Genomic DNA, 144,179 nt, shown 5'->3' on the forward strand with positions numbered 1-144,179 from the left:
ACAGAAGCTTTTCCAATTTACATTTCTACCAGTGGTATATGAGGGCTCCCTTATCTTCACATTCTTACCAACATTTGTTATTTGTGTTCTTTTTGATGACAGCCATTCTGACTAGCATGAGGTTGATTATCTCACTGTGGTTTTGATTGTCATTTCACTGATGACTAGATCTGGCCTTTAAAAAAAAAACCCTAAAATGTATTTCTTTTAAACCTAAAGCTCATCAACTCAACACATATTTATTACATACATAATACATTTAGGATAACTTGAAACTCTTTGTTAAGTTGCTCAGTCATGCCTGACTCTGTGATCCCAAGGACACCAGGCTTCCTTGTCTTTCACTGTCTCCTGGAGTCTGCTCAAACTCATGTTCATTGAGTCAATGATGCTATCCAACTATCTCATCCTCTGTAACCCGCTTCTCCTCCTGCTCTCAATCTTCCACAGCATCAGGGTCTTTTCTAATGCGTTGGCTCTTTGCATCAGGTGGCCAAAGTGTTGGAGCTTCACCATTGGTCCTTCCAATGAATATTCAGAGTTGATTTCCTTTAGGATTGACCAGTCAGATATCTTTGCAGTCTAAGGGACTCTCAAGAGTCTTCTCCAGCACCACAGTTTAAAAGCATCAATTCTTCGGTGCTCAGCTTCTTTATGGTCCAATTCTCACATCCATACATGACTACTGGAAAAACCATAGCTTTGACTATATGAAATTTTGTTGGCAAAAGTGATGTCTCTGCTTTTTAATACACTGCTTAGGTTTGTCATACCTTTTCTTCCAAGGAGCAAGTGTCTTTTAATTTCATGTGCAGTTATCATCTGCAGTGATTTTGGAGCCCAAGAAAATAAAAGTCTCTCACTGTTTCCACTGCTTCCCCATCCATTTGCCATGAAGTGATGGGACCAGATGTCATGATCTTCATTTTATGAATGTTGAAATTTTTTTTTCAGGCAAGAAAAAGAAATTTTTTAGATGGTAAATGAGAGGGTGACTGGCCCTTAAGGAGAAGAATGTTGAGTTTTAAGCCAGCTTTCACTCTCATCAAGAGGCTCTTTAGTTCCTCTTCGTGTTCTGGCATAAGGGTGGTGTCATCTGCATACCTGAGGTTATTGATATTTCTCCTGGCAATCTTGATTCCAGATTGAGTTTCATCCAGCCTGGCATTTCACATGATGTACTCTGCATATAAGTTAAATAAGCAGGGTGACAATATACAGCCTTGACATTCTCCTTTCCCAATTTGGAACCAGTCTGTTGTGCCATGTCTGCTTCTAACTTGCTTCTTGACCTTCATACAGGTTTCTCAGAAGGCAGGTAAGGTAGTCTGGTATTTCCAACTGTTTAAGAATTTTCCAGTCTGTTGTGATCCATATAGTCAAGGCTTTCGCATAAACCTTAGCATAGTAAACAAAGCAGAAGTAAATGTTTTTCTAGTATGCTCTTGCTTTTTCTATGATCCAACAGATGTTGGCAATTTGATCTCTGGTTCTTGTCTTTTCTAAATTCAATTTGTACGTCTGGAAGTCTAATGAAGCCTAGCTTGAAGGATTTTGAGCATTGTCTTGCTAGCATGTGAAATGAGCACAATCGTGTGGTAGTTTGAACATTCTTTGGCATTGCCCTTCTTTGGGATTGGAATGAAAAATGGCCTTTTCTAGTCCTGTGACCACTGCTGAGTTTCCCAAATTTGCTGGCATATTGAGTGCAGCACTTTAACAGTATCATCTTTAGGATTTGAAATAACTTAGCTGGAATTCCATCACCTCCACCAGCTTTGTTCATAGTGATGCTTCCTAAGGTCCACTCGACTTCACACTCTAGGTGAGTGGTCACAGCATAGTAGTAATCTGGGTCATGAAGATCTTTTTTGTACAGTTCTTCTGTGTATTCTTGCCAGCTCTTATTAATATCTTCTGCTTGTGTTAGGTCCATACCATTTCTGTCTTTATTGTGCCCATCTTTGCATGAGATGTTTCTTTGGTATCTCTGATTTTCTTGAAGAGATCTCTAGTCTTTCCAATTCTGTTGTTTTCTATTTCTTTGCATTGTTCATTTAAGAAGGCTTTCTTATCTCTCCTTTGCCTTTCACTTATCTTCTTTTCTCAGCTATTTGTAAGGCCTCCTCAGACAACCACTTTGCCTTGTTGCCCTTCTTTTTCTTGAAGATGGTCATGGTCACCACCTCCTGTACAATTTTACGAACCTCTATCCATAGTTCTTCAGGCACTTAATCAGATCTAAGCCCTTGAATCTATTTGTCACTTCCACTGTATAATCACAAAGGATTTGATTTAGGTCACACCTAAAAACTAGGAACTACAGCCATAGAAATAGTCTTCATCTTCTATCTAAATATGGGTCCTAAATTGAATTTTTTTTCTATGGATAAATGTTCTCAGGGGGGGAAAGGTACGAATTGCTCTTCAATGTGTTATCCTTTTATTACTGAGTAAAGCCTCATAGTATCAAAAATGTGTCCCAGGTCCTAGCACTGTCTGACACAGACAATCTTTAAGCCCAGTTTCCATAGTCTTGACTTTATTCCATAATAAATAGTTAATTCTGGGTGGTCACTTAGGGGACCAGTGGTCCCCACTTGCCCAGGACTCAGGGGTTGGCAGAGTCCCTGCAAAGCAGAGGGACGATAAACTCTCCTCTCGCCACCAAAGTTCTTCTCTCAGAAATGAAAACACTTAAAATACAGTGAAACCCAGACATAAATCACGTTGCAAGTTCAAGGATTTCATTGTAAAATGGATTATTCCACATACTCCATGCCAACAGTGATATATACCATTTTTGCTAGTGTACAAGATTATGCATTTTGGTCTTGTACCTCAAAATATTCCTGTTGGAGGCAGACTCTGACAGATGTTAGGCACCTACCTTTTTTCCGTGCATCCACTAAGATTCCTTTCAGGACACTAAGAAGGGTTGCTAGAAGACTAAAAGAAGTGTTAGTCACTCAGTCATGTCTGACTCTTTGCGACCCCATGGACTATAACCCACCAGGCTCCTCTGTGCATGGGATTCTCCAGGCAAGAATACTGGAATGGGTTGCCATTCCCTTTGCCAGGGGATCTTCCTGATCCAGGGATCAAACCCAGATCTCCTGCATTGCAGGCAGATTCTTTATCATCTGAGCCACCAGGGAAGTCCTAGAAGGTTACCTGGTTAAATTGGGGTGAGCTTCCTACCCTGGCCCAAATGTGCTACTTCTTAACTTCCACTGTCTCACATCAGGACTAGAGCTTAGGTTCTGAGCAGCACAAGGCCACCCCGGACTCTTTAAGGGACAAGAACATCATTTCACATTTCATTGTCCAAAGAGAAGCACCAGCATGGAAAGATCCCATGGCCAGCAGCCTTCCTGGGACCACCATGAATTCCAGTCTTAGCTCAACCATGAAGTCTGTGACTATGGGCAGTTAGCAACCATCTTCCTGACTGTTTCCTCTTCTATAAAAGGAAGTTAATCCTGTCTGCACCTAGAGGGATGAAGATCAGAAATCCAGCCAAAAACCAAAACCATCCAAGCGCTTGACATAAAGTATAGATGGAGCACATTCGTACACATTTGTTAACACACACACACACACACAAAATGCACACACATGCTTCAGAATGGCAAGTTGCTACTGACACAATACGCAATGCTTTTCAGAAATATTTCTTTTATATAGAAACACAGTATTCATTTAGTAAGAAACTTTTTACCATCTTATTTGAACAAATTCTCTCCTCCCAAGGTTTTTGATTGAAAATACATTATAGCATGTTTTATTATCATTATTGTTATTTTCCATAACATTTAATACCACATTTCCTTCTCCCACATAGAATATCACCTAGTAGAATTTTCCCAAAGGAGCCGCAGCACATTCATGACAAAGACAGAAAAGAAAACCATTTTTAATCTCTGCTTTCAGGCAGGATGATTCAACTCAAACAATGTCAAATTTAATCAGCTATGAAACTGAAAAATGGAAACCAGCCCAAGTGTACACCATGATCATGAACACTCCCAAGATGTGAGGGAAGAGAAGAGAAATGTCTGCCTCTTCTTCCCAAACTTCAGTGTAACTTTATTTTTTAAAAAAATTATAAAAAGGTATCCTCCTGCCTTCATAGTGTGAAATGTGGGTGTTTTCTCAGGACCACGTGTGGGCAAGTGGAAGGCATGTACTTGTGCAATGGGGAACCGTAACCCCTCTGAGACCTCTTTGTACCTGGACAGGAGACTTTCTGATTTTCAATCTTGGCTCATTGCAGAAGAAAAAAGGGCTACATCCCTCGGGGGCGGGGGAAGAAGAACACAGCCGCCTTCAGGGTACATGCCTGACTTCAAGTCCATACAGGTGTCTGTTCACGTTGGTGATCTTGGCTCACCGAGTTTTCAGTATTCTGCAGACCTCCCCTCACACGGTCCCTCCCTGGACGTCTTCTGAGTGTAGTTAATGTGTTTGAGAACAGTAAGGTCACAAGTCAAAGGATTGGGGGCTTCCCAAGGCACAGCCATCTTGGGTGTATTCTGGAAGACAAGTCATCTCAGCTTCCCCATCTCACTTTGGGAGCAGACACGTAGGTTCCCAACATTCAGATTTCAGGGGCTGGAGATCATGCCAGAAAAACAAAGACCCAGATGCCCAGAATGTACTGTCTCTGCAAGTTCTGGCACTTTCTCCACATATCTTCATGCCATTCAAATGTCCTACAAAATATTAAATCAACTGGGCATGGCTGACTTAATGGTACAAAAAGGCTTTATAAAAATACTCCCTGCACTTAAAAAACAAAAACAAGAAAAAAATGCATGTAAACATCACCTCTAAGTCACTGGAGAACTCTGGAGTCTTGATCTTGTCTGTCCAATGATTTGCAGTCTTAAGTGTTCAGCCTTTTTTTTTTTTTTTTTTTGGTGGAGGTATCAATCCATTTTTTTCTTATTAACAGAGTTCAGAGTCTGAGGCCACCTTTGATTATGAGCTTGTGGTTTGATTGGCAGGAATAGAATGATCAGGAGACTGATGATATGTAAGTAAAAGTACATAGACCTAGGAAGAAACATACACACTGTATTTCAAATGAGGATATACAAGGGAAATGTCACATGAAGCAATTACATCATCCTTTGGCACTGCAGACCTAACCACCCTCAGGCTTGCCTTGATCTACTGCACAGATAACTTCCTACAGTGGCTGAGCAGGCCAAGGATGGACCAAAACCTCAGAGCCGGGCAGAGCAAACCAACTAGCCCATCTGCAGACAGACACGTGGTAATATCCTGCTGATGTTATAAGCAGATCAAGAGCATTAACCCCACAGCTAGAAACTCACCATATTAAAAGTATAAGGATGCATGGAATGCAAATTCAAGCCCTACCCTATGTTCCCCTAACACAAAAGCAACTGACACTTTAGCCAGTGTGCTCCACTAAGTGTCAGGGGTTCTTGTATACATTATGAGCCCAAAGAGTCCAGATTTCAAAGCCTACCCCATGACTCAATAATTTTCATCCAAACTAGAACACGTTTTGCTTTTGAGGTCTGTGGACTTACAGCCTAAGTGTGGTACTGGGCACAATGTTCAATAAATCTGTACACATCAATGAATGAAGTAATTAGGAACAGCTTTTATATGATTGCTGTATATCCATTTGGAAAAACTGAACTTTCAGTTTCTCCAATGCTTTTTGAAGAGCAGAAGGAAATAATGTTAAGGGGCATTTACGTCTCATCCCCCAGCTTCTGTGATCACAAGGTCGGGTCAACAGAATAGTCGAGAGCTCCAGCAGAAGCAAGCATACCTTCTCTTCTTTCAGTAAGTATGTACTGTGTGTGCGTGCTCTACTGCTCAGTCATCTTTGCGACCCCATGGACTGTAGCCCACCAGGCTCCTCTGTCCATGGAATTTTTCAGGCAAGAATACTGGAGTGGGTTGCCATTTCCTCCTCCAGAGGATCTTCCCAACCCAGGGATCAAACCTGCATCTCCTACATCACAGGGGATTCTTTACCCCTGACCTATCTGGGAAGCCCACCTAGAATGTAGGAAGGATTAAACTGGGATCTATAAAAAGACAAAGACTCCACCCCTTCTTTTGGGAATGGAAAAGACCGGTACAGACAGAATAGGAGCAATTTAGCCAGCAGATGGGTGAATAGCCACAGGTGAGTGGTCATCTGACTTACTATTTAAACCAGGACATTACTGAGAGTGAAAAACAGTTCAACAAGGAAACACTGGCTCTGCAAGTATAAACTGGGATTCTCATAGGCACATCCGAGGCAGAGGCAATTCCAGCTCTCAGAGTCTGCTCTCCGAAAACAGACTTTGTTTTTGCCTTTTGCCTGAATCATTTACATGTGGTCAAATCTACCCTGGAGCAGTTATGTTAGATTAGAATATTCTGAAAGTCAAGGGGTTAAAATTTCCTTTTCAACCTCCCAGTAAGGTTTAGTAACCTATTCTGACATTCCATACTTCTCTCCAGTGTTAAAGAACCCTTCATCTCCTTTATTATGGAAGAACTCGGTTAACATTTATATAGTGTTCTAACACTAAACTAGATGTCCAGATATACAGATGAATAGGGCACAGTGATCTACAAAAACTCCTACACAAATTCTAACATTCTTATACACTGAATTTACTAAGTGTTATCTAGTTAAAGACAACTTAGGAGATTTTGCTTTTGAAAATGATTACAGAGAAGGGTTCTGCTCTAGACTAAATATCTCTGTCCTCCTTGAATACATATGTTGAAACCCCGACTTCCAATGTGATAGTATTGGAAGAAGTAGCCTTAGGGAGATTTGGTTTAGAAGAGGCCATGAGGGTGGGGTCCCCATGACGGTATTAGTGTATTTATTAGAAAATAACGGGAAATCAGAGTGTGAGCTGTCTCTGTCCCCTTCTCACTGTCCCTCAACCCATCTTTTTGCTCTCCCTGCTCTCCTATCTCCATCGGTCTCTCTCTCTGCTATGTGAGGACACAGCAAGAAGGCAGACTTCTGCAAGCCAGAAAGAGCTCTCATTGGAAACCAAATCTGCTGGCACCTTGATCTGGACCTTCCCAACTTCCACCACTGCAAAGGAAAAAAAAGTCTATTGTTTAAGTTACCTAGTCTATAGTATTTAGTCATAAAAGCCTGAACTAAGACAACTTCATTCTTTTTTTTTCTTTTATTGGATTATAGTTGATTTACAATGTGTTAGTTTCAAATGTGTGAAAAAGTGATTCAGTTATACATATATTCATTCTTATTCTGTCCTTATACAGATTATCACAGAATATTGAGTAGACTTCCTTGTGCCATACAGTAGGTCCTTGTTGGTTACCTATCTTATATATAGTAATATGTGTTAACCCCAAGCCTCTGATTTATCCTCCATACCCCTACATTTCCCCTTTGGTAACCATAAGTTTGTTTTCAATATCTGTAAGTCTGTTTCGACTTCATAATAAGTTCATTTGTATCATTTTTAAAAAATCAGATTCCACATGTGGGTGATACAGTATTTGCCTTTGTCTGGCTCATTTCACTTAGTGTGACGATCTCCAGGTCCATCCATGTTGCTGCAAATGGCATTATTCCATTCTTTTTATGGTTGAGTAATGTGCTTAGTCGCTCGTCATGTCTGACTCTTTGCAACCCCATGGACTATAGTCCACCAGGCTCCTCTGTCCATGGGGATTCTCCAGGCACGAGCACTGGGGTGGGTTGCCATGCCCTCGTCCAGGGGATCCACTGTACATGTGTGTATATATGGACCCCATCTTCTTTATCCATTCATCTGCTGATGCAACCTGATGGACGTTTATGTTGCTTCCATATCTTGGCTATTGTAAACAGTGCTGCAGTACACATTAGGGTTCCTTCCTTTGCAACTTTTTGGGAAGAATTGTTGTTAACTACTCTCTAAATGTATGACAGAATTTCCCTGTGAAGTCATCTAGTCCTGAGCTTTTATTTGTTGGAAGATTTGTAGTTACTGTTTCAACTTCAGTACTTGAAATTGAACAGGTCTGTTCTCTTTCTTCCTGGTTCAGTCTTAGAAGGTTGTACCTTTCTAAGAATTTAGCCATTTCTTCTAGGTTGTCCACTTTATGCGCATATATTTGTTTGTAGTAGTCTTTTAAGATCCTTTATATTTCTCTGGTGTCAGTTTAACTTCTCCTTTTTCATTCCTGATTTTATTGATTTGAGTTCTCTCCCTTTTATTCTTGATGAGTCTGGCTAACATTAATCAATCTTGTTTACATTCTTAAAGAAAAAGCTTTTAGTTTTTTTCCATTATTCATCTCTATTACTGCTCTGATCTTCCTTCTTTCCTTCTACTAACTTTGAATTTTGTCTGTCATCTTTCTTTCCCTTGCTTTAGGCCTGAGGATCATAGCTTCTCTTCTCATGTCTGCCCTCTGGTGGCTGATGTTGGTCCTGAGGTTTGTGCAGGTTTCCGGTCCTGAGGTTTGTGCAGGTTTCCTTGTGGGTGGAGCTGGGTCTTGTCATTCAGGGGGTCAGGATCTTGTCAGTTCAGTTATGTTCGACTCTTTGCGACCCCATGGACTGCAGCATGCCAGGCTTCCGTGTCCATCACCAACTTCCAAGGCTTGCTCAAACTCATGTCCACCGAGTCAGTGATACCATTCAACTCATCATTGGATGGCATCCTCTGTCGTCCCCTTCTCTTCCTGCCTTCAATCTTTCCCAGCATCAGGGTCTTTCCCAATGAGTCGGTTCTTCACATCAGGTGGCCAAAGTATTGGAGATTCAGCTTCAACATCAGTCCTTCCAGTGAATATTCAGGACTGATTTCCTCTAGGATGGACTGGTTGGATCTCCTTGCAGTCCAAGCGACTCTCAAGAGTCTTCTCCAACACCATAGTTCAACAGCATCAGTTCTTCAGTGCTCAGCTTTCTTTATAGTCCAACTCTCACATCCACACATAACCACTGGAAAAACCATAGCTTTGACTACATGGGCCTTTGTTGGCAAAGTGATGTCTCTTCTTTTTAATATGCTGTCTAGGTTAGTCATAGCTTTTCTTCCAAAGAGCAAGTATCTTTTAATTTCATGGCTGCAGTTACCATCTGCAGTGATTTTGGAGCCAAAGAAATAAAGTCTGACACTGTTTCCCTATCTATTTTCCATGAAGTGATGAGACCAGATGCCGTGATCTTCGTTTTCTGAATGCTGAGCTTTAAGCCAACTTTTGCACTCTCCTCTTTCACTTTCATCAAGAGGCTTTTTAGTTCCTCTTCACTTTCTACCATAAGGGTGGTGTCATCTGCGTATCTGAGGTTATTGATATTTCTCCCAGCAATCTAGATTCCAGCTTGTGGTTTATCCAGCCTGATATTTCACATGATGTACTCTGCATATAAGTTAAATAAGCAGGGTGACAATATGCAGTCTTGACATGCTCCTTTCCCAGTTGGGAACCAGACCATTGTTCCATGTTTGGTTCTAACTGTTGCTTCTTGACCTGCATACAGGTTTCTCAGGAGGCAGGTAAAGTGGTCTGGCATTGGTTAGGACTGTGTCAAGGGGTGTGTTTAGAGGTGGCTGTGTGGCTGAGACTTCCCTGGTGGCTCAGACAGTAAAGAATCTGCCTGCAGTTCAGGAGACTGGGGTTCCATCCCTGGGTCGTGAAGATCTCCTGGAGAAGGGAATGGCAACCCACTCCAGTATTTTTGCCTGGAGAATCCCATGGACAGAGGAGCCTATAACCTTGGCTGGCTACAGTCAGTGGACTTGCAGAGAGTCAGACAACTGAGAGACTAACATAAGGACAAGGTGACCTCAGTATGGCTGCTGATGGGTGGGGTGGTGTTCGTAGCCTCCTGATTGTTCTGTCTAAGGCATTCCAGCACTGGAGCTGTAGGTCGTCGGTTAGAGCCAGGTCTTGAAGCCAAAATGTCGACCTCTGGGAGAGGTCAGTATTCTCTGGGGGCTTCTGCCACCACTGTCCTTACCCTTCCCCCGGCCCAGTGAGCCACAGCCAACCCCTGTCGCCACAGGAGAGCCTCTAGGACCCATAGGAGGTCCAGTCCTAGCTCCTGTGGAGTTTACTACTCTGGGCTGGCTCCCAGTGTGCACAAAACCTTGTCTGTGCCCTCCAAGAGTGGACTCTGTCTCCCCCAGTCCCGTGGAGCTCCAGTCCTGTACTCAGTCCCCATGGACCTTCAAGGCCAAATGCTCTGGAGTCTCTCCTCGCAGGGCTGGACCTTCACGCTGGGGAGCGTGATGTGGGCTCAGCACTCGATCTTGTGAGGGAACCTCTGTGATGTAATTATTTTCCAGCCTATGGGCTGCCCACCTGGTGGACATAGGGGTGCTTTCACAGCCAAGTCCTACCGTCTCGTGTGGCTGCTTCTTTCTCTTTGAATATATCATTTGGGGGAGATTCCAGTCTGTTCAGTCGATGGCTGTTCAGCACTTAGTGGTGATTTTGGTGATTTCCCGAGGGGAAGTGAGCTCAAATCCTTCTACTCTGCCATGTTTGTGGAAACACAAGTTTCATAATACAGTCAAATGTTCACTTGGGGCTCACAACTACAAGGGAAAAAATTAGACTAAGGCAGGATTTTTAGTCACTACAGATTGAAAAGTGACGAGACAGAAAACAAAGCCCGTCTGACACTTAAATGTCAATCACAGAAGGGTATCCTGAGAAATGGATTTGCATACGACTGCCAGTCATCTCCAGTTCCTGAAATTACCCCCTAGAGAGGAACAGATCTAGCCAAATTCAGAGAGTCTCCTACGAGTTTCTGAAAAAGAATGGTTTTAAAAAGATTCTGAAAACACTTTTGAAAGGCAATCTATAATAGCCATTGGCAACAGCTATGCAGCTGTTAATCTAATTTTAATTAATTTGAATTTTAAGTTGAAAACTGTTTCTCAGTCACACTAGACACATTTCAAAAGCTCGGTGGCCACATGTGCTGGTGGCCAACCTACTGGATGGCATTTCAGTCACTGTAGAAACTTCCTACTAGACAGAGCTGACCTAGGTAGGGAATTTAAATGGTATACATAAGCAGAGAGGAAAACAACATACACTTAGGCTGAGTTACTTGAAACTGACAAAAGTGACAGAAATGTCAATTTCACTCTAAACAAATAAAGTAGGTTGTTGTTAAAAAGAAATGGAAATCTCCTGAGAGTGATCTGGACTGATGATGATTTCTTTCCCTAAAGCTCCTGCCTACATATAGAATTTGGCATGCTTAGTTGGTTAAACGCATGTGATCACAAACAAATCACCACTTGTGTGTGACTCGCAAGTGATAATTCTTCCAAAGTATTTTCTCCTACAGAAATTTTTAGTGACTGCACTCCTCCTCTTGCTGTTTAAAAAAAAAAAAAAAAAACTTTGCAAGTGAAACTTGGGTTTTGCTGTGTGACATCTGTTACATTACTCACCCTCTCTGAGCCTCCATGGCCATAAATAACAGGGATAGTGATACCTACCGTTCTCTCCTCGGCTCACTGCTCTACCTTGGATTGGTTCTACACTCTTCCCACATTCGTGTTTCTCAGGGCTTCTTCCTGTTACAATGGAGCTTCTCTGTGTTGCTCCCAGGGTTTGCAGCATAACCCACAGTGCTCCAGCCGCCCCCTCAGTACCCCCACACCCTCTATACCTGCTTCACACTCCCATGGTGCAGCCTCCAGGAAAGAAAGCTCAATGCTGCTTTCTCTCGAGTCAGATTCTTGTTACATGCACCTTGTACATGTCACATGGTACAAAATCTTTGGACCATTCACTCAAGGGTCTGATCTTGGTGGGTATTTAAAAATCTGTGAATTATTTCCTATCACTTCTATCAAGCTATCTCCTCCACGGAAGTAGGAATGAGTTCTATCTTTTGTTCACCATCCCAATCCCAGCGTAGAGCAGCGCTTAGCATGCCATGCTGTGCTAAGTGGCTTCAGTTGTGTCCGTGCAACCCTATGGACTGCAGCCTGCCAGGCTCTTTGGTCCATGCGGTTCTCCAGGCAAAAATACTGAAGTGAGTTGCCATGCCCTTCTCCAGAGCATCTTTCTGACCCAGGGATTGATTAAATGATATTGAGTTAAATACAGGCACTTCTGCTTTAATATGACACACATATTCCAGGAAAAAAAATATTGCATCTAGCAACATCATGTGCTTAAAATACCCACCCCAGCCCTGGTATGTTTCGCCTCTCCCCAGTTCCTGTTTCTTTATCTGCATAGTGACTTAGATTTTCCAAACACTGGGGGAACCCTCAGCCCCAGCCATCTGACTTAGGAATGCAAATCAATGTGTCTCAACGCCTATTTAAAAAAAAACCTGTTTAACATAATTCCTTGTTTATTTCACGGTTCCACTCCTTTATAAAAGGTCATCTCCTCACTAGCAGCTCTCTCCTCTTTCTTCTCTCCAAATAAAAGGGGGAAAAGGACCCAGGGTTACCAGTTAGAAGCAGACACCTCAAAACCTATGAGACTTTTTGTAACCTGAGCACTAAAAAAGACAATTAGCACCCAAGACCAAAACTTGGACAGCCCAGGAGGATAGCTGGACTGGGCTTAAAGGTTGCTTCAGAGAGTACTAAAATGTACAAGATAATAAAGGGCAAATGCTGGCTGGAGGGGAGAAGGCAATGGCACCCCACTCCAGTACTCTTGCCTGGAAAATCCCATGGACGGAGGAGCCTGGTGGGCTGCAGTCCATGGGGTTGCTAAGAGTCAGACACGACTGAGTGACTTCACTTTGACTTTTCACTTTTACGCATTGGAGAAGGAAATGGCAACCCACTCCAGTGTTCTTGCCTGGAGAATCCCAGGGATGGGGGAGCCTGGTGGGCTGCCATCTATGGGGTCGCACAGAGTCGGACACGACTGAAGGGACTTAGCAGCAGCAGCAGCAGCTGGCTGGAGGGCACTTAGATAAAGTGAACGTGAAGTCGCTCGGTCGTGTCCGACTCTTTGCAACCCCGTGGACTGTAGCCCACCAGGCTCCTCCATCCATGGGATTCTCCAGGCAAGAGTACTGGAGTGGGTTGCCATTTCCTTCTCCAGGAGATCTTCCCAACCCAGGGATCGAACTGAGGTCTCCCACATTGCAGGCAGACACCCACCAGGGAAACACTAGATAAGGGAAAGGAAAATAGAGCAGTGAGCAAGTGGGGCTGCTCGGAGGGAGGGGGCATGGGAGGTAAAACCAAGATGGTGCAGGCTTGCGGGGAGGGTACCTCTGGAAAGAGGGAGCCTAGTGCAGATAGGACGGCTCATGGCTCCTACCTCTGTAGCAGCTGAACTGAGGGGTTTTTGGCTGAAGATTATAATTCTTTTCCCACTATTCCTGCATCCCTTGTCTAGAAAAATCTTTATATAAACCAGTTCAACTTCCATCTGGACATAACTCCTACGACCTAACTGGAATTACAGAAACAGACTTCAACCTGGAAAAAAAAAAAAAAAAAACTCCTACATCTAGACCCTGATACCTGTACTGAGCAGTGAGAGTATCTTTGGTCAGTCCTAACCAGTGTCCAGTCTTTGATGTACCATAAGGCACGTTTGCACGTCTATTTCCAAGCCACTTTTCTGACTGTAGCTATGGCCCAAACTTAACCCACAAAAGTCCCTGCAAATCAGTAAACAATGCAAGTCACAATGTATCGAGTACAGACTACCACCTCAGACACTGGGCTGAGCCCTTGCACATCTGCCTCATTCAATCCTGACAAAGGTGTTTTGAGATGAATTCTATGCTTACCTTCATTTTACAGTTGAGAAAACACAGGTAAAAGAGGTTAATAACTTGCCAGAGGTCACATAACCATTTCTCTGAGAGTAGAAAACTATAGCTAATTCAACAGAGGAGTGAAACAATAAAAGTAATAAAGAAGAGGTTTGCGGTTCAGCAGGAAGGCTGGTGTCTGAACACAAGGGCCTGACATCCTTTCCCTAAAGGCCTCGTCTGTGGGGTGAATCCAGCTGCTGCCTGCTTCTGTCCCTCCCGGGGTGCCCCACGGCCTCCAAAAGAGCCTAACCCCAGGAGAAACAGGTCAGGGCAGTGAAGTCACCCTCTGAGCTTGTAATCCAGACACACGCCTTCGGAATTCGCTACCATAAGCATCCCTTACTTACATCAGGAATGGCTCAAGGGCCACTCTGCCCCATCTGCGTTACTGTTTGTCTGCTGGCATCTCCAGGACAGACACTCCCTCCTAAAGCCTTCTCTAGACATTTTCCCATCGAAACCGCACATAGAAACTGTCAGTACTGGCTGATTCAGCTCACCAGCTCCTAAGTCAGACACACAGGTTACCAGACAAGTTTTCTACAGAGCAATCGTGAACAAGCGACACTTACTTGTATAAGCTGATGGTGGGTTCCACGGCCAACATAACGAAGGGGGCCACCGTGTAAGAGACGGCCAGCTGAGTGGCAGCCCAGGTGACTATGTCATAAACCACCTTGAGGGCTTTTGAAGAAAGGAAGTAATGTCTGTAGTTTTTCCTCACCTGCTCGCCAAGGGAGTTGTTGGCGGGGGCGGGGTGCAAAAAATAAAACCTTTTATTCCATGCATGCATGTAGTATACTTCAGGAACACAGGAGATAAAAACTACCAACCATCTGAGTTCTATCTTCAACTAAAAATACCATTATAGTTTTGTTATTTTAAAAAAGTACACATCCATTCACTGTAGAAAAATGTTTAAAGAACAACTAAGCAGAGTCAGATTTTTTTTTAACATCTCCCAGAAAAGCATTGTTGAAAAACCCTTTCAAGTCTCTCTTCTATTCATATTCATATTTACATTTCCAATGGCATCACTAGATGGTTGGCCTATTTTCTCACTTAGCAACATAGCATGAACTTTTTTCTATGTCAGTAAATACTAATCTGACACAATTTTAATTATGGGAAACGCTGTAAACAATTCTGTGATGTATATCCTTGTAGAAAAGTGCCTGCACTGTGTCTTATTTCCTTTGAATAATGGTGAAATATAATAGTGTAATAATGAGAGCTACGATTTCTTGAGTGCTTATGGTATGCCAAGCCTGTGCAAATTTTTTATGGGTATCATCTCTGACTCTCCCCACAAGCCTATCATGTAAGCATCATTATGCCCATTTTAGAGACAAGGAAACTGAACTCTTTGAGATGAAAAATGGTGGGTGTCAAAAGATTTGTAGGTCTTTGGACACAGAGTTGGTTCCAGAAAGACACCCGATTTCCAAATGCCAGAACCAAAGACAGAGTTGAAACAATGGCTGGTTTAAAGGCAGGTCAGCCCCAAAGCAGGAAAGCCATCCCAGGGCTGCCTGGGGGGGGAGGTAAGGACTCTTCTTGGCTCTAAGGTCCTCTAGATGGAGGCTGGAGGGCCATCCATGGGCAGTACTGAGAAGCACGTAAGAGATTTTATTACGTAACTTCCTGGGCCTGAGACACTTCATAACTGTTTGAGTTCATTCTCCCTTCGGGGGGTGGAGGTGGTGGGAGGGGAATGGAAACACTGTTCTATCAATCCTCCCTCCATCTCTTATCTGACTCATTTGTGGAAAACGTTCCAAGGTCACCCAATAGGCTTTACATACTGGGTTGGCCCAAAAGTTCATTTGGGCTTTTCCAAAAGATGTTACAGAAAAACTCGAACAAATTTTTGGCCCAACCCAATAAATCAATGTTTTTCTACCAATTAAGATCAACTGAATGAAAGACATTTTAAGAAATAATACTCTGAATGTATTAACACAATTCTAGCCTTTGTCTTTCCATCTGTTTTTTAGTTTTATGACCCACGTTGGTATATGAATGGGGAAAAAAGAAAATGCTTGCCTTCACTGCACAAGTATGTACAATATATACTTTTATTGTTCTTGTTTAGTCACTAAGTCATGTCCAGCTCTTTTGCGACCCCCATGGACTGTAGCCGAGCCAGGCTCCTCTGTCCGTGGGATTTCCCAGACGACAATACTGAACTGGGTTGCTATGAAACTTTAAACTGTGCTAATCAGAATAATCAATTATCCATCTTGTTCACACAACAAACATTTATATAAATAAAATATTGGGTCAGCTAAAAAGTTACATACACATTTTTCTATAAGTGCTTAAGGAGAAACACGAGTGAACTTTTTGGCCAACCTAATAAAAACTCCATGCATGAAGAATTTTGTTCACTGCAGTAGCCCAGCACCTACTAACATATAAAAGGGCTCCTGAAATATTTATCAAACAGATGAATCCAAGAATGAGTCAACAGCTAAAAGAAATGCGAAAGAAATCTACTCTACCCGCTTTCTCCACTGAACAAACAGGAAGACGTTATCCGTTTATATGAGATGTTTCCCATACACTAGATGTTGTCTCTATTCCCAGCAGTAGACCAGGAGTAGGGACCACATCCCTTCTGTTCTCCATTTTTTCCTCCAGTACCCATCACAGCACTTGGCATGCAGGAGGCACTCCATAAACATAATTTTTAAAAAATAAAATGAGTGAATAGTTTTGTTGGGGCTCCTAAACCCATGTCTAAAATACCAACTCAACAAATCTCATTAAAAGCTCTTGGCACCTAAATCACTATCAAGTACTGAAATGAAATAAAATTCAAAGCTCTGTATCTGACAGAATACACTGACTTGTAATTACTTTTGTACATGTTTACTTCATTTTTGAGGACACTTTTTAAAAAAATTCTGTCATTATTCTTGCTCTGCAGCCAGCAAATCACAGGAACAGTCTAGGACAAACTAAAGGCTACTCCTAAATCCTAGAGAACTAAACTTATAAAATTCACAAAGGACTGTACACAAACTTAATTTAACTGGATCAAACATGAGAGGTTAGAGAAATCTTTAAGAGAACAGTTCCTGTGGTTGCAATTTTTACAATTGCTCAAAGATCAAATTATTTTTAGGTGTAGGATTATGAAAAGAGACATTATGTATAGTATAAGCAAAATGAAGTTTTATGGAATCTCCATGGATGAATAACGATAGTCACCTGTAATTAGTAGCCTTTCATGAGTAAAAATATTTTCATCTCTTAAGGTACTAAACATTGTTCCTAAAAGTCCTTTTGTTTGCAAACACTCCCTATAAGTAATATGAAAATGAAATAGTTAACCATTTTATGACCATAAGTTCCTATATACTGAAATATTTCTCTAATGGGAAGACTTCTATTGATTTCTCAAAACATCACTCCCACCATGGTCCCCAACCTGCTGGACACATACAGGCATCTGATTACTAAGGAATAACCAAAGGAAGCTTACCGTTCTGGCTGCTAGAGTGACAAGGATTCCAGTTAAGAAGGTGAAGTAGTACCCAGGGTAGACACCGTGCCATAAGGCAGAGAGGATGAAGGTCAGCACGGTGGGGTACCAGGGAACCCGTTCGTAGCACACACTGAAGACAGGAAGGTACAACGAGCCACAGGTCAAACATATCAGGGATTTTTACCGACATCTGCATCTTTTTGGACCCAATCATGCAGAAATCACTTGATGATCCATTGAGGGCACGCCTGCCTAACCCTCGTTAGGGACTTGCAGTGTAGCCCAAGCAGCCTTGAACTCTAGTTTTCTTAAACACTAAGAGTCGTGTCTGACTCTTTTGTGACTCCCAAGGACTATAGCCCGCTAAGCGCCTTTATCCATGGGATTTCCCAGGAAAGAATACTGGCATGGGTTGCCATTTCCTTCTCTAGGGGAATCTTCCAGACTGGAAAAGTGCCCTTGGCTCTAAAACATTTAAAACCAGATAAGGGTCCTCATTTAGTGGAATTCATTTACTTTCCACACTGGCCTCAAGGCCACCTTAAAAAAAGCAAAAACAAAACCACTGCAGCCTTCTCATCTCTCCTGGGCAGGACTCCAGCACAAAATCAACACGCCAGTTACAGGGCCTCTTCAGTTCTCAGTGTCCACTGGATTCCAATCCATGGATTTGCCTTAAAGAGTGAGGGTGTTATGAGAATCCAGGAACTGCCAGTTAATACCCTGGAGATCTCTGGCTTCTTGGTTGTTTATTAAAACGCAGTGACAGGGGACTTCCTCCCAAATCCAGTCTACAGATTGACAGTGGTACCCTGGGGAGCAACTACATGGCTTCCTAAATGAGACAGCCCAGATGAAAAATAAATCCCAACAGTCAAAAGTAACCAAGTTAAAACCAAACTAAGGATCACGGCTGTCTCTCTATGGGAAGAAAGGGAATGCATTATGAGGAAAGAAACAAGGGTGGAATTCCATGTGAAATATTTCTTCTTGAAATGAGAGGCACTTTGCATGGGTGTTTGTTTCTTACCTCTCTGTACCTTCTTGAATGAATGAAATATTCCATTTCTAAAATGATTTTTAAAAAATATTTCATTTGTAATATATATGTTCACATAAAAAATATTTATGTAGAACAAGCTCCTAGTGGAGACTCTAGGGTTCTCAATACATTGGGGTCATTCAATACACAGAAATAGAGGTTTATGCTAAACTGATTCACAAAATTAATAGCAATAATTTAAGGGCAAATTTTCAAAACGTGCATGTTCAGATTAATTGCATGAGTGTACTTTAGGAGAACTGTTATACTTTGTCTCTTCTTTGACCCCAGTGTTTTAACAAGATGAAAAATGCTACTTATCAAAAACAGTAGAACTGACAATTTAATATTTTTATACTCTCTCTGCACTCATGTAATAGGAATATGCATGAGCTAGAGTCTGCTGCTTCGAGGATAGCATGTCATTAGTTCCATAAGAAGTAATATTTCTAATTCTGGAATGTGTAGAAAAACAAAAGGACAGAGAAATACCGAAAATACAAAGTTAAAAAGTATCAACATGTGGGGGGGTGCCATAAAGTTTTCAATGCTACCGAAAAAATAAACAGCAGTCTTCGTGATGTGATGCTGACGTTGACCCTCCTTGACACCTGAGCAATAGGCTGTCCTCTAGATAAGCAGTAGCACATCACAGAGGTTAAGAGCCTGGCTCTGGAGATGCACGGGACTCATTTATTACTCCTTAGCTGTGTGACTTTGGACAAGTTACACAGCCCCCTGTGCCTCACTTTCCCCATCTGTAAAATGGAGATAATAAGTACCAACACTTCATGGGATTGCTATGAGGATTGCTGGTACACAGGAATGGTATTAGCAAGGATTTGGTACAGTGAAATAAATATACTACATTGTGACCTTCTCAAATTATTCCTACTTTTTCGTTGACACAGCATAGATGTTAATACCAAACCAAAGTGCCAGCTGACATGACCCAGCAGCCTACGGCTGTTCATCTAATGCTGCCCATCTAAACATATCCCAGCACCCTGAGTAACAAGGTCGTTTTTGTTTTCCTTACCGCTTTAGCCAAGTAGCTGTCTGAATATTCCAGTTTTCTACGTACATTTTGAAACTTGTGGCAGTCTAAAAAGGAGAAAATAACACCTATCATTAGCTTTAAATATCCCCAGAAACGGAAAGTCCTCCCCAGAATTTCCCTGGCGGTAGACTAGATGTACTATTTCCACGGTGATGACTGACTCAGGGGCAGCTCAGCTGCTCCACTGGAACATGGTCAGACTTTATGGACTTCACAAGGTTTCCTTTGCAACTAAAACTTGGCTCGCCATTTCTCTCAAAATCTATTTTCAAATTATAGGGTGACCGAAAGAATGTTTTGTGGGTTTTCCTTCCATTCTGGTTAAACACAAAACCCAAGTCATCTGAATTTTAAAACTAAACACTCTAAAATGGGATTTGCCCCAGGAAAAGCTTCATCCTGTGACTTTAGAGCCCTTCCGGCGACTCCTTGAATTCAATTGCCATCGTTTCACTCTGGGGCCAGCTATAAACTAGGTCAGTCTGGTGCAGTTATTCAGCAAGTAGCTACACAGGTTCAAGTGCTTCCAATTGTATCTAGAATAGTAAGGAGATTTCACGCATGAAGGAGTCACAATACAGAGAAGAAAACAAAATATCACCCCGCCAGCATGATGCAGGTAGATCAACCACGCAGAAAGATTCCAAAATAAGTCATCAACTGGGTTTTCTAATAAAAATAAATAAATAAAGGCTGGTTGTAGAAAGCACGTAGCAAACATTTAAGAACTAGAATTCCTAATGAAGTTGGAAAATGTAGATGTCTCTGTTTTCTGTTTCAACCATAAGAAAATCTTAGGCCACACGTGGGCCTAATGTAATATGTTTGGAAGGAGTGGAGGAAGAGGGAGAATGCATCAATGATGCACAGACAGGTTTCTGTACTATGAACTTTTAGTTTCAGCACCCTAAGGCAGGGGTCTCCAGCCTCCAGGATCTAATGCTGGATGATCTGAGGTGGAGCTGATGTAATAACAATAGATATGAAGTGCACAATAGATGTAACGAGCTTGAATCACCCTAAAACCATTCCCCACCCCTGGTCCGGGAAAAAATTGTCTTCCACGAAACTGGTCCCTGGTGCCAAAAAGGCTGGGGACCGAGGTCCTTAAGGAGTTTTATTTATCCATTTAGCCATCTTCCATGGCTAAAAAATGCTATCCTCACAGATCCAAAAGTGCCTAAATTAAATCAGACTTCCTTGGTGGTTCTACTTAGCTCCTGGCTGTATATCAGCTTCACTGGAAATACAAACTTTCTCCTCCTGGTGTTCTTTCATAATAAATACATGACTCAGCATCACCCAGAACACATGCCCACAGTGAGAGGTCTCTAGCTTCAGGGCCACAGTGGAGGGGTTGGTGGGCAGCCGGAGATCCACCGGACCCATTCTGAAGGCCCATTTACCCTCAGCACGCCAAAGTAGCCAGCCGGGGTCTGACAGTTTTGAGGATGAGAAGAATTTCAGTAGGAAAAGGGAGGAAAGTCATAACACATTGCTCTTTGACATCATCTAGATAGAAATACAAAAGAGAGGGATTGTTTTGGAGGCTGGATCGTGTCCATTCAAATGAAGAGAAGACCCGAGTGTCAAGAAGGTGGAGGCTGTCCCCTGGGCCTCCCTGTGGGTAGGGGACACCCACCAAATGTGGGCGGCAGGGGGTCAGTCTCCACCTCCCAGGCTTCCTGCCCTACCCGGACCTCCTCTTTCTGCCTAGACTCTCCAGTGGCATAGCCAACAGCAACCATGAGTCTCTTGGCTGGAGAACCGGCACGTCTGTAAGCTGAGAATCATGCCCTCCGGCTGCAAGGAGGAAAAGGGCCAGAGGCTCGGCATTCCTTTCAGCTCTGACGGATGACAACGCGGAGGAGATCAAGAAGGAGGTGGCCCCACAGAGATCACCTCTAGAGATGGAAATGATAATACCGTGAACTGTGGTCCAAGAACAAAGCCAGCGAAAGAGAAAACACCACTCTAATTCTAGAGGCCTAAAAGCTGTGCACTGTTGCAATTCTTAAAAGCAGATGCATCATTCCGAAAGGAACCACAGAGAACACTGGCAATACAATTGCTAGTCTGCATCTTTGCAGAAAGGAGAATGTCACCAAGAGAAAATGACATCTGTACTTTCTAGTTGGTACAACAGGAGTGTAAACAACCAAAAGATTTTCCTGGCTCTTTGGCAGGCTTTCTGTGTATCATTATTACTACTAGAACCATTAATACTGCCAAGAAAGTAGGTATCTTAAAAAATACATATATAAGGAAAAAAGTTCTGGGATACAGAATGTTTCAGAGACTGCTGGAGCCAGCATTCCCTGACAGCGGCTTTTTCTTGGACACTAACGAGGACCTCCCATGTATACCACACTCACAGCACACCACTTGCTTTATTCACAACGGCAGTGTCATTCACAAGCATGATACACTCACCTCAATTTTCCAGATGTTTAGGTTAGAAAGCAGATCCCAAGAGAAATGTCCATTCTTATCCACTCCGCTGAACCCAAAGCCAGCTGCATTATTCACTGCATCAGCTATGGTTTTTAAAACAACACATTAGGATGTGGGACAAAAGTCACATTGCTGCTTTCAAAAATAACTAAATGTCTGTCTAGCTTTAAGAGGAAGAGAGATGGCTGCAGTTTCCTTGAGAAAGAAACCAAAATATATTTACAGGATCTCCTGGTACCACTAAGAGAGTTTTGGCACTTGGGTGACGTCAACTTTTATTCATTTTTATTCATTCACTAGCATTTCGTGAGCACCTGCTAACTAAGAAGGAAGGTGCTCACAGAACGTGCAGAATGAGAAAAAGAGAGATGAAGAAACAAAACAGAGAAATAGGAAGATTTAGAGGCCAACTAGATATAAGGGGGGAAAGGAAAAAAGGTGGAAATATTTACATATAAGCTCAGAAGACAGAGGACCTCCATCCAAGAGTTGTCATTAACGATGGCAGGGCACAGGCTGATAGCATTGCATCTGGAAGAGAATCAGCTCTGAAGGAGAAACTGAAGCTCGTTCTGAACGTGTTAAGCATGACGTGTCAGTAGGGATATCAGTTGGGACGGTCAAGATACAGTTAGAACAATTTAGAACTTACGAAAAAGAACAGTACCAGAGCTGTGAATTTGGAGGCAGCTGCCATCGAGGCCACATGCATATACGCTAAGTCGCTTCAGTCAGTGTACGACTCTCTGCAACCCCTTGGACTGTAGCCCACCAGGCTCCTCTGTCCGGGGGATTCTCCAGGCAAGAATACTGGAGTGGGTCGCCACTGCCCCTCCTCCAGGGGATCTTCCCGACCCAGGGATCAAACCCACATCTCATGTCTCCTGCATTGGTAGGCGGGTTCTTTACCACTAGTGCCACCTGGGAAGCCCGCCAAAGAGCCCACACGTGGACACAATGACCAAATTCACCCTACCGACAAAGTCAGTCTAAAAGTTCCTGTGTCCACCTTTTATTCACTTCACTGAACTCTGAAACCATCCCCCTGCTGTATTTCATTTCTAATCAGTTCCTTAATGATATTTTTTACACTCAGAGACCTGATGAAATCAACATACTTGTATTACGATGGCCAAGATTATTTTCTTTCAAGCTCACTCTGTTAGAATATTTCCTTAAAAATAATCAAATGAGCTTTTTAACAGATTAAAAGGAAAAATATGGTCATATTAACAGAGATAACATTCCATAGAATTCATCTTTTCCTAATTAAAAACAAACATCCCCTCACCAAAACCCCTAAATCTTTGCAAACAAAGAAGTGAACTTGTTTAACTTAATAAAGCAATCTACAGAGGACAAATAAATAAAAAAGCAGCAAATGTACTTACTTGATGCTTGCTTCCAACTTTTGATAGTTATGAGTAAAGCTGCTATAAACATAAAAAAGTCAAACTAATGAAGTTGTAGAGCCTGAGATCTGGGGGAGATCTCAGAGCAACCCTTCCCATAGCTCTGTTCATTCCGTTTCTAGGGGAGTTGAGGTCTAGCTCACACTAGACTTCTGAAGGGCTAGTGGGAAGAAAAACCACCCCCTCAAAGTTTGCCTGCTTTCCTTTTGGCACTGCTGATGCCTTAAAACTGCTTATCTTATGCTTAGCTTTACTGTAAAATGATCTGGTTTCTTTCAGAGAAGGGAGGAAAGAAATGAGTCCTGAGATCTCTTCCCCCCATGCCGACTGGAGGGAAAAAGGAGGAGGACACAGCCAGGGTGCAGCAGCTAAGAGACCAAGAATTTACACTGTGTGGGCACAGATGGCAAAGGACAGAATTGAGGGCCGGGCTGATGGTGCTGGGACCAGCACAGCAATCCAGGCATGCCCTGTCCCATCTCCAGCCTCAGATCTAAAACACACAGAAGAATAACAACTTTTTTTTTTTTTTGATCCTTAAATATTTTCCCAGGATTCTATAAAGCATTCCACAGACATTTCTCATTTAGTGCTCACAATGGTGTAAAGATGGTGATTAACACTACCATTGTTGTGGAATGGTGATCTCCTGGGTTTCTTTCTCCACTTGGGAGTGGGGTCAATTCACAGCCTTGGGAGAGCTGTCTAACTTCTAGGAACCTGTTCTCATGACTGGATCTCATAACAGTACCTATTTTAAAGGGATGCTGAAAGGATTAAACCAAATTGAATATATGTAGAGTGCATAATCGGAGAAGGCAATGGCACCCCACTCCAGTACTCTTGCCTGGAAAATCCCATGGATGGAGGAGCCTGGTAGGCTGCAGTCCATGGGGTCGCTAAGAGTCAGACACAACTGAGTGACTTCACTTTCACTTTTCACTTTCATGCATTGGAGAAGAAAATGGCAACCCACTCCAGTGTTCTTGCCTGGAGAATCCCAGGGACGGGGGAGCCTGGTGGGCTGCTGTCTGTGGGGTCACACAGAGTCAGACACAACTGAAGCGACTTAGCAGCAGCAGAGTGCATAATACAGGGCCTGGCCCAAGTCAACATTCAAGAATGGTTAGCTGCCACCATCACTATATTACTGCCACCCCCATCTTGCTAGTAAGAGGTCTAAAGCTTAGTGATGTTAACATTAAGATCGCTCAGCCTGCCAGGTGTGCAGGTCTTCCCTGGTGGGCCAGTGGTTAAGACTTCGCCTTCCAATGCAGATTCGAGTCCCTGGGTGTGGAGCCAAGATCCCACATGCCTTCGGGTCAAAAAACCAAAAGATAAAACAGATGCGGTACTGTAACAAACTCAATAAAAACTATAAAAATGGTGCACATCAAAAAAAAGATTGCTCAGGTGGTAAACAGTGCCAGACTCTGAACACTAGGACCCTGATTCCACCAGCCTGATTGGGTAGGAGCCATCTAAAAGATAAATGTAAGAACCAGAAGAGGTGGCTCTCAGAACTGCCGCATTTAGACACAGTCGGAATTCCCTGCTCCCTTTAGTGCACCCTGCCACCTTTTATCCAAGACTGTTCTTGCCTTAGAGCAGTTAGAATCTCTAAGTTCACCAATCCAAAACTGGCTTCCCTTGCACTGCACACGGCTCTAACGTATAACAGAAGATAAATTCATTGGACACCCCTATTTGGGCATCTGTGATCTTTAGAACGCAGCCTGGGCTATAATTGAGTCTCACTAATTAGTACTAATTAGTAGGAGAAAAACCACTAGCCTCATATGCTAAGTCCAAAGAAAATAGCTCTATTCTTTCAACAGAAACGGGAACTAGAACTAGACGTACACAGCGCAAGTCAGCTGAGATTCATCAAGAGGCCAGCTTTAAGGATTAAATTTATAATTGTGTATAATTAGTACATCAATTATATGTAAATGGTGTCTGAAGGAGCTGGATAAAACAATTATTCGGTTAAGCAGTTTAAATATTCCCTGTTACACTATTCATTGCATCTTTACTTATAAATAATACAAAGGTTAATTTCAGACCAGCCCATGCAATCTAAACTAATACAAACTTCAAATTGAGGCCATGCAAATTAATGAAGCGTTTCTACTGAAGCTACCAAAAACAATGAAGAAAGGCTGGTGGGGAAGAAAAGACAGATAAGTCCACAGAGAAAGCAATCCATGGGAAGGGTTATTTCTCTACTCTAAATATCTGGGGTCACTCCACAAAGGACAGAGTGAGGCTGGACACCCCTGTGTCCTGCAACCGCCTCCCCGCCCAGATTCCTGCCAGTACAACCCACCTCGTGTTAGACTTTCCCTACGAGGCCACAGAATGGCCTTTCTTTCCTCCTTAAATCAGGAGCCGATTTAGTCCAGAAGCCAGCCCATAAACCCTGGGGTACAGAATATGGGAGCAGGAATGGGAGGGAGAAAGGGGAAAGAGAGAGAGGAAAAGCGAAGAAGTGGAAAGGAGTGAGATTCTATCACACCCCTTCTCCAGGTTGGAGCAAAGGGAAAAGTCTACTTCAGTAGAAAAACACACCCAGTGTTCCGAGTAGCGCTCCATCCAGGGGATGCGTAATGCCCACCTACTAAGGAAATGACTCTCCGATAATAAAGCATCTGCAGGAAAGGCAATCAGATACAAGGAGACTCCGGGAGCCTCGCCCGAGGACCAGTCCATACACGTCATCTCCTCTGTCATCCTGTCACTGGCACAGCTCTGGGTATGCACTGCCTGGTGGGTATACGTGTCTGCGGCCCCACTGAGTGCAATGACCATGAGGGCTGAGATGCCCTACCTTTGAGTTCCTCGTAGCACAGAGCCTGGTACTCAAGAAAAACTCCTTGCATTAAACTGAATGGGACCGGGAACAAACTTTCCCACACAGCAAATTTTGGAAAAGCTCTTACGTCTCTCTCCGGTCAAGCGTGGCATAAATTCTGCACTGGACTGCACTTGTCTCTGAACACTGTGACCTTTAAAAAATCATTTGGATCAGGAGCAGGGAAGAAAGAGGAATGGGGGAATCACTGCTCTGTTGAAAGGACAGTGTTTCTGTTTCAGGTGATGGAGAAAGCTCTGGAGATGGATGGTGGTGATGGTTGCATTGTCGTGAGCGAACTTAATGCCATTAAGTTGTACACGATAGAGGGATAAAATGGCAAATTCTACATTATGTATATTTTACCACAATAAAAAATGATAAATGAATAAGTCAGTAGTTATAAACTTGAATTGGGTGCTAAAAACTTAAAAGTATGAAATGAGAGAACTCAGTTAAGCGCTGCACCCTTATGGAATATGGTCTACTAGGAACCGAGTTTAATAATCTACTTGATTTCATAAACCAAGTTACTGTTCCCTGACATCAGGCCCCCAGGTCACTTGCAGCTAAGGTGTTAAACTTCCCCTGCTGAAAGTCTTCCAAATGTGAAACAGATATTCCCTATGGTTACCATGCCTTATCAAAATACTTTACCATTCTTGGTATGTAAATAGAAGGTTTCTTGCTCACCTTAGCAAAGGTTTAAACTTTTCTGGTGTAAAACTCTTCAAAAGGAAAAATATAAAAGCTTAATATTGACTAAAGTTACCTCACAGGGGAAAAAGAAAAGTATGATAATACCCAATTAAGTTGAACTTTCTACCTTAAAAAAAAATCACTTGAAATCAGCTTCTTTCTAAGGCAGAAAGCTTAACCAACCATTTCTTAAAAAGTGCACCCTAAATGAGCACATGTATGGGTAAAATTCAGCATGTATCCTATATTACAGACAACCCAGAAAAATTACAAGAAAGCCAGATCACTCTGGAATTTTCCCCGCCTTCCATGACACACCGGACTTTTTTTTTTCTTTTAATTAAGTGGTCCAAATGTTGCTCTGGCCCAGCCCTCCAAGGAGGAGCATTATTTCCTCACGCACTCAGTGCCCTCCAGCAAACTCACCTAACGTCCAGGCAAAGTAATACTTGGGCTTGGAGGCTTGCATGACAACATATAAGTAGCAGAGTCGGGTCAGAAAGTTTGCTTCATGAACAAACCAGTCGTCAACCAGGGAGGTGACAGGGAAGGTCTTCGTCAGCGTCAGAAACAAAAGGAGAGATACCAAGGTCATGCACAGTTTGTGCATCACGGCTCCCTGGAAATGGGGGGGGAAGAATGAAGTAACTATTCAGAAGACACTAGTGCGTGGAAAACAATTTCAGCAAAGGCATGCTAAGAATAAAGCTGCCCCATGGCTGCTGTGGTAATAGTCTCTAGAAGGAGAGGCAAAGGGCATTATTCCTCAGGGCACAGTTTCAGAAGATGGGCATACATGCTGTATTTAGACACAGGATTCGCCTCTGACACCCCAGGAAGGGATGGATCTTAAAAAAAAAGGAAACTCTAACCAGCACATTCTACCATCAAAGGTCAGGTGGTATTATTACCCAAGTGAGAGACCACTTGCTCAGTTGGGTCCGACTCTGCAAGCCCATGGACTGTAAGCCCACCAGGCTCCTCTGTCCATGGGGTTCTCCAGGCAAGAATACTGGAGTAGGTTGCCATTTCCTTCTCCAGGGGATCTTTGTGACCCAGGGATCGAACCCGGGTCTCCTGTGTTGCACACAGATTCTTTACCATCTGAGTCATTAGGGAAGCCCCCAAACATGCAAAATCAGTTAACATTACAGGGTGGCAGTCTTCCATCAGAAAGAGCGAGCCACTGGCCGCCTGGTCCTGCAGCCAGCAGAGCCAAGGGAATGGGTCTGAGTGGCCAGCAAGGAGCACAGAGGCTTAGTGAGGAAGGATTCTGGGCCCATGATTCCATGTCTGAGCCAGGACGTGGGCAGGTAGCCTTACAAACCCTTTCCGGATGGTCTCCATGCAGTCTGCTCTGGGCTTGAGATGTACTGAGGTTTTCAATTCCCCTGGATGGAGTCATTTTGCCCAGATCCCCCGACAGCCAGGAGATGTCAGCTAACACCCAAAGAATTATAGTCCCCAACTTTATAAAAGAAACTACTTTTATTTGTAACAGCGCCTGCCTCACAGGGTGGCTTGGGGTTTCAGCACAGGAATGTTTACGAGGGACTGAGAACAGTGCCGGATTCCCGGCATCTCACAGTGAGCGCATCATGCTTTTCTAACTATTCACCACTAGTGCGCGCCAGCCCCTCACATCCATGGGTCTTTGGCTAAAATGCAACTTCAGAGCTTCATGTTCTCTGTGCACAAAAATGCAAGAGTCTCCTTGGAGGGTGACATGAAAACTCTCTGATAATATTATTTTCCGAATAATGTGACAGAGAACTCTTGTGATAGACCCTGCGTATAAGCACCTGTGGTTACTCATGACGCCCAGCCAGTGACCTCCCTCCTAGATTCTGTCCATAAAGGTCTCTGATTCACCATAAACTGCAGAGGACCTGACTGTGTCAAAACTCTCAGAAAACATAACGCTTAATCAATCATTTAAATTCTCAAATACTTAATGTTGCCTGACAGTGGCATTTAAAAAGGATTTAAAGTATCCTCAATTTCTCCCTTTCCAATGTTACTCATTCCTTCCATTAATTACAAATTTTCCTTAAATATAGGATATCCGATCTGGATACATTCAGCAGATTTGCAAAGTTCAATGAGTTATCCTCATGTTGATTAATTTGAGATTAATACATTTCAAATTAAAACATTATTTAAAAAAAAACGCCTTCAACTCTCTACAAGTCAATAAGATGGAACTTACTGACTATAAGACATGCCAGCATAAAGCTGGTTTCCCTTGCCACAGTAAGGCTCTGCAATAAAAAGCACATTTATTTTGGTTCCCACTCTATCCCCCCTTCACCATTTATGACATAGTATCCTTTGGCTGTCCACGAATTTCTATTCATAAAGACACATTTGAAGGTGTTAACTAGCACAATTGTAGGTACATCATAGGCAGTAAATACTGGCTGGTTGGCAAGTAGATTAATTGCTGTAATATTTCTAGCCAATGAGCTTCTCTGTGAAATAAACTCCTGTTGCTCCAACATGGAGAACTCCTGCAAATAAATACCAATGTGGATATTTTAAACAGGGGGGAAAAGTTATACGCCAAGCTTTCTGGTAAACTGTTTGGCTTTTTAATTAGAACAATTAAAAGTGACAGTCAGCCCTGGCAGCAAAGCTCTATTTCCTAGACCTCTGGATAAATACTTGGCACTAAAAAACAACTTACAGTGGGAGAAGGTTCTGGCAGACTGTGGAAGCCTTTTTCCTTCCAGTTCACTTCCAGCAACTTCATGTGTGTGTGTCTCCCCTCAATGAAGGCTATATAATCCTTGAAATTGTTACAAGGGCCTGCTATGACACTCATGAAGTTGAGAAGGTAGCTCACATATTCCAAAAAGGAGGGTTTTGCTCTGCAAAAATAAAGTGAAAAGTTAAAGAGTCTTCAGTCTTCGATTTTTCTTTCATATCTGCAAATATGCCCGTTGTAAAGACAGGTGTTGTGTCTGTCGCTTGTTACATGCTACACGCTCTTTCTTTGTTCTGTTTCTTAAAAAACCCACCTAAGAGAGAAAGGTAGTTGAAAGAAGTTAAGGAGGTGAGTGGCTCAGAGACGGCACGGCACTCTATGCCGCCCTCTGCTGGCCAACCGCAACCCTACACGCGGAGGGCCAGACCAGCACAAAGGGAGCCTTGAGGCTGGGGAACAAGCATTCTTTCAGCTGTCTGTCCACCCGAGAAAATGAAGGTAATTAACATCAGGCAGGGTGGGAGCCCGGCCTAATGTGACTTGGTCGAGATGGTGTGAGATGGGAAAACTCCCTCCCAACTGCCAAAATAAATACAAAACAAATGATGGGTGGAACTGGTTTCCACTTGATGAGGCCACACAAAACTACTGCCGTAGCAGTCTCCTTTCTGCTTTGGCCTCCAGGCATGACGTCCTGGCCAACAGACAAGGGTAGTGGCAGGAGAACACTCTGCAGAGACCAGCTGTGTCTAGTGTGTTAACGGCATTTTAAAGGGCAGGCTCAGGACCCCCTTGGTGGTCCAGTGGTTAAGACTCCGCACTTCCAACACAGGGGTCTGATCCCTGGTCCAGGAACTAGTATCCCAGATGTCTCGCAACCAAAAAGAAATGAAGTGCTGTGATATTACTGTCTGAGTAGAGTGTCATTAAAAATCGTAACATCGGAAAGCAAAAATAAGTACCAAAGGGCATGCTCTTCTAACGAGAGTTGCGGGGAAAGGCTCACAGGGTTAGCCCTCCAGCGTTTACACCTCTATGATGCTCAGCAAAGAAGCTGGTTCATGAGACTCTTGCAGTGGTTCTTTCTCCAGCGCTTTCAAGTCCCGATTCCTTAATGAAGGAATGAAGCTGGGAGCCTGTCTCATACATCCCAGTTATCTCCTGCTACTCTCTGGTATTCTGGTGTTCATTGGAAGGACTGATGCTGAAGCTGAAACTCCAAAACTCTGGCCACCTGATGCGAAGAACTGACTCATTGGTAAAGACCCTGATGCTGGGAAAGATTAAAGGCAGGAGGAGAAGGGGATGACAGAGGATGAGATGGTTGGATGGTATCACCGACTTGATGGACATGAGTTTGAGCAAGCTCTGGGAGTTGGTGATGGACAGGGAAGCCTGGTGTGCTGCAGTCCATGGGGTCACAAAGAGTCAGACACGACTGAGCGACTGAACTGAACTCTGGTAGGAACTCTCCACCATGGCTGTACCACCCTCCCCCACATGCCATTTTACAGCCTTATCAGTGCTATTCTCTTTACACGGCCTCCCTTCCTCTCTGATGCCCACCCCCTCTCTACGTCACATAACATTGGCCAAAATACACCTTCAAACTTTAGCTTCCTCCTTCCTCCTCTTGCCCAGCCCATATTTCTCTCCCCAACCCTATATCCTATCTTCCTTCATGCCAGCATAATCATACTGATGGGCACAGATAAGTGACTGTTTCTTGAGGATGCCCCCCAACTCCAGATACATGTCCAATAAAAATAATTCTGGAATAAACATTACAACCGCAGTGAAGGAGAATCCTGGGAAACTAAGAAAATTACAGAGCCACTGACCCTTTGAATCGAGGGAACCTATCCCACTACTAAACCCAAATCCATTTAAAATGACCTATGAACAAGGTTATCATAGCTTACCATTTATAAACGCCAGACAACCCAGTCTACTGATTGTCCATCAACAGTAGCTTCATTCCATAAACAATATTACATCCATATAAACAAGGAAGAGCTCTGAATACTGATGCCCAAAGGGCTCAAGAATATATCGTCAAACTTACTTTACAGCAAGTCGATGTTGCTCGCTGGAAAGATCTTCAGCCCTTCGACCTAGTCCTATGAAAAGAAACATTTAGAAATAAGAGGTTTTGAGTGAAGTAGATCACTACATCCTAAAAGAGGCTGATAAAAACTCCTTTGAAAGAAATTATTCATTTTTATTTCATCAGTCAAAAAGAGTCTCTGTTTTCCTTTTCTTTTTTAAGTGCCCTGGATCAAAGAGCCACGTATAAGTACATGAGTGAGGAGGAAAGTCTTTATAGGTTCTTAGGAAGAGGGGAGGATTCGGAGGTTACCCTTATTTCATTCACCAATATGAACAGGGACCCACACTGTATATATTCCTTACCACGCTGTATATGTTTTCATTGCTACATGAGACACACAAGCCTGCCTTGCTGCCTGCACTTGCCTAACTACCACCCAGATTATGCTGGGTACACACACCTGGTACACGCTGAGAATGGAATGGAATGGGAAAGGAAGAGGGGACTTTCCTTTTCCAGAGGGGGAAAAAAAAACCAAACAGGAAATGTAACCCTGAATGCAGGGAAAACACCAAAGAATTATCAGGAGTTTTTCCTTCTTTTAAAACGCATCCATGCCAGAACTCCCAACCAAATTGCACTTGTGCCTCCTAGAAAATGCGTATGTTAACTTACAGTCAAGGAAACCAAACTGTCATCTTAAAAGAATTCAACTTTAAAACTGTATATTTAGCTAAGACAGATTATGGTCAACAACCACCAACACAACTCAAAAACATGCCTAAGAGAAGGCAGAGTGTTTCTGGAATTTACTTGTTCCTCCCACACACAAGAAATAAAAAAAGGCAAATAAACATTTTGCTGCATGTAAGGGATATTCTAAAAACAAAAAACAGGGTAAACTGAGAACGCTTTAAAAAGTAAATTTAGGCAAAAAGCCTATGTATTAAAAACAAAAACAAGAAGCAATGTTGATTAAACAAAATTACACTCACTTTTTTCTAAGATCTCATCAAATAGTCCAGCTCTGGCAATCTCAGGAGGGCTTCCCTGATAGTTCAGTTGATAAAGAATCCGCCTGCAATGCAGGAGACCCGGGTTTGATTCCTGGGTCGGGAGATCTGCTGGAGAAGGCATAGGCTACCCACTCCAGCAATCTCAGGAATTAAACTGATTTTAGCTTATTGACTTATGGCACTAGTATGAGTCTGTAACCACGATCAGATGGTTTTCAGGTACAAAAATATCGACCAACTCACTCCATTTTGCCCAGGACTTTGCCAGCTGGGGCACTATACATCTCCTGTCCTGGGAAACCTCTGGGTTCTGAGCAAACCCGGGTAGCTGGTAAGTGTAGAAAGACTCCATCCTCAGAATAAAATTACTCAGTTCTCTACAGAATGACTAATCACCAAGTGTGAACTGGGAATAAACAGGGTCAAAATGAAATCAAACCAGTTCTCAAGCTTTAAGTAAAAACAAGAAGACTCGCTAGTGGGGACTAAATCTTCCCAATCTGTCAACACATAAAGAAGTTTCAGCAATCGGAAAGCATTTGTTAGAGCCCTACAAACCCAAAGAAGATATCCTTACTAATTGCACCTGCTTCTCTTAAGCCCATATTGAAACCTTCCTCCTGCGTGGAAATGCCACCCTCCCTTCCTGGAACCCGGCAGTAATGCTGGAAATAATCACATGTTCTGGCCATTATCAGGAAGGGCCCAAGTGAAGAATATGTTCAGTTTTTAGACAACCAGAAGATTCTCCCTCTTGCCAGCTTTTTATAGGTTCGGGCCTATCTCATAATATAATTTTCCAAGCCAAATATAAAGGTAACTTAACTAGCCAATGCTGTTTCATCTTCTATTACCGTCTGAGCTTCTCAGAGATGAACCCAAAGGAAAAAGGATGCCATTTCTTCTTGACAGATTTGGAAATCAAGGGCAGAGAGTACCACAAAATTAACTGAAATTTAAAACATCATACAACTAAACCAAAACCCCACTGTTCCTGATGCAAATGTTTCAGCAAAAGCTACAGATTCAGCAATGGAATGGTAGGTAATGGCTGGGAAAGTAAAAAGCTATGATTAATCTGAGTTGCAAAAAAAAAAATTTTTTTTTTTACAAGATATAACAAGATCTGCCAGCCCTTGTCTAAACTTTAGGCTGTGTATACAGTGGAAAAGAAGAACTCTGAAGGTCAGGCTCACTCTTAGACCCAAAAGGAGCACTGCTGTTCTCACCGTCATGAACTTGGAATGCCAAGGTTGTGATCTTCTGAGTAACAATCATCAGAGGCCTAAAAGGAAGATAGAAAATAATGAAGACTGGCCACATCGCCACGGGAGAAAATGTTTATTCCATCTCTGGCCCTGGTAGTTTCTCATCTTGAAGGTTATTAAGTAAAATACAAAAACCATGGAATTCAAAACAATTTTCCCCTTCCAAATCACCTTGAATAAGTACAACAAAAAGTCTCTCTTGCATTTTTATTCGAAGCTAAGTTCCAGAACCAACATTGCCAGCATCTCCTGGAGCTTGTCTGAAACGCTGAAGCTTATGCTCCATCCCCGACCGTAAAATGAGAACCTGAATTTTAACAAGATCTCCATGGAATTCAAATGCACATTTAAGTGTAAGCAGCACTAGTCTGGGAAACACCCAATCCAGTGCCCTGGTTCCACCTGGATGGGTATATATTTTGGCTTCATCCTAATATGGTCTAACATGGTTTGTTCTATTTAAAGGCAATTCTTCCATGCACAGGTAGTAAAGAAAAAGAAACACATTTGTAAAATGTAGTTTCCTGTAAATAAAGCATTTAGTGACCTAAAATAGCAACAATCTTAATTTGAGGGAAAAAAAAAAAGCTTAAGAAGTGACACCCATGTCAACAAGGGTGCCAAGATAGTTCAATGGAGGCAAGAATAGTCTTTTCAATAAATAGTGATGGGACAACTAGACAGCCACATAAAAAGCATACTGAAAGTAACTAAAAATGGTTCAAAGGCCTAAATGTAAGAGCTAAAACTGCAAAACTCTTACAAGAAAACACAGGCATAAATCTTCATGACCTTCAATGTGGCAACAGCCTCTTAGATATAACACCAAAAGCGCAAGCAACCAAAGGGAAAGAAAATTGATTAAATGGATGTCATTAAAACTTAAATTTTTTGTGTTTCAAAGGACACACACCATCAAAAAAAAGTGAAAAGACATTTCACAGAATGTACAAATATGTGAAAATCATATATCTGCTAAGGAACCTGTACTAGACTGCACAAAGGACTCTTCCGAATTAAAAATAAAAAGACAAAAATAACCAGTTTAAATGGCCAAAGGCTCTGAATGGACATTGATCTTAAAGAAGAGATACACAAGTGGTGAATAAGCACATGAAAAGATGTTCCGCTGTCATCAGCCACCAGAGAAGCGCAAATCAAAACCATGAGACACCACCTGGCAAGCACCAGGATGACCGGAATCAAAAAGACAGGTGGTTTTGGCCACGAGGCAGAGAAATGGAAGCCTCATACATTACTGGTGGGAATATTAAATGGTGCAGCTGCTTGAAAAGCAGTCTGGAAGTTTCTCAAAAGGTTAGACATAGAATTACCATATGAGCAAGCAATTCCGCTCCTAGGTATATACCCATGATGTGTCTACACATAAACTTGTACATACATGTTCCAAGCAACATTATTCATAACAGCCCCAAAGCAACAACCCAAATAACCCAAATGTTATAGAAATACATTTTATTTATCCATTCATCAGTTGATGGGTGTTTAGATTATTCCTTTCAGGCTATTATGAATAGTGTTGCTCTGAACATGTATGTACAAGTCTGTGTGTAGACATATTTTTCTTTCTCATCAACTGATGGGCAAATAAAACATGATATGTCCATCCAGGGCTTCCCCAGTAGGCTCAGCAGTAAAGAATCTGCTTGCAATGCAGGAGATGTGGGTTTGATCCCTGGGCCGGGAAAATCCCCTGGAGGAGGAAATAGCAACCCACTCCGGTATTCTTGCCTGTAAAATTCCCTGGACAGAGGAGCCTGGTGGGCTACAGTCCATGGGGTTACAAAGAGTCGGACATGGCTGAGCACAGCACACACTCACACACAAACACACGTGTCCATCCGACAGAATATTCAATAATTCAGTAAAAGCAATGAAGCGCTGCTACATGCTACAGTATGGAGAGGTCTCAAAAACATTATGCTAAGTGAAAGAAGCCAGACCCAATGGCCACATATTGTATGATTCCATTTATATAAAATGCCTAGAATAGGCAAATCCATAGAAAAATGAAATAGATTGCTGGTTGCTTTGGGTAGGAAGGTGATGAAAATGTAAAATTAACCACTGTAAATGGTTAGACTCTGTAAATTCACTCTGCATATTGCCAAAACCTACTGAATTGTGTCCTTTAAATGGGTGAATTGTATGGTACCTGAATTATATCTCAATAAAGCTGCAGTTTGGTTTTTCCAATCATCTGGTCTAGCTCAGTACCTTTAATAGCTCTATTCTTGCCCCATAAGACAAGATAAAATCTCACCGCCCAACTACCATACCTTCCTCTAAACCTTCTAAGTTTAGTCTGGTTTTCTGATCTCCATCCTCATGGCTTCTTACTGAATTGGCCATCTCTAACCCGTATGTTCTGAGGGCTCATTTACAATCAAAGCTGAGGTTTGGTCAATGTCCTATGGCTGCATCCTTGAGGTAACCTTAGGGTGCAGCACAGCCTCTGGGCCCTGAGCTCTGGCCACACCAGGTGTGGGTGGATGGGACTGGACACAAAGCATCCTTAGGCCAAAGCTGATGTGTCCACTGTACCCAGCCACCTCTCTCTGAGGTCATTTTCCTCTTTAATTCCTCTCGTTCCCATTTCTATTTTCCATCTCTTTAAAAGAATAAGCATGTAATATTTTAAACTACCAGTATAAACTAAGAAGATACACTATTTTAAAGAGCATGTCAACAAAGGCCCTTTGAAATCTTAACACCTACACCCAACTTTATATCTTATTTGCAAAAGCCCCACTGCCAACATTTGAAACAAGAGTCCTCACACTGTGAAAGGTGAAAAGCAGGGGAAGTGAGTGGTCTGCCTGCGGAAGGGAGGGGCGGCGTGCTCTCCGGGACTGGGGCGGAACGGCAGTGGTGGACAGGGGGCCCCCAGGGTGCTCACTCTAGGGCAGCAAGACAGCTCACAGCTGACACTGATTTTGATCACACTCATATAGTGAAAAAAAAAATAACTGCTTCCAGAACACAGAGGTTTGGGTCCTAAAAATAAGATACATCAAAACTTTCTATAAGAGCAATTTAGCCTTATAGGCCAATATAACCTCACAGCTCATCTTCTTGATATTCTATCAGACTTCTAACCCAGAATGTATAACAGATGCAGAGAGCTGTTTATCTTGAAAGGGACTCACTCTAAGCATACATTCCAAATAGTTGCCAAATATGACCTTTTTTTTCCCAAAGCCTTTTTGTCCTGTAAGACTGTAAGTCTGAGGAATCAGTAATAGGACCTAAGCCCCCAGCCTTCTTTACACAAAGCCCAGCACAAATTTTTTTGTATTCTGAGACACACATTCTGATGACCATGCACTTTGCAAGCTTAGTTTCTACATTTGATTTAATTTATAACTTCATTTTAAAAGGGTTTATAACATTGATATATCCATAAAGAAAATGTGTCACAGAATTAGCTTGCTCTTCTCTCTCTACAGATGACAGATGGATGGATAAAGAACATACGGTATATACATGATGGAATATTACTCAGCCATTAAAAAGAATGAAATGATGCCATTTGCAGCAACATGGATGGACATGGACATACTAAGTGAAGTAAGTCAGAGAAACACAAATATCATATCACTTATATGTAGAATCTTAAAAAATTGATACAAATGAACTTATTTACAAAACAGAGTCACAGACTTAGAAAATGAATATGGTTACCAGTGGGGAAAAATGAGGTGTTGGGGGGAGGACAGATTGGAAGTTTGGGATGGACATGTACACAATGCTATAATTAAAATAGATAACCAACTGTATAGCACAGGGAACTCTATTTTGTAATAAACTAAATGGGAAAACAATTTGAAAAAAGGATACATATTTATAATTGAATCACTTAGCTATACACCTGAAACCAACATTGCTCATCAACCATCTGCTACTGCTAAGTCACTTCAGTCGTGTCCAACTCATCAACCATATTCTAATATAAAATTAAAAAAATTTTTTAAAGAAATGTAACATTTGTTTTCCTTTACCAGGGGTTAGATTTAATGTATTCCACAATTAGGCACACATTCAGCAAAGCATTTAGTATCGATTCACAGAAACAATGGGCATGAGAAAGCAGCTCTCTGATTGGCTGCTGGGGATGCGTAACTGACCAGCTCCAGCTGCATCCTCTGGTTCCCTCGCCTTGTTGGTGCTGAGCCCACAGCTCCTGAGGCTGTGTCCAGTCAATGACTGAGCACAGCTGGGTATCCAGCAGGGCCCTCCAGGCCAGGTATGGTGCTCCTCAGCTGGGGATCCAAGCTGGAGGACTGATCACTGAACTCAATGAAATATTACCAGAACTGCACTGCAGTCCAAGACCTCAGTCCCCTCCTTTCCTCTCTATCTCAGGGGTCAGACGTGCATTTCCGTCTGATGGCTCTCCCAGATGGAAGAGCCTCTCTGGTTAGTTGCCTCCATGTTTTCCCTCACAGGTATTTCACCCAACAAATCTCATACTTCTGTTCCCACCTTGGCATCCACTTCTCACAGAACCCAGACTAATAAAATGCATACTACTAAATATCTGGATCAATGTAAATGAGTAACAGTTATTCCATATGAAATCTGTACCTTTAGGTCAATGTAAGAATCATATTGTTATCATTCTTGATGGAAAAAGACCTCCCCTCTAGGAGGGCAAAAGAAAGAAGCTATGGGTCAAATATTGTTACTCATCACCCAGACTATACTTTCAATAATATAGTGTTTCTGTTTGAAATATCTGAAGAAAGTTCTAGCAACTTAAATAAGAAACAACTCACATGTAGAATCATGGGCTTATAAAACACACACTGGCAACCTGCAGGAAAGGAAATGGGGTAAGACTCCTCCTACATTCTTACTTTCCTGTGAGTGTAAGGAACAGTGCCATACACTCCTGCTCAGAGGATGTCCATTCTGAACACTTTTTCATTCGTCAATTTATTTAAGCCGATGGGTAGATCAGATGCCAAACTCAGACGGCACAGCTTACTGAGACATCAGTTACTGATTTAGGATAAAACTCAAATACCATAGTACCATCCATGTTGCATTTCAATCAAAAAGTAATATAATCTAAGACACAGACCCCACCTGTTTGCACATACTGGGCTGATCAGTTCAGTGATTGGGATTATAATAAACCAACAGAAGAAAACATCTCCCATGGAACAACAGGGCAAATGAGCTCTCCTACCCCAAGGGGTGTGAGTGAGCAGTATTTCTAGAATGCCCAACAGGATAACCAGGAACACAAATGGCTATTGTTCCACTGGCGTAGGCTGCAGTTCACCATGATAAGCATGCACCGTATGCATTCAACTGTATTATATTTAAATGACATTTAGAACTTATATAAAAATTTAAAAAAACAATTATTGAAATCACCAATAAAGACCGCTCCCCAACCCTAGACAGAATCACTGTCTTAGCATTTATTTCCCTCCACTGTTTTTTCCCCGACACATGTCCACATTCATGAAAATGGAATCTCAATACATGTATTTTTTTGTGTGTGGTTTTGATTTTCCATTATATTGTAAGCATTTCCAGTGTTATTAGATATTCTTTGAAGACATCATTTTAATGGATGCATATTAGTACCAGAATTTATTTTTTAATTTTTTTGGCCACACTATGTGGCTTGTGGGATCTTAGTTCCCGGATTGAATCTATGACCTTAGCAGTGATAGCATGGAGTCTGAACCACTGGACAACCAAGGAATTCTCGTTTAGTATCATAATTTAACCATTTACCTCTTTTGGACCATTTAGGATGTTTCCAATTTTGCACTATGATTGACAAGTTGAACTATTCATAAGTTGAACACACGTATGAATAAATTTGATTTCCTTCAGGTAATTCAGTTCCTGGGAATTTAATATGATATAAACTTTTTAAAAATTTCTTGCTTAAAATTTGTGGCTAAGTTGCCTTCCAGAACGATTGTACCAATTTATACTCCCACTAGCAGCGTATAAAAGTTCTCATTTCATGATGTTTTCAAAAACCATGAGCAACTCAAATTACCATCCTGATGACAGAACAATTATCTGCCTGAATCTGCAAAAGGATTAAGGTTCCTTCTTGCTGTTTCCCTCAGAAGAAAAAACTCGATTTGCACCCTTCCGTGAGCAAAAAACAATCAGTTCACGATCACAGACTTAAAAGGTATCAAGTATCAGCTTTATTACAAGCAATTGTTGAGCTTCCCCAGGGAGAACAGTTAAATCTTCTCATATTTTTAATAACCTGCATTCACAGAAAAAACATGGAGGGCACTGGCCCCTGTGTGTACTGATACAAATGACATTAGCATCACTAATAAAAGTGAATCTTGTGTGTCACGCTCACCATTCACACCAGCTTTGATTACTTTCAGAATGATAAAATTTCAAGCCCCAGAATAATCTGAAGTACAAGTTTATGTGCTCCCCCAAATTAGAAACACATACACATCATTGTTGGAGAAGGGGATGGCAATCCACTCCAGTATTCCTGCCTGGAGAATTCCATGGACAGAGGACAGTCCGTGGGGTTGCAAAGAGTCAGACACAACGGAGCAACTAACACACACACATCACTGTAACAACACGGACATAATCCAGTCTTGGTCAACTCCTGCCTGCGCTCTTGCCCTAAACAACAGTGTTAAGCACATAGGTTTGCACGCATGCTCAGAAGAGAACAGCTATTACATCAGGCTGCTGCCTTAAAACACCAAGTGTAATTTCAAATCACTGCTTGACTCCTCAACAAAATCCTAAATAAGATTCTTCATTTCAGTTCAGTCGCTCAGTCGTGTTCGACTCTCTGCAGCCCCATGAATGGCAGCACACCAGGCCTCCCTGTCCATCACCAACTCCCGGATTTCAGTGAAACTCAAGTCCATCGAGTCGGTGATGCCATCCAGCCATCTCCTCCTCTGTCATCCCCTTCTCCTCCTGCCCCCAATCCCTCCCAGCATCAGGGTCTTTTCCAATGAGTCAACTCGTCACATGAGGTGGCCAAATTATTGGAGTTTCAGCTTTAGCATCAGTCCCTCCAATGAACACCCAGGACTGATCTCCTTTAGAATGGACTGGGTGGAGCTCCTTGCAGTCCAAGGGACTCTCAAGAGTCTTCAACATCACAGTTCAAAACCATCAATTCTTCGACGCTCAGCTTTCTTCACAGTCCAACTCTCTCATCCATACATGACCACTGGAAAAACCATAGCCTTGACTAGACGGACCTTTGTTGGCAAAGTAATGTCTCTGCTTTTCAATATGCTATCTAGGTTAGTCATAACTTTTCTTCCAAGGAGTAAGCGTCTTTTAATCTTAAGATTCTTAGACCAACATAAACAGTAACAAATTCCATTCTGAAAGAGAACTGCTGGTTGCTTGTATGTTCATAATGAGAATTGTTCCCTACTGGGGCTTCCCTGGTGGCTCAGACAGTAAAGAATCTGATGCACATTTGATTTCTGGGTTGGGAAGATCCCCTGGAGAAGCGAATGGGAACCCACTCCGATATTCTTGCCTGGAAAATTCCATGGATAGAGGAGCCTGGAGGGCTACAGTCCATGAAGTCACAGAGAGTTGGACATGACTGACCAACTAACACAATGAGAAAAGACAATAAGAATCTCTCCTATTGACCATTTGTGATGTAAAACACTTTGTCAATTTCCAGTTAGTTTGTACCTCTCCATTTACGTTTCTGACGTTACCCAAGAAGATGGATTTAGATCAGTGACACTGTGCATTTAGGGTGACAGGGAAAAAATTAATGCTGCTGCCTAAGAATGCCCTATAATTTAAAAAAAAACAAGATATCTTCCAAGAACTGAATAAAGTATGGTCACTTGACAATTAGGGCTCTAAATCACCTTCAGTGTACAGGAGCAGACACATTTTCGTTGTCTCCTTCCCCTAACAGAAGTGTCCTTTCTCATTCAAGCAGTCTGCCCTTTTATATGTAAAGAAGAGATTTCTTAACACAAGCAGACCCCAAAAATGCCAGAGGATAACCACCACCTAAGGAAATGTAGCACAATTTCGCCTACGCCGCTGACAGTGGAGTGGACAGGAACGTCCATCCTCCCCTGCTGTCAAACCCCAAATCCACCCCGTTTCAAAAACACATGACTGTCTTCCCATAATTTGCCCTCTATCCTTCCCTTTTGGTAACTTTCCACAATTGCAATTATACTAAAAATGACGTAACAACCGTTCGAGAGTTTTACAGACAAAACCACTGGAGGAGATGTCATGAGGGCAGGAAGGAATGTGGAGAGGGAGGCATTGTGTCCTGTGTGACCAGGAGCTGGGGACTGCGGTCAGCAGATATATATATATGAAATCAGAATGATGGATATTCATCTCCTAGAGCCACCATAACACAAATGGGTGCCTTAAAACAAAACAAAAAAAAACTTACTGTCTCACAGTTCTGGAGGTCAGAAAGGCCACAGGCAAGGTACTGGCAGAGCTGGGTTTTTCTAAAAGCACTGACGGAGAACGTTCCATGCTTCTCCCTAGCTCCTCAGGGCCGACGGCAACCCCTGGAGTCCCTTGGCTTGTGGCTGCATCACTCTTATCTCTGCCTCTGTCTTCACAGGGCCACCCCTCCCCCTGGATATCCCTGTCTCTCTTGTGGAAGTCTTGTAAGGACACCCACCATGTGAATTTAGGGCCCATCCTAATCTAGCATGCCTTCACACTAACTAGTTACACCTGCAAAGGTCCTGTTTCTAAATAAGAACATATTCTGAGGCTCCAAGTGAACACAAATTAGGGGAACGCTCGTTAAACCAGTTCATGGTGACGCGCTCACGTGCGACCTCCCTATGCAAACCTGGAATGGGTAACTGCATTCTTCCTCAGCCTTTCCTCACCCCTGTCTCCTATAACTGTGCCTGCCATCTACAGGCTCTCAGTCAGGTCTGCTGAATGACGAACGAAGGTACCTGCCAAGGCAGAACCCAAGCCACTCCTTGGAGGGTGGGTCTGATCAATGATGGCTTTGCTCTTACACAATCCCCATCCACTATCTCCGGAGTCGTTTTCTCCAACACGGATTGAGAAGGGAAGGGGAAGCAAAGATGCTTGCAAAGCAATCTTAATGCACAATTTTCATTTTTATAGTCCTGCCTCACACCCCTTTTGGCTTTCTCAAATACTATTTAACTCATTCATTTATGACGTGACAGGTGTTCTTCCCTGGTGGCTCAGACGGTAAAGCGTCTGCCTCCAATGTGGGAGACCCAGGTTCAATCCCTGGGTCGAGAAGATCTCTTGGAGAAGGAAATGGCAACCCACTCCAGTACTCTTGCCTGGAAAATCCTATGGATGGAGGAACCTGGTAGGCCACAGTCCATGGGGTCGCAGAGAGTCAGACACGACTGAACGACTTCACTTTCACTATGACGTGCCAGAAGCTCTTCTAATTATGGGGAACGGGGGACACAGTTCTGGGGTTAAACCAAAAAAACTGAAGTTTGTTGATTAAACTCTAAGGAGAGTTATGATGACCATTTTGAAATTACTTTTAATGCTATAACTTTGCGACCATGTTGCTAATCTTTGTTGCTCCCATATTTTCCATATTTTGCTAGCCAAACACATCACTGAAAAAACAGAAAGAAGTTTGTGAATTTGTTTCAAGAAAACTGAAAAATAGTGGTCCACAATCTGGGAGGAAAGGAATAAAGAAAGGATGCAACTCAAAGAGAAAAAGGCAAAACCCAGAGGACTGAGGGTAAGAGGAACTTATGCCCAGAAAGCCAGTCTGAGACCAAACTAGGGTTGTAGAAGTTTCAAGGCAACAGTTTTTGTGTTCCAAGCAACACTTTGCCTCCTAAATCCTTGTCACAGTGGGAGAGTTTAGTTGTACAACCTGGGAAGTTCATACATATGAGTGGTAAGTTGCAGCCCTTATTTCATTGATTACTCTCTACCAACTCAGCCCATGAAAGGCAGGTCAACCTGAGGGGAGAACCCAGGCTCTCCCTGACTTCAGGCTGCCTGCATAGAAGAGAAGCGAAACTCTATGGGAGTGAAGTGGAGAATACATGACGTGTAAGGAGGAGGATCTCTCCTTTAGTGCCCGTTCCTCAAGATTCGCAAAAAGCTGTTCCTGAAAGAGCATCAACAATGCACAGATTTTTCTCTGATCTACCGTCACCTTCACTAGGCGACCCATTAGGAGAGGGGTGGTCCCCCAGGTGAAGGCCACGGTGACAGACAAAATTTTACAAGAAGGATGGAGACCCCTGCTATGCCAGACATTACCCTTCTGGTTGCCAGCAGCCTTGGGGAGCTGGACAGGGGACCTGAGAAGAAGGCCAGAGCAGCCAGGGGGCACTCAATGGGGCTCACGGAGCAGCTGTTGGATTGGCCAAAAAGTTCATCTGGCTTTTCTGTAACAGCCCATGGAAAAATCCAAACGAACTTTTTTGGCCAACCCAATGTTTATCAGCTCCTATGGAAGAATTTTGTGTTATTAACTGTGAGAGATAAAACACCAACTCTGTATTTGGGACCTTAGAATAGGGGTTGGCAGACTTTTCTGTACAGAGCATGATAGGAAATATTTTGGCTTCTGTAAGGTCATATGGTTTCTGTCATATCTACTCAGCGCTACCACTGTAGTGCGAAAAGCAGCTGCAGATAACAAATACATGAGTAAGTGCCTGGGCATGTTCCAATATAACTACAGAAACAAGTGGCAGCCCAGACAGAGCCCACGGCATGTGGCTGGCGACCCTACTTTACAACAATGGCAGAGCTCACCATCCTACGGAGCAATCAAATCACTGCCCTCAACTTCACATGCACCATCCTACCAAATGACTTAACCAAGTCACTGATGACTCATACCTGTGTTCTTGATCTTTACAGACCCCAGGGGACTGAGTCAAAGTCAGCCACCCAACCACCCCAATGCAAATGAAGATACTCACCCAGAAAAATCTGTAGTGAGAATTCCGTAGTGGAAGATGTAGATTCGACTGATGTGGCAGATTGTAAGGTAGCCCATTGCTACAAAAAAGGAGTATCTGGAACCAAAAAAAAAAAAAACACCGAGCATCAGATCATTGTCCATGCACTTAGCTGACTTTCTCTCCTTCACCCCCAACATGCGATTAGCCACTAAGTCCTATCTGGTCCACCTCCCCCCGAGCACATCCCTGCTCCTCACTTGCACACCCACGGCTCTCAGCCCTTCATCTTTCCTCACCTGGACCACTGCAGTCGTTCTCAACTTGGGAAGCATGATGGAATCACCTGGGGAGTAACTGGCCCCACCCCTGGATATTCTAATTTCATTGATAAGGGATACACATGGCAGGTGTCACCCCAACGTGTAGCCAGAGCTGGGAACCGCGGACCTGTAAGGTCCTGCACTCAGATCCTCCTCTTTACAAACCATCCTGTTTACACAGTGATCTTCCTAAAATATAAATCATCCTATTGCCAACCACTCCCTTCCTGAAACACTTTGTTCCCTTGGCTTCCATTCTCCTTGTTTCCTTCCCAGCTCTCTGGTCAGTTCTTCCAAGGCTCTTGCTCAGCCTATCTTCCTCCCTCTACTCCTTAGGCGTCAGCAGTCCCAGTGCTCTGCTCAGGATCCTCCCCGCTGATGCCTGAGGCTTCAATTTCCACCTTCTCCTGTTCACTCCCTGGCCTCCTTCAGAGGATCATCCTACAGTATAAACCAGCAATGTACACACACACACACGCATACATGCCATTAAGAACATTCATCAGCTTGTACATATAAAGGTATGTGATCATCTGACTAACCACTGTCTCCCTTACAAGCCGGAAAGCCCCATGAAAGTAAGGATGGCCAGGTGTGTTTCATTCACCACTAGCTGCCACTGTCGCCAATGCTGAATGAACACACGATAAACGAATGTTTCTTGACTTAAAAGCCACAGCGTTCAATCTCTGGTTCGGGAAGATTCCACCTGCCCTGGGGCAACTAAGCCCACCCAAAGCTGCTGAAACCCACGTGTCTGAGAGCCTGTACTCCACAACAAGAGAGGCTGCAGCAATGAGAACTCCATGCACCCCAACAAGACAGTAACCCCCACTGTCTGCAATGAGAGAAAGCCTGTGCACAGCAACAAAGACCCAGCGCAGCCAGAGATAAATAAATAAAGCCGTTTAAAAAAGAGTCTTGCTCCTCCACCCCACGCCTACTCCCTACTGTCTAATCACATCAAGACTCCTGAATACAGCATTCCGGGTGCCACACATGCTAAGCTCTACCTTACCAGTTCCTTTTTGGATCATCTCCAGCCACGTTCCATGTCCATCATGTGCTAAACCACACCAGACTGCTCCCTTCCCACAATTAAATCCTGAATTTTCAGGCCAGATTTCTTTCTCCTTCCTCTGCCTGCAGCTCTTTGCTCCCTCTGATGGTCTATCTGGACACAAATTATCTGACATGGCTGAGCTCTAATGTCACCTAGCATAATCTTGCTCCATCCACCCCACCCCAACTCCCAACACAATTCACTGCTCAACTGCCTGTGTTTCTCCAGTGCTCTATGCTAACATGTCATCATAACATTAAAATTACACATATCTGTTTCTCCAGTTCATTGTAACCTCGAGCACCCAAACTCTTGGCCATCAAGAGGTTCACTTAACTGTTAGTTGAAATGAACTAAACTGAGAACATTAAACACCTTGGAAGAAAAGCTATGACCAACCTAGACAGCATATTTAAAAACAGAGACATTACTTTGCCAACAAAGGTCTGTCTAGTCAAAGCTATGGTTTTTCCAGTAGTCATGTATGGATGTGAGAGATGGACCATAAAGAAAGCTGAGTGCTGAAGAACTGATGCTTTCAAACTGTGGGTGTGGTGTTGGAGAAGACTCCTGACAGTCCCTTGGACTGCAAGGAGATCTAACCAGTCCATCCTAAAGGAAATCAGTCTTGAATATTCATTGGAAGGACTGATGCTGAAGCTGAAACTCCAATACTTTGGCCACCTGATGCGAAGAACTGACTTCTTGAAAAAGACCCTGATCCTGGGAAAGATTGAAGGCAGGAGGAGAAAGGGACGACAGAGGATGAGATGGTTGTATGGCATCATCGACTCGCTGGACATTAGTCTGAGCAAGCTCCCGGAGTTGGTGATGGACGGGGAAGCCCGGCGTACTGTAGTCCATGGGTCACAAAGAGTCAGACACAACTAAGCAACTGAACAGAACTGAAATGAATGGTTCAGGAGCCCATCAAAAATAGACATAAATTCACAAGGACGAATTTTCAAGCAAATGTAATAAAACTGGGAAGATGTATATTCTGATACTGAATGATGTTGAAATTCACAAATTCACATTAAAATAACTCATGAAGACTAGATCAACCTCAGGAATATTAAGAAGGGATAATAAACATTCATCTGGTAGCAAGGGAAAGCAGGATGCTGAGCCAGATACATTAAAGCATTCTACAACTTTAGGTCTCTTCACTATTTGAAAGCAAAGATGTTACCACACAGAAATGATTTTTCCCTCCCTGGGTTCAACCATAACCCTTTCCGGACCAAGAAGATGGTGCACAAAGCAAATGTTTAAGAAAAAACTCCCTTATGAGCTGAAGTACTAGAATGGAGTTAGACCTTTTCCCTCTATTATCTGTTCCCCTTCCCAAGCCAGTTCACAAGGGTCAAGGCAGTAGCACAAAGATTCGAGAGACTTTTCCAGAATCCTTTCGAATCAAAAGGAGCTACACCCATGCCTTCCTGGGACCCTTCACCCAGAGAGAAAAGCAAGTTCAATTCAATTATTATAAAACGACCCACCTACCAAGGGTGGGGCCAAGTACTGAGTCCCCAAACAACAGAGAAATACATTCATTTCCCCTGAAAAACCTGAAACCAGGAGCAGCAGAAAGAGCGTGTTTTCTGGGCACAGACCAACATGAGTTCAAATCCAAGCACTGGCCAAACTCATCTGCAGGTGTGAGAAGTCAGGCTAGTAGTTATTTTAGGAAGGAAGGGTGTGGTAGAGATTGGAACATGAGTGACAGTAACACAATCCTCACTGACCTTCATGGCAGTTGCAGGGGTGTATTCACTTTGTGAAAACTCACTGAACTACAGAGCCATTCGTATACCCGGGGCTTTCCAGGTGGCACCAGTGATAAAGAATCCGCCTGCCAATGCAGGAGACACAAGTGATACGGGTTCGATCCCTGGGTTGGAAAGATACACTGGAGTAGGAAATGGCAACCAACTCCAGTATTCTTGCCTGGGAAATTTCATGGACAGAGGAGTCTGGAGGCCTACAAAGGAGCCGGACACGACTGAATGACTGAGCATGTACACCCATTCACCTCTTTAAACTTTCATCATTTTCCATCTCAGGAAAAAAAAAAAATCTATATCCTATGGAGTTCTCCCAGAAAGAATATATTTGCTGTAATGATAGGAAATAGTAAATGTAATTGTATACTGATATACTCAATAAGAGTTTATATATCAAAATAATGAAACATATTTAAGAGAGCTTGGCCTCAAAAGTTGGTAACTGCATCACCAAGTTCCCACACGAGGCCTTCCATCCCAGGAGGCACTGTTTTCTGTTCCAGTGGGTTCATATAAGGTAAGTGAAAACCCGTGATCTTTGCCCAACAGAGGGGCCTGGGAAGGAAACAGAATCGGTACCCCATGAACTCTCTAGATAAATCCTGAATAACAGGCAGCTCTGCAGTGGGTTAGGTCCACATGGCAGCAAGTACCAGTCTTGCCCTCCTATTCCCAGCTATGCATAGAACACAACTCATAACTCAGGGAAAGGCAGAGGAAAACAATTCGCAAAGAACCCAGCAATCTTGAAGCGTACTTAAGCTCAAACCATCCCCTGGTGGCTCAGTGGTAAAGAATCCACCTGCCAGTGTAGGAGATGTGGGTTCAATCCCTGGATCAGGAAAATCCCCTGGAGTAGGAAATGGCAACCCACTCCAGTGTTCTTGCCTAGGAAATCCCATGGACAGAGGGGCCTGGCAGGCTACAGTCCATGAGGTCGCAAAGAATCAGACAACACTCAGCAACTAAACAACAAACCCCACATCGCTTAGGCGGGAAGCCTGACACGCAAAGAAGCTGCCTGGCTTTTCCAACCTCATGCCGCTGGAAACAGCCAGGTTTCCTGACCCCTGCCTGGAGTTCTTTCCCAGCAACAAGAGGAAACAACTTCCCTCCACTGGGAAATGTGAACCACTCCTAACTTCGGCAGTCCTGGCAACCACACAAGCACAGAAAGAGGAGAAAAACTTGTTCTGGCATTTTTTTCTTTCCAGTCTTAGCACACGGCCCTCTGCTACCACAGTGTTATCATGAAGAAGCAAACAGTTGGAGCCTGCCCGTGAAGGGCTCTCCCTACCAAGGCTGGAGGATTCCACTCCTGGCTGGAGACTAACACAGCAAGCCTGGAAATACAGCTGGACCCTCTGAAAAATGGACCCCACCTCACCAGCATCACACAGATGCAGGGAGAGCTGACAAATTAGAGTTTGTAAGGTAGCTGGAAACCTGCTTTAGACATGCAACATTTTTATTCATCATTTAATTGCTTCCAGTGTCGAGTGGAGGAAAAGCCACACATTTTTACCTCCCACTGAAAAAAAAGTATTTTGTCATAACATGAAGCATTTCCCAAATCCATTCTTAACAAATTGCAGAAATACAGATTTCCTATTTCCCTTCTGAAGGAATGACTCTATCCCCTTTAAGGAAGACACTTAGCAGAGAGATGATTCAGTTCAGTTACTCAATCGTGTCCAACTCTTTGCGACCCCATGAATTGCAGCATGCCAGGTCTCCCTGTCCATCACCAATTCCCGGAGTTCACTCAAACTCATGTCCATCGAGTCAGTGATGCCATCCAGCCATCTCATCCTCTGTCGTCCCCTTCTCCTCCTGCCCCCAATCCCTCCCAGCATCAGAGTCTTTTCCAGTGAGTCAACTCTTGAGAGAGATGATTAGAATTCAAATTTCCCAAGTTCATTTGAATATGAAGTTCAATGACTATCCAAGTTAAAAGCAGGCAAAAATATTTTCCCTTGCAAACCAAAAATTTATTGGAAGTAATTACAAGATGATACACTAAAAAATTAAATTCCAATGCTTTTAAGAAGGAAAACTATTGTGCTAATAGTCTTATTAATCAAAGAGTTTTCCAAGGTTGAAATAAGGCATTTGCTTTTCCAGAGAAGTTATCAACAAGGAAGCCATCGAAGCGTGAATGTCTTTTCAAGTATATTCAGTCATTCATTCCATAAATATTTACTGAGTCTTTACTTGTGCCAGGTATTGTTCTAGGCTCTGAGGCTACAACAGTGGAGAGAAAAGTCTTTGTTTTCACAGAGCTCACATTCCAGTGTTACTGAGAGGCTGAATTAATTCTGAGGTTTCAGAAAGACCACAGCAATCAGAGACAGTGCAAGACAGCCACTCCAGGTACTTTCCTGGATTGTCCAAGCATGCAGACTTCAAGGTAGAATTAAATTACTTCTGCACTTTGAAGTCAAAATATCATAGGAAGAATATTTCTTCCTTTTTTAACACTTCTTTGGGCATATTTAAAGTATCCGAAGTTTTGACACATCATACTCAGAAAATCAGAGCCAAGTTCAAGATAACAGACATATCCATCACCCCCTCCCCAGGCTGATTCACGCCTCTCGTGATCCCTTTCACATCTCCCTGAACCATCTTGCTACCAGTTACCCCAATCTGATTTCTGTCACTACAGCTTAGTTTGCTTTTTTGAGAACAGAATTCATGGGATCTCCTTCATCCAGCACATTGATGTTGAGATTCATCCACGGCATTGTGTGTAGCAATCACTCATTCTTTTTCATGGCTGAGTAGTATTCCATAATGTGACCAGTTTCCAGGTTGGTGCCATGACAAATAAGGCTGCCTAATTCTGATAAACTCTCTTTCCCCTGAATCCTAGTTTGAATCACACTTTTTTTTTTTTTCAAACAGCTTTCTCCGAAGACCCCCAGAATTTAAGGTTTTCCATCCTTCCCTTCAGATATCCCAGAGAACTTAGGATATACCACGCATGGCTAAGGGAGAAGGCATCCCTTCATCCTGGAAACAGATTTCAAAGATCATGAACAACCTCACCTTGCATTGTTCATCCCCAGGGTCTTACCTGTGAATATTGGATATGCTTGCAGTGACCATAATTCCATAGCACATTAACACCAGCACAAACAGATGCACAGAATACCTGCAGGACATCGTGGGGAGAAAGGCAGGACACCGAATGTATTTCATATTAACATACCTCTTGGCTGTCTCCACCTCCACTCCCACCGAAAAGCAAGTGATCAGTCAACTCATGTTTATTTAAGAGAAAATAAATCAAGTATTTTCATTCTATGCAAGTAAGATACCTTGAAATGACACCAGGAAGTCATGACATAGATCTCCAGCTGCAGAGAAGAGAGTTCTTTCTAACTTTAAAGTATCAAGACCAAAACTGAGCTGACCCAGACACCAACACTTTGAGCTGGGGGTGATTCAGAATACTCATCATCCTTTCTCAAATTTTCATTGGAGGAGGAGGAGCCATAAGCTACTACTCTGAATAAATTCCCTCAAGTTGAACTTCTAGAAATGTTCTAGAACTTCTTCCCCAAGAAGTATCCCTTCCAGGAGATCTGCCCAGCTTACCTAGTAGAGAAAAGGCTTTCCCTGCTAAAGAAGGACACATTCCCGAAGACTGGCCCTAAAACTATTCTTCTACTCTAAGTGCAGGTTAATGCCAGTATCTCCAGCAGTGATGCAAGAAAAACACCAATAGCTATAACAGTTAGGAAAAGTTCCTTGCTGGGAAAATTTAACCTTAGAGCATTCCATTTACATGACCCTGGGTGAGATCAGCAGAAGTCTAATTTTAAGAAAAATTCACTGAATTAACTTCTATTAGAGTCAATTTATTGGTTTAAGTTTCTGGAAATTTCTGCAATATCCCCATTATTTTACAATAAGAGTAAATGTCATTTTTTTTCCTTCCTTAGTGTCTGGGAAATGCCAAGAATATCTCCACAAAACACTCAAATGATAAACATTTAGAATGTAGGAGGTTCATACTCACCAGCCAAAACAAAAGATGACAAAATAGACGCCAAAAATGGTGGCAAATGCATGCCGGACATCAGGACTGGTTTTCCCAGGACTCAAGTAGAGGCGGAACCAGAAAGCTGCACACAAAGCGAAGAGCTGGCAGGCCACAAAATTCACCTGGACGGGGAAAGTGAGAATCAGAACCTTTGCTGTTTGGCCTATGTGTGGATTTTCTTTCCCTCCTTCTTGCAGATTCTACATCAAGATGTCTCTCAGACATGGGTGTTTTGCTCGGTAGAGCACTCGTTTGGAGGAGGTTGAAAGATAACCATACCCTCATCTGGTAGAAGAAGTGACCAACCCAAAAGTTTCTTCTCCAATCCTTTGAGATGAGGCAAAGTTGCTTTCCCACCGACAAACTGGAGACTTTTTATTGGAAAGAGCCTTAGTTGACTGTGAGGTCATTTTGCTGAGCCTCTTCCCTACCCCCAGCCCTTAGCATTATCCTACGATAAAGAACATATTCTTTTTGAGATGCAGATGAATCAAATCCTTGAGGCTTCCCTCACAGTGCAGTGAAGTAAAAGTTGCTCAGTTGTGTCCAACTCTTTGCAACCCCATGGACTACACAGGCCATGGAATTCTCCAGGCCAGAATACTGGAGTGGGTAGCCTTTCCCTTCCCCAGGGGATCTTCCCAACCCAGGGATCGAACCCAGGTCTCCCACATTGAAGGCAGATTTCTTTACCAGCTGAGCCATAAGAGAAGCCCAAGAATACTGGAGTGGGTAGCCTATCCCTTCTCCAGCAGATCTTCCTGACCTAGGAATCAAACCGGAGTCTCCTGCATTGCAGGCAGATTCTTTACCAGCTGAGCTATCAAGGGAAGCCTTTTCCCTCACTGGTACCTAAGAAAGCAAATGCTTCTCCAAAACAATCATCAGCTGGTTTGAGGAGGCTTTTAAGATTTTTTTTTTTTTAATATGGACCATTTTTTTTAAGTCTTTATTGAACTTGTTATAATATTGCTTCTGCTTTGTGTTTTGGTTTTTTGGCCCTGAGGTATATGGGATCTTAGCTCCCTGACCAGGGATCAGACCTGCAACCTGCTGCAGGGAGTGAAGTCTTAAGCAGAGAAGTCCCTCATCAGCTGTGTTCTGAGCTAATTTTTCTCATTTTAAATTAACACCAAATAAGAGATTGCCCAAATCCAAGGGGGTACTCCAGTGATGCTCAGAAAAAGAGACAGCCCTGTATTAAACTTTCAATATCAAGACTATCTAGTTATGTAAAATAGGCACTATATTTCCTTAGAAAAATCCCAATGACCTCTCTCTCAAAAATATTTTACCTAAAAGAAACTATAAAATATTTATACTTTCCTGATACCCTTAGGTATGCAGAGTACATCACGAGAAACGCTGAGCTGGATGAAGCACAAGCTGGAATCAAGATTGCTGGGAGAAATATCAATAACCTCAGATATGCAGATGACACCACTCTTATGGCAGAAAGTGAAGTGGAACTAAAAAGCCTCTTAATGAAAGTGAAAAAGTTGGCTTAAAGCTCAACATTCAGAAAACTAAGATCATGGCATCCGGTCCCATCACTTCATGGCAAATAGATGGGGAAACAGTGGAAACAGTAAGAGACTATTTTTTTGGGCTCCAAAATCACTGTAGATGGTGACTGCAGCCATGAAACTAAAAGACACTTGCTCCTTGGAAGAAAAGTTATGACCAACCTAGACAGAATATTAAAAAGCAGATATTACTTTGCCAACAAAGGTACATCTAGTCAAAGCAATGATTTTTCCAGTAGTCATGTATGGATGTGAAAGTTGGACTATAAAGAAAGCTGAGTGTCGAAGAATTGATGCTTTTGAAGTGTGGTGTTGGAGAAGACTCTTGAGAATCTCTTGGACTGCAAGGAGTTTAAACCAGTCTATCCTAAAGGAGATCAGTCCTGAATATTCATTGCAAGGACTGATGCTGAAACTCCAATATTTTGACTGCCTGATGTGAAGAACTGACTCATTTGAAAAGACCTTGATGCTAGGAAAGACTGAAGGCAGGAGGAGAAGGGGACGACACAGGATGAGATGGTTAGATGGCATCACCAACTCAATGGACACGAGTTTGAGTAAATTCCGGGACTTGGAGATGGACAGGGAAGCCTGGCCCTGGGGTTCATGGGGTCGCAAAGAGTCGGACACAACTGAGCAACTAAACTAAACTGAACTGATACCCTTAGGAAAGAGCAAGGGACTTGACACAAAATATATTGAAAGGCTTAACCATTAAATTAACCCTAGAAAAGCACTTTAGACTTTTCAGAGTATTCAGAATGAAAATTTCAGCATCAGTTTGCTTTTAGAAGGGATCAAGGATATAGTATCTGAATAAATCATCAACTTCAGCCTTGACAGTTTTTTACATTACAAAAAAACTGTGGCTGTTAGTGAAACTCATCAGGGTTATTATGCTCCATGGTAGGGCTGGAGGTAGGTGACATCAGCTCCATTCCAGCTTAGCTGTTTTCACAATAAAAGAAAACAAGAACAGTCCTTATAATTCATAGGAAATACTTTCAGATAATTTTTTTTTTTTGAATTGACTGTGCTGAGTTTCTGCTCTATTTGGAGATCATTCTCCACCAGTCTTTCCAAAAACGTGTTCCCACTACTGTCTCACCGTCCCTCTCTACCTTGAAAGACAGAGAGGAGGTGAAGTTTGATCCTCTCCTGTGTGATATGGTCATATCTCTTTATAGACTAAATGTACAGCCAACAACTCACACATAGGGACTTCCCTAGCAGTCCAGTGGTTAAGATTTCACCTTCCAATGCACAGGGTGCGGGTTTGATCCCTGGTCAGAGAGCTAAGATCCCACATGTCTCAGGGCCAAGAAACCAAAACATAAAACAGAAGCAATATTAAAACAAATTCAATAAAGACTTTAAAAAATAGTCCACATCAAAAAAAAAAAAAATCTTCGGGGACTTCCTTGGTGGTCCAGTGGTTAAGAATCCGCCTTCCAATGAAGGGGATACAGGTTCGATTCCTGGTCGAGGAACTAAGATCCCACATGCATCAGGGTGACTAATGCCTTGCCACAACTAGAGAAGCCTACTCACCACAAGGAAGACCCAGCTCAGCCAGAAATAAATAAATAAAAGTTTAAAAAAAAAAAATCTTCAAAGAAAAAAAACCTCATGCACATGCAAACAGAAAATAACTGTCTAAGCGAGGTTCTGAATGTAAAGGAACTAGCAACTAGAAAGTCAAAGTTCTGATCATCTGTAGGTGATCAATCACGCGTTCCTTCATTCTCTCAGCCCAGGGACCAGTCCACAGTGGAACATAGTGACTCAGAAGTGCAAACAAGGAGAAATCTGCTCCATTCTTTCTGGCTGGCAGGTAATCACTGAGCATCCCAGGCCATGAGGAGTGATTCAGAAAGGCTACCCACTCCAGTATTCTGGCCCAGAGAATTCCACAGGCTGTACAGTCCATGGGGTCACAGAGAGTCGGACACGACTGAGCGACTTTCACTCACCCTCAGGGGCTAGAACAGCAGTTCTCAGAAGTATGGCCCCAGCCCAGCAGCCTCACCTGCAAACCTGTTAGAAGCACACACTCTCAAGGTCCCATCCCTGACCCATGAGATATTTCCAGGGTGGGCCCAGCGATCTGCATTTATCACGCACCCCCAAAAGACTGTGATGCACACTCAAGCTTGAGAGCCACTGGGCTGGAGGAGAAGGCAGGCATCATCTCTGCCTGCAGAAGCTTATAGTCTACCTGGCAACAGAACAGATAGCCCACAAGTAATTGTAAAATGACGTTAACACTGTGTGCCCTTTACACCCAAAGTAAATGAGAAGTTCACGGTTAAGGTGGGATGCGATTCAGATGGACAATCAGGAAATAAATGAAAACTGAGGAATGTTATGAACATTTAAAAATACTGTTGCCTAGGCCCTATCCTCAACCATTCTGATGCAGATGGCCTGGCAACAGGACTTTTCAAAGCGTTCAGGTGATTCTTCTGTGCAAGCAGGATGGAGACAACTTGGTTTAGGAGAATAGAGTCCTACAGAGGCACCCATTATGAGCTGGACTTTTCCAGAATGAAAAACACAAAACACAGGACAGGGGAGGTTGCACTGTGCGAGTTGGGGGCAAGGATGAAGTGAAATAGATTTAAGAGTGATCAAAGCCTGGCATCCATCACTCAGCCAACCTCAAGTCTCCTGAGCTGGGTTGCTTGTCTTCAAGACCCCTCTAAATCTATCTCCAAGGAAGAGCAGGCCTCACTGTGGGAAAATCACATCTGACTTTGTTACCCTAGGGACTGAAAAAGAGAAGACGACTCACTTGGCCATGGGATCTATCTGCTATTTGTTATAACAGTCAATGTAACAGCATGTGTGACCAACTGAATGCCCTAGTTCTGCCACTAAAAGGTCAACTGGGTGGCCTTAGGTAATTCATGGGTTAATTTCACAAACATTTACTGGTTGACTCTACCCATAGGATCCTGGGGACATTGAGCAAGGCATTGTCACTACCCTCAAGTCAAGAAGCGGAGACTTCCATGCTCTGGGTTTCAATTCCTTTTGAAGTGGTCTTTCATGCCTCTTCCAGCCCTGATGGTCTCTGATTCCACATCTGACCAGAATCTTCTCCCTGAACTCTTGATGCCCAAATGCAACACTTCACTATGGATTAAAAGTTTCCCCCTATACACAAACACGACCCACCCCTCCACCTTCTTCCCAGCAATGAGTCTCTAGCCCAATCCTCAGATGGCTAGCGGAGGGTTCCAGAGCAAACTATTCTAAGGCGAAGTGAAAACACACAATGGCAGCACTTGGTTCTAGCAGGAAGGTTCTAGCAGAATTACTTTCCAATTACTCGAGGTACATCCGAAAAGGTACACGATGAACCACGGTTAGATACCACTTCACACCCGTTAGGATGGTAATTATTTTAAAATCAAAATAATGAGCATTGGCAAGGATTTAGAGAAATTAGAATCCTTGTACACTGCTGGTGGGAATCAAAAATGGTACAGCTGCTATGGAAAACAGTACGGTGGTTCTTCAAAAAATTATAATAGAGCAATTCCACTTTTGGGCGTGCACCCCAAAGCACTGAAAGCAGGGTCCTGAAGAGACGTCTACCCACCAGGTTTAGAGCAGCACTGTTCACAACATTCAACCCGAATGTCTATCAACAGATGAATGGATAAGCAAAATGTGGTATAAATACATACGATGGAAGATTGTTCAACCTTAAAATGGGGGGAATTCTGACACATGCTACAACACAGATAAACCTTGAAGATATTATCCTAAGTGAAATAATCCAGACACAGAAGGACAAATATCTGATTCCACTTATATGAGGTACCAGGCTTCCCTCGTAGCGCAGCTGGTAAAGAATCCACGTGCAATGCAGGAGACCTAGGTTTGATCCCTGGGTTGGGAAGATCCCTGGAGAAGGGAAAGGCTACCCTAGGTTTGATCCCTGGGTTGGGAAGATCCCTGGAGAAGGGAAAGGCTACCCATTCCAGCATTCTGGCCTGGAGAATGCCATGAACTATATAGTCCATGGGGTTGCAAAGAGTCAGACATGACTGAGTGACTTTCACTTCGTTTCATATGAGGTACCTAGAAAAAAAAATTTATCAAGACTGAAAGCAGAATGGTGCTTGCCAGGAACTGAGGGGTGGAGAGAATAGGATTATTACTGACTGGGTATGGAGTTTCAGTTTTACAAGATGAAGAAAGTTCTGGAGATGGATGATTTGGTAATAGCTTCATGTGTACTATTAGAGTGAGTGTACTTACTGCCACTGAATTGTATTATATGCTTTAAAATGGGAAACCCTGTATCATATATACATTACTACAGTTTTAAAAATATGCACAGGCTGGAGCACAATATCCATTTCTTTGTGTTTCCTAGTTCATATCAATACTGGTAGCTGGTAGGAATTATGACCATCTCTGCAGCCAAGAGTGGCCACCTGACAACGATTCATATACGAACATTATTAGACCTTTGCTCCTTTCTTCCCTGGTGGCTCAGAGGTTAAAGCGTCTGCCTGCAATGCAGGAGACCTGGGTTCAATCCCTGGGTCAGGAAGATCTCCTAAAGAAGGAAATGGCAACCCACTCCAGTATTCTTGCCTGGAGAATCCCATGGACAGAGGAGCCTGGTGGGCTACAGTCCACTGGGTCGCAAAGAGTCGGACATGACTGAGCGACTTCACTTTCTTTCACTTTCTCTGAAGGGTTAACAAAACCGGACGTTATTTTTTATATATAATGTTACATTTCAGAAATAAATCCACAAATGGGTTTGATTCAGTCTATGGGATCTACTTCCAAATAATCTTACAGGGAGGGAGAGTGGAGTGAGTATAAGTCAGTGGCCCTCAACTCGGGAGGGTGTGCTCCCCAGGGAGCACTTCCGGTTGTCATAAGCAGGAAGCGGGGAGGGTAGTGCTACTGGCATCTAGTAGGTAGAGGCTAGGGATCCTGGTAAATATCCTACAAGGCACAGGACAACCTTCCATCCAAAGACTTTTCCACTCTAAAATGTCAATAGTGCTAAGGTGAAGAACCCTGGTATAGATGAAACAAGGCTGACCGTGAGTTTAAAACTGTTGAGGCTGTGTGTTGGGCACATGAAAAGTTTGCTCTACTGATATCTCCACGTTCACCTTTATCTTTAACCTTTTTCATAATAAATAGGTTTTTAAAATGACACAGCTCCAGGACTTCCCTGGTGGTCCAGTGGCTAACACTCTGTGCTCCCAGTGCAAGGGGCCTGGGTTTGATCCCTGGTCAGGGAGCTAAACCCCACATCCTGCAATGAAGACCCCGTGTATCGCAACTAAGATCCGTTGCAGCCAAATAAATTAAAAAATATTTTAAAAAAATAACACAACTCTGGAAAACAAGTCACTGACCTGAGATAATGCAGATTTTAAACCCGAGTGATTCCAAGTAGTTGAAATGAAGGTTTCTTTATCCTCATCAGAGAAACAACTAAGTTAGTGAGGAAATACATATTAATATACGAACAAACCAAAACAGTAAAGAGATGATGCCTTTCTAAATAGGAAAAGAACCACCTTTTATGAAATGATCAAACTCCTGAAAGAAGAAAGCCAAAAGTGTCACGAATACAAGAGAAAAGGATTTCCCTTCAATAATAATCAAATCAAGTACCTGTCACCTCCCAGTCCCTGACCAGGAATAGAACCAGAGCCTCCCTGATGGCTCAGTGGTAAAGAATCCGCCCATCAATGGAGACACGAGTTTGATCCTTGGGATTGGAAGATCTCCTGGAGTAGGAAATGGCAACCCACTCCAGTATTCTTGCCTGGAGAATTCCATGGACAGAGGAGCCTGGTGGGCTCATGGGCTACAGTCCATGGGGTCACAAGAGTCAAACACAACTTAGAGACTCAACAACAGTCTTACTGGGTTGCAACACCCAGCTTCACCACTTACAGGCTGAAGAGTTACAAAGCTCATTTCATCTTGGCTCCTAGTGCATGTGGTGGAGATAATAACAGTAGTACTAGGGACTTCCCAATTGGTCCAGTGGTTAAAACTCCAAGCTCCCAATGCAGGGTTCAATCCCTGGTCAGGGAACTAAGATCCCTCATGCCACATGGTATGGACAAAAAAAAAAAAATAGTAGTTGTCCTTCTCAAGTTGTTTTGAGGACTGAAGAAGTTAATGTAGATCACTCAAAACAGTCCTGGTACTGACAAGTACTTACTATTGCTACTATTCTATATCCACTAAATTAACACAGGAGGAGAAGGAGGCAACAGAGCATGAGATGGTTGGATGGCGTTACCGACTCAATGGACATGAGTTTGAGCCAACTCTGGGAGATAGTGAAGGACAGGGAAGCCTGGTGCCCTGCAGTCCATGGTATCACAAAGAGTTGGACACAACTTAGCAACTGAACAACAACAACCACACACAAACTGTGCGTGTGATAAACCTAACACGCAGTCCCCAGTTAAGTCACAGCACTAAACTGCTGTGTTGTTAAGAACTGGCTTCCCCAGTCTCATTGTTGCCCTTGGACTGATTCCTTTTCCCATCCATCATTCAAGCAGCAGCCCAAGCCCTCCACATTCCTTTCTTCCCCAGGGATAGGCCATGCAGCCTAGGATGAGAGAGGCAATCCCTGGGTTTTCCAGTTCCTGAGTAGCATTTTCTAAACCTAGAGCAGAGATAAATCTGAAAGTCAAAACAGTCTCCAGAAACTTAGGAAAGTTTTTCTTTTTCCTTTTTAATTCTGAAAGCTTATCTTCATAGCTGAAGAGCAAAACTGAAGAATTTAAAGCATGGAGTTTTACCAGAATCCCAGAGGGGAGAAAAGCTCTTAATGATATAAGAGCTATTTTTTGGCACAAAAGTTGATAAAAGTGTTTGGCCAGCAGACTGAAGGAGAGATTCCATGGGGTTGAGATGGCACTTGGGGCTTCCCCAGTGGCTCAGCAGTAAAGAATCTGCCTGTAATGCAGGAACCGTGGGTTCAATCCCTGGGTCAAGAAGATCCCATGGAGGAGGGCATAGCAACCCACTCTAGTATTCTTGCCTGAAGAATCCCATGGGCAGAGGAGCCTGGTGGGCTACAATCCACAGGGTCGCAAAGAGTTGGACACGACTGAAGCAACTTAGCACAAAACCACACAGGACCAGCACTTAGACACCAGGACAAAAGGGTAAAAGGAAAGATGCTCAGACCATTAAATGGATGGGATTCCTAGAAAAGCCTAGAGGAAGCATGCAGGTATCACAGTAGAAGAGATGGTTGCCTGGCTTCTCACAATGCAGCTGGTGAAGATGGCCAACAGTATAGAGAAGCACTCTGGGAAAGGGAAAGTCGCTCAGTCATGTCCAACTCTTTGTGACCCCATGGACTGCAGCCTACCAGGCTTCTCAGTCCAGGGGATCTTCCAGGCAAGAGTACTGGAGTGGGTTGCCATTTCCGTCTCCAAGGGATCTTCCTGACTCAGGGATCAAACCCGGGTCTCTGGCATTGTAGGCAGACGCTTCACCCACTGAGCCACCAGGGAAGCCTAGAGAAGCACTCTAGAGGAACACAAAGATGGAGTAGAGGCCAGCAAAGTCCCAATGGCACAGGGACCCAATGCCCGCCAAGAGCACAAAAGCCTGCAACTCATTCCCAGGTGTAGAGGGAGACAAACCTTCACAGCCTTAAACAGGAAGTGAGCTGACTAAAACTGGCAATTCAGCTTGAAAACTAAATTAAGTTTAGTAGGGAAAAATGTTTAAAGTTCTATTTTTTTGTATCATCTGTCTGTGGCTGTAAATCTTTAATATTTTGCTTTATATTGGAATATAGATGATTAACAATGTTTTGATAATTTCAGGTAAGCAGCAGAGAGACTCAACTATACATCATAAACATGTATCCATTCTCCCCCAAACTCTCCTCCTATCCAGTCTGTGTGACTGTAAATTTTAAAACCACAATTATCTATTAGAATGTGCACCAAAATTTTAATACACACACACAAAAAAGACACCTCAATATTATTTCTAATGGCAAAAAGGAGCCAACTAAAAGTTCAACAATTAGTAAAGACACTGGTTAACATGTGAAAAAAAGGATGCTTCTGGCACTATAATCCTTTCAAAAGGAATATGGTCATGTCAATGTATGACAAAACCAATACAATATTGTATAGTAATTAGCCTCCAAAAAAAGTGAAAAAAAAATTTTTTTAAAGGGGGAATATGGTAGATAGTATTTACTACAAGTAACACTTTTGACCAACTCCTGGAAATTTATTCATTGGAATGATAAAAGGCTTAATGCCGAACAAAAGTCAAGATATTATTTACAAGACAAAATGAAGCAAAATCTACCTACATGTAGGATAATAGAGAAATAATAATTAATGGTAAACCTGTTCAGTATAACAGTATTAAAAATGGGCCTTACAAAGCACCTATAATAAAATGAAAAACATTTGCTATAACTAATAACAAGCAGAAGATAAAACTGAATAGACACGTACAACTATATTTTAAAAAATAATAGCATGTGAAAAGGCAAAGACATGTAAAATTGAATATGGCTGTTTTATCAGGATGGCAGTAATCTTGGCAAATTCTTTGTAAATTTTTTTCCAATTTATAATTGCAATTTCCATATGGAATTTCTCATACACACACACCACACACAATTAGGGCACTTAAACTCATGACAATTCTTATTTAATTCTACTTACTCTATCCTCAGGGCTGCATTTATTAGCCCTTACTATATATATCAAGTTTAGGGAGGAATTAGGCATAAACAGAAGTTAACTTGAAAAAAGCTTCATCTTAAAGAAAAACGTGCTTTTTACAGGCAGCAAAATGTCGGGAGTTACTCATGTAGATGGGCAAAGAAGATGAAAATAGATAGCTTTACTTTTAATAAACCCTTCCCTGGTGGTTTCAGATACTAAAGAATCTGCCAGCAATGCAGGAGACCCAGGTTTGATCCCTGAGTCAGGAAGATCCCCTGGAGAAGGGGATGGCAACCCACTCCAGTATTCTTGCCTGGGAAATCCCATGGACAGAGGAGCCTGGCGGGTTACAGTCCATGTGGTAGCAGAGAGTCGGACACAACTGAGCAACTAACACTTTCACACGTTCATATTTAAAAGGAAGGTGTGCCAAGCTTTTATTTTTCTGCTGATGCCCTCCCTCCAGAACAGGAAAGCAAGCTGCATTTCCATTCGTGATGTCCAACAACACGCCCTTCACAATGAAAGGATTGCCCAGGCCCTTCTGCAGAAGGAAATGGTATAGAGCAGCTGTTTTGATCAAACCCAACCTGGATTCAGCAAGAGCTCAATTTCCACCACTCTCACAAGATTTCAAAGTCACAGCAAGGAAATAAAACATGAACTCCCTCCCACCTCCCAGGGCACAACAGACATATGAGTTCAACATACCTATGGCTGAGTCATGTATGGCAGAAACTAACACAATATTGTAAAACAATCATCCTCCCATTAAAAAGAAAAAAAAAAAAAAAACAAACATGCCCACGGGTTTGACTTATTTCACCAAAGGCCCATCACTTAGTGCTTAGTCGCTCAGTCATGTTAAGACTCTTCTGACCCCATGGACTGTAGCCCACCAGGCTCCTCTGTCCCTGGGGATTCTCCAGGCAAGAATACTGGAGTGGGTTGCATGCCTTCCTCCAGGGGATCTTCCCAACCCAGGGATGGAACCAGGGTCTCCTGCACTGCAGGCGGATTCTTTACCAGCTGAGCCACAGGGAAGCTCAATCACAATGAGCTGAAATCTTCCAATGGAAGTTTTCGATCTTTCTGCTCTCATGTGCTGCTTGAAAGGCATTTCTTGGGGATTTGTGTTCCCAAAAAACCCCCCAAACTTTGCCAGGAGCACAAAACACTGCCTTCCTCCCAATGAAGAGATGCAAGCTGGCTATTTTTAACAAACAGCAAATATTAACAATCCAGAATTATTTCCCTACCACAGTGATTTACCGGCGGCTCACCAATGAGACAAAGGCAGCTGTTCAGGCCTGGAATGTTTTTCTCAGCAGCACTGCCTTATATGCCCCAAGATGAAACCAACCTAATTAAACAATTCCTTATTTAAAGGCAAGCCGTCCCTCTTTCACAAACAGTGCTCTTTTGCATTGCCTCCTACAAATGAATGTGGCTGGGGAAGAGAGCAAAAAATGCAATTCCTTTCTGTATCAAAAAACAAAAAGTGGCTGTACCATACTCTTTAGCTACTTTGCACTTTCAAAGACATCCTTGTCATACTTTAATTCCAAGCTCCCTGGGAGGTCAGCAAGAAATGCCTTCAAATCTGTGATAAGCTATTTTCCAAGCTTGTAGGTAAGCAAATAGTACTTAAAAGTGATAATCAATGTGCAAATTTATAACCAAACTCCTAACTGATATTCTATCTCATTGTAACAACACTATTTTTTAGAGTGCTTACCAAGTGTCAGACACAGTAATAAACTTTATATAGATGAAGTCCTTTCAGCTTCACAACTTTATGAAGTAGCTTACTCCCACTTTATACAGGAGGGAAAGAAAAAACAAAGGCTGAATTCACAAAGCCAGTGAGCAAACAGAGCCAGAATTTAAAACCTGGCCTAAGTTCCCACTGAAGACACTATATCACTTCTTCACCTTCAAATAGTCTGCCGAGAAATACTATCACCTGGGGGAGAATTCAGTAGCTGCCTGTATTAGTTTGCTAGGGTTGCCATGTCAAAGTATCACAGCCTGGAGGGCTTCAGCAACAGAACTTGTTGCCTCACAATTCTGGAAGCCCCGAATTCAAGATGGCGGCAGGGTTGGTTTCTTCTGAGGCCTCTCTCCTTGGCTTGCAGACGGCCGACGTCTCCCTCCCAGAGGGTCTTCCCAAATTTCCTCCTTTTTATAAGGACATTGTCATTGGATTAGGACCCAAAAGAAAGACCTCATTTAACTCAGTGACCTCTTGAAAGATACCATCTCCAAATACAGTTGCGTTCTAAGATACTGGAGGTGGCTGTTTGTTGTTCAGTCACTCAGTCATGTCTGAATCTTTGCGACCCCACAGACCGCAACACGCCAGACTTCTCTGTCCTTCACCACCTCCCGGAGTTTGCTCAAACTCACCTCCATTGAATCAGTGATGCCATCCAACCATCTGGGAGTTAGGCCTTCAGAACTGGGTTTTTGCAGGAACATAATTTGGCCTGTAACACTTCCCAATAAAAAACCCTCGACTCAAAGACAAGGAATGAAACAGACCTCATTTTCCTTGCACATGCAGGTGGGAAGTTGGCAACACCCAAACCAAATTGTGAGGGATGCCGTGAGGCTCAAGCTGGGGCTCCCTCCTCGCCTGGAGGTACCTCTCAACCCACTGCAAACAGCTACTGAGAGGGCTTCCCAGCAGTGCCCTGGCCTCCCTGCTCCTACTTAGGTCAAAAGGTCATTAGCCCACAAAGGGTTTACACTTGTTAAGAAAGTTCATGATCCCTCAGCCTTTTGTTTCAAACACACACATGTAAGTAATAACAATCGGCACTGATTGAGCATGTATGTGTACTGAGCAACACAAACACTGGCTATTTTTCTAAATGTGTTCAATTGCCTCCGACTCTTTTGCATCCCTATGGACTATAGCCTGCCAGGCTCCTCTGTCCATGGAATTTCCCAGGCAAGAACACTGGAGCAGGTTACCACTTCCTCCTCCAGGGGAATCTTCCTGGTTCAGGGATCGAACCCTCATCTCCCGCATCGGCAAGGAGATTCTTTACCACTTCACATCTATCATCTCACTGAATCTTCCCAACAACCCTCAAGGACTACTGAGGAAACTAAGACGTAAAGTAAATGGCCCCAAAACACTCAGCTACAGGGCAGCTCCAGGAGTTAAAGCGAGATGCTTAGTCATTGCCTGTGGTTGTCTCCCAAGACCTCAGGCTTGTCCAGGGGGAGGCTTTAATTAAGCTGCTCAAAGTCATTTCCAACAACTCTTCAACTTGTGCAAACTTTCTCCCTGAGCTTTTTTAAAAAAATTTAATATGGACTATTTTTAAAGTTTTTATTCAATTTGTTACAATATTGCTTCTGTTTTACCTTTTGGTTTTTTGGCCCTAAGGCATGTGGGATCTCAGCTCCCCAACCAGGGATTAAACCCACACCCTCTGCATCAGAAGGCAAAGTCTTAACCACCGGACCACCAGGGAAGTCCTGCTCCCCAACTTTTTATACTCAGTTAACAAGCCTCTTTCCACTAGTTCAGAGTAAGTCATCCAGTCTTTCTGGAATGAGATAACCCTCCCTGGTGGCTCAGCAGTAAAGAATCCACCTGCAATGTAAGAGACGCAGGTTCGATCCCTGATCCAGGAAGATCCTCTGGAGAAAGAAATGGCAACCCACTCCAGTATAGTTCCCCGGGAAATCCCATCAACAGATGAGCTGGACAGGATATAGTCCATGGGGTCGCAAAAGAGTCAGACGCAATTTAGCAACTAAACACCTTCTCAGAACAGTATCCTATATACTTGTTTAGAGTTTAAATTATACAGGAAGACCCATAGCTGACCTTATTCTATAAATATCATACCATGTATTTATTATAATTTACAATGAAAACCCTTTAGAAACTGACTCCAGTGTATACAAAGGGGAAAATACTTGAGACACCTCTTTAGCCATGGCAAAGAAAAACCTTAATATAGGTGGGTTGTATCTTTTAAGGATATCCCTCTAGCTTGCCTCCCACCTCATAAACCACATCCTTATAAGCCCTGGACAAGTAGACAAGGAAGATTGGCTAGAATTCAGGATTATTTGAGGAATCCTGGAAAACCTTGTCCATAGCATGCTGGCACCCACCTCCCTGGAGATACCATTTCCCCATTAGAATTAATTTCATTGTTAGTCAGTTAATGATAGCTAGTATTTAGAGTAGTCTTCCCTGGTGGCTCAGATGGTAGAGAATCCGCCTGCAATGTGGGAGACCTGGGTTCAATCCCAGGGTCAGGAAGATCCCCTGGAGAGGGGAAAAGCAACCCACTCTGGTATTCTGGCCTGGAGAATTCCACAGAGAAGCCTGATGGGCTACAGTCCATGGGATCACAAAGAGATGGAGACGACTGAGTGACTAACACTATCAGTATTTAGAGTGCTAACTATTGGGATGGCCAAAAGCTTCATTCAGATTTTTCCATCACATCTTACAAAAAAACCCAGATGAACTTTTGACCAACCCCATATATTCCAGCACTGCTCTAAGTCCTTCTGGCTGTAAGTCACAGAGAGGTTACAAAATTTTCCTAACTATCACACACCTAGTAAGTGGCAATATGGGGATTTAAACTTGGAGATACAGGGTTCAGAGTCCATCTGCTCAGCATCCCCCAGAATGATTCATTTAGTTCAATCTTCTCATGTAATTCCAACATCTCATTTTTCAGATAAGAAAAGCGGGGCCCAGAGATGGCCAATCACTCAGCCAGGTTCACAGTCACCAGAGTGGCCTGGCAGACTGGCAACAGACTGGCCTAACTCCAGTCCAGCGCACCCTCCCAAAATTCCCCACCAGCCTTGGGAGTAGGGGCTTCCCTGGTCGCTTGGTGGTAAAGAATCCACTTGCAACACAAAAGATGCAGGAGACACAGGTTCGATCTCTGGGTCAGGAATATGCCCTGGAGGAGGGCATGGCAACCCACTCCAGTATTCCTGCCTGGAGAATCCCATGGACAGAGGAGCATGGCGGGCTAGAGTCCACAGGATCACAAACAGTCGGACACGAATGAAGCGACTGAGCACACACATGCACACTTGGGTGTGGAGTGGAAATAAAACAAGGTGCAGGGGATCCGATAGGCCCATCTAGAAATAAGTTCTCAGTGAAGACCCCTGAACTGCCAGGGTAGAGGGGACACCAGCTGCTGAAGGCAACACCACTGAACACACAATGCAATATTTGCAGACAACTTTAGCATATTTTAATTGAGATACAATTGACATATAACATTATATTAGTTTCAGGTGTACAACATGTGCCAGTAGCTCAGCCATGTCCGACTCTTTGTGACCCCATGGGCTTCAGCCCACCAGGTTCCTCTGTCCATGGGCTTCTCCAAGGAAGAATATTGAAGTAGGCTGCCATTTCCATCTGCAAGGGATCTTCCTAACCCAGGGATCAAACCTGCATCTCTTGCGTCTCCTGCATTGGCAGGCGGGCTCTTTATCAGCTAAGCCACTAAGACTCCATTATAGGTGTACAATGCAATGATTCAATATTTGCATATATTGTAAAATGATCAACAGAGTAAGTCTAGTTGATATCCATCACCACACACAGTTACAACTTTTTTTTTTTCTTGTAATCAGAAATTTCAAGATCTATTCTGTAGTGACTATATAACACAGGGAACAATATTCAATATCCTATAATAACCTATAATGGAAAAGTAATCTGAAAATATGTATCTATACATACATATACGTGTGTGTATGTATATATGTATATATATCATGAAGTGAAGTATGAAGTATTAGTCGCTCACTCATGTCTGACTCCTTTGTGACCCCATGGACTGTTGCCTGCCAGGCTCCTCTGTCCATGGAATTCTCCAAGCAAGAATATTGCAACAGGTTGTCATTCCCTTCTCCAAAGGATCTTCCCAACCCAGGGATCTAACCAGGGTCTCCTGCACTGCAGGCAGATTCTTTACCATCTGAGCTACCAGGGAAGCCCATATGTATCTCATAGCAACTCTCAACTAGACATTTTCGTATATAATTAACAAACGCTCACTTGAACAACTGAACAACACAGAGAAATGCAAGGAAAAAGCTCAGTTTCCCCATCACTAAAACCTTCCACCCACCATTCTTCTTAACAACTACAATATGTGTTTAAATACTTTTTTCTATATTTACAAAAATAGACCCATATACATGGTTTCTTCTTTTAATATAATCATGGTATAAAAATCACCTATAGCTCAATTTTTCACTTAAAATATGACAGACATCTTCCCAAGTCTGCTCAACTGAGCTAAGTTATACTGTTTAACACTGCATGATATTCCAAAACACTCAGTGTTAGGGGAGAGGGGAACCCTCCCCACTTCATAGATTTCCACAAGGAAGAATAACCTCCACTCCCTTCCCTAGGAGGGAAAATACAAAAGGAGAATTTCCACCTTCTCTCCTCTGTGACTCCGCACTTCCTCCTCTCCAGGGAGGGAGGAAATGACTAGCCCAGCTGGTGAATCTGCGAGGAGACACTGGGCATGCTGGACTCACTCGGGGACTTCCGTCTTTGGTGGCCAGTGTGCATTCAGACGAGGACATTCTCTGATCTGTGCTCCCTCCCCTGCTGCCCTTCCCCCATCACTACCAGCAGTTGGGAGCATAAGTCCATTTCATTCAAGAGTAAAGAAATAAGAAACACAGTCAATCAGTTTCATCACTAATAAAGACAATATTTTGATCTCCCTCTGTCCCTTGGGTCTTATTTCCTAACTGGTTCCATAAGTAGGAGGAGAGAGCTTCCCAGGTGGCTCAGTGGTTAAAAAAAAAAAAAAAATCCGCCTGCAATACAGGAGATGCAAGAGACTCAGGTTGGATCCCTGGGTCGGGAAGATCCTCTGGAGGAGGAAACAACCCACTCCAGTATCCATGCCTGGAGAATCCCATGGACAGAGGAGCCTGGTGGGCTACGGTGCACAGAGTCGCAAAGAATCAGACACAACTGAAAAACTGACCATGAGCATGCATGCATGCTAGCTAGGAGAGGAACTGTTGACTAGTTTCCCCAAACTCCAATAGTAGGAATGCAGCATAATTTATGCCAGCATTTTCTAACTGCCGAGTGCTTTCCAGTTTAGGGTCATTACTCATAGCATGATAAAAAAAAATAAAATCTGTGTACAGGCATCCTTATGTACTGGTGATTTTATGTCTACAAGATAAATTCCTAGTCAAATGAAATGTTAATTTAAAAATTTAAATAAAAAATTTGAAGCAATTTTTTACTCCCACCCTCCCACCAGTTACATATGAGTATGTGTCCTTACCCATCACACTTGGATGCTATGAATCTGTTCAATTTTTCCAATCAGGTAAAGGAACTAGTGGTATATTTATTTCAATTTGCATTTTCCTGACTACTGGTTGAGCATCTTTTCATTTATTATTGGCCTTTGGCCAATGAATTTATTAGCCACAAGACTCATTTTCATTACTGTAAAAACAGCATGATGCAGATGAGTTAAAGCATTCAGATTTGATCAATAAGACAGCGTCCCTCAGAATCTGCAGGGATTGGTTCTAGGACCCCAACAGATACCAAAATCTGTGGATGCTCAAGTCTCTTATAGAAAATAGCCAAGTACTACCAGCCCTCCTTATTCTCAGTTTCTGTCCGTGGATTCAACAAACTGCAGATCTGTAGACAATGCAGCAGACTGTAATGAAAGCTGGTAGTGTAAAGAGTTAAGACCACCGGCTCTGGAGCCAGACTGCTGAGACTTGAATACTACCCTAACTCACCCCATAGCTGTACAACTTTGGCTAGTTATCTAACCCCTACCCCCAATTCTTCTGTAAAATGGGGATAATAATATAGCTACCCTCATAGAATACTTAATATTGAGTCATAGATTTAATGACTTAATACTTGTAAAGTGATTAGCATGATGCCTGTCCAGCATGAAATACTGAGTGTGTGCTAAATGGCACCTCTCTTATTTTCCATCAGGCTGTCTACCCAATACAACAACAAGGAGAAAAGCTCAAATATATTCATTAGAGTTGATCAATTTCTCTGCACATCCTTCAGTAAAAAAACATATAAATGGTGACCACCACCCCTCCATCTCTGAGAACTTTCCAGGTGGTGCTCGTGGTAAAGAACCCACCTGCCAACGCAGGAGATGTAAGAGACAGGTTGGCCTGGAAGTGGCTTTTCCTCCTTTCTCCTCTGTCCTGGAGTGTAGAGGTTGATAGAGAACTAAGTCAATCAAAGTCCTGCCAGCAGACCCACCAGGGCAGCTGCTCACTTCCTCCTGGGTTGGAAAGATCCCCTGAAGGAGGGCATGATAACCCACTCCTGTATTCTTGCCTGGAGAATCCCAAGGACAGAGGAGCCTGGCGGGCTATGGTCAATAGGATCGCAGAGTCAGACACAACTGAAGTGACTTAGCACACTGATGGTCTACCAAATGCATAAGTTTCTATATAGTCAGCAAGTGTGTTAGTTGTTCAGTTGTATCCGACTCTTTGCAACCACATGGACTGCAACAAGCCAGGCTCCTCCATCCAAGGGATTTTCCAGGCAAGAATACTGGAGTGGGTTGCCATTTCCTTCTCCAGGAGATCTTCTGGATCCAGGAATCAAACCCGGGTCTCCTGCACTGCAGGCAGATTCTTTACCCACTGAGGTACCAGGGAAGCCCATGGGCATATTTCGCACCTGTCCTAAATGTAAAAATGAAATTAGTCCATCTTCACCCAAATGAGATTCAACTGAGTTGATGATGGTGCTTTAAAGAGGCCACATTCATTATCCTAACATTTTTTAAAAATCTCATTATTTAAAATTCTTAGACATTACACATTTGAAATAGTACAATCAATCAAGAAATATGAACCAAATCAGCATGGAGCATGAATCAATTATACTATGATCCTATAGTGTCATTTTATTTAAAAAAAAAAAGTAACTACACACACACACACACATACATACACACACACACTGTGTTTGGTTGCTTCATGTCACTAGGGAGGCAGTAAGTACAAATATCGTCAGTGGTTTCCCAGCGGGTAAAATGGAGAGGTTAAATAAGGTGAATTTAACGAGAGAGAGGAAAACAAGACTGCCAGGTCACCTCTGTCCCCAGTAACCTATTGCTGCCTCCTAAACAAAAAGCCTGACTTGAACAATTACTTTCGTGGTGGTCTGTGAACCCTCCACCATGCCAAAGAAAGTGCGCCCTACAGGCAGATCTGCTTTCCCATCACCCATAAAACTATTTACAACTTAAGACATTACTGTGAATGAGATCTTTAGGGAAAATGAAAATGCAGAACTCAGAGCTATATTTTCTTATGCAATTTCCCTAGGGTGTGACCAGTTATCTCACACAGTTATGAGATTCTCAAATGTCTCGAAACAGAATTAATTTTCACTTCAAGTTGAAAATAAAACATACCACCATTTAGCTTTCATAAAACAGAGCTCTTGTGGGGACAGGTGGGATATAACACAAATATCACAATCCCCAGAGTGGAGAGACCCAAGCCCTAGTGGCCACTATACAACCAGGGAACATCAAAATGGGAATACCTGTGATTCCGTCTGGTCACCAAGTCCTAAGCTATTTACAATTCCTATTAGGTAATCACCTTCTCTAAAATATGTGTTAATGATCAAAGGGAGACTCCAATTTGGAGCAAGAGTCAAAGGAACTGTGCATCCCTTATTTTAAAAGAAAAGAAAATGCCTTAGACTATAGCAAATAATACAATGGTTTTCAAAGGCAGAAAACAAATTCCAACTAACTACAGGTTCAAAAAAATTGCAAGTAGTAGGTAAGCTTTTCTTTGGTGCTTATTAAATTCTCCCACCTATAGGTCACAGGGAGGGACCTAGTGAAGGGGTTTGTATTTTTAAAAATTAATTATGGGGCTTCCCTGGTGGTGCCATGGTTAAGAATCCGCCTGCCAATACAGGGGACACGGGTTCGATCCCTGGTCTGGGAAGATCCCACATGCCACAGAGCAACTAAGCCTGTGCGCCACAGTTTCTGAGCCTGAGCTCCTATAGCCCGCCCTCTGCAACAAGAGAAACCACTGCACGGAGAAGCTGGAGCCCCGCAATCAAGACTAGCCCCTGCTCACCACAACCAGAGAAAGCCTGCGCACAGCAGAGAAGCCCCATCACAGCCAAAAAGAAATAAATCTTTTAAAAATTTAATTACACAGAACCCCTAAAATCATACTGTATTGCTTAACCTCCACTACCTGCCATAGGGCCTTCCCTGATAGCTCAGTTAGTAAAGAATCCGCCTGCAATGCAGGAGACCCCGGTTTAATTCCTGCGTCCGGAAGATCCCCTAGAGAAGGATAGGCTTCCCACTCCAGTATTCTTGGGCTTCCCTGGTGGCTCAGCTGGTAAAGAATCTGCCTGCAATGAGGGATACCTGGGTTCAATCCCTGGGTTGGGATCCCCTGGAGAAGGAAAAGGCTACCCACTCCAGTATTCTGGCCTGGAGAATTCCATGGGTCCATGGGGTCGCAAAAGGTCAGACATGACTGAGCAACTTTCACTTTCACGTGCCATAAATTACAACACTCTCTAACACTCTAACACTCTAAAACAACTGCTGTGATCAAGTCACCAACCATCTCGTCGGCCAAAGCCGGTGGGCAGGACCCAGGAGCTGCCATGAGCTTTCAGCAACGTTGACGCAGAGCATTATTCTCTGCTCTTTCTGCTTGACTCCCGAACATTCCTAGGTGGTCTTCACCTTTGAGAGCTGCTCTCCCCGCCACTCCGCTTGAGATGGTGCCCTCCCCAAGCCAAGTTATACAGCATAGGGTCTCTCGCACTCCATGCCTCCGATGGCCAGCAGACGACTTCCAGATCTCTTTTCTTCAGCCCAGATGTCCCTCCTGAATCCCTAGGCATACACCGTGGTGTCTACTGGAATCCTCACTTGGATAAACCATAGACACCTAAATTTCATGAGGTCCATAAGAGCTTATCACTTTCCCCTTCACCTCAGCCTCTTCTCTTAGGGTGGGCCCTTCAACCACCCAACTGGTTAGGCCAGAAACCAGAGAACCTGTCCTTCTCCCTTAAATCCTATAAATGGAGTCAACCTCCTGACTCTATTCATTCTACCTCAGTCTCATAAATCCATCTGCTTCCCTCACATCTTCTACCTTAATTCAGGTCACCCTTCATTTCACCTGGACAATTTCAACAGCCATTGAACTCATCTACTGCCTCTGACCATGCCCACTTCCTTCTCCTTTCTTCCTCCAACCTTTTAATCACGGCTTAGAAGTCACCTCCTCCAGGAAGGCTTCCCTTTTGACATTGCTGCAGTATCCTAAGCTTCTGCAGTCACAGCACTTCTCAAACTGTGTTGACCTCATTAACTGGGCAAACAGGTTCAAGAAGGCAAAGGTTGTGTCTTTACTTTCGATCAAAGTATCCATTTTGTTGTTATTCAGTCACTCAGTCTTTTCCAACTCTTTGTGACCCCACAGACTGAAGCATGCCAGGCTTCCCTGACCTTCAATGTCTCCCGGAGTGTGCTCAAACTATGTTCATTGAGTCACTGATGCAATCCAACCATCTCAACCTCTGTTGTTCCCTTCTCCTCCTGCCTTCAACCTTTCCTAGCATCAGGGTCTTTTCCAATGAGTCAGCTCTTCACATCAGGTGACCAAAGTATTGCAACTTTAGCTTCAGCATCAGTCCTTCCAATGAATATTCAATGCATCCATGGTGCCTGCTATATATTTGGTTCTCAGTATTGGAATGAATGAATGAACGAATGGTAGGCTCAGGAGCAAGGGAGGTTAGCCAGCATGATAAGGGGATAAGAAAAGACAGATAAAGGAAAAGGAAAGCAGAAAACAAGTAATAAAGGAATCTGGAGATCATGCTTCCTCTTTATTCTGTAAAGAATACAGTTCCAGACCTCTACGAGGTATTCAGAAACTGTTTGCTAAAAGGGTAATATACAAGAATGAACTGTTTTGGGGCCATGGGTGACTCTGCCAGAAGTATTCTTTGAGTTACAGGTGTCACTTTTTAAAATGACCAATGTTACTTCTTATTCAGCTATTTATATGTAATTCATACAAAACAAACCTGATAATCTCTTTCCAATCTAATCCTTCCTTTCAACTTCAACAGAAAACATCACAGTTAACCCCATCAATAAAAAACTGTGGAAAATTCTTAAAGAGATGGGAATATCAGACCATCTTACCTGTCTCTTGAGAAACCTGTATGCAGGTCAAGAAACAACAGTTAGAACCAGACATGGAACAATGGAATGGTTCCAAATTGGGAAAGGAGTACATTAAGGCTGTATGCTGTCACCTTGCTTGTTTAACTTATATGCAGAGCACATGATGCTAAATGCTGGGCTGGACAAAGCTCAAGCTGGAATTAAGATTGCTGGGAGAAACATCAAAAACCTCAGATATGCAGATGACACCACCCTTACGGCAGAAAGTAAGAGGAGAGTGAAAAAGTTGGCTTAAAACTCAAAAAACAAAAACAAGTTCATGGCATCCGGTCCCATCACTTGATGGCAAATAGATGGGGAAACAATGGAAACAGTAACAGACTTTATTTTCTTGGGTTCCAAAATCACTGCAGATGGTGGCTGCAGCCATGAGATTAAAAGATGCTTGCTCCTTGAAAGAAAAGCTATGACCAACCTAGACAGCATATTAAAAAGCAGAAACATTACTTTTCTGACAAACGTCCATCTAGTTGAAGCAATGGTTTTTCCAGTTGTCGTGTACAGATGTGAGAGCTGGACCATAAAGAAGGCTGAGCACTGAAGAACTGGTACTTTTGAACTGTGATGCTGGAGAAGACTCTTGAGAGACCCTTGGACAGCAAGGAGATCAAACCTGTCAATCCTAAAGGAAATCATCTCTGAATATTCATTGGGAAGACTGAAGCTGAAACTCCAATACTTTGGCCACCTGATGGGAAGAGGTGACTCACTGGAAAAGCCCTGATGCTGGGAAAGATTGAAGGCAGGAGAAGGGGATGACAGAGGTTGAGATGGTTGGATGGCATCACCAATTCAATGGACGTAAGTTTGAGCACACTCCGGGAGATAGTAAAGGACTGGGAAGCCTGGCATGCTGCAGTCCCTGGGGTTGCTAAGAGTTGGAAATGACTGAGTGACTGAACAACAACTAACCCCATCAATACAATCCCCAGGAGCACTGCTGACAGCAGGGAATTCTTTTACATTCTTGAACTGAAGGAAAACAAAAAAGAAGGCAATAAAGATGCTGTGCTATAAAGTGCTATGAAAAATTGATTCCTAGGGATGCCTCAATTTTCTGACACTATACCTGCAGAATCAAAGGAGGATCTGCTGCCTTGCTTTCTCAACTCTTGCTCTTAAAATCAAAAGGGAGGTGAAATTGGCTCTTTTGCCTTTCTGAATCTTTTGCCTTTCCAAATCTTAGCAAATGCCTTGTTTCCTTGTTCCAAGAAAAGTAAGTTCTCAGGAGAGCTATAGTGAGAAGTCCTGCAAACACATAAATGAAAAATACATGTGTGTGTGGATGTATAAAATCTTGATGCACATCTATAATCATATACTTAATAAACTTTTCAATATGATAGGATGCACAAAAACATATGAAAAAAAGGCTAAAAGTGTAGAAACATATAAATATGTTTTGGTTTCCTAGATGGACTCTATGAAGAAAAGGTAAGTTCTCCATGTCACACAAAATTAGAATTTTGTGGTCTCTTGAGTAGTAGAACCTGGTCTTTTCTAGATCTCTGTTCCCGTACAAGAAAAATGTCTTCTGAAAGTTAATCGAGGATTTGAACCTTTAAATTCCATAAAATAATCATAGAGATTCAAAGTAGTGTTTATTTTCATTTTTTAAATTTAATTATTTATTTTACTTTACAATATTGTATTGGTTTTGCCATACATTGACTTGAATCCGCCATGAGTATACCTGTGTTCCCCATCCTGAACCTCCCTTCCTCCTCCCTCCCCATCCCATCCCTCTGGGTCATCCCAGTGCACCAGCCCCGAGCACCCTGTATCATGCATCAAACCTGGACTGGCGCTTCGTTTCACATATGATATTTCACATGTTTCAATGCCATTCTCCCATATCATCCCACCCTCGCCCTCTCCCACAAAGTCCAAAAGACTGTTCAATACATCTGTGTCTCTTTTGCTGTCTCGCATACAGGGTAATCGTTACCTTCTTTCTAAATTCCATATATATGTGTTAGTATACTGTATTGGTGTTTTTCTTTCTGGCTTACTTCACTCTGTATAATAGGCTCCTGTTTCATCCACCTCATTAGAACTGATTCAAATGTATTCTTTTTAATGGCTGAGTAATAATTGTAATTATTATTGTAATTGTGTATATGTAATGTAATTGTGTATATGTACCACAGCTTTCTTATCCATTATCTGCTGATGGACATCTAGGTTGTTTCCATGTCCTGGCTATTATAAACAGTGCTGCGATGAACATTGGGGTACACGTGTCTCTTTCAATTCTGGTTTCCTCAGTGTGTATGCCCAGCAGTGGGATCGTTGGGTCATATGGCAGTTCTATTTCCAGTTTTTTAAGGAATCTCCACACTGTTCTCCATAGTGGCTGTACTAGTTTGCATTCCCACCAACAGTGTAAGAGGGTTCCCTTTTCTCCACACCCTCTCCAGCATTGATTGCTTGTAGACTTTTGGATAGTAGCGATTCTGACTGGCATGAAATGGTACCTCACTGTGGTTTTGATTTGCATTTCTCTGATAATGAGTGATGTTGAGCATCTTTTCATGTGTTTGTTAGCCATCTGTATGTCTTCTTCGGAGAAATGTCTATTTAGTTCTTTGGCCCACTTTTTGACTGGCTCTTTTATTTTTCTGGAATTGAGCTGCAGGAGTTGCTTGCATATTTTTGAGATTGCTTCTTTGTCCGTTGCTTCGTTTGCTATTATTTTCTCCCATTCTGAAGGCTGTCTTTTCACCTTGCTTATAGTCTCCTTTGTTGTGCAGAAGCTTTTAATTTTAATTAGGTCCCATTTGTTTATTTTTCCTTTTATTTCCAATATTTTGGGAGGTGGGTCATAAAGGATCCTGCTGTGGTTTATGTCGGAGAGTGTTTTGCCTATGTTTTCCTCTAGGAGCTGATAGTTTCTGGTCTTACGTTTAGATCTTTAATCCATTTTGAATTTATTTTTGTGTATGGTGTTAGTAAGTGTTCTAGTTTCATTCTTTTGTTTTTTTAGCCTTTATTTATTGTTTTAATTAATTAATTTATTTTTTATTTTACTTTACAATTCTGTATTGGTTTTGCCATACATTAACATGAATCCACGACGGGTGTACATGCGTTCCCAAACATGAACCCCCCCCCCACAACATCTCTCTGGATCATCCCCGCGTACCAGCCCCAAGCGTGCCGTATCCTGCATCAGATATAGACTGGCAATTCGATTCTTACATGATATTATACATGTTTCAATGCCATTCTCCCAAATCATCTCACCCTCTCCCTCTGCCTCTGAGTCCAAAAGTCCACTATACACATCTGTGTCTTTTTTGCTGTCCTGCATACAGGGTCATCATTGCCATCTTTCTAAATTCCATATATATGTGTTAGTATACAGTATTGGTGTTTTTCTTTCTGGCTTACTTCACTCTGTATAATCAGCTCCAGTTTCGTCCATCTCATCAGAACTGATTCAAATGTATTCTTTTTAACGGCTGAGTAATACTCCATTGTGTATATGTACCACAGCTTTCTTATCCATTCATCTGCTGATGGACATCTAGGTTGTTTCCATGTCCTGGCTATTATAAACAGTGCTGCGATGAATATTGGGGTACATGTGTCTCTTTCAATTCTGGTTTCCTCAGTGTGTATGCCCAGCAGTGGGATTGCTGGGTCATAAGGCAGTTCTATTTGCAATTTTTTAAGGAATCTCCACACTGTTCTCCATAGTGGCTGTACTAGTTTGCATTCCCACCAACAGTGTAGGAGGGTTCCCTTCTCTCCACACCCTCTCCAGCATTTACTGCTTGCAGATTTTTGGATCGCAGACATTCTGACTGGTGTGAAGTGGTACCTCATTGTGGTTTTGATTTGCATTTCTCTGATGATGAGTGATGTTGAGCATCTTTTCATGTGTTTGTTAGCCATCCATATGTCTTCTTTGGAGAAATGTCTATTTAGTTCTTTGGCCCATTTTTTGATTGGGTCGTTTATTTTTCTGGAATGGAGCTGCAGGAGTTGCTTGTATATTTTTGAGATTAGTTGTTTGTCAGTTGCTTCATTTGCTATTATTTTCTCCCATTCGGAAGGCTGTCTTTTCACTTTGCTTATGTTTTCCTTTGTTGTGCAGAAGCTTTTAATTTTAATTAGGTCCCATTGGTTTATTTTTGCTTTTATTTCCAGAATTCTGGGAGGTGGATCATAGAGGATCCTGCTGTGGTTTATGTCGGAGAGTGTTTTGCCTATGTTCTCCTCTAGGAGTTTTATAGTTTCTGGTCTTACATTTAGATCTTTAATCCATTTTGAGTTTATCTTTGTGTGCGGTGTTAGAAAGTGATCTAGTTTCATTCTTTTACAAGTGGTTGACCAGTTTTCCCAGCACCACTTGTTAAAGAGATTGTCTTTACTCCATTGTATATTCTTGCCTCCTTTGTCAAAGATAAGGTGTCCATATGTGTGTGGATTTAACTCTGGGCTTTCTATTTTGTTCCATTGATCTATATTTCTGTCTTTGTGCCAGTACCATACTGTCTTGATGACTGTGGCTTTGTAGTAGAGACTGAAGTCAGACAGGTTGATTCCTCCAGTTCCATTCCTCTTTCTCAAGATTGCTTTGGCTATTCGAGGTTTTTTGTATTTTCATACAAATTGTGAAATTATTTGTTCTAGTTCTCTGAAAAACACCGTTGGTAGCTTGACAGGGATTGCACTGAATCTATAGATTGCTTTAGGTAGCATACTCATTTTCACTATACTGATTCTTGTGATCCATGAACATGGCATGTTTCTCCATCTATTAGTGTCCTCTTTGACTTCTTTCACCAGTCTTTTATAGTTTTCTGTATATAGGTCTTTTGTTTCTTCAAGTAGATATATTCTTAAGTATTTTATTCTTTTCATTGCCATGGTGAATGGAATTGTTTCCTTAATTTCTCTTTTTTCTCATTGTTAGTGTATAGGAATGCAAGGGATTTCTGTGTGTTAATTTTATATCCTGCATCTCACAAGCTAGTAAAGTAATGCTCAAAATTCTCCAAGCTAGGATTCAGCAATACGTGAACCATGAACTTCCTGATGTTCAAGCTGGTTTTAGAAAAGGCAGAGGAACCACAGATCAAATTGCCAACATCTGCTGGATCATCGAAAAAGCAAGAGAGTTCCAGAAAAACATCTCTTTCTGCTTTATTGACTATGCCAAAGCCTTTGACTGTGTGGATCACAATAAACTGTGGAAAATTCTGAAAGAGATGGGAATACCAGACCACATAACCTGCCTCTTGAGAGATCTGCATGCAGGTCAGGAAGCAACAGTTAAAACCAGACATGGAACAACAGACTGGTTCCAAATAGGAAAAGGAGTACGTCAAGGCTGTATATTGTCACCCTGCTTATTTAACTTATATGCAGAGTACATCATAAGAAACACTGGACTGGAAGAAACACAAGCTGGAATCAAGATTGCCGGGAGAAATATCAATCACCTCAGATATGCAGATGACACCACCCTTATGGCAGAAAGTGAAGAGGAACTAAAAAGCCTCTTGATGAAAGTAAAAGAGGAGAGTGAAAAAGTTGGCTTAAAGCTCAACATTCAGAAAACTAAGAACATGGCATCCTGTCCCATCACTTCATGGGAAATAGATGGGGAAACACTGGAAACAGTGTCAGACTTTATTTTGGGGGGCTCCAAAATCACTGCAGATGGAGACTGCAGCCATGAAATTAAAAGACGCCTACTCCTTGGAAGAAAAGTTATGACCAACCTAGATAGCATATTCAAAAGCAGAGACATTACTTTGCCAACTAACGTCTGTCTAGTCAAGGCTATGGTTTTTCCAATAGTCATGTATGGATGTGAGAGTTGGACTATAAAGAAAGCTGAGCACCAAAGAACTGATGCTTTTGAACTGTGGTGTTGTAGAAGACTCTTGAGAGTCGCTTGGACTGCAAGGAGATCCAACCAGTCCATTCTGAAGGAGATCAGCCCTGGGATTTCTTTGGAGGGAATGATGCTAAAGCTGAAACTCCAGTACTTTGGCCACCTCATGCGAAGAGTTGACTCATTGGAAAAGACTTTGATGCTGGGAGGGACTGGGGGCAGGAGAAGAAGGGGACGACAGAGGATGAGATGGCTGGATGGCATCACTGACTTGATGAATGCGAGTCTGAGTGAACTCCAGGAGTTGGTGTTGGACAGGGAGGCCTGGCATGCTGCGATTCATGGGGTCGCAAAGAGTTGAACACGACTGAGCAACTGAATTGGACTGAACTGAACTTTACTATATTCATTGATTAGCTCTAATAATTTTCTGGTGGAGTCTTTAGGGTTTTCCATGTAGAGGATCATATCATCTGCAAACAGTGAGAGTTTTACCTCTTCTTTTCCAATCTGGATTCCTTTTATTTCTTTTTCTGCTCTGATTGCTGTGGCCAAAACTTCCAAAACTATGTTGAACAATAGTGGTGAGAGTGGGAACCCTTGTCTTGTTCCTGACTTTAGGGCAAATGCTTTCAATTTTTCACCACTGAGGATAATGTTTGTTGTGGGTTTGTGATATATAGCTTTTATTATTTTGAGGTATGTTCCTTCTATTCCTGCTTTCTGGAGGTTTTTTATCATAAATGGATGTTGAATTTTGTCAAAGGCTTTCACTGCATCTATTGAGATAATCATATGGTTTTTATTTTTCAATTTGTTAAGGTGGTCTATTACATTGATTGACTTGCAGATATTGAGAACCCTTGCATCCCTGGGATAAAACCCACTTGGTCATGATGCATGATCTTTTTAATATGTTGTTGGATTCTGTTTGCTAGAATTTTGTTAATGATTTTTGCATCTATGTTCATCAGTGATATTGGCCTGTAGTTTTCTTTTTTTGTGGCATCTTTGTCAAGTTTTGGTATTAGGGTGATGGTGGCCTCATAGAATGAGTTTGGAAGTTTACCTTCCTCTGCAGTTTTCTGGAAGAGTTTGAGTAGGATAGGTGTTCAGTTCAGTTGCTCAGTCACGTCTGACTCTTTGCAACCCCATGAATCGCAGCACACCACACTTCCCTGTCCATCACCACCTTCCAGAGTTCACTCAAACTCACGTCCTCGAGTTGGTGATGCCATCCAGCCATCTCATCCTCGGTCGTCCCCTTTTCCTCCTGCCCCCAATCCCTCCCAGCATCAGTCTTTTCCAATGAGTCAACTCTTTGCATGAGGTGGCCAAAGTACTGGAGTTTCAGCTTTAGCATCAGTCCTTCCAAAGAACACCCAGGACCAATCTCCTTTAGAATGGACTGGTTGGATCTCCTTGCAGTCCAAGGGACTCTCAAGAGTCTTCTCCAACACCACAGGTCAAAAGCATCAATTCTTTGGCCCTCAGCCTTCTTCACAGTCCAACTCTCACATCCATACATGACCACTGGGAAAACCATAGCCTTGACTAGACAGACCTTTGTGTGTGTTAGTTCTCTAAATTTTTGGTAGAATTCAGCTGTGAAGCCGTCTGGTCCTGGGCTTTTGTTTTTTGGAAGATTTCTGATTATAGTTTCAATTTCCGTGCTTGTCATGGGTCTGTTAAGATTTTCTTTTTCTTCCTGGTTCAATTTTGGAAAGTTGTACTTTACTAAGAATTTGTTCATTTCTTAGAAGTTGTCCATTTTATTTGCATATAGTTGCTGATAATAGTCTCTTACGATCCTTTGTATTTCTGTGTTGTCTGTTGTGATCTCTCCATTTTCATTTCTAATTTTGTTGATCTGATTTTTCTCCCTTTGTTTCTTGATAAGTCTGGCTAATGGTTTGTCAATTTTATTTATCTTCTCAAAGAACCAGCTTTCCCCCCCCCATGGTCTCTTTTGTTTCTTTTGCATTTATTTCTGCCCTAACTTTTAAGATTTCTTTCCTTCTACTAACCCTGGGGTTCATAATTTCTTCAAGCTGCTGTAGGTGTAGAGTTAGGTTATTTGACTTTTTTCTTGTTTCTTGAGGTAAGCCTGTATTGCTATGAACCTTCCCCTTAGTACTACTTTTACAGTGTCCCATAGGTTTTGGGTGGTTGTGTTTTAATTTTCATTCGTTTCTATGCATATTTCGATTTCTTTTTCAATTTCTTCTGTGATTTGTTGGTTATTCAGCAGCTTGTTGTTCAGCCTCCATATGTTGGGATTTTTAATAGTTTTTCTCCTGTAATTGACATCTAATCTTACTGCACTGTGGTCAGAAAAGATGCCTGGAATGATTTCAATATTTTTTAATTTACCAAAGCTAGATTTATGGCCCAGGATGTGATCTATCCTGGAGAAGGTTCCATGTGCACTTGAGAAAAAGGTGAAATTCATTGTTTTGGGGTGAAACATCCTATAGATATCAATTAGGTCTAACTAGTCTATTATATCATTTAAAGTTTGTGTTTCCTTGTTAATTTTATGTTTAGTTGATCTATCCATAGGTGTGAGTGGGGTATTAAAGTCTCCCACTATTATCGTTAATTTCCCCTTTCATTCAACTGGTTTTTAAAAGACACCACAATTGAGTGGAAACATTTCATCAAAAATGACTAGTGACTCATTTTGGAAAATCCCTGAAATAGAGTCAAAATACATTTGGCTGTTCATAAGTAGGAGGCCACAAAGGAGATTAGAACATTTTGTTTGACTTAGGAAGAGACAGACCAGAAACTGGGCAAATCTTTAAATCTGAGTACTACATGAAGAACTAGGCACTGCCAGTAAATATTTAGGAATAGAGGGTTTAAAAAACAGAGAAAGGAGGAAGACAAAAATGTTGCAGTAGGGAAATAAATAGACGACAAAGAGAACATGGTTTAACTGCTGCTTCTTACAACAGGGGTCCCCAACCTCTGGGATCTAATGCCTAATGACTTGAGGTGTAGCTGATGTAGTAAGAAATACAACAGAAATACAGTGCACAATAAATGTAACACACTTGAATATGTCAAAACCACCATCCCCATCCATGGAAAACTTGTCTTCCACGAAATGGGTTCTTCGTGCCAAAAAGGTTGGGGACCACTGTCTTACAAGACGATTCTAAAACTCAGATGAGGTCCTAGAATTGGCAGAATAAACAATTCAAATGCTAGATAAAGTCTACTTTCCCAGTAGAATGTGAGGGTCTCGTGGGCAGAAACTTAATGACATTACTCTTTGGATCCCTGGCACCTAGCACAGTCCCTGGAATGCAGTAAATATTTAATCTCTGTAGAACGGATGAATAAATGAGAAAAGGCCCATAAAAAAAAAGCTAAAGAAAATCTAGGAGAGAAAGGAGGAACACCAAGACAGCGGCAAAGTTATCAGTCAGTGGCGCCCACACCTGGTGGTTCCAAAGAATGACTCTAGTTTCTCTTCTTGGCTTTACAGTAGATCACAGCTAAGTGAGTAAAAGGAAAATTAAATCCAGGCTTTGCTAATTAGAAGACTGCTTGATTTCTTTTTTCTCTCGAGTTGAAAAACAAAGGCCAATCTACCCTGATGTTCTCACATTCCACCCACCTCTTCTCAATGCCCGAGGAACTTGTCCTACACATTGATATATACCAGGCCAAGTGGGGAGAAAGTGAGGATGCTGAAGCTGAAACTCGAATACTTTGGCCACCTGATGCAAAGAACTGATTCACTGGAAAAGACCCTGATGCTGGGAAAGACTGAAGGCCAGGAGGAGAAAGGGATGACAGAGGAAAAGATGGTTGGATGGCATCACCAACTCGATGGACATGAGTTTGAGTGAGCTCCAGGAGTTGGTGATGGACACGGAAGCCTGGCATGCTGCAGTCCGTGGGGTCACAAAGAGTCGGATACAACTGAGCAACTGAACTGAACTGAACTGAGTGGGGGGAGTGGGGAGCAGCTCTCTCTCCATCCTGCGGACCAAGCTCCACAGGCTACCTGGTTGGTCCCAATAACCTGGGGCCACTCTCTTACTCAAATGAAAAATGGGATTAATAATATCTGTCAGGACGTCTGCAGAGATTTGCATGTAACAAAGAGCAAAAGGTTTGAAGGAAATCTTAGAAATGATAGCATGCTAACTAAACAAATCTGTGATGATACAAGCTGAAATACAGATGGTGCCCTCCAGATCCATCGTGGTCCAAGAAAGATACAGACATATACACACACAAGTCTACATATACTTATATATATATATACACACACACACACATATATACACACACATGTATTTCTTATATACGTCATTTCTGTAGATGTATACACACATACACACACACTTCCAGGTGGTGAAGAATCCACCTGCCAATGCAGCAGACTTGAGAGACCTGGGTTTGATCCCTGGGTTGGGACGAGCCTCTGGAGCAGGAAATGGCAACCCACTCCAGTATTCTTGCGTGGGAAATCACATGGACATTGGAGCCTGGTGGTCTACAGTCCGTGGGGTCACAAAGAGCCGGACACACCTGAGCACCAGCACCAGAGCACGTGCGCACACACACACTGTGCACAGATGTCAGTGGACCACCTCCTCCAGGCGGTAAGGACATACTTTGTCCTTAAGTATGTTCTTGTTCTTAAGATTAAAAACTGAGCCTCAGAATATGGTTCCTGCTGTTTAGTATGCTTGAAAGAGGAAAATTAAGATATCTGAGAGAGAAACAGAGAAAAACGTATCAGGAGTCCAGGAACCCAAGCCACCAAGCTATAAAAGGGTGTGCTGCACAGCTTCACCAGTCACCTCCAGACGCCACCCCTGACGCCACTCATACCACCAGATCCCCTGCTGTGTGCAACACTGGGGGTGACTCAGGGCTCAAGGAGAAAGAGTTGCTTCTTGCGAGTATCTTGAGGAAATCAAGAGTAATTGAAAAGAGTTCCAGTCACAGGATCCATGCAGAATAAAAATAATACCAAGCAGCCAGTGATGGAGGGGCTCCCAGGTGGTTCAGTGGCAAAGAACTTGCCTGCCAGTGCAAGAGAAGTGGGTTCCATCCCTGATCCGGGAAGGTCCCCTGGAGAAGGGAATGGCAATCCATTCCAGTACTCTTGCCTGGAGAATTCCATGGACAGAGGAGCCTGGCAGGCTACCGCCCATGGGATTTCACAGAGTCGGACATGACTGTACGACGAACTTTCACTTTTCACACATTTAGAAACACTGAAAATTTTGACAGTCTAGCCTGTCATCAAGAATGACCTGCCCTTAGTCACTACCCAGATGAAAATACTAATAAAGACCCTATTTGTTGGTATTTTGACAATTAACAATATAGGCTGGCGCTTAGTCACCTTTTGCCAGTGAGTTGGCCTGTGATCGTCAGGCAGTTACCTTCTCTCTTGCTCCATGAGCTTATTAAGCAGCAAACATAAGGGTTCAGAACTGCCTTGGGGACATTATAATAACAAGAATGCCTATTAAAAAATCCAAGATATGTTGATATGGACAATACACCAAAGCACAACATTGGGATTTCTCGTCAAACTTGGCAAATGTTTCTGAGACATCATCCTAAAATGTCAGCTTTCTCTAAAACTTTCTGCTTATCTTCTCACTTGCTCCCCCCGCCCAAAGCTTCAGCCTCTCTGTTGCCACCGCTACCACCTGGCTTTCCTCCTTCCCTTTACTCTGATGCCAGCTTCCTAAGTCCCTGGCAGCAGGTTCAATGGCAACAGGGCAGATTAGCGGGCATCATGTGTCAGTCACAAGACTCAAGTCCTGCAGTTGTCTAAAAGATTCTAAAGGTACAGCTGAGCATTAAAGCTACTTTCTCTCAGTGTGGAGGGGAAAGTCCTTTGGGTTTTACATGTAATCCATTCATCCTCTAGAGGAGGGGTTCCCCATCTCCTGGATCCAATGCCTGATGATCTGAGGTGAAGCTGATGTAATAAAAGAAACAAAGTGCACATTAAGTATCAGTCAGTTCAATTCAGTCCTGTCCAACTCTGTGACCCCATGGACTGCAGCACGCCAGGCTTCCCTGTCCATCACCAACGCCAGGAGTTTGCTCAAACTCATGTCCACTGAGTCAGTGATGCCATCCAACCATCTCATCCTCTGTCGTCCTCTTCTCCTGCCTTCAATCTTTCCCAGCATCAGGGTCTTTTCCAATGAGTCAGTTCTTCCTATCAGGTGGCCAAAGTACTGGAGTTTCAGCTTCAGCATCAGTCCTCCCAATGAACATTCAGGACTGATTTCCTTTAGGATGGACTGGTTGGATCTCCTTGCAGTCCAAGGGACTCTCAGGAGTCTTCTCCAGCACAGTTCAAAAGCATCAATTCTTTGGCACTCAGCTTTCTTTATGGTCTAACTCTCATATCCATACATGACTATTAGAAAAACCATAGCTTTGACTAGACAGACCTCTGTCAGCAAAGTAATGTCTTTGCATTTTAATATGCTGTCTAAGTTGGTAATAGTTTTCTTTCAAGGAGCGTCTTTTAATTTCATGGCTGCAAACACTATCTGCAGTGATTCTGGAGCCCAAGAAAATAAAAGCTCTCACTGTTACCATTGTTTCCCCATCTATTTGCCAGGAAGTGAAGTGACAGGATCAGATGCCACAATCTTAGTTTTTTGAATGCAGAGTTTTAAGCCAACTTTTTCACTCTCTTCTTTCACCTTCATTAAGAGGCTCTTCAGTTCCTTTTTGCTTTCTGCCATAAGGGTGGTGTCCTCTGCATATCTGAGGTTATTGATATTTCTCCTGGCAATCTTGATCCCCACATGTGCTTCATACAGTCTGGCATTTGGCATGGTGTACTCTGCATACAAGTTAATAAGCAGGGTGACAATATACAGCCTTGACATACTCCTTTCTCAATATGGAACCAGTCTGTTCCATGTCTGGTTCTAATTGTTGCTTCCTGACCTGCATACAGATTTCTTAGGAGGCAAGTAAAGTGGTCTGGTATTCCCATCTCTTTCAGAACTTTCCACAATTTGTTGTGATCCACAAAGTCAAAGGCTTTAGCATAGTCAATGAAGCAGAAGTAGATGCTTTTCTGGAACTCTCTTGCTTTTTCTATGTACAATAAGTGTAAAGTGCTTGAACCATCTTGAAACCATTCCTGCCTGCCCCCTACCTCAGTCTGTGGAAAAATCGTCTTCCATGAAATTGGTCCCTGGTGCCAAGAACGTTGGGGACTGCTGCTCTAGAGTTTATAATTTTTTCAGTGGTGTGAACATAAAAAAATTACTCACCTCAAAAGCCTATTAAGCCAAGATGCAACTTCCTGTCTCCTATTGTGGTTTTTCTATTTGTTTGACATTTAAGGCAGACCATTCTAGGGTACAAGGCAGAAGTTCCTGCCTCCTGCTACTGGTTTTCCAGGGATGTAAATTCCATGGGGAAGAGGTGGCGGCAGGCAAGGGGCACCATCATAGAATGACCAGGAAAGTCCCTCCAGTGTGTAGGTAATGTACACACAGTGGTTATTGTGTATTCAATGAATGGACTTCTAAGGCCACCCCCACATGACACCATTTTTCTTTAGAGCAAAAGCTGAGCCTGCCATGGCTACGTACTGTTAACACTATGAAGATTCCACGGTTGCAATACTTGGCCACAAAAACATGGCAGTGTTAGAAAAGGACCACAGGATTCTGGGAAATATTTAAAAAGTAGTAGTTGCTGTTCTTCTAAACGTGATGTCCCTGCCAAGCACACCAGGTGTCAGAGTGTGGATACCCATTGCCTAATCTTGGACCAGACACAGACTAGGTCTGAGACGGGCTCATCATGGGCTGAAGTCAACAACGATTATGTACTGAACATCAGACAGTCATTAGGCCCTGAGGTCCTAAGCTTTCCAACTGGAAAAATCAGGAGATATATTAATGATCCATAATATCCTTTCTACCTCGAAAATACTTATAAATGCTTTCTGTGCTTTGGCTGGATAAAGTGACTCAGCCTAAGGCTGACTGACATCTGACAGGTGATGATGATCTGATCCACTTCATGTAAAGACTCCACCAACAGCACAGGAAATAAATTCACTGTACTGACATCAAAACAATGAGTGGAGCAAGGTCATCCCAGCTGAACGGCCAGTCTTCTTAAAAGCGTAGCTCACCAAATCTACAGTGGGTGCCTGGTTTCTATCAGGGATTTGCTAAGAGTTCGATTTTACTTTTTTTTTTCTTGGCCACACTGCACAGCATGTGTGATCCTAGCTCCCCAACCAGGGACTGGGGCACAGCTTCCTAACCACTGGACTGCCAGCGAAGCCCCAAGAGTTGGATTTTTAAAAAAAAAAGAAAAAGCCAACCGCTTCCTTCAACCAATCAGGGAAGCCAAGCACTGTATCTCTCCCCCTCCCTTTGGCAGCCTCTGCAGTTGCATCATGCCAGCACATTGCACCCATCACATCCCGTCTGTGTTCATGCCACCTCCACTCTAGACTGTTTCTTCCTTGTAGAGTGGATCCTTAGCTGGATAGTTGTGGCACTGCTCAAAAAAGTAGACACTTCTCAGGCTCTTTTCAATAAAGCTCTGATGTAGTTTAACATCACTGAGCCTGCTTTAATTTCACCCTCATTCCTTTTTCCAATCACTTCCAATCCCTCCACGCTCTCACTACTGGCCATCTTCCTATGTTACCCGATTCTCCTGTCTTTCCCCATGAAAATGTCCTGCCATTTTCCACCGTCTTCCCCTTCCTGTCATCTCTCCAGGGCCTCCCAGTGTGGACACTCAGGCCTCATGGGCAGCTAACTAACCCCTTGCCTGTTCCCATAACCACCAGTGGTCCTGGATCTCCTACACCCCACATTCTGCTCCCCCTCCCCAACAGAATCAGCTGCTCTGATATTTTGCTAATTAAACTTAAAAATCATCTGTACTTGATGAATCTGCCCACAAAGTTCCACTCTGAGCTACGCTAAACATTATTTAAATTTCTAGCCTTTAAATAGGACACCAACGCTTCTTTCTACTACCCAACAAACACCAATTACTTGTTAATGTTTATCTTGTAACTTAAAAACCTACAGTGTATCCACAGACAAGTGAATTTAATGAAAACTTCTATTTAATAAATGGCATCGCTTATGTAAACTTGTGTTTTCCAACTGGACGTTTAGGAAGACTTCAACAGAACTTAAAATTTAAGAATGAAAGAAATTGAAATGATCAGAAACCACTCTGATGTCACCCAAACTGAGCCTGTGCTTGTGCCTGCTAAGTCGATTCAGTCATTTCCGAGTCTTGGCAACCCCATGGACTGTAGCCCACCAGGCTCCTCTGGCCATGGGATACTTCAGGCAAGAATACTGGAGTGAGTTGCTGTGCCCTCCTTCAGGGAATCTTCCCAACCCAGGGATCGAACCCTCATCTCTTATGTCTCCTGCATACCACTAGCACCACCCGAGAAGCCGTGAGCCTAAGGAGACATATAATGAAAACAGAAATAGTAGCAAATGATTGCCTTGAAATGATCAGGTTTAGGCAGTGTTAACGGCAGGCTGAAAATAGAAACCAGATAATTTAATCTTGTCTACTTCGCAGCTGCCAAAGGACTGGCCCGTTGAGGCTATTTCCCTTTTTTGGTGGCTGCAGCAGAGAGGTTTGAATTAGGGATAACACTCTGGTCACTGCTGTGGTGACCCTCCTCGTTAAGGACCCCCCCCGCAACACAAGAGTGATCAGAGCCACTCAAAGGGGGCAGGACCATCTCAGTGCAGGAGGAAGCACAGGTCTCAGCTCTGTGTCACCTCTTTCTTTTTTAAACATTTCTTTTCTTTATTATCAGGTTCCCTCTTTATTATCAGGTTCCCTCTGTCTTCCTTCTTCCTGCTCCGACTTTATTCTTTAGGTGGGGTAGCCCACACTGCATGGTATAGGCGACTCTAGTTCCCTGACCAGGGATGGAACCCATAACCCCCGCACTGAAAGCACATAGAGTCTTAACCACTGGCCCACCAGGGAAATCCCTGCTCCCATTTTATTCTATTTTCAACTGCTGGCCTTTTCTCTCCATCTTATTTTCTTCTCTCTTGAACTCTAAAGTGGATGAAAAGTCATCACTTAAATGTATTCAATTAAATAACTAGTCCCAGAGTTCAGGATGGCACCATGATAGAAAAAGGACAGGAGCCCTGGTTCCCACCTTCTAGAGAAAGGGGTAAAGCAAGTATCAATACAACAGACCAAAAAGAACACATTCGTGCATGCGTGCTAAGTTGCTTCAGTCGTGTCTGACTCTCTGCGACCCCCTGGACTGTAACCCACCAGGCTCCTCAGCCCATGGAATTTCCCAGGCTAGAATGCTGGCGTGGGTTGCCATTTCCTTCTCCAGAGAAATCTTCCTGACCCAGGGATAGAATCCACGTCTCTTATGTCTCCTGCATTGGCAGGTGGATTCTTTACCACCAGCGCCACCCAGGAAGCCGCTAAAGCATAAGGCATCAGCTTGTCCTCACACACAGGAGACAGGAAGCCCACAGGCATCCAGAGGAGCGAGCTCACGTCTCCGTGGGGACCAGGTGATGAAGGCGGGGCCATCCAAAGTGAAGACTATGCTTCCAACACAGAGCACGACTCAAGGGCACAGGTGTATACGTTTACAGTGCCTCAGACCATTGAGAAACTATGTTCAGTTCAGTTCACTTCAGTCGCTCAGTCGTGTCCGACTCTTTGCAACACCATGAATCGCAGCACGCCAAGCCTCCCTGTCCATCACCAACTCCCGGAGTTCACTCAGACTCACGTCCATCGAGTCAGTGATGCCATCCAGCCATCTCATCCTCTGTCGTCCCCTTCTCCTCCTGCCCCCAATCCCTCCCAGCATCAGAGTCTTTTCCAATGAGTCAACTCTTCTCATGAGGTGGCCAAAGTACTGGAGTTTCAGCTTCAGCATCATTCCTTCCAAAGAAATCCCAGGGTTGATCTCCTTCAGAATGGACTGGTTGGATCTCCTTGCAGTCCAAGGGACTCTCAAGAGTCTTCTCCAACACCACAGTTCAAAAGCATCCATTCTTCGCGCTCAGCCTTCTTCACAGTCCAACTCTCACATCCATACATGACTACTGGAAAAACCATAGCCTTGACTAGATGGACCTTAGTCGGCAAAGTAATGTTACACCTACACAAATTGAAGGAAGGGATTAACAACATACACATCTATCATCAGGATAAATCAGCTCAGTTCAGGTTGCAAGAGCTCTCACATTGACGGTCCCCAGCTCTGTTTGAGCTCTCTCACTATCAAAGACATTATCAAGCACTCTAGCTGACACCTGGGTACAAGTCTCAACTGATTCACAACCCACTGGAGCGGGCGAAAATGAAACTCTCAAACCCCAATATTTATTATGAAAAATGATGGAGAATTCCTCACTGGTGGAGGAAAATTCAGATAACACAATGGAAACAGTTGGTATCGTATTTATAAAAAAAGAACAAGTTGACACACAGAGCTCTCCAGACACTGAAAACCCCCCTGGCCTTATCTCCCACCCCTCTGCAAAGAGCCAAGGATACGACTGCAGCCAGAGAGAAATCCCTGTCCTCTGGACCCCTCTGTCACTCTCTCACTCAAGGGGCCTGCCAGGTGGTCCTATCCTCCAGGCTGGAATGTAACTAAAATAAACTGTAATCTAGCCCACGGCTTGGCTTCCCTTGTGGCTCAGCTGGTAAAAAAATCTGCCTGCAATGCGGGAGACCTGGGTTCAATCCCTGGGCTGGGAAGATTCCCTAGAGAAGGAAAAAGGCTACCCGCTCAAGTATTCTGACCTGTAGAATTCCATGGACTGTAGAGTCCATGGGGTCGCCAAGAGTTGGACACAACTGAGCAGCTTTCACTATAGTCCACGGTACTATGATCTAGACAGTGTGTTTACAGAAAGGAGAAGTCTGCCAGGATTTTATTAAACAAAGGAAAAAAGACAAAATACTTGACTACATGAGCCCCAAACAGGTAAAGAGGTACTACAACCAGCCCATCCAGGTACAGACAAAGGGTGCAACTGGGCCTATCTGGTCAGCCTGGCTCAATCACCGCGACCATGATGTCCACCAGCGGACTCCATCTATTTCTGATTCAATTCTGAATTTGCAGAGAAAGTCTCCTATGCGGGAGATAAAGAGAATGACTACCCAATATCAGTATTTCTGTTCTGCTTACCAGTTATATTCTCTGTGTGTGATCAGTCACTCAGTCGTGTCTGACTCTGTGACCCCTTGGACTATAGCCCGCCAGGCTCCTCCGTCCAAGGAATTCTCCAGGCAAGAGTACTGGAGTGGATAGCCATTCTCTTTTCCAGGGGACCTTCTCAACCCAGGGATCGAATCTGTGCTTCCCATATTGCAGGCAGATTCTTTACTGTCTGAGCCACCAGGAAAGCCCCTATATTTTAACATAATGGCAATTTGTGTGTGAATCTATATTCTAACTATGTTTGAGTTCTCTGTAGTCAAGGAACAAGTTTTACTCATCTCTGTAAGCCCAGCACCTAGGTCAGAGCCCAACACACGATAATCAAAATTATACTCTCTCTAGTCTTAGCATTTTCCCTATTTTTTCATTTCATTCCCTTAACAAAACTATGAAGCAGGTCCATTATCATTTCCATTCAACAGATGAAAAGTCTTAAAAGGCAGGGAGGACAGATGGCCAAGAGGCACATGATTCAACATTGCTAATTATTAGAGAAATACTAGAATACAAAACTACAATAAGGTATCACCTTGCACCAGTCAGAATGGCCATCATCAAAAAGTCTACAAACAATAAATGCTGGAGAGGGTGTGGAGAAAAGGGAACACCTCTGTACTGTTGGTGGGAATATAAATTGATACAGACATACCAGAAAAGAATATGGAGGTTCCTTTAAAAACTAAAAGTGGAGCTACCATATGAGCCCACAGTCCCACTCCTGGGCATATATCCAGAGAAAAACATGGTTCAAAAAGGATACATGCACCCTAATTTCATCGCAGTGCTGTTTACAATAGCCAAGATACGGAAGCAGCCTAAATGTACATTGACAAATGAATGGATAAAGATGTGGGACGTATATACAATGGACTATTACTCAGCCATTAAAAAGAATGAAATAATGCCATTTGCAGCAACATGGATGGACCTAGAGATTATCACACTAAACGAAGTCAGCAAAAAAGGCAAATATCATATGATATCATTTATATGCAGAATCTTTAAAAAAAATGATACAAATGAACTGTCTTACAAAACAGAGATAGACTCCAGACTTAGAGAATGAACTTATGGTTACCAGGAGGTGGGATGGAGAGGGTGGAGGATAGACTGAGAGTTTGGGATTAACATGTACACACTGCTATATTTAAAATAGATAACCAACAAGGACAAGGACCTACTGTATAGCACAAGGAACTCTACTCAGTATTCTGTAATAACCTAAATGGGAAAGGAATTTGAGAAATAATACATACATGAATAACTGAGTCAGTTTGTTGTATACCTGAAACTAACACAACATTGTTAATCAACTATACTCCAATATAAACACTGAGCTCAGTTGGTAAAGAATCCCCCTGCAATACAGGAGACCTGGGTTCGATCCCTGGGTTGGGAAGATCCCCTGGAGGAGGGAAAGGCTACCCACTCCAGTATTCTGGCCTGGAGAATTCCTTGGACTGTATAGTCAGTGGGGTCTCAAAGAGTCGGATGTGACTGGGCAACTTTCACTTTTTCACTTTCACTTATAAAAACTGAAAAAAACAGGGAGGGTTGGCTCCTTGCCCTCAGAGAGAGTTCATACCAGCTCTGACTCCCTGTCTTTGTACTGTGTCACATCCATAAATAATTGAGAGGAAGGAAAATGATGGGGTGGGAAGGTGAGAGGCCTAGAGTTTGCTGGAAGCTTCAGCTCTGTCTTCATCTGTAGGTAATCTATCTCCTCCCTCCCACCAGGCTCACCGCCCCAGGGAACAAGAGTCCACGACTTTTCAATATGATCATGGGTATTTCAACATGGAGCCAGCTCTTCTAGATTCCACACATAAGTGAGATCATAGCTTTTGTCTGTCTGGATCTGACTGACTCATCCCACTTTGTATAATGCCCTCATGACGAATGTCAAGACTTCCTGTTTCTTGGTGGAGGGGGGTGGGGGGAGGGGCAGAACAGGAGGATACGGATGCAGATATTTCTTTGATAGTGATCTCATTTCCTTTGTAAATACACTGAGAAGTGGGATTGGTCAATTATACAGTAATTCTACTTTTAGTTTTCTGAGGAATCTCCACACTGTTTTCCATAGTGGCTGTACCAATAAGTCTTCCATCTCCAATGATGCTTCCAACATACCTCTTCCTACTGCCTACATTCTCCAGGTCCAAGCAACTACAAATCCACGTGTCCTGAGCGTTGCCACCCTTCCCGCAGCCCAGAGTAAGAGAACGAGAAACAGAAGGAGAAGCAATACTGTGACCCTGTGGGAAATGGATAAGCATCTGCTTCTTGGAAGCAAGTTTACCGGGCAAGTTATCCCCTGGTTGTTTGCTGGATCTGAATCTGGAGGGCCAATAAGATCAGCCTGAAACATCATCACTTTGAAGTAGAGCCCTGATGAAATCTTTGAAGAAGTAGCACAAATTAGAATATTCTATCAAAGTACACCGTGAACAATGTAAAGGAGTTTAAACTCTGAGTAGGGGACTTAAGAAAGCCACAAGCGAAAGCAAGCAGTTACTTCCAAAAGTAAACAAACTAACCAGAAAGTCAGGAGAAAAACCACAGTGCCTGCAGTAATTCCCGATTAACTACTTTCCAGGTAATTAAATAAGCTCCACACTCCAACAAATGGAAAGCAGAGCATAAGCCATTCAGTTTTAAGCAAAACCTACAGCCTGTAAATATGGTTATAAAACTATTTACCAAGTTGGTTGGAAACATTTATTTCAAACTTAAACATCTTCAGGATAAAAATAACTTCCTATGTTTATTCCGCTAAGACATCTTTGAACATCACAACTTGCTCATTCAGATGTGAATATAAAGTCCTTCCCAGGATGTTAAGAGAGGATTCTCAAGATTCCTGGAATATTTAAACACAGATCAACAGCAACTCTGGGCTTCCCTGGTAGCTCAGATGATAAAGAATTTGTCTGCAATGTAGGAGACCTGGCTTCGATCTCTGGATCAGGAAGATTCCCTGGAGAAGGGAGTGGCAACCCACTCCAGTATTCTTGCCTGGAGAATCCCATGGACAAAGGAGCCTGGTGGGCTACAGTCCATGGGGTCATAAAGAGTCAGACACAACTGAGTGACTAAGCGCAACAATGGCAACTCTGTGTGCAATAACCATGTAATCCAGGGATCTAGTCTTTTCACCATGGTCATGTTTTGCTAATTCTGAAGATACGAGCAAAACAATCAACACGTCATATAGGAAAGAGCATGGACTTTGGAGTCTGACAGACAGTTCTGCCATGAGTTACCTAGGGTGTCCTTGGACTACTGCTGTAATCTTGAGGAACCTAGCCCTTCCTGTCTGTAAAATGAGGAAGTGGGAAAGATAACTGTTAGGATAATTGTGAAATTTCCAAAACAAAATATATGGATACATCTAGTACAAGAATCTAAAGGGCTCTCCCACAACTTATGGGGAGTGTTCTCCAGGGCAAATTTTACTGCGGTTCTATAGAGCTCATTTTCTCCTTTCTACTTCCCCTATAAAAACAGTTCCAACTTCTTATTTTACAAATTTAAAACAGTTTACAAAGCCAGGAGGAGTGAACAATCTCTTTCAGCAAAGGAGAGAAGGAATAAAAGAGTCATGACACTGAGAGTTAGGCTCCTGGATTAATTAATATGAAAGGATAAGGAGAAAAAAAAAAGAATTTCCATAACTCAGGTCAAGAAACAAAGAAACTTGGCACACTGGTTTTCTACCAAGTTTAAGAGTGAAATGGGAACACTATACAGGCATACCTCTTGATTGCACTTCACGTCTCTGTGCTTCACAGGTAATGTTTTTCACGAATTGAAGGTTTGCAGCAACCCTGTGTAGTCAGATGATGGTTGGCAATTTTTAGCAATAAGGTATTCTTTAACTGAGGTGTGCATATTGGTTTTTTAGACACAATGCAATTGCACATTTAACAGACTACAGTATAGTGTAAACGTAACTTTTGTATGCACTGGGAAATCAAAATGCAATACTCGCTTTATTGCAGTGGTCTGGAATTGAACTCCCAATATCTCCAAGGTCTGCCTGTGTGGGGCGTAAGAGGCAACCCTGGGAACTGGAAGAGTACCTAGAGAAAATGACTCAAGGGTGCTCAGAGAGGCTTCGGAATCTTTGTGGGAACAGACACAGCAGACTAAGAACAGTAAACAACACAACAGATATCCACACCTACAAATGCTCAGCCTTAGAAATAGCAAGGTGTCTGATCACCATGGGAGACCCAACATCCCCAAGTAAGCAAAATTTAGAACAAGTCCCCAAAGGGAGTAAATGCTCAGACAAACCTATAGATAACACACAGAGTATTTTTCTGCCCCAGAAAGGCATTCTTCCTCTTTAGGACTTCCAGCATCCCAGGAAGCTCCTGGGGGTATGTTGAGTCCTTATATTTTTCTCCTTCCAGTTCTATTGAGATGTTATTGACACAGAGCACTGTGTAAGTTTCAGATGTACAATGTAACGATATGACTGACATACATCATGAAACAGTTATCACAGTACATTTGGTGAATATCCATCACCTCTTAGAGATACATAATGAAATAAACAGAAAAAAAAAAAACAAACTTTTTTCCTTGTGATGAATCCTACACTCTTAGGATGTACTCAGCAAACAACTTTCATATATAACATACAGCAGTGTTGACTATATTTAGCATGGTGTACATTTCATCCCTAGTATTTGTTTACCTTACATCTGCAAGTGTGTACCCTTTGACTACCTTCATCCCCTCCCCACCTCTGGTAACAATTCTGATCTCTTTTTCTATGAGACTGTTTGCTTGCTTTTGAAGCATAACTGACCTATAAGGCTATGTAAGTTTTATTTACACCATAATAATTCCATATTTCCATATATTTCAAAATGATCACGAGTCTAGTTACATCACCATACATCAGTATTACATAGCTATTGACTATATTCCCCACTCTACATTTTACACCTGTACTCACTTATTTTTGAACCGGAAGTTTGTATTTCTTCATTTCCCTCACCTATTACTTTCCCCTCTCCCCACTGGCAACCACCTGTTTGTTCTCTGTATCTATAACTCTGTTCTGTCTTCTGTTTTAGATTGCACATATAAGTGACATCAAATAGTATTTGTCTTCCTCTGATTTATTTCACTTATCATAACACCCTCTAGGTCCACCCATGTCGTCAGAAATGGAAAGATTTCATTCTTTTTATGGCTGAAAAATATTCTATTGGATTTATATACTTCTTTATCCATTCATCCATTGATGGGCACTTAGGTTGCTTCTCTATCTTGGCTACGGTAAACAATGCTTCAAAGAACATCAAGGTATATCTTTTTTTCTAATTAGTGTTTTTGTTTTCTTGAATAAATATCCAGGAGAAAAATTGCTGAATTACATGACAGTTCTATTTTTTCCATTCTTTGAGGAATCTCCGTACTGTTTCCCACAGTGGTTGCACCAGTTTATATTCCCATCAACAGCACAGAAGGGTTCCCTTTCCTCTACATCCTTGTCAATACTTATTATCCTTTGAAATAGCCATTCTGGCAGGTGTGAGGTGGTATCTCACTGTGGTTTTGATGTGCATTCCCCTGGTGATTAGTGATGTTGCACGTCTTGTCGTGTATCTGCTGACCATCTGTATGTCTACGTTGGGACAACGTGCATGCCGATTGCCTGCTCCTCTTCTTTGGCACCCAGACAGGGACATGAACATCTTCACAGGTCACCGCGATGGCAAGAGACATGGTGGTAACTATCATTCCAAAACCAGATGGATCAATAGATGGAAGAGATGTCATTTTTATTTTTTAATCAGGACATGAGATCATAATACACATACTATTCTACAACTTGCTCTTTTCACTCAATATGATGACTATCTTTCAACCTGACTTCATTTTCTCTAATACATGCATCTAATTTCATAACTTGAGTATACTATAATTCAATCTAACTATTCTGCTATTGCTTATCATATAGGGATCTTTCTATCTTTAAAAAGTCCATTGAGAAAAGGTGCTCCTTAAACCACTGACTTGTCAGTTGATACTAAAACTAGAACCACTGTGGACTGACAGCTGGATAAACAAAGAACTCAGAGCAAGCAGGGAGGGCTAGGAAGGGAGTAGATCCTGATGGTAGGAGTATCATCACCACACAGCCTCTGCTTGAACACTTAAAAACTGCCCGGACAGAGTGCTCATGAACTTCAAAGATGACCAATTCTTTTATGGAAACAAATCTCATCAATAGGAAACTTTGTGACAAATTGAAGCCTACTTTCCTAAAGTTTCCATCCCTTGAGTTCAATTCTGCTGAGGACACAGCATAATTACACGCATCAAATATCTGAACACTACTATGGGATCCTATCTAAGGCTTTTCTTCTCTAAGTTAAACACCTCTTCTTCCTTCAATAATCCTCTTCCCAGAACTAGGTGCCAGGGCTCTCACCTTCCTTCAGCTTTTCCTGTTTTCCGAGGTCTCTCTTTTGTAAGTCTTCATTGCATTTGGTACAAAGTTGCTTCCGTTTTATGTTTTGCTTTTTTGACCACAAGGCACGTGGGATCTTGGCTCCCCGACCAAGGATCAAATCTTCATCCCCTGCACTGGAAGGCAAAGTCTTCATCCCCTAACCACTGGGCCACCAGGGAAGCCCTTCCAATGTCTCTCTCAAAAGCTAACACATAGCACTGAACACCTGAGGGGCTTGTGACTCAACCAGCACGGAGTGAACTGCTGCGACCACCCATCCCTCCACAGCATCACCGGCTATGGACAGGAGAGAATAACACATCCCCTGGGTCATTTTACCACGTGCCACAGCCAAAGAGTTCAGTTCAGTTGATTCGCTCAGTCGTGTCCAACTCTTTGCAACCCCATGGACTGCAGCACGCCAGCTTCCCTGTCCATCACCAGCTCTCAGAGCTTACTCAGATTCATGTCCATCGTGTCGGTGATGTCATCCAACCATCTCATCCTCTGTCGTCCCCTTCTCCTCCTGCCTTCCCCTTCTCCTCCTGCCTTCAATCTTTCCCAGCATCAGGGTCTTTTCCAATGAGTCAGTTCTTCGCATCAGGTGGCCAAAGCCAAAGAAGACAGCTACAAAACTTGCTGTGTATTCTAACCCATTCCCAGACTTACCAAATACTCTTTTGAATATTCTCTTATCAGCCCTGCTTTGAGGCTGCATTTGATGCCCTTAGGCATAAAACACAAGAGTGGATAAGGACCCAAAGTTCCTGAATCCCAACCCTGGCTCTACTGTAGGCCAGCCATAGGACCTAAAACAAGTCACTTACCACATAGAGAGGTTGTGTGGCTTAGATAATTCATATGGAGTGTTTAGCACAGTATGTAGGAAGCAATCATTACAAAAAGCTTAAGAATTCCATGGACAGAGGAGCCTGGCAGGCTACAGTCCATAGGGTCACAGAGAGTCGGACATGACTGAAGCAGCTTAGCACGCATGCATAGCTAGGTTAGCACAGAGACCAGAAGTTGAAAGCAGAATTCTTGCCATATGACAGAATAAATATACATGTGGCCCATACCTCCTGAGGAATTAAGCTGTATTATTCTCTTCTTTGAAGAGACAGAAGTCCTGTCTTTTATATATTCAATTGGCTGATAAATAAGTAAATACCTCAGCTTCGGTGTCTGTTTCAGAAGACAGCTGATTTTTCCTAATATCCCACAGGTACCGCCACACTGCTGGCTGTGAACATACCCAAACTAACCCCGCCTCTTCGTTGATAAGAAGTAATGTTTATCTGATAAAGAGTGGTTCCTATGAGAGGTTCTTTCTCACTTCCTGGGTATACTAAATTTACTTATATTTCAGCTTGGATCCACTCTTTCCCATTTCACTACAGTCAAAAAAAAAAAAGTTTGTTTTTTTCTTCCCCCTAGCTGTTATCCTTATCTTTACTCACTACCTTCTTCTGCCCCATGTTTTCTGTCTTGAAGTACTAAATTTCTTCATCCCCTAGAATCCTCAAAATTGAGTCTTTTCTTACTCATCACCAGATACGAACTGAAAACTCAACTTCCCCTCCAAACACCACCTACTGCCACCTCAATCTCAGTCCTGTGACATGAGCACTGAGCATGTACTGTTCCCTCTGAGCTTCAAAAATGTGATGGAAGTGGTGACGGGGAAGTGACAGCAAACAGCATGCAGATCACTGATGAACAGTTTACTAAAGTCTTCCCCATGCATCACCTGCCTCATTTGAAATTCAAACCACTCCTAATGTACCTGTAATAGCTCATTTTACAAATAAGGGATAAGGCTCAGAAGCTTAAACAGGTTGGCCAAGGTCATGTGCTCCGTTAAGTCCGACTCTTTGCAACTGCCAGGCTCCTCTCTCCATGGAAGTTTCCAGGCAAGAATACTTAAGTGGTTTGCCATTCTCTTCTCCAGGGGATCAAAGCCACGTCTCTTATGTTGGCAGGTGGATTCTTTACCACTAGCGCCCCCTGGGAAGCCCCCAAAGGTTACACATCTACAAAAGACTGGCTCTAAGTCTAAAACCCAGCTCTTCAAAGTCTACTGCAGCATTGTTCCTACTACAGTTGAGCAAGGGTGAGTTCACAGGACAGAAGTCAGAAGGAAACACAAATGTCAGTTACACAGCCTGGGTCTAAAATGTGGTTGACTTTTTACAGCTTGCCCTCCATAATTCCTTAAGAAGAGTTTTTGGCATGAATTCTTTTGGCTTAAGCAATAGACACTTAGAATGGTCCTGCTGAATGGACGGCTGAGATGCAGAATAGCATTTCCAAGGTCAAAACTTAATGATGAAATACCCGCAATGAGCAATGGCTAATGCCTGGAGAGTTTCGTTCAGAGGTAGAGGTGTGGGGTTGGGGAGGAGGGTTCTGCTGTTTTATGTTACAAGAAGAGAAATACTTATCTTACTAAACAATTATTTGTTCATGAAAATCACCTGATGAGGAGCTGGAGGATTCAGGATAAACCAAAGTTCCTTGTGTCTTTACTGAAAGTGACTTAGATGCATGCAGTGATTTTAATAAATCTGACTTTAAGGCAAAAGTGAAAGTAAAGAACAAACACATAGCAGGGTAACTGTTTCCTCTTCATTCTTCTGGCTAGAAAATTCTCTAAAACCACCTGGTCCCAGTGTTCACAGACACAGCACAAGTAATGATCCTTAATCAAAAACAAAAAGGCAGGGACTTCCCTGGTGGTCGAGTGGATAAGACTCCACAATCCTCATGCAGGAGGGGTGAGTTCTACCCTTGGTCACAAAACTAGATCCCACGTGCATGTCCCAACTAAGTCTACATGCTGCAACTAAAGATCCCATTGACACCTGGCACAGCTGAAAATAAATAAATATTTAAAAAAAAATTTTTTTTAATTAAATAGCATTATGTTTTAAGTAAAAATTATTTTTCAGAACAGCTTTAAAGGAAAATCGCAAAGACAGTACAGAGATTTCTCATATAGCCTAACCCTATTTCCTTTATTATTAGCATCTCACATACAAAGGTTTCATGTGCCACAGTTAATGAACCAATATCCATACATTAGTATTAACTGAAGCCTGTTCTTTATTCAGATTTCCTTAGACTTGCCTAATGCTCTTTGTCTGCCCCAGGACTCAACATACATTAGTTGGTCTGTCTCCTGAGACTCATCCTGGTTATTAAAATGGTCACACAGCCTTGTGAAGATACTAAAAAACATTGAACTGAACACCTGAAATGGGTGAATTGTAAGGTACCGAATTCCAGATTAGAAAGAGGACATTATTTGAAAACCTGGTGGAATTCAAAAAGCCTGGAATGCATTTAACAGTTATCAGTGTTGATGTTTTACTTTTGACAAGGGTACCTAACGAGGAAAATTGGGGAAGGCATGTACAAAAACTCTTTGTACTATTGTTACAAATTTTCTGTACATTTAAAATTATTCCAAAATAAATTTGGGATTTTTTTTTAATTACCATAGAACGTGATCTATTATTATGAAGCAAAGAGCAAACCTTAGACGGTATACCAGTTGCTTCTTGAAATATTGGTGAGACTCTTAGTATTTTCACTCGAGCTAAAGAGAGAATACCTGTAAAGTGACATGACAAAGGAGTTCTCTGAGGCCATCAAGTTCAAGGCCTTCTTCAGGAAATGACGTGCATCAGTAGCACACCCCACGTACGGTTACCAAACCAGCCTTTTATGGCCCTCCTTGATCACCGTTCCATAGTCTGCAGCTTTGGCCACCTTCAGTCAACTCTACTCAAGTTCACTTTCTCTTGTTTAGGAACCTTCAATTCAGTTGTCCTTATAACCGTTTTTCCTGCTCCTTTCTAACTGCACCATATCCTCTAGAAACTTTGCAATAGAGAACCAATCTCGATACATACAACTCTAATAAATACTTGGGGGTTGCCAAGCATACAACAGACGGTGTTCCGGTTCTCATTAAAAAAAAAAAAAAGTGGTCAATTTCTAAATCAATTTAACAGCTTACTATTGTCCTTCAGAGTCTTTCAAAGTTTCAAAGAGCTAAGGTACACAGTCATAATTCATTATTGCTCAAGACAGTGAAACTGGGCCCCACCTTGTACTCTGATGAAAAGATTACTTTTAGTTTATAGCCTCCTTTCAGCCTTCTTTTAAATTAAGATAACGAACTAACCATCAGATAAAAGTATCTATAAAGACACTCTAAATACCCCTATAGAAAGATAAAAGATTTGCAACTAGGTCAAGCTCACCCCTACTCCAGTACTCTTGCCTGGAAAATGCCATGGACGGAGGAGTCTGGTAGGCTACAGTCCATGGGGTCGCGAAGAGTTGGACATGACTGAGCGACTTCTCTTTCACTTTTCACTTTCATGCATTGGAGAAGGAAATGGCAACCCGTTCCAGTGTTCTTGCCTGGAGAATCCCAGGGACGGCGGAGCCTGATGGGCTGCCGTCTATGGGGTTGCACAGAGTCAGACACGACTGAAGTGACTTAGCAGCAGCAGGCTCACTATGAAACTGAGGTAAATGATAACTCAATAAAGCTGAGACTACAAAACAGCCTTTCATTATACCCTTTTTGTAAACTCCACCCCCAGAACCCAGTCATTAAAATAAAAAAACACATAAATTTTGTTGTTGTTGTTCTTCACTCCACAGGGTAGAGAAAGTGGACCTCTGAATACAATTTCAAATCCAGTTTGATTTGCTTCCTTTTGAATCTGCAGGCAAGTTAACACTTACTGTTTGGAGATGAATGGGCAATTTTCTTTTAGGATAGAGAAGGGAGGAGAATCAGCTCAACATCCCTAGTAAACAAGAAAGAGAAGCTCTTTTCACACACAATTACACCAATATGTATTTGTGCTTTAGATTCACTTTTACTTTGAAGTCAGATTTATTAAAACCATTGCATGCATCTAAGTCACTTTCAGTAAAGATACAAAGGACTTTCGGTTCATCCTGAATCCTCAGGCTCATCAGGTGATTTTCATGAACGAATAATTGTTTAGTAAGATAAACATTTCTCTCCTCAAACATGTGAACAAGAAATAGAAGCTCTTTTCAAATAAATTACTCTTATTTCCAGAGCAAAGCACACAAATTTCTAAGGCATTCTGACCGAACTCTAACAAGGAGGTGGAAGCAAAGCAATTCCAGAGCCCTGAGGTTCTATTCGCTTCAGCCAACACGTGTGGAAATGCGCACATTTCATTGAGAGAAATAAGAAAGGAACATATACAGGTGCAGTCCTTTGAGCTACATCCCCTGAAAAGGAAAAAGAAAAGGGGGTCTTCGCCCTCAAGAAGAGTTCCTTTACAATCTGAAACCAAGCCTTCCCTCTACTGTTGAAGACCTTGGAATCACAGAATTTTAGACTCCTGGACTTCAGGAGTATCGTTTCTGGCAGATGGAGACAGCAGAAATTCTGGAGACGGGCCACAAACATCACGTCTGTGAGAGGCAGAGCCATTTGAATCCCTGGGCCACCAGGGACAGAAGATCTTCAACATCCTCAAGCCTAAGTCCAGAGTGGATCTCTCTCCCTCCCATCAGAAACTGGAGGCAAACCCCACTCTGCCCCCTCTCCTGAGCTCCGTGCTCAACCCCCCAACCTGTCCCACTGTAGGCAGTCCTCACACTCTCCATATTCCTAGGGACCATGCCAAAGCAGAGGACCCCACCCCAATTCCATCACCCACCCCCAGCAGCGTTTTTCAGCCTTGGCTAAAGGAGGTCACTCCTGGAAGCACAGAAACAGAACTCTCAGAAAAGGCAGAAGGGAAGTCTGCATTGCAAGAGCTCTGTAGACACAGATATGAATCAATTCCTAGGAGACACTGTTTTTGTTTTGTTGGTTTTTTTTTTTTTTTTTTAAAGGAGAAGAGTGGAGGAACCATACACTCTCGTTTATATCAGAAATGACAAAAAGATTCCATATACATGGATATCTCCCCTACCGCTCAAAGGATGCCACTGGCTGCCAGTGGAGAGGGAATCTGAGCAGCTTCAAACTAGGGGGATGGGGGATAAGAGGGCAGGGGGAACACCACTGGGACTGAGCTTTCATCCTACCTCCCTTTTCTGCCTTGTGATTTTGACACTAAATACATAAGCTAGTCAGAAAACTCATTTCTTAAAATCTGTATTTAGACAAAGTAAAAGCCCCCAAAATGAGCTAAGAAATAAGAGAAATTAAATTTTTAGAAAGACAGAGCAACAAATAATGCCGGGGTAGGGATGGGTGGGGGAGGTCTTCAGAGGAAAGACGTCTCAACCCAATGACACTCACAGTTAAACCACTTCGTGACATTTCACAAGATGACTTTTGAATTTAGCAACTTCCTCTAGGCCTTAGCAACTTTATGTTGTGTATACCTCTGCTGACTCTGTTTCATATAAGAAGCACAGAATGAGGAATGAGACAAAAGCGAGGGGGGACAAACCACAGGATTTTTTAATTACTTGTTTGAAATCTGAATTTAGAACTGAAGAAAACCTTTCCAGTATAACCCTGCTCTTTTTTTTTTCAAATGAGACAAGAACCCAAGCTTTGTGTTGTTGTTTTGGTAAATAAGCTGGAGTATGGAATATTTTTAACAACAGGATGGTTGGGAAACCCTCAGCACCAACCCCCTTTCCCACCCCCCAGAAATCCTAGTTCAACACTTAGAGACGCTTTAATGCTGTGGACTTTCAAAAACATACTTCAAAGAAGATTAACCACTGACAACAGTTATAAGCAGAGCCCTTCTATTATAAGGAAGTTGGTAAATGATTCACCAAGTACATATTTTTTGGCCAAGTAAAAACCCATTACAAATGGGTTAATGAGTTCATCTTGTGGTCATGTAACTGAGCCCTAAGGGATAGTGGTCTTTTAATACAGCCTATTTTAAACCAGTATAAACTATGTGAAGGTACTTTTCCCATTGATTGTTCTCGATCCTTTTGCTTTTCTGGCAAAGCTACTAGAAATTGTCATTAATAAGTCTGCAGCAAGTTTTTCCTTTGTCTTATTTACTGAAAGGGTTGACTTACTTAAAATAGAAAGCTTCTGAAAAGCACACAAGCAAATACTGCAATTAAATTACACAGACTGAATTCTTAATTTTTTTTATAAGTTGCTGCCACAAAAAGATATTTCCAGATTGTATCTGCTTTGATATAATCTGTTCATGAAATTTTTCTTTATGAATATAATTCAGAGGCCATGCTTCAAAAATACTTGAGAGTACTGGGGTATACTTGTACTTTTTGTATAAGTGACTTCAGACTGGGAAAGGAATTTCTACATATTGTCCACACAAACCTGAGACATTCTGACCTCCCAAAAGATGATGATAATACCATCTGAGCCACCAGGGAAGCGCATGATATGACTATATCATATAGTAATAGATCTATCTATTACTATAGATCTATCTAGGGTAATGGATCTATCAACTTCACACAATGAAAACAGGAATGGAGAAGGTTATACTTAAACAATCCAAGATTCACATTTCACTACCAGCAACTGGGCCAATAATTGACTTTCGATCAGAAATTAGGCCTATTCGATCTGAAATGCGGGGTCCAAATAAGAAACAGGTAGGCCTAACCCAGTGATTAAAAAGAACTGGCCCCTGAGTTTCTCATCACTTAGTCATCCATTCCAACGCAAATGTGTAAATAAAATTCCACTACAATGGAAGCAAGTTTATCTAGTTTTTACTTCATACTCCTAAGCATACCAAGATGACTACAATTCAGCCTTAGTCACTACCCACAGAGAAAGTTCACCATTTCTCAGTACCTTTGCTCAAACAGTTTCCTCTTGCTGGTATATTCTGCCTGTCCCCTGGGTCCCATCCCTGCACTTTCTCTCCTCCTTCTAAAGCAGGAACTCCCAGGAAGAACACTCCCCACACACATAATTTCCCAGAAGAGGCCCAGGGGTGCTGAGGCCTGGGTGCACATATTTTCTGGAATAATTAAGCATACTGCATTGTAAGAGTTTACACATGCTTATAGGTTTGTCTGCTAGAAGGCACAGGCCCTAGCTCATCTCTGTATCCCCCTTCCAGCCCAATATTTGGTAGGCGGTGTTCAATAAGCAACTACAGAAAGAAGCCTCTCAGAGTGAGGCAGGGCAGAAAGACAATAAATATCTGAGACACAGGTAAGAGGCACCATGTGATAAAGAATGAATGAAATATTGCCATTTACAGCCACTTGGATGGACCTAGAGTATATCCTACTAAGTGAAGTCAAAAACAAATATTATATAATACCATTTATATGTGGAATCTTTTCAGATTTTTAGATTGGTATTGGTATTTTTTAATAATACCAATGAATTTATATACAAAAAACCGAAACAGACTCACAGACATAGAAAACATTTATGGCTACCAATGGGGAAAGGGTGGGGAGGGAAAAATTATGAGTATGCGATTAACAAATACAAACAACTCTACATAAAATAGGTAAGAAATAAGGATGTACTGTGCAACGCAGGGAACTATATTCAGTATCTTATAATAACCTATAATGGAATAGAATCTGAAAAATATATATAACTGAGTCACTTTGCTGTACAGCTGAAACTAATACAATATTGTGAATCAACTTTGAATTTCCTATTTTAAAAAGACAGAAACAGACACACAGAACCAATATCCAGACAAGTAGATACACATATTGTTGTCCAGTCGTTTAATCACGTCCCACTCTTTGCTACCCCGTGGACTGCAGCATGCCAGGCTTCTTTGTCCTTATCTCCTGGAGTTTGCTCAAACTCATGTCCACTGAGTTGATGATGCCATCCCACCATTTCATCCTCTGTTGCCTCCTCCTTCTCCTGCCCTCAATTTTTCCCAGCATCAGGGTCTTTTCCAATGAACTGGCTCTTAGCATCAAGTGGCCAAAGTATTGGAGCTTCAGATTAGCTTCATTCCTCCAAATGAACATTCAGGGTTGATTTCCTTTAGATATGCATATACAAAGCCAATAAACATAACCCTTTGGATTCCTGTCATAATCCTTCCCTCCCAAAAGAAGTACATGTGATATGGAGAGAGTGCTGTGGAGAAACAAAATAAAAGGGGGTCATTTGGCCCTGGGGGAGGGGGAGTCTATAAGGGAAGAGGGGAGAGCAAGGGCAGGGTCGCAGAGAGCAGATAGGAGGGAGTGAAACAGGAAATGAGGATCATGATGAGGGCTACTGCCTGGGAGAGGGGAAAGTGTGAGCAGAAGCTGGAAGGTGTAAAAGACACAGGGGATCTGAGCCACAGGAAAGCACTGTCTGCTGTGCTGTCTATGCAGAACCCAGGAAAGCATGCTGGGATGCAAGGCAGTGACTACAGCAAAGCCTGCAGAGTCCCAGGTTCAAGTCCTGCCTCTGCCCTCGCCCAGCTCTAGGGCTGCAGGCCAGTTACTGAAGACCTGTGTGTGCTTAGTCGCTTCAGTCGTGTCTGACTCTTTGCGACGCTATGAACTGTAGCCCGCCAGGCTCCTCTGTCCATGGGATTCTCCAGGCAAGAATACTGGAGTTGAGTGCCATTTCTTTCTCCAGGGGATCTTCCTGACCCAGGGATAGAACCTGCGTCTCCTGTATTGCAGGTGGATTCTTTTCCATTGAGCCACTGGGGAAGTCCCACTGAAGACCTGTAAGCCTGTTTAAGCATCCCGCATATGGAGTTGCTGGTGTCTTTAGGGCAGACAGGTAAACTGAGGCCAAGTCGAGAAGAAAACACATCTTGTTCCATGACAGGTAGGCAGAAGCTCCAGGACCCACCAGGCCTCTGCCTGAAATGCCAGAAAGCACATGGACACCCCCCCCCTTCAACTGCGGTCTAATCAGGCCACCGGACTGTGACACCAGCCAGCACCGGCCATTCCGGCCAGCACCCCCTGGACCCACCCGAGTCCCTTAGGATGGAGTCATTCCTCCCACACACAGGGCTGGACTGAGGGACATTCATTGCCCAATGCCACCTACCCTGTCCTCTTTATTATCTGGACTTTGGGGTTTATAATGTAGTCTTTCCCTCAATACATCTCACCGTTTCATTATGCTCATGCTAAGTCGATTCAGTCATGTCCAACTCTTTTCGACTCCATGGACTGGATCCCGCCAGGCTCCTCCAACCATGGGATTCTCCAGGCAACCGTCCTGGAGTGGCCTCCTCCAGGGAATCTTCCTGACCCAAGGAGTGAACCTGCGTCTCCTGCATTGCAGGCGGATTCTTTGCCGATGAGCCTCTGGCTATTTTAAAAGCCTCCTTCCATCTCCCAAAAGCAGTCTCTTCAGAACCACAAAGGATCTTTCCACTCTCTTTGCGAGCAGCTCCAGGAAAGGCTGTAAGGCTCAGGGTCAGCTGCTGGCCATGGCCTTACCAGGCCCCTGGGCCCCCAGGGCGCACTTTCCCTGCCCTGCGAGCACCCTGCCTCTCATCCCCAGCCTCCTGCCAAGCACCCTGCCTCTCATCCCCAGCCTCCTGTCAGGCGCGCACACTTGCATCTATGGACTTCTTCCTCCGCTTCCATGATTCATGTTCCCACCACTGACCTCCCTCCCACTTTTGACCTCTGCTCTGCTCCGGAAACCTCAGAGTCTTCCCAGCTCCCTCCCTCAGCTCTCAGCCTGGTGGGAGAGCTGTCTGCCCCCAGCGTCTGCTTTCCCGTATTACCACCACATGGGCCAGGAGAGAGAAAAGTCAGTGCTTGTCCAGACTCCCCCAGTGCTGCTCTGGACCATTTTGCTTCCACCATCCCCTGCCATTTAGTAATACACTTGCGGACTAAAAGCTCTAAGTGTGTGTAAAATCAGCCAATCATGTGAAAGTAGCATCTCTGCCCTTATTTATTTGTTAGCCTGAATAGAAAGACCTCTAAAATGGACTTTTTTGGAAAGCACTTGAATGCATTTTGTCTGGTCTTGTATTCATGAAGTGTTCTGTCGTTCAGTAACTAAGTCGTGTCCGACTCTTCCTGACCCCACGGACTGCAGCACACCAGGCTTCCCTGTCCCTCGCTATCTCCCGAAGTTTGCCCAAGTTCATGTCCATTGAATCGGTGATGCCACCCAACCATCTCATCCTCTGTCATCCCCTTCTCCTCCTGCCCAATCTTTCCCAAAATCAGGGTTTTTTCCAGTGAGTCAGCTCTTCACATCAGGGGGCCAAAGTATTAGAGCTACAGCACCAGTCCATCCAATGAGTATTCAGGGTTGATTTTTCCTAGGATTGACTGGTTTGATCTCCTTGCTGTACAAGGGACTCTGAAGAGTGTTCTCCAGCACCACAGTTTGAAAGCATCAATTCTTACAGTGTTTAATTAGCACCAATTATGAACTGGGCCCCTAAGACGGGGCTGTTGGAGGGAACGGGGGTGGCAGGCATCAAAAGAACACAGCAGGCGTGTTCTGCTCCCCTCATCAGGCTCAGCTGCTGCCTCCTTCTATAAAGGGGGTAGGAGAGCTCCTAACACCCTTCGAGAAAGGCACCATCCTTCCAGCCAAGAAGTACCTCCCCTCCAGACCCAAGTCTGGCTCCTCCTAACCCTGGATAGGATGCGCCCTGCAAAGCAGCTGGCTGAGAGCCTGAGAGCAGAGCAGGTCATGCCCTCTCTGCTCCCTCCTAGTTGTCAGCAGCCACCAACCTCCACATTCCTAGAGAGCTTAGGTACCACACCTCACATCCCGGGGGACCTGGGGAGCTTCAGTGTTTAAGAAGACAATCCCTCAAACCCCACTAGGCTCCTGGGTTTGCTAAACTAAATCAACTTCCATCCCTTCTCCCAGGGAAGCTTTGCTAGGGATCTTCAACTTGAATACTCCGGCGCCTGGCTCTCTCACTTCCCCAGCACCTGCTCTTCAAAGTCCCTCCAATCTCCTAATGTTTCCCTTCTCACTGTCACCACCCTAACTACTTGTCATCATCTCTCAACACCCTTACTTCTTAATGTCTCAACAACTTTCCCTTCCAACTGTCTATTTCACTTTTGCTCTGAGAAGGCGCTGCTGAATGAGAAAAATCACAGACTGGCACAAATCCTGACAGTTTTGATTTTCAGTGGGTTGATTATACCCAGCAACCCATTCAACTGACCCCAGGCAGCTCCTTCTCTGCTCCCCCATAAAGACCACCCAAAACATCCACTCATCCTCAAAACTCCAGCTTCACTTCCATCCCTTTATCCCTCAGCCATGACCTCCCACCCCACTTCACAAGATGAAAATCCTTTCACATTAAACCCTTCAACGCTTTCCCTTTGATGTGAGCAGTGCCTCTAAACTTCTGTTGTCAGGAGAATCACCTGAGCAGCCCGTTCACTCGGACAGGTATTTGGACTCACTAAGCCTGAATCGAATCCCAGAAGCATACAGTAGATTCTGATGCTGGTCCATCCACCAGATTGGAGGAAAATCAGTCTAGGATATGGATCTCAAACTCTAGCCCTCGGGCCAAATCCAGCCCCTGCCTGTTTTTGTGTGGCCTGCATGTTAATTATGTGTTTTTACATTTTTGTAAGGGTTAGGGAAAAAAAAAAAAATCAAGAGAATTTTGGACTTTCCCTTATGGCACAGCAGATAAGAATCCACCTGCCAATGCAGGGGACACAGGTTTGATTCCCTGGTCCGGGAAGATTCCACGTCCCCCAGAACAACTGCTGCTACTGCTGCTAAGTCACTTCAGTCGTGTCTGACTCTGTGCGGCCCCATAGACGGCAGCCCACCAGGCTCCTCCGTCTCTGGGATTCTCAAGGCAAGAACACTGGAGGGGGTTGCCATTTCCTTCTCCAATGCATGAAAGTGAAAGGTGAAAGTGAAGTCACTCAGTCGTGTCCGACCCTCAGCGACCCCATGGACTGCAGCCTACCAGGCTCCTCCGTCCATGGGATTTTCCAGGCGAGTACTGGAGTGGGGTGCCATTGCCTTCTCCCGCCTAACAACTACGCCATGCAATTCAACTACTGGACCTGTGCTCAGGAGTCCCGAACCACAACTACTGAGCCTGTGGGCTGCAACGACTGAAGCCCACATGCCCTCGAGCCCGGCTCCACAAGAGAAGTCACGCCAGTGAGAAGCCCCCAATTAGAGAAAAGCATACACGAAGCAATGAACACCCAGCATGGCCAAAAATAAGGTTTTTTTTTAAAATAAGAAGGGAATGCCACAACCCATGTAAATTACATAAAATTCAAATTCCAGTGTCCATAAATAAAGCTTCAGGAGAACACAGCCAGGCCCAATGATTTACATACTGTCTGGGGCTGCTCTGAAGCGACAAAGGCACGGTGACGTGGATGCAGCGAGGACTGCCTGCAAAGCTGAAAAGATTTGCTGTCCGGTCCTTTATATAAAACGCTTGCCGCCGCCTGGTCCGCAGAACGAAGTGCAGACACCGAACCAGAGCCTTCCAGCTTCTCTGTGACGTAACCCCCGCCTCCCTCCCCAACCCACGGTCCCACAGTCTTCACGAGCGCAGCCCCACCGGCCGCTTCAGTGGGCTCAGCGCCTCAAACGAAGCGCAGTTTCACACCTCCCCGCTTCTGTACGTGCTGTTCTCTCTACCCACCTCGCCACACAAACACTTCTTCATCCTTCCAAGACCCAATTCATGTTCCGCCCCACCCGTGAAATGCTCTCTGACAACCAAACCTCGCCCGACCCCCCACTGCACTAAACTCATTTGTATCCCAATTATCTGTATACAGCAGTGATTCTCAAACTTCTTGCTCCCAGCACCAGCAGGAGGGCTCACGAGACCACCCTCTGGCTGGGTCTGCCCTGCAGAGTGGCGGATGGGGTGCCAAGCAAAGAGAATGGACATTTCTAACAAGTTTCAAGGCTGATGCTGCTGGCCCAGGCACTGCACAGAAGCCAACACCGGTTGACTTCTGTGTCCCTCGCCCCAATCGCCAGTGAATTTTTTGAGTGTGAAGTCGCTCAGTCGTGTCTGACTCTTTGAGACCCATGGACTGTAGCCCACCAAGCTCCTCCATCCATGGGATTCTCCAGGCAAGAATACTGGAGTGGGTTGCCATTTCCTTCTCCAGGGTTTTTGAGGAAGGGCCCACTTTTATTCATGTTTGAATCATCCCAGCCTCACTTGGTTCCAAGAATTCCTGGAATATGGCAGAAACTCAGGATTTGCTATCTGTGGTCTAACCGCACGAGCTTCCTCCTGGGAGTCAATGATTTTCACTCTCGGACAATGAAAGGGAAATTGAGTGGGGAGAGAAGATCTAGCCTTGCAGGAACCAGTGAGGCCAAAGAAAATGGAAGTGGCTCTCTGCAGGACCGACGTTTTCTGGCCTGCCAAATGCATCCTGAGCTGGGGGTCAACTGGAAAGCCCTAGGGTGGAGCACAGATGGTTCAAATCAGAAACCCGAGGGTACAGCCTGGAGGCAGCACCAACGGGGGGATGTTCAGTGGCGGGCCCTTTCCCCCCAAAGACCCATCCACTGTCCACTAGAAAAACAAGATTCTCTATATCAACATCTGATCACGTACATCATTAGCATGGGCCTATACACAGTGTTCTTGCCTGGAGAATCCCAGGGACGGCGGAGCCTGGTGGGCTGCCATCTGTGGGGTCACACAGACTCAGACACGACTGAAGCGACTTAGCATCAGCATCAGCAGCAGCATACTGTTACTAAGAATAAACATTTGTTGAGTACTTACTACTTGTTTAGAATACAAAGGGAAATAAAACCTGACCCTCAAGAAAACTTTAGTGTGAAACTCAGCATACAAATGTAGAAGGACAGCTAACAAAATAAGGTAACATTTACTAAGTGTCAAATACAAATGGTGTCAAAGGTCAACAGTAAATTCTACAGGAGTCCAAGGTGTCCTGTGGCTTTCCCGTCTCCATTCCACTAAGCTACCACCTGTAAACCTCAATCCTAAAGGAAGGCAACCCTGAATATGCATTGAAAGGACTGAAGCTGAAGCTCCAATACTTTGGCCACCTGATGCAAAGAGCTGACTCGTTGGAAAAGATCCTGATGCTGGAAAGATTGAGGGCAGGAGGAGAAGGGCAACAGAGGATGAGACGGTTGGATCTCACCAACTCAATGGACATGAGTTTGAGCAAACTCTAGGAGATAGTGAAGGCCAGGGAAGCCTGGCGTGTGCAGTCCATGGGATCACAAAGAGTCAGACAACTGAGTACTGAACAACAGCATACCTCTATTAGCACCTACACCGGTTCATCAGGACATAGTACTTGTATATTAATATTTATGTGGGTCTTTTGTCTCCTTTATAGGTGTATAAACTCTTCTAGGACAGAAACCTTGATTTTTTTTAAATCCTTATAGTTCTACGACCTGACCAAGTCCCTGGCATTACAAGTGTGAAATAAATATTTAATAACGACTATGGAATGTGAGTTAAGCTTTTAACCAAGGGCAAGGCTTAGATAAGACAAGAATTGAGGGTTGGGCTTTCCACAGACAGGCAAGGGAACCAACCAGGTGACTGAAAACTCCAGGCAGGTAGAGAAAGTTTATGGTCAGAGGCTTCAGTAGTGTCAGACTCTTTGCGACCCCGCGACTGTAACCCACCAGGCTCCTCTGTCCGTGGAATTTCCCAGGCAAGAATACTGAGTGGGTAGTCAATCCCTTCTCCAGGGAATCTTCCCAACCCAGGGACTGAACCTGAGTCTCCAGCCCTGCAGGCAGATTCTTTACCATCTGAGCCACCAGAGGCGAGGGTAGTTGAGAAGGCCATGAGTTGAGAAGGCCAGGACTTGAGAGCTAGTCTTCACTCATCTAGCCTTTTAAACTATAATACAAGCCTACGGGAAGAGACCTAAACCTTGACTGCTTTAACCTCGGCAACCACTTCCTAGATTCTTATCTCCTGGTCTATTTTTCCTTTGCCCCTTTTTTCTGCTGATGCCACATTAGGGGGAAAAACTGAAATCCAGACAAAGAATCCTAATTTAATACTGAATTGATACTTTATGCAAATACAGACAAATTTGGGGGGGTTTCACCTGGTTAAAAAAAAAAGTCTTGGCACTCAGTTCGCCAAATTGCAAAGTCCTTAAAGCCAGGAATTCCTCCTCTTGCACAGCTCCTCGGATACGATCAAGTGACACACACATTAGGAATGTCAGCATTCTGGTAGTTGAGTGCTAGTCCATTTGAAGGCTGGGCATTTTAAAGATGGATCTTGTCATAGCCCACAACTAAACAGAGTGGAGAGGGTATGAACAGATGATTTAAACAGAAAAGCAGATCAGTTATCCTCTGCTCCCTGCCCAAGCTCCACATCTGCTCAACAGAAAGGAACTCATTCTAGAAACACAGTTTTCAACGAACTCATCTGTGAGGCACCTGTGAAGGCCCCTACATCCTCCATTGCCTATACTCTGGATCTGAACTGCTGGGCTCCAAGTCTCTAATTAAATAAGATGATTTTGCATTTAACCTCTTTCAGAGGAGTCCAGGCTAGTCAAAGCCCCTGGAAACTAAAACCAGAGACTTTTCCTGAGTATAGTCGCAATGCACATGGGCTCCCCCGAAGAGCTAAGAGAACAGATAAATGGAAGAACTGGATGAAAAACAGAGCTCTTCACTCACATAGCAGAATGCTCAGCAGATATTTCAGGTGTTGCAAATAATAAACGACTTGACCCAGGGAGACCTAGAAGCCAAAAACATTCCCACAAGTGCAATCAATTCAGAAATTACAAACACACATGTGAAATCCTAAAACACTAAGGAGAGGATTCACTGTCGTCTGTAAGTGGTATATGAGGCACTACTTGGGCAACTTGAGATATGTTTTATCATCCTTGGCAAATTGCAGGCCAATAAGAAGGCACCCTTTAATGGCCCAGGAGCAAATGTGTATCAAGGGCTGGGCTCTTAGCCTAGGTCTGTCCTCCAGAGCTGGCTCCACATTTCTTGTACCCCTTCTGTGGCCCAGGAAAGCCCCTCAGACCACTTTACCCAGGCGCTCTAGGCCAGCCACCCACCAGGGGCCACGGCAAGAGATGCAAAGGTCAGGGGATGGGGAGCAGAAGGGCCAAGTTCTCTGCTTTGCCCCTGCATCCAGGCAACAGGACTTTCTCCCTATTCCCCTTAAGCGCCCAGTCTTGGTACCTGAACACCCTTTATTGGCTCCTATAGTGCCACCCACAGCTCTTAAGTAATTCAGGCAAGTTTCTTCATTATAAGCCATTGAGTTGAATTGTTTCCTGCCAGGCCCCTGTCTGAGACAAGGACCGTACGGCACTTTACATCTATGTAAAATGTCTCAACTCCCAAAAGCAGGTCCTTTGCCATCTCCCACGTTACACGTGAGGACCCCGAGGCTCCAGGTTGGTAGAATACCAGCTGACGGTCACAAAGGAAGTTTCCTGGCAGACCAGGAATTACCCGCAAGTCAGTCTAACATCTAAAAGGCCCTTGAAAGTGTGAGGGAGAAAAACACATCAAGCTTCCAAACCCTCAAGCCACAGTTTCGCCTCAAACCACATTGTTTATGGTTTGGGATTCTCCCTCGGCCTAAATAAGCCAGCTGGGGTATTGCTCTTTACGGGTGTCTTCCACCAAGAATCACTGTGATTGGACCCAGCTGAAGGGCAGCAGGGCTCCCTAAGATCTAAGAGATCACAGGTGTGCCTTCCTTGTCTAGAGCCCACATTTTTCCTTCAGTGTACCCCCAAATCCCTCCCCTCTCAGTCTTTTGTTCTTTCTTATAAATTAAAACCAGGATTCCTTTGCCAGAAATCCAGGAGACTCGAGATGATGGTGGAGGCAGTTACAGGGCACTTAATAACATCCATCCTAGGTGCCTCTTAGCCATCATTCTCCAGGATCTATTAACAATCTCTTTCCATTAAAAAAAAAAAAAAACCCTGTTTTGTGCTGTACTGCTGCAAATGGAAAGTGCAATTAAAATAAATTGTGATGGAAGGTAGAGGGGTTAAGTATGAAACAAACTTCAGGGCTAGAGAATTTGCTATTATTGCTGCCTTTGCAGGTCCCTGGAAGTCACTACATCCTCACTACAAGAACAGGCACTGGCAGCTGAAAAAAACCCCTCCTGACCTTCGGGATTTCACAACTGATGAAAAGGCAACTGTCTGATCAGGTGGAGTTCTGAATCAATGCCTCAAAGGGGGCCAGGTAGAGGGTGGCTCAGAAAACAGCATCTGAGTAAAGCAAACATCCAGCTCTCACTTCCTCGTTGCTGAAAGAATGGGAGTGGAAGGTGCAGCAGGTAAGCTCTTGTGTGAAGGAAAGAACTTTTAAAGTTCACTAGGGAACAGGTAGAGGAAGAAAACTGGATGACAACTCAGCAGGAAACAGGAGTATGGGGGCCCTCCTCCAGGACGCCTTACCCAATTCCATTTCAATAACATACAGCTGTCCCTTCAACCACACAGGTGTTCATCTGCCTATAATTTACAGACAGCCCCTTGTATCCTCCGTTCCTAGACTCTGCAGATTCAAGCAGCTTCAGTACTGGTACAGCGCTGTAGTACTTACTATTTTAAAATATCCACATATAAGTGAATCCATGCCATTCAAACTTGTCTTATTCAAGGGTCAACTGTGTATTTACTGGCTCACTACTAAACACAGGGCAGATCTAGCCTGTAGCATCTAGAGAGACCAAAAAAAAATGGGTTAAGAGCCTCAACGCTTAGAAAGGTTTCTTACCTGGAATTACTGTTTCTTGCATTTTCAGTTTCAGTCCAAACACCTGCAGCAGCCTCTCTCTTCTTCCAATAACCTGTCCTACTAGGGAGCCTGGACCCACGAGGACGGACTGACTGAATAAACCACGGCCCTCGGAAAACCACAGCATCCTGTGTCCCTCCTCCCTTGCGGATGGAGATCGCACAGGGCACAAAATAACTGTCAACCCTATTTTCCAAGCCTCGCTGCCCGAAATACCCGGGTCTCTCATCCCCAACTGGTAGGCTACTGCTTAGACATCACTCACGCTTACTTTCTAAAAAGGCTCAACTAACTTAAAAATAATGAAGACTCGAGTGCACTCACAGAAGGAACACGATTTCATTTATCAGAAGGCTTTAGAACTGGCTTACAGGAAAGGAGGCAACCCAAACTTCAAACAAGACCAAAAACAAAGTTTATTCGAATCTGCTGTGCAGGGTATACCCCCCTTTCACGCTCCCCCACCCCCACCCCCCGCCTCCATTCTTACAGGAGAAAAACATCAACTCAAACAAACAAAACTCCACCTGTCTAGTCTGAAGAAGGGAAATCTGCATGGGGGCGGGGACGGAGGTAGATAACATCCCTCTCCGCGCCTCCCCCGGCTTCCCTCCCGCTCCGGCTCGGGCAGGGTGCCTGCGCTCACGCCCCAGCCGCGGCCTGGCCGCCCGCCCGCAGTTACCTGGTCCAGCGGGATGCCCAGGAGCTCGCTGAGCGGGTGCAGACAGGTGGAGCCCGTGGTGCGGTAGGACAGGCTGGACCGCGGCTCCGCTGCCATCCTGCATCTTCGGGAGGAGCCGCCCCCAGCTCCAGCCCCCGGCTCGGCGTCCTCCCGCCCGAGTGCGCGCGGGCGGCCGTCCCGAGGGCAGCGCGCGGCCGCCGGGCTCCCGGGGACCGAGCTGCGAGCCAGAGGACGAGACGCGGCGCAAAGTCTCGGGGCGCAAAACTTGGCGTTCTGCGCTGCGGCTACGGGCGGGGTAGGAGGGCCGCGGCCCAGCGCGCTCGGCTTCCCGCTCCCCTCCTCTCGCCGCTCATTGGCCCGGCCGCCCGGCCCGGGAGGCGGAGGCAGGGAGGGTTGAGTGGGGACCAGAGCCCGGCCCCCCGAGCGCCACCCGGCCCGCCCTGCCCCGGCCGCGCCGGGCGGGAGAGCGCCGCCGCCTCGCCCTGCGCCCGGCGTTGCGCAGCCCCGGGCGGGGGTGGGGCGGGAGGAGCCAATGCTCTTCCTTCTCCGGAGCTCCCCGTCCTCTCTCCCCGCCACCCGAAAACGACCTCCTCCCGGGTCACCAAGGCGGGCGCCTAGCACTCGGGAGCACCCTGGCCACACCCTGTTTTGGTTCCGCCGCAGTCTCAGCACCCCCACCCTCCCGGTTCCCGCTCGGGTGAACGTTTCCTGTGCTTTCCCTGCGGCCAAGAGTTCATCTGCCTGGGGGCTGGAAACCCAAAGACACCCCGATGCTCCCAGCCAGCGCCCCATCACCCACCCCCTTCTCTCTCTCTCCTTACATTCCTGCGGGCACGCATAGCTTCCTACACCCTCGGTTTGTGTCGCAGAAGCTCAAACACTAGAACTGCTCGCTTCTGACCTTGGATGTCCGGCCCCCCGCGTACTGTAAATTGTTTTCACTCCTGTAAGAAACGATGCTACTGCGATACTGTGTGCTTTCTGATCACTTTCTTGCCAGCACCGGTTCTAAAAAGGGGTTACCTGGCCCCTTCACTTCTTTGTCCCCAGAAGTGTTTCACTGGTCCTTGGGAAACTTTTTCAGTTGATACAGAGATTTTTGAGAATCATAAAAGTCTTGCTCTTTCCAGGAACTGCTGTAATGCTTGCTGATGAAGAAGACTTTCAGGAAAGCAGTGTTGAAATCAAATGGGTAGGAAAAAAAAAAAAAAATGAGTTGGTGTCAATCCCCAGGCTTCACCAGGTAACCAAGCTCAATACTTTGCATTAGAAGTTTACCTGGGAATGGACACTGAGCCACCAGCCAAGGATTAGTTGGTGGAGAAACCAACCAAACGGGGGCAGTCCCTCTAGAACAGAACTAATTGTCCTCAATGTGACCTTCAGCTTCAAATCCAACTGAAGGCCTGTCAGACACTCCTAACACCTTTCGAAACCTCCAAGGCTCAGCCTCACCCTGGCCTTCTGGAAGAGTTTAATCACCAAAAAGCTGCACAGAATTTTAGATGGTCAGGCCAGAGTTTCTCAACTTTTGTCCTCTATTGAGGAGCAAAAAAAATGTCCCAACCACCACTCCTGGTCCCCATGAAGATTTTATAGGAGGCCACTATCACCACTCTCCTTTACTCACACAGTACACACACTCACACACACAGGCATATGCTTGAGGATCAATGAGGCTGTGTGTATGCGTGTTAAAGTCGCTTCAGTCGTGTCCAACTCTTTGCAGCCCTATAGACGGTAGCCCACCAGGCTCCTCTGTCCTTGGGATTCTCCAGGCAAAGAATACTGGAATGGGTTGCCATGCCCTCCTCCAGCGGATCTTCCCAACCCCGGGATTGAACCTGAGCCTCCTGCACTGCGGGTGGATTCTTTACCATTAATGCCACATGGGAAGCCCCAATGAGGCTAGACAGGCTTATTAAATATCACACAGTTCTAGAAACTGACCAGAATTGAAACAATGTTCCTTTTATCTTCAGCAAGATGACAGCTTACATGAGGTATTTGAGGGCAGAAAGAGTCTGAAACCTCAAAAAAAAAAAAATCTATTAAATGTGAACTGCTGGAAAGCAAACATAGGCCAGTTTGGGCGGTGTTTATTAAGAAAACCCTCAGACCACTCATAGTTCTCCACAAAGCTATATTCTTCAGACTTCAAAAAATAGTCCTCACATTGGCATAGGTTTAAAAACAGAGATTAGCCCTACCTGGATTTTCTTCTCAACAAAACACAGATTATCATCTAGTATAAGTTCAGTTCAGTTCAGTTGCTCAATCGTGTCCAACTCTTTGCGACCCCATGAATCGCAGCACGCCAGGCCTCCCTGTCCATCACCAACTCCCAGAGTTCACTCAGACTCACATCCATCGAGTCAGTGATGCCATCCAGCCATCTCATCCTCTGTCGTCCCCTTCTTCTCCTGCCCCCAATCCCTCCCAGCATCAAAGTCTTTTCCAATGAGTCAACTCTTCAGGTGGCCAAAGTACTGGAGTTTCAGCTTTAGCATCAGTCCTTCCAAAGAAATCCCGGGGCTGATCTCCTTCAGAATGGACTGGTTGGCTCTCCTTGCAGTCCAAGGGACTCTCAAGAGCCTTCTCCAACACCACAGTTCAAAAGCAGCAATTCTTCGGCACTCAGCCTTCTTCACAGTCCAACTCTCACATCCATACATGACCACAGGAAAAACCATAGCCTTGACTAGGCGGACATTAGTCGGCAAAGTAACGTCTCTGCTTTTGAATATGCTATCTAGGTTGGTCATAACTTTTCTTCCAAGGAGTAAGTGTCTTTTAATTTCATGGCTGCACTCACCATCTGCAGTGATTTTGGAGCCCCAAATAATAAAGTCTGACACTGTTTCCCCATCTATTTCCCATGAAGTGATGGGACCGGATGCCATGATCTTCATTTTCTGAATGTTGAGCTTTAGGCCAACTTTTTCACTCTCCATTTTCACTTTCATCAAGAGTCTTTTTAGTTCCTCTTCACTTTCTGCCATAAGGGTGGTGTCATCTGCATATCTGAGGTTATTGATATTTCTCCCGGCAATCTTGATTCCAGCTTGTGCTTCTTCCAGCCCAGCGTTTCTCATGATGTACTCTGCATATAAGTTAAATAAGCAGGGTGACCATATACAGCCTTGACATACTCCTTTTCCTATTTGGAACCAGTCTGTTGTTCCATGTCCAGTTCTAACTTTTGCTTCCTGACCTGCATACAGGTTTCTCAAGAGGCAGGTCAGGTGGTCTGGTATTCCCATCTCTTTCAGAATTTTCCACAGTTTATTGTGATCCACACAGTCAAAGGCTTTGGCATAGTCAATAAAGCAGAAATAGATGTTTTTCTGGAACTCTGTTGCTTTTTTGATGATCCAGCGGATGTTGGCAATTTGATCTCTGGTTCCTCTGCCTTTTCTAAAACCATCTAGTCTAAAATTTACCCTTAAAAAGGCAGGAACTATGCTTAGATCTTGAAAACAAGACATCACAGAACTTAAATCTTAATAATCCTGTCCTACTGATAACTGTGGTACAATTAATCCTCCAAGGAGATGCAGCATCAAGAGAAGGGACCAGTTACACTGTTGGTGGTGGTGGTCGCTCAGTCACGTCCAGCTCTTTGTGACCCCACGGACTGCAGTACGCCAGGCTCCTCTGTCTGTGGGATTCTCCAGGCCAGAATACTAGAGTGGGTTGCCATGCCCTTCTCCAAGGGATCTTCCTGATCCAGGGATTGAACCTGCATCTCCTGCATTGCAGGCAGATTCTTTACCTTCTGAGGCACCGGAGAAGCCGGTTAATTCAGATTGGGTTCTGGAGGATGGGCTATGATTTTAAGATGTACCATGGGCTTATCACTCTTTTTTCCTTCCCCTTTGTTTCCATCCTCTGTGAATCATACATTCATCACAATAATTATTATATGTTAGTTATAGCTCTACAAAAGCTCTCTCATTTACCAGTGACAATAGCCCATGTGGTAGTTATTACAATCTCTATTTTACAAATGAGAAAACTGAAGTCTGGGGAGCTTAAGTGTCTTGATAGTGTTAAGGGAGGTTGAATAAAACATGTCTGTCTGATTCCAGAGCCTGGGCTCTCAGTCATTTGCCTCTTAAAACATTTCTCTCTCTATCAGGAGGCCTACTCACATACCCACAGGCTTGTCATTCCTATGGACAAAACACTGCATTTACTGTTCAAAAATGAGGTGGCTGGGGTGATGCTACAGACACTGTGTCTCACCTGTCTTCTATCTGCAGTAAAATGAGGCTTTATATCAAGGTCAAGTTTTTAATCTCCTTTATGAAGCTATGCTCAGAATGTGAAGTCATCCAGAAGACCCAGCACTTATCCTGATGACTGGTCTAAAATTAAAGGCCAGACAAAAAAGACCTGAAAAAGAATCTGGCATGTTTCAGGAAGGCAGCTTGATGCTATTGACTGATGAAAATCCAACACCAGTCTCATGCCAACACAGACCCAGCCAAACATAAACAACAAAATTAAAATCATCCTCAAAATTTATGAAGGTATAACTCCCCCAAGAAGATAGACTCTTATGATTCCATAAAAAATAATTATCACAAAAACTAATTAAACCATCTAAAATGACATAACCCACATAAAAATAAATTGCCATGCTAATAATACCACATATTTGTGTATATTCTGTATTCACAGAGAACATTCATTTATATCATCCCCTTTGATCCTCCCACCAACTCTAGGAGGTTGAAAAGGCAGGTGTTACCACTTTTATTATGTCATCATCATCTCCATTTTTGTACATGAAAATATGAAGTTTCTGGTAACTTACAGCTAGCTTATCCACCTAGTAACCTGCAAAAGTAGGATTCAAACTTAGCTATTCCATTGTTCTTTTTTAATCACACAGAAATCTTTTATTATACTAGGAGTCCACCTTCAGGAAAAGAGCAGAAATTGTTGCCTGCCAAGGGCATTAAACTCCATGCCTTAATATTTGAGATCGGATCGGGAGAATGGTCTAAAGTGACCCACGATGGGTACCACTCTTGCTTTTTAAGCTGTGTCCTTAAGCATCATCCACACAAAATTGTAGAGAATTTATATTTTGCAATCAGTGCTTCATTTCATGTTTTTAGCTCAACCATTCTACATTGGCTTGGAGCATCTATTGCCACCTACCTGCCTAACTTATTTTCTGAGTTGCAATCACAGTTAAACATTATTTTCATATTTGTACATGTTCAGAAAATTAAGAAGTTAATATAACTCAACACACACCAGATTTTTCTCTTACTATTTCATAACATAGCATTTTCCCCTGAGAATAGTAAGATCATTTAGTCATTCAAAATAAATCAACACAAATCCTCTCAGCCTGCTAATCTCTGTACTTACATCAGGGAGATGCTGTAAAGACAAAAGAATCCAAAATAATATGCCAGCCTCTGAGAGAAACCAGTTATGAGAAATACAAAGCAGAAGTTAGTCACTGACAAGCAAGTGCAGAAATAAAACCTGCTACAAAATGCCATTAACTAAAAGTACACAGAGCAATAAATATGATTTTGTACAATTCCTGAGTAGGCAGGACTGGAGCCTAAAACACAGAAAAGGAACAGGGAATGAAAGTCAAAAGAACTCAGCCTTTAGAGCAAAACAAAACTGGGCATGAAAACCAGAAATGCTTTTTATTGCTTTTGTGACTGAGCAGGTTAGTTATCATCATGTCTCAGCTTCCTGCTCTACAACATGAAAATAAGAATTACCGTCTCTTTTCACTGATATAAGGACTGAAGGAAAGATTATATGTGAACTAAACTGTTACCGAGTAATTGTTAAAAAAAAAAAATAAAGCTAAAATTGCTCAGTAGAAGCACACCCTCTACAAGCTAACATTTTAGTTTTAACTCTAGTCTTTGGGGAAGAAGAGGTTTCTAAAGTGGATTGCATGTGTTCCTGCTTACTTGAATGGAGTTAGTGATCATAACTGAATTTTTACTGATGAATCAAAAACCCCCTCCTGCAATATAGTGATGACATCTTAGAGTCCACTGACTTGTCCAAAGTTTGTCCAGGCACTAAATTTCACCCAAACAGAGAAACTTTTTCAGTTACTGTGTCTACTTCCTAGTTTTTCAACCTCCTCTCACAGTTCAGTTGTTGCTTCCTTGACGTCTGTTTTGGTTCTACTATGAGTTAGGGGCTGAAGAAGGAAACAGCAACCCACTCCAGTACTCTTGCCTGGAGAATCCTATGGACAGAGGAGCCTGGTGGGCTACAATCCACGGGGTTGCAAAGAGTCGGACACAACTGAGTGACTAGGCACTTCACTCCTCGTTCTATTGCCTGATTCCTGGGCCCAGTGATAATACCAAGAACAACAGTGCTTTCAAATGATGAGATGGCTGGTTTCCTGGCCATCTGTGCAGCCAATGGTACTCATGACTTCTCACTTAAATCCCCATGACCCAGCTTGTTCAGAGCCTGTGTGGCCATCAGCGTCAGCACATCGGGCTGGCCAGCCCTAAATGCTGACTGCACAGTGTAGTCTCTTCTTTATAGAACTAAAGTAGGTATTTGTCTCTATTACCTAAGCCTTCCCTACACTCTGATTGTGCCATTTCTGCAACTTCCATTCTCTTCAAAACAATTTCCATCACTACTGGTCAGTTACTTCAGAGTATCTATCTCCACCACATACTCATAGGTCCCCATGTCAGTGATCTCTAAGAAAGGAACATCAGGCTCCACTCACCATAGGACATTTTCTGTGTCCACAGTGCATCCTTCAGAACTAGCTTTCCCCAGACTCACTTGGGGAAACAGTGCTTTTGCTTGTGAAGACCGAGTCGACGTTCAGTTCGGTTCAGTTCAGTCGCTCAGTCATGTCCGACTCTTTGCGACCCCATGAATCGCAGCACACCAGGCCTCCCTGTCCATCACCATCTCCCGGAGTTCACTCAAACTCACGTGCATCGAGTCAGTGATGCCATCCAGCCATCTCATCCTCTGTCGTCCCCTTCTCCTCCTGCCCCCGACCCCTCCCAGCATCAGAGACTTTTCCAATGCCAAAGTACTGGAGTTTCATCTTTAGCATCATTCCTTCCAAGGAACACCCAGGCCTGATCTCCTTTAGAATAAACTGGTTGGATCTCCTTGCAGTCCAAGGGACTCTCAAGAGTCTTCTCCAACACCACAGTTCAAAAGCATCAATTCTTCAGCGCTCAGCTTTCTTCACAGTCCAACTCTCGCATCCATACATAACCACAGGAAAAACCATAGCCTTGACTAGATGGACCTTAGTTGGCAAAGTAATGTCTCTGCTTTTCAATATGCTATCTAGGTTGGTCATAACTTTTCTTTCAAGGAGTAAGTGTCTTTTAATTTCATGGCTGCAGTCACCATCTGCAGTGATTTTGGAGCCAAAGAAATAGTCTGACACTGTTTCCACTGTTTCCCCATCTATTTCCCATGAAGTGATGGGACCGGATGCCATGATCTTCATTTTCTGAATGTTGAGCTTTAAGCCAACTTTTTCACTCTCATCTTTCACTTTCTTCAAGAGGCTTTTTAGTTCCTCTTCACTTTCTGCCATAAGGGTGGTGTCATCTGCATGTCTGAGGTTATTGATATTTCTCCTGGCAATCTTGATTCCAGCTTGTGCTTCTTCCAGCCCAGCGTTTCTCATGATGTACTCTGCATATAAGTTAAATAAGCAGGGTGACCGTATACAGCCTTGACGAACTCCTTTTCCTATTTGAAACCAGTCTGTTGTTCCATGTTCGTTTCTAACTGTTGCTTCCTGACCTGCATACAGGTTTCTCAAGAGGCAGGTCAGGTGGTCTGGTATTCCCATCTCTTTCAGAATTTTCCACAGTTTATTGTAATCCACACAGTCAAAGGCTTTGGCATAGTCAGACTCAGCACATGTTTATTGTTTATAATAAACTACTATTATTTAATAAAGCACCATTATAGGTGCTTGGGATACACATCAACTATAAACAGACAAAAATCCCTCCCCTAATAGAGCTTATACTCTAAAAGGTGAAGACATAACAAAAACATTGGAGACCCTACTTTCAGTCTGTTAGATATGTACTCAGAAATGGAATTGCTGGATCATGTCTGTATGTGTGTGTTAGTCACTCAGTCATGCCTGACTCTTTGCAATTCCATGCAGTGCAGCCTAGCAAGTTCCTCTGTCCATGGGATTCACTAGGGAAGAATACTGGAATGGGTTGCCATTGCCTTCTCCAGGGTTGATGGATGATATGGCAATTCTATTTTTAATTTTTTGAGAAACCATCATACTATTTTCCATAGCAGCTCTGCCACTTTACAATCCCACCCATACTGCACAAGGCTTCCAATTTTTCTCCATTCTTGCCAACTCTTTTTATCTTCTATTTTGTTTTTATTCAATAGTAGCCATCCAAATGGGTGTGAAATAATTTCATTGTGGTTTGGACTCACATTTCTCTGATAGTCACGTTGAGCATCTTTTCATATGCTTGTTAGCCATTTTACACCATCTTTAGAGAGATGTCTGTTCAAGCCCTTTACCCATTTTTTGATGAGGTTATTGATTTTTTCATTGTTGAGATATAAGAGTTCTTTATTTATTCTGGATATTAACCCTCTTATCAGATATATGACTTGCAAATATTTTCTCCCATCCAATCCATTGTCTTTTCACTATGTGGATTGTGTCCTCTGACTCATGAAAGTTTTGAAGCCTGATGTCCCATTTTCCTCTTTTTAATTTCATTGCTTGTGCTTTTTTGTTGTATCTAAAAAATCATTGCCACATCCAATGTCATAAAGAACCCCCTATGTTTTCCTCTAGTTCTCTACTAATCGTTTTAGGTCTTCTGCTTATGTTTTTACTCATTTTGAGTTACTTTGTGAATATAAGATAAGATAAAAGTCTAACTTCAGTTTTTTGGCATATGGATTTCCAGCTTGTCAACTGTCTTATATTGTCCTTTTCCCAATGAGTGGTCTTGAAATCCATGTCAAAGATCATTTGACCATATCTGTGAGAGTTTATCCGAGTTCCCTCATTTTTAATGTAAAACAATGGAACTATATCTTTAGTTACCATCTTCTTTAAAATCCACCCTATAAAGACACTTTCCCCCTGAAAGAGATTCTCCTACCAGTTGTTGAAATTTTTTATATTTTCCCTCAACTGTCACACCTACAAACCCAGTCTTCCTCAGCTACAGTTTCCATGTATATGTTTGAGAAATAAAACTGCCCTGCAAACATTATAGATTTTTAAAAACTGTATTTATTGAGAAACATCGTATGTGTAAGTATAATAATATATTGTTATTATTATGTATGTGTATGTATATATATTTTCACTTTTCACTTTCATGCATTGGAGAAGGAAATGGCAACCCCCTCCAGTGTTCCTGCCTGGAGAATCCCAGGGATGGCGGAGCCTGGTGGGCTGCCGTCTATGGGGTCACACAGAGTTGGACACGACTGAAGAGACTTAACAGCAGCAGGAGCAGCATGTATATATACTGGGTTGGCCAAAAAGTTTGGGTTCTTGCATAAGATCTTATAGGAAGCACCAAATAAACTTTTTGGCCAACCCAATATATATCTATACAAATATAAACTAAAAACAGACCAATAAAAGATAAATGCATGTTATCACAGCTCTTATAAGAAATAGAACATAGAAACATCATCAGCAGTGCTCTCCAAACCAGGGCTTGCATGCCTCTCACCCTCCCACCGCTACTCAGGTACATAAGGACTTTTGCGAGTACCTAACCATCTACCACGGAGAAGGCAATGGCACCCCACTCTAGTACTCTTGCCTGGAAAATCCCATAGATGGAGGAGCCTGGTGGGCTACAGTCCATGGGGTCTCTAAGAGTCGGACACGACTGAGAGACTTCACTTTCACTTTTCACTCTCATGCATTGGAGAAGGAAATGGCAACCCACTCCAGTGTTCTTGCCTGGAGAATCCCAGGGACGGAGGAGCCTGGTGGGCTGCCGTCTATGGGGTCGCACAGAGTCGGACACGACTGAAGTGACTTAGCAGCAGTAGCAGCAGCAGCAGCAACCATCTACCAGTTAATGTAAATTATTTCTAGACGCCCAAATTTCATATATACTCTTGCTAAACCAAATTTACCTGAGAAGTCTCAAGTTCACAACAGTCCTTCTCCCACTTGATCAAAGCATCCACTGCAAATCTCACAGTGTACCAGGGTCCTGGGTGTGAACCCTTCTCATTTCCAAATGCGCCAGGTCTCCTGAGGATTAAGCAAGGCTCCATTAACCCACAGGGCTTTCTTTGTTCCCATTTTACGCATATTTCTGTTAATGGCAGAGCATGAATTTCAGAGTTAACTATGTCAAGATGTTCTGACATCAGATCTATGGTAGTGATGAGAATGAAGGTGGCAATGATAATTTTCCACCTCTTTCTTCCCCAGCTCATTTTCCAAGAATGAGGAAGAGTCCTGGGAGAGAAAAATAAAGAAAGGATGGGTAAGAAATACTCAACACTAGGGCTTCCCTGCAGATCCAGTGGTTAAGACTCTGTGCTTCCACTGTGTGGGGGCATGGATTTGATTCCTGGTTGGGGAACTAAGACCTCACATGGTGCATGGGATGCCCAAAGAAAGAAGGAAAGAAAGGAGGGAGGGAGGGTAGGGAGGGAGAGAGAGAAAAAGAAAGACTCAACAGTGAAAACTTGAGGCTTTTTTCATGTGTTTAAAAACAAGAATTTCTTTTCAGCTATTTTCGATACTCTTTCCTAGGGTGTGTCATTTGCTGGAAATAAAAACATGTTGATCAGCTGAAGAAGCAGAATGACTGTGATTCTTTTCAATGTTACTGGAATGTTTCCTGGGACTGCCAAAATTTTCAGGATAACTTTGGGTAAGATCCAAAAATAAAACTTTTTTTTTTTCCCATTTTTGTATGTAGTACTCAGTGTGGTAATTAAAACCTATTTTATCAGTTATATTATTAATTGTTTGTAATTACAGTGATTCTTATTTCTTTATCCTTTGAGATGTTTATTATTTTCTATCTCCTATCAATAAAAACAATATAGAAAATAACTGCTAGTCCCAGCAGTTTTCAACCAGTATAAACTGTCTCTTTACTAAAAGCATAGAAAAAGAGCATGATTCTTCTTATAAAATTATTTATGTCTAAAATCAGCTATACTTCAAATTTAAATAAAAAGCAAAAAAGGATTTATTTCCAATAAATTTTACTTCTTATATTTAACAATATCAACATTTATAAATATATTTGGTGACTCAGTGGTAAAGAATCTGCTTGCGATGCAGGAGATGGGGATTCAATCCCTGGGTTGGGAAGATCCCCTGGAGAAGGAAATGGCAACCCACTCCAGTATTCTTGCCAGGAAAATCCCATGGACAGAGAGCCTGACTGGCTACATTCCATGGATCACAAAGAGTTGGACAAGACTGAAGCAACTGAGCACAATAATGATTACAAAGGTAACTCAGTCTAGAAGAACTATTTTTTAGAAGAATTAATCTTAGAGCCTTATACCAGAAAATGAGATGAATGTTAAGGTTACATTTATATGCACATTTTGTTTTGAATAAATATGATAGGATAATTAATAGAAGACTTTCAATCATGTTAGGACAAAAACTTGTGGAGGGAGTAGAATAGAAATGTTTTCCAAAGAGTTTACCACTGAGCAACCAGGAAAGCCACCCTCACAATTGTTTATCCATTCAATTACTGAAGGATATCTTGGTTGATTTTTAAAAAATTTTTGCTTTATACTTAACTCTGTCTCATCTAGAATTAATTCCTGTATATGATGTGAGATAGAATGTGAGGTTTCATTTTTTTTCCGTATGGATTATTAGATGTTTCAGAACCTTTTATCAACCTGTTCCCCTTTTTCTGCTGATCAAGCTCTGTCATATATCAACTTATCATTTTTGTGTTGATCTGTTTTAAGCTCACTATTTCATTCCACTGTTCTATGTGTCTACTGTGGACCAATACCACAATGTCATAATTACAATCGATGTGTTAAAGTCTTGGAACCTGGAATGAGATGTTCCATCATATGATTTTTCAGGAGCATCTGGGACCTTCTTCCACGTAAATTTTAGAGCCAGTTTGTTCGTTTCATGAAAAACTCCATTGGGTTTTGATTAGAATTGTGTTGAGTCACTTTCTCAAGTTGTAGAGAAATTTTCAGTCTGCAGAGAACCAAAATCTTTATGATACGTAGAGTTTTTGTTCCATGAGTACAGTATTTCTCTCTGCTTACTCAGACCTTGAAGTTTCTGATTAAGTTTTTATTACTATCTATATAAATGCCTTGATCATTTTGATTAGATTTATTCCAGGTACTTTATATTTTCTTTTGCACTAGTAAATGTTCTCTCTTTTGTTGTATACATTACATAGTCTGTCTGTTGCAATTTACTTTTGAAACTGATTTATCATCTTATACGTACATCTCACCCTTTAAAATACTTATGAATTTTACTTTTTTGTATATAGATTCACATTTTCTAAGTAGAAAATCATATCATCTTCTTTACAAACTTACACTTTATTCCCTCCTCTCTAATCCTAGTATTTCTATCTCTTTTTCTTATTCTATTGAGCTGGCTAAAACCTCCAGGACTTTCATATGGAATCTGATAAGACACAGTCCTTCTCCTTGAAGTGCTTTATTCAGGGAAGTGATCAATATGATAGATCACGACAGGACATAGGAATAGGTTGCATAGAGTATATGGAAATTGAGTAAGGCTACATTTAATCCCTTCGTAGAAGACAGAGACCAATCCTACAGTAATCACTGTAGCTTAAACGTATACATTAATGTTTTGCTAACTGAAATCAAATATATAATCATTCACAAAGGCTTCAGACAGGTAGAACATTGTTTTTGAAGTGAGAAGACATATTTTAAAAAATAATAACTTTGTTCATACATACATTGAATATATATTTACAATGCTGTTACCCAACATTGTCCCAGACCATTCAGCATACTGATGTACGGACAAACACAGTCTGCTCTTAGTTATTAACTGGAATAAGGGGAGGGACTCTGTTTAAACAGTGAAACATTTTTGTGTCAATTGGTTCTTCCAAGAAAATAACAAACATATGGGGCTCATATGTAACCCATGACAGACACTGTGGAAACAGCATATTGGTTAAAAATTTCAATCATATTGCATTAAAACCTGCTGTCCTGAAACTCTTAACCACTCTTCCTAGTTCTGCCAAATAAAATAAAAAAATATTTTCTTCCATTTGACAGCAGTTAAAGACTGAAAAGAGTCTCTTTTCCTCCCCTCTTATAAGCCTTCATTTCCATAGCTAAACTATTCCTTCAACAATGTTGTAATTTTAAGATCTCATACAATTCTAATTACCCTGTTCCTGAGATTCTGTTGTTTGTCCCTGTCTCTCTTAAAAACCATTACACAAAACTGAAAACAGTCTTCCAAGCAAGAGATGACCCGTGCAGTATAGATGGAAACTATTATCAGCTGTTTCTAGAAGTTAAAAATATCCCTGCCCATGGCTTCCCCAGTGAGTCAGTGGTTGAAAATCTACCTTGCAATGCAAGGGACACCGGTTTGATCCTTAGTCCAGGAAGACCCCACATGCCATGGTGCAACTAAGCCCATTCGCCACCGTTACTGAGCCTGCACTCTGGAGCCCATGAGCCACAACTACTGAAGAAGCACTCCAGAGCCTGTACTCTGCAACAAGAGAAGCCACGGCAACGAGAAGCCCACACAGCTAGAGACTAGTCCCCACTCTCTGCAGTTCGAGAAAGGACACACAGAAACGAAAACCCAGTGCAGCCAAACAAAGAAAAACCTCTGCCATACTTAAGTAAATTTACATTATTTCTTGTCATTTTTCAGTATAGTACCCAGACTTATTGTCATACGTTTCAAGAAATGAGATATCAAATTAATATGAATAAGAATTTCTCTAGATAACCAACAAGGAACTATACTCATTAGTCTATAATAACCTATAAGGGAAAAGAATCTGAAAAACATAGACATACATGTATGTAAAACTGAATCACTTTGCTGTACATCTAAAACTAACACAACAGTGTGAACCAACTATACTTCAACTAAAAAAATTCTCCAAAGAGCCTCTTTCACACAAATGATTGTTAGGCCATGTCTCCCCAATCCTATCCTTGTCAATTAACTTTTTGATCATATTTTCATTATTTTAGGTTTTTTTTTTTTTAGTTGCAAATGATAGACATGTCATTTCAAGCATCCTTAGGCAGTTAAAAAAACAAGGTGGTGATTTATTGGTTATCAAATTAATTAGTCAAATAATTGAAAAGTCCAAGAGTATTTGCACTTCGGATACACCTAGATCCAGGATCTCAAGGTTTTCAGGACTGGCCTTTTAGTATCTCTGGTTTTTGTTTTCTTCTATGATGTTCCATCCCCTTAGGATGGCAAGATGGCTGCCTGTAGCTTCAGGCTCCTTTCCTGGCCTCTCAGTAACCAGAGCATGCAGTCAACTGGAGGCTGAATTTGCATAACACAACCTCTAACTGAAAGTGGAGGAGGAGTAATTTTCTAAGAAAAATAATAGGGTTCTGTTATCAAAACAAGGAAAAGTGGATTTTAGGTTTTCAAAAAAACCAAATGTCCACTTTAGCTCTAAAGCTCAGATATATTTATCTCTATTAAACTGAACCTATATTTCTATATTCTGATGTGGGTGCCTTCACTAACTAGCTGCATTGTTTTGGTTTAATCACTTAACCCCTTGCAGTACTCATTGTAAAATGGAAAAGGAAAGATGGTGAAATAATTGCTAAAGCTATTTGCGCTTCTAATTCCCTCATTGCATGATATGTATGTTGAGTGCAGGAAACAGGACTTTAAAAAGTATTCTCAAATGTGAGAGTCTGCTATTTGTAGCAATGTAGATGGGGACGGGGGAGTCTGGTGGGCTGCCGTCTATGGGGTCACACAGAGTCGGACACGACTGAAGCGACTTAGCAGCAGCAGCAGCAGCAGCAGATGGGTCTAGAGAATATTAATGCTCAGTGGAAAAAGTCGGACAGAAAAAAACAAATACGATATGTTATTTCAGTTCAGTTCAGTCGCTCAGTCGTGTCCGACTCTTTGCAACCCCATGAATCGCAGCACGCCAGGCCTCCCTGTCCATCACCAACTCCGGGAGTTCACTCAGACTCACGTCCAAATGACTGCATATAGCAGAACAGAAAGAGACTCACAGATATAAAAGGAAAACTAGTGGTTACCGGTGGGGAGAGGGAAGGGGGTGGGGCAAGTTAGGGGTATGGGATTAAGCGATACAAACTACTACGCATAAAACAGATAAGGAGCGGAGATACCATTTACAGGGCAAGGAATTACAGCCACTATCTTGTAATAATTTTTAATGGAGTATAAGCTATAAAAATACTGAATCGCTATGCTGTACATCTGAAATGAATATATAATAATATTGTAAGTCAAGTATACCTCAATTAAAAAAAGACTAAAAATTAAAAATTAAAAAATGTCCTCTCAAATGTAAGCAATGATAAAATTAAAATTCCTGTGGCTGTAAGGTTTATCAAGTATGCAAGCTCCATGGGAATCCTTAAATTAAATTCTAAAAACCTTCATTGAGTGCCTACCATCAATTAATCAGCAAGTACTCCTCTAAATGGAGAAAGACTCTTGGGAAGTATTCAAGAGAGGAATTCTGATTTCATAATTGCAAATGTTCACCAAAGTGGGTAGGGGAGGTGGGTATCTTTAAAAATAGTTACAATGGCAGGCTCTATTTAAGTCAGATTTTTAAGATGATATTTGGGAAGGGTGGTCGGAGGGAGACAACCAAACACAAGCAAACTATGATATTGACCCATAAGAAATAACAGGAAGTCCAAAATCCAGAACTATCTGAGCCTTGCCTTCTGAGATATGGCATGCTGTAAGGAAAGAATCCAGGGACCTTGAACTCAGACAGAACTGAAAATAAAGGCCACTTCTGTACTTACTATTTACTGCCCTTGGGAATTTGAGCAATTTACTATCCCATCTATTCCCTTATCTGTAAAATGGAGAATACTGGCTATAGTCTGTGGGGATGCAAAGAGTTGGACACGACAGAAGCAACTGAGCTCAGAAGAATGAGATTATGCAAATAAATTTCAGTCACCAAGGAGTCATTCAAAACATACTCTTCAGTTGTGTCCAACTCTTTGCAACCCTGTGGACTGTAGCCCACCAGGCTCCTCTGTCCATGGGATTCTCCAGGCAAGAATACTGGAGTGGGTGGCCATGTCCTCTTCCAGGGGGTCTTCCCAACCCAGGAACCCAACCCATGTCTCATACATCTCTTGCACTGCAGGCAGGTTCTTTACCGCTAGTGCCACCTGGGAGACACAGAAACTATATTAAATGAAAGTCAAGATTCAAAAAGATTTCACACTACCTTGCTATGTGATCTTTCAGTTAGTCAGTTCAGTTGCTCAGTCCTGTCTGACTCTTTGCGACCCCATGGACTGCAACACGCCAGGCTTCCCTGTCCATCACCAGTTCCCAGAGCCTGCTCAAACTCACATCCTTCGAGTCAGCGATGCCATCCAACCATCTCCTCCTCTGTCGTCCCCTTCTCCTCCTGCCTTCAGTCTTTCCCAGCATCAGGGTCTTTTCCAATGAGTCAGTTCTTCACCTCCAGTGGCCAAAGTATTGGAGCTTCAGCTTCAGCATCAGTCCTTTCAAAGAATATTCAGGACTGATTTCCTTTAGGATGGACTGGTTGGATCTCTTTGCAGTCCAAAGGACTCTCAAGAGTCTTCTCCAACACCGCAGTTCAAAAACATCAATTCTTTGGCACTCAACTTTCTTTATAGTCCAAGTTCCAGATCCACACGTGCCTACTGGAAGAACCATAGCTTTGACTAGATGGACCTTTGTCAGCTTTGTGTTCCTTGTAAATGTGATCTTTGGCATGTATTAAACAATTGGAACCTCAGTTGCTTCATCTATACAATTAAGAGAATTATTTTTACCAATTTTACAGGTTATGTGTTTGAGGGATTGTGATTCTTCCCACACAGATTCCAAAGCCCATTCTCTTTTCTTACATCATAGTCTCTTCTCTCTTTCTGTCCAACATCCTTTCCAGTTCTCAGTGAAGCTTATGGAAAACACGAAGGACAAAGAAGACATGGTCGCTGCAGTTAAGGAGCTTCCAGGGGAGTTGGGGTGGAAGAAGAAATGTCCATTGTTGCACTCAATTTGGGTTTGCAAGTAACAAAGCCCATTATAGACACCGTGGTTATACTTCAGTTTACAAATTCTCTGGCTGTGGAAACCTACTGCTAACATTTAGTCATGAGAATAACTTTCTAATTTCCTGCACATAAGAGGGGCGGGCATGGAACTGTTTGGGGGTGCTGGACACCATGGAAAAAGTGATGTCTCCGAAGCAGAGAAAGCAGCGGCATGTGCTGGGGTGAAGTCACAATGGCAGTGAAGACCCAGGGAGGGCAGGTTGATTGAAGGAGAGGTCCTGTGGATGGAGTACAGGAGGCAGCAAGAGGGGCTGGTTCACGAGAAACTGCTGTAAGGACAGGTGTCTCATGAGCTGGCCGGAGCCTGGACGTTACCTCATGAGCCTTGGCACTAGAACCGGCCCCTCAGAATGCCTCTGCTTCATTCGTTGTGATGACAGCAAGTCTAGAGATGGTGGAGAGCCACAGGGACCGAAATAGTCAAATTCTCAGTGAAATGGTGAGAACTGAAACAGGATTCTTACTGTGGTCGCTGAGAGGGAGCAGTTCAGGGCAGAAGCAACTTCAGAGAAAAGGGTCTGGAGAGGCAGGTGGGCACTCAGGAGAGCCCCTCACAGAGGGCTCCTCCAGCCATGAAGGAGCCACCTTCATGATGAAGGCCACCCCTTCATCCCCAAGCCAGGTGTGCTTGAAAAGCATCTTTATCACAACCAGCCCTCTGCGACTCCAAAGCCCGAAGCAGACTCAGACCCTGCCAGTTTCAGAAGCTTCAAAGGTACTTGTCAAAAGTGCTGACCTGAGGCCTTCGTGACAGACCTTCCAGAGCAGAATGGCCAGCGCTGGGGGACCAGAAACCAGGAATCTTCCTTTTAAACAAAATTCCCAAAGGAGATGAAGTTGAAAGCCAGGGAGGCAGGTGACCCAACTCCTTCCCTGCTAGTGAGATCACTGAAAGCAGACTAATGCCTCACCCTCAGGTAAAGGTCAATGAACTGGGCCAACAGGAAGACGGCAGAGAGAATAGCTTTCTGTTTCCTGGTACTGTGGTCACTGCAGAAAGCAGCCTTGAGAAGCACAAATGGGATGGCTAAGAGACATTCAACCTCCTTAGGTATCTCTTCTCAGATCCAAATTTCTGTGGTGCCAACTACTTGGTAATTTTAAAAGCAGAAAATGAACTGTATTTTGCTCTGGAACAGTTTAACTTCAACCATTCTGTCTTTTCTATAACTATAGGGGAAATCTGTATTAATTGCATTAGGGGAAGACTCTCTGTCAATAGCATTTAAAAGGAGGGAGATCTCCTCAAGCATAGCATCATTTATTCACCAACAGCAACTATAAATCACAGGCACATTGTCAGGAAAGTAATAACATTGATGCTTACTGGGTACAACTGAAAAGGCTTTCAATTAAAAGACAAGAAGAAGGACAACAAACGGATGACTATGTCTGCCATTTTTAAAATTTCAGTCCAGATGAGCTTTTGAATGTGGCCCAAGAATCTGACTGCAATGCAGGAGACGCAGGTTCTATCCCTGGGTTGGGAAGATCCCCTGGAGAAGGAAATGGCAATCCACTCCAGTATTCTTGCCTGGGAAATCCCATGGACAGAGGAGCCTGACGGGCTACAGTCCATGGGGTTGCAAAGAGTCAGACACAAGTTAGTTACTGAGCACGTGCGCAAGCAGGATCCAAAAGACCTCTGAATCCTTTAAAGTTTCAACACTTCTTTGTAGCATCATCCACACAGAAGAAAAATGCTTTCACATTACTAACTTGTACCACACCTATCTGTAGAGTATTTTGCCTCTAACAGGTGTGGTCTTGGCCACAGTCTTTTTTGTGTCCAAGCCAAGTGAGAATAGTGTGGCTGGAGACCAACCATTTCCATTTCTGGAGCTTTGTCCAGATTAGTTGAGCTACTCTTTCAAACCTAGGCTTCCTCCTATTCAGATGGGCATATAATGGAGACAACGTGCAGGGCTGTAAAGAAATTTCTATTTCTTTTTCCTCCTTTCACTTCTTTAAATTTCATTTTATAGTCTCTTTCTCAGAAGATCCCACCTGTTCTTCAAACTTTCAAGCCAAGACTTAAATCATCTGCTCTCTAAGGGCAATTTTTCTTTAGATGTGTTTAGCTTTAAACCAAAGTTCACAACCTTGGCTATACATCAGAATCCCCTAGGGGTGGGAGTATAAACTACTGATGCCAGGGCTCTATTCCAGGACAATTAAGGTGAAGTGATTCCCAGTAAGACATAGACAAGCGTGTTCTAAAATTGATATGGAAAGGCAAAGGACTTAGAATAACTAAGACCACTTCGAAAAAGAGATATAAAATCACTACATATATTAAGACTTATATAACCACAGTGATCAGCATAGTGTGGTACAATGGAAAGATAGATATTGATACATAGATCAATGGAGCAGAAAAGAAGACCTATGCATAGATCCACATAAATATGCCCAGCTTTCTTTTGGACAAAGATGGAAGAGTAATTCTAGTGAGGAAGAATAACCTTTTCAAGAGATGATGCTGAAACAGTTGGATATGCATAGGCCAAAAAATGACTTTCAGAGTAAACTTCATGTCTTCTACAAAAATTAACTCAAAATGGGTCCCAGACTTAAATGTAAGCTATAAAACTACAAGCCTTTTAGAAAAGACATAAGAGAAAATCTTCAGGACCAAGGGTTAGATGAGGAAATCTTAGGCTTGAGGCCAAGAGCATGATCCATTAAAAGAACTGAAAAAAAATGGATCTCACTGAAATTAAACTTCTTTATTTTGTGAAAGACCCATCTAAGAAAATAAAAAGACACTACAGAGTGAGAGAACATACATATAAACCCTCTATCGTACAAAAGAGTTGTTTCTAGAAAAATATAAAGAACTCAAGACTCATGGTTAAAAGCCAACAATCCAGTTTTCAAATGGGCAAAAGTCTTGAAGGGGCATTTCACCTAAGAGGATATACAGACAGTGAACAGAACACATGAAAAGATGTTCAACGTCATTAGCAATTGGGGAACAGTAAATCAAAATCATGAAATATCACTACATCCTTACTAGAATGGCTACTTAAAAAAAAAAAGTATCACCATCAAATACTGCTAAGAATGGAGAGAAACTGGACCACTCATATACTGGTGGTAGGTATGCAAAATGGTACAGCTACTCTGGAAAACAGTTTGACAGTTTCTTATAAAAGTAAGCATGTAGTTCCATTGTTGTTCAGTTGCTAAGTCATGTCCAAATCTTTGCAACCCCATGGACTGCAGCACGCCAGCCTTCCCTGTCCTTCACTATCTCCTGGAGCTTGTTCAAACTCATGTCCATTGAGTTAGTGACACTATCAAAACTTCTCATCCTCTGTTGCCCCCTTCTCCTCCTGCCCTCAGTCTTTCCTGGCATCAGGGTCTTTTCTAATGAGTCAGCTCTTTGCATCAGGTGACCAAAATATTGGAGCTTCAGCATCAGTCCTTCCAATAAATATCCAGGGTTGATTTCCTTTAGGATTGACTGGTTTGATCTCCTTGTAGTCCACAAGACTCTCAAGAGTCTTCTCCAGCACCACAATTCAAACTCATCAGTTCTTTGGGACTCAGCTATCTTTATGGCCCAACTCTCACATCCATACATGACTACTGGAAAAACCATAGCTTTGAATATGCAGACCATATGACCCATCAATTCCACACTTGGTCATTTATTCAGAGAAGTAAAAACTTAGGTTCACACAAAAACCTCTTCATGATTGTTTACAGCAGCTTTATTCATAACAGTCCCAAACTGAAAACAACTCAAACATCCTTCAGTGGGTGAACAGTAAAATAGACTGAAACACCCATTCCATATTGGATGAAGTGTTAGTCACTCACTCATGTCCAACTCTTTACAACCCCATGGGCTGTACCCCTGCCTGTGGAATTCTCCAGCCAAGAATACTGGAGTGGGTATTCTTCCTTCTCCAGGGGATCTTCCCAATCCAGGGATCGAACCTGGGTCTCCTGCTTTGCAGGTAGATTCTTTACTATCTGAGCCTCCAGGGAAGCCCTCCATGGATACTACACAACAATAAAAGGCAACCATCTGTTGATACATCAACAACTTAGAAGGATCTCAAGGGAATTATGCTGAGTGAAAAAAGTCTCCACCCCAAAACATCACATGCTCCATGATCCCATCGACATAGCACTCTTGAAATACCAAATTAAACTGTCAGGATGGAGATCAGATAAGTTGCCAGGGGTGAGAGGTGGGAGACATGAGGGAACCTTGTGGTGACGGCACAGATCTCTATGTTGATTGTGGTGGTGGTTACACAATTCTACACGTGTGCTGAAATTGCATAGAAACACACACCCAGGCACACAAACATATTAACACTGGTGAAATCTGAATAAACTCTTGAAGACTGTACCAATGTTGCTTTCCTGGAGTCGATATTCCACTATACTTAATGCAAGATTATCACTGGGGGGGAACGGAATGAAGAGCACACAGAATCTCCCTGTACATTTCTTCCAATTTCCTGTGAATTTAAATTATTTCAAAGTAAAACTTTTAAGCCCCCAAAATACATTAACAAAATGCTGATGTTTGGGCCCTATTCCAGACAAATTAGGTGAAAATTTCCTGGGGTAAGACAGACCATTAATACTTTTTAAACTCTCTCCAGATTATTCCAAAGTGCGTTCAGCGTTGAATCACTGCTTTAGCCAAGTATGGATTTCCAAAAATACGCAAATTACAAAAATGATAACTTGCTTTATTAAAAATCTTTGCTCTGCAATACTAAACTGATCATAAGCAATATTTCAAGAAGTGAGCCCTGTAAATCACTTAAGAAATCTAATTTACGTGTTACCTTTTAGGAACACATATATGTAATGTTCATGTGGAAACATGCGGGCAGTCATAGCGGCTATTGCTAAAGAGTGAAAAACCATAAATTGAAAAGACACATGCACCCCTCTGTTCATAGAAGCACTATTCACAATAGCCAAGACATGGGAGCAACCTAGATATTCATGGACAGATGAATTAAGGGTGAATGAAGACAGAAGATGTGGTATTTAAGCAATGGAGTATTACTCAGCCATGAAAAAGAATGAAATAATGCCATTTGCAACAACATGGGTAGACCTAGGTATCATCATACTACATGAAGTAAGTCAGACAGACAAATATCATATGACATCACTTATATGTGCAATCTAAAAAAAAAATTATACAAACCAACTTATACACAAAACAGAAATAGACCTACAGACATAGAAAACAAACTTAGGGTTACCAAGAGGGAAAGGGGGAAAAAGATAGATTATGAGGTTGGGATTAACATACAAAAACTACTACTATGCAAAAAATAAATAACCAAGAAGGACCCACTATATAGCATAGGGAACTATATTCAATATCCCATAATAATCTATAATGGAAAAGAATCTGAAAAAGTCCACATGCTGTGCTGTGCAGCCAAAAACAAATAAACAAAAAACAGAAGCAAAAACAAACAAAACCCAGGAAACAGGAGTTTTCTGAGCCTCCTCTAGGTTTTGCAGGGTGGTACACCTGAAATTAACACAACATTGTAAGTCAACTGTACTTCAATATTTTTAAAAATCCATTGCCTTCAACTCTCTGAGAACATGTGTTTAAATCTTAATGTTTACTGCTTGTAACCACTGGGCTTTCCAAAGCAGTGTCAACCAAGTCTCACTTCGCAATAGTCAGACATTTGCCTTATGTTTCAAGAATCTCAACAGAGATTAAGAAGCAGCTCCTGGGGCCTCGACAGTGTTCATAGAGGGCAGCTGTCTTAAGGATATGAGTTTTACTGGACCAGCACTAGACCCTGTGTATAGAGACCCCATGGATTTTTACTTGTTAGTACATTTGTGACATACACAGGGCCCTCTCAATCATGGGCCCGATATCTGGGCTCCTCTTACCCAGACTAAGGTCAGTTTGGCGCACATCCCATAAAATGTCTCATTTGATTGTTTGTATCTCAGTTGTGCATGTGACCCACTTGAAAACCAACTTCATTTACCATCCTGGGATCAAGGTAACTTTTGCTCTAAAAATTATGCCTGTCCACAAACGATGGTCTTTTATCCTGTGAAGCTCTCCAAAGGATATGCCAGAGACTCAACAGAGGAATCCAGAACAGTTAGAACAGTGGCAACATCCCTGGAATATCTGTGTAGATTCTCATGGTAAAGCGCTACCAAATCAAAACACTGATTTGTTTGTTCCATGTCATGTCACTTTTAAATCATATATTGAAAGCTCAGGAGCACCTGGCAAAACCCAGGTGAGGCTCAGAAAGCTCTTGTGTTCCCTGTCTGGTCTTTTGTTTGTTTTCAGTTCTGTTTTACGTTTGTTTGGGGGTGGGGTTTTTTGGGCTACACCACATTATGGGATCTTAGCTCCCCCACCAGGGATCAGACCTAATGCCCTCTGAATTGGGAGCACGGAGTCTAAACAACTGGATCACCAGGCTGTGGATTCAGAAAGACTGAAACACTTCACTGCTGCCATCCTCCCTTCTGCATTCTGTCTATCATTTTTTGCTAAACACTGTTTCACATAATTATGGTCAAATATATATACCTAAAAATTGTATATTCTAACCATCAGCACAGTGAAAAGAACATCTACAGAAAGGGAAGAATGTTTGCAAATCATGTATCTAATAAGAGCTTAATATCCAAAATGTATAAAGAATTCATCCAACTCAATAGCAAAAGCCAAATAACTCAACTGAAAAATAGGCGAAGGACCTGAATAGACATTTCTTCAAAGAAGATACACAAACGTCAGCATCACTAGTCTTTAGGAACGTGCAAGTTAAAAAGAGATACCACCTCACACCTATTTAAATGGCCATCAATAAGAGACAAGAGACAACAAATGCTGGCATGGATGTGAAGAAAAGGGAACCCTTGTCCACTGGTGGAGAAATTGTAAATTGGTGCAGCCACTATGCAAACCAGTATGGAAGTTCCTCAAAAAAACTGAAGGTAGGGCTACCGTACCAGAAATTCCACTTTGGGGAATGTATCCAAAGATAACAAAAACACTAACTTGAAAAGATATATGTACCCCCATGTATTGTATTCCACTGTGTTTGTGTGTGTGTGTGTGTGTATATAATGTTTACTGAAATATATATATATATATTGTATATACCACAACTTCTTTATCCACTAATCCTTTTTTGGACACACACACACACACACACACACACAATGGAATACCATATAGCCATTTAAAAAAACAAGGAAATTCTACCACTTATGACAACAGGATGGACCTTGAAGTCATGTCCTACAACACCTCATAGAAAAAGAGATCAGATTTATGGGAGAGAGAATTGGAAGAAGGTGGTCAAAAAGCACAAAGTTTTAAGATAAACAAGTATTAGGGATGTAATAGGGGCTTCCTTGGTGACTCAGTAAGTAAAGAATCTGCCTGCAATGCAGGAGACCCAGGTTCGATCCCTGGGTCAGGAAGATTCCCTGGAGAAGGAAAAGGCAATCCACTCCAGTATTCTGGCCTGGAGAATTCCATGGGCAAGAGGCTGGCAATCTACAGTCCGTTGTGTCCCAAGGAGTCAGACACTTTCAGGGATGTAAAGTGCAACATGAAGACTATAGTTAACACAGCCGTTTGCTACATAAGAAAATTGTTAAGAGAGGAAATCCTAAGAGTTCGCATTACAAGGAGAAAAAAAATTTTTTTTTTTCTCAATAAAACTGGGAGGAAAAAACCTGTGATGCTGTTAGACCACTCCCCAAAGAAAACAGACAAACAGGACTGGCCGAATTCCTTGAGTACATAAAGGTTTCTTGCCACTGAAAATGTCCTGGCCCAAGACCATACAGTATCTTGATTCCCTCATTTTATTTTTAACATAACCACTGATGCTAATTGGGTGCTCTTTCAAGCTGCCAGAATAAGATCCTGAGATTCCAAACTGCTGTCAGCCTCCTCTCTTTAGCCCTGAAGTGCTCCTCTACGAGGAACTTCTCACACTTGACATATCCTTGCTCTCTGCAAATTATTTTCAATGATTTCTTAATTCAAAGAATCATCTCTCCCATGGCTAATGAAGCACGCGGGAGCCGCAGAGCCAGCAGGAGACAGTGATGGTTCTGGTTCCCCTTTTTCCTCCTTAACCCCTGCTTCTAACTGAAGTACTTGTGTCTACCTTTTAGCCAACACTGTGTCTTTTTACAGTAAAATATCAATTCTAAATCTCTGGGTTGTAGTTTTTACAGACATCAGAAAATGCAACTCTAGTTATC

The 144,179-nt window shown here is 42.9% G+C and overlaps 1 protein-coding gene across 1 annotated transcript; it reads right to left on the reverse strand.

Annotated features, from left to right (window-relative positions):
* Window positions 1–3,661: 3,661 nt before the first annotated feature.
* Window positions 3,662–119,015, reverse strand: MBOAT1 (membrane bound O-acyltransferase domain containing 1). The gene is made up of 13 exons (XM_040249899.1): window positions 118,560–119,015; window positions 51,994–52,139; window positions 51,046–51,123; window positions 44,815–44,910; window positions 33,809–33,864; window positions 31,579–31,633; window positions 29,493–29,676; window positions 27,233–27,425; window positions 21,821–21,924; window positions 19,367–19,431; window positions 17,283–17,415; window positions 14,365–14,516; window positions 3,662–5,058 (listed from the first exon to the last, which is right to left on the reverse strand). Exons 1-13 carry the CDS (start codon window positions 118,653–118,655, stop codon window positions 4,932–4,934), a joined length of 1,485 nt encoding a protein of 494 aa, XP_040105833.1. The 5' UTR covers window positions 118,656–119,015; the 3' UTR covers window positions 3,662–4,931.
* Window positions 119,016–144,179: the final 25,164 nt, after the last annotated feature.

Source organism: Oryx dammah, unplaced genomic scaffold, assembly GCF_014754425.2.
Source record: "Oryx dammah isolate SB20612 unplaced genomic scaffold, SCBI_Odam_1.1 HiC_scaffold_11, whole genome shotgun sequence".
NCBI lineage: Eukaryota > Metazoa > Chordata > Mammalia > Artiodactyla > Bovidae > Oryx > Oryx dammah.

Coding starts and splice junctions, on each gene's coding strand:
- MBOAT1 (XM_040249899.1), bottom strand. CDS start 118,655: ATGGCAGCGGAGCCGCGGTCCAGCCTGTCCTACCGCACCACGGGCTCC. Junction 44,911..51,045: donor AGCATATCCAATATTCACAG/GTAAGACCCTGG, acceptor TTTTGGTTCCAG/ATACTCCTTTTTTGTAGCAA. Junction 29,677..31,578: donor CAACATCGACTTGCTGTAAA/GTAAGTTTGACG, acceptor TTATTTTTGCAG/AGCAAAACCCTCCTTTTTGG.